The 108135-nt window shown below is 40.6% G+C and overlaps 7 protein-coding genes across 10 annotated transcripts; 2 read left to right on the top strand and 5 right to left on the bottom strand.

The window, feature by feature from the left end:
• The first annotated feature begins 10551 nt into the window (after window positions 1-10551).
• Window positions 10552-17767, top strand: oxtrb (oxytocin receptor b). Of its 2 annotated transcripts, none has more exons than XM_053411324.1 (3): window positions 10552-10681; window positions 10807-11918; window positions 16051-17767. In XM_053411324.1, the coding sequence occupies exons 2-3, from the start codon at window positions 10991-10993 to the stop codon at window positions 16311-16313; spliced, it is 1191 nt and encodes a 396-aa protein (XP_053267299.1). In that variant the 5' UTR covers window positions 10552-10681; window positions 10807-10990; the 3' UTR covers window positions 16314-17767. The 2 variants fall into 2 exon arrangements, with proteins under 2 accessions (XP_053267299.1, XP_053267306.1); XM_053411331.1 differs by having other exon boundaries at window positions 10568-10681; window positions 10880-11918.
• Window positions 17768-19357: 1590 nt separating this feature from the next.
• Window positions 19358-21634, bottom strand: cav4a (caveolin 4a). The gene is made up of 3 exons (XM_053411343.1): window positions 21331-21634; window positions 20965-21152; window positions 19358-19992 (listed from the first exon to the last, which is right to left on the bottom strand). Exons 1-3 carry the CDS (start codon window positions 21556-21558, stop codon window positions 19842-19844), a joined length of 567 nt encoding a protein of 188 aa, XP_053267318.1. The 5' UTR covers window positions 21559-21634; the 3' UTR covers window positions 19358-19841.
• Window positions 21635-27155: 5521 nt separating this feature from the next.
• si:ch211-213o11.11 (probable G-protein coupled receptor) lies at window positions 27156-28436 on the bottom strand. The gene has a single exon (XM_053437099.1). The coding sequence runs from the start codon at window positions 28434-28436 to the stop codon at window positions 27156-27158; it is 1281 nt and encodes a 426-aa protein (XP_053293074.1).
• Window positions 28437-32181: 3745 nt separating this feature from the next.
• LOC128453988 (uncharacterized) lies at window positions 32182-35628 on the bottom strand. 2 transcript variants are annotated; one of them, XM_053437123.1, is made up of 6 exons: window positions 35449-35628; window positions 34958-35127; window positions 34713-34869; window positions 33684-33853; window positions 33273-33501; window positions 32182-32962 (listed from the first exon to the last, which is right to left on the bottom strand). In XM_053437123.1, the coding sequence occupies exons 2-6, from the start codon at window positions 35111-35113 to the stop codon at window positions 32760-32762; spliced, it is 915 nt and encodes a 304-aa protein (XP_053293098.1). In that variant the 5' UTR covers window positions 35114-35127; window positions 35449-35628; the 3' UTR covers window positions 32182-32759. The 2 variants fall into 2 exon arrangements, with proteins under 2 accessions (XP_053293098.1, XP_053293088.1); XM_053437113.1 differs by lacking the exon at window positions 35449-35628 and adding an exon at window positions 35275-35442.
• Window positions 35629-35887: 259 nt separating this feature from the next.
• rrp9 (ribosomal RNA processing 9, U3 small nucleolar RNA binding protein) lies at window positions 35888-41772 on the top strand. 2 transcript variants are annotated; one of them, XM_053437753.1, is made up of 15 exons: window positions 35888-36066; window positions 36218-36312; window positions 36399-36511; window positions 36600-36667; window positions 36906-36947; window positions 37326-37452; window positions 37564-37688; window positions 37809-37901; window positions 38010-38110; window positions 38195-38329; window positions 39066-39128; window positions 39224-39381; window positions 39615-39694; window positions 39868-39941; window positions 41625-41772. In XM_053437753.1, exons 1-15 carry the CDS (start codon window positions 35986-35988, stop codon window positions 41725-41727), a joined length of 1458 nt encoding a protein of 485 aa, XP_053293728.1. In that variant the 5' UTR covers window positions 35888-35985; the 3' UTR covers window positions 41728-41772. The 2 variants fall into 2 exon arrangements, with proteins under 2 accessions (XP_053293728.1, XP_053293737.1); XM_053437762.1 differs by having other exon boundaries at window positions 39224-39369.
• Window positions 41773-42601: 829 nt separating this feature from the next.
• Window positions 42602-63745, bottom strand: grm2b (glutamate receptor, metabotropic 2b). The gene is made up of 5 exons (XM_053437706.1): window positions 63130-63745; window positions 49151-49988; window positions 47619-48682; window positions 44273-44465; window positions 42602-43045 (listed from the first exon to the last, which is right to left on the bottom strand). Exons 1-5 carry the CDS (start codon window positions 63631-63633, stop codon window positions 42972-42974), a joined length of 2673 nt encoding a protein of 890 aa, XP_053293681.1. The 5' UTR covers window positions 63634-63745; the 3' UTR covers window positions 42602-42971.
• A 10699-nt stretch (window positions 63746-74444) lies between these two features.
• Window positions 74445-107147, bottom strand: LOC128454420 (testis-expressed protein 264 homolog). The gene is made up of 4 exons (XM_053437835.1): window positions 106734-107147; window positions 100631-100852; window positions 81900-82065; window positions 74445-76258 (listed from the first exon to the last, which is right to left on the bottom strand). The coding sequence occupies exons 1-4, from the start codon at window positions 106986-106988 to the stop codon at window positions 75978-75980; spliced, it is 924 nt and encodes a 307-aa protein (XP_053293810.1). The 5' UTR covers window positions 106989-107147; the 3' UTR covers window positions 74445-75977.
• Between the last annotated feature and the right edge of the window lie 988 nt (window positions 107148-108135).

The following is a 108135-nucleotide window of genomic DNA, read 5'->3' on the forward strand; positions in this document are numbered from 1 at the left end:
AAGCTATCCCAGCTTTAGTGACGGAAAGGAAAAAATGAGGTTATCTTATTTTAAGCTAGCAGACAATACAAAAGCACACTACTGCTAATTTCTGATCCTGGCATCGTTATGTTTAATGTATCGTTATCAACTATGTAATGCTCTAGATAAGACAGTGAATTCAATGTGTTTGATTTCTGGTTAGATAAACTGGTCTATATATCAGAGGAAAGAGGTTGTCTGAGCCATAAAAGTGTGAGTTATCTTATATCTTATTTTATATAATAACTGAAGATGAGAAGATGGATATCACTCTCATGTCGCAAAGCTAAACATGAAGTTAGCCAGCAGATGATAGCTCAGCTTGGAGTAAAGACTGGAAACAGGGGAAATAACTAATGCTGAGCCGGCTCTGTCCACAGATAACATCATCCAACCACATCCCTATCACCATCATAACCAGTAGTATGTGTTTCCCTATATGTGTAATTTCATATCAAATAAAAAAATTCACAGAGAGACAGAGTTTCCTGAAACAGCCTCAGTGAAGTCCAGATTAGTTTTTCAGGGTAACACAGACCAAATGTAAGAGGCTTTGTGAGATTTCACCAAAGATTAACCACCAACACTGTAGATTCAATTTTCTTGTTAAAATGAAATCATTCCAAAACACTGAGGACGGTGCCAAACATCCCTCTGCAGTTTGTTTTAAGAGTCAGTTGAAATAAAAGTCTTGCTACGGATGAATTCACCGAAAGACAGATGGTGTTGATTTGAAATACGGATATATTTCTGTTAAAATGTTTCAGGAATTATTTTGAAATATGTTATGCTTTTAAAACAGTTGGTTATCAAGATCACACCGATCTATTTTTAAATGGAATCAAAAATATGTGCTTGTTTCAAACATCATTAGTGTCACAACTTCAGTCAGCTCTTAACATCTTCATTGGCTCATCTTATTTTTTGCATGTACTATTCTCATGTAATTTCAAAATCCAGCCACCCCCAGACTCACCTGCTTTCCCAGTATATATACCAGCTCATTTCCTCTTTTCTCTGCCAGATCGTCTAGTGTGTTTGTTTCTAGCATTCCAGCATTATCCTGTGATTCATTGTTCTGCCTGATCTCCGCTCTGACCTTCCTTCTGGACCCTGGATTACTGTTTGCCTGCCCCCTGTCGGATTTGTTTGCTACCTGACTGTCTGCCTGGCTTTTGACCCCCGGATCGTTCCAATAAAACCTCTTGTTATTCCCTGAACCGGCTCAAGTGTCATGCTTTCGGGTTCACGTCTGATGTTTTGCCCATCCTGACAATTAGAAACAATAAACACATGATTCGAAGAACTTTAAATATTCAATCTCAGGTTAAATGTCAATATCTTTCAAAGATAAATGTCGAGTATGCATTTGACATATAGAATGTAATGGAACAATCTGTAAATTGAATACGCTCAATGTCATACTAAAGTATGTCATATATTTCATAGTTTTCCAAGATACAAGTTACATACTGTATATGAGAACATTTAAGTAGAAACTCAGGATTAAAAAAGGTTAATATATCTTAAATGTTCTGATTACAGACATATCTAACCTGCCACATCATACATATACAGTTTGTTGTCATCACATTTTATGATAGATAACATTAATGTATTGTATAAACATTGTACATAGTTTCATGCACTCTTCTTCTTTGTCAATCCACACCTATTCTACTCATTTTGTTATTAGATTCTGAGGAGAGCTGAGCTCAGAATATCCCAGGATGTGTTTAAATTAGATTGGCCTCAGAATAACACTCATTAAATACGGATAAAAAGTAACAACAGATTTTAGTTTGGATTGGTGTGTAATATGAGGAAGCCACATTTGCACATTACCCACGTTAAAAGAGTTGAAACGTTTATTTAGTAAAAGATGCACCAAAAAAGACCAAATAGATTACACAATTTTTGTTTCTTTTCAAAATAAACTGTCTTTACACAGAAGCAATATTTCCAATTTACACAGTTATTTAAGAATAAACAAACAAACAAAACAGAAGCAGTATTTTAATGACTTCTTCCTCTAAAACCAAGTGGGAGCTCTTGTTTGTCGAATAAAATGTTATTTTAATTATGAGTCAGTCCGTTGATGACACTGCAGATATGATCTGTCCCATGTGCAATATCCCTTCTGTTTCCATCACTGACCTCCTCAATCTTTCCTTTATCTAGTCATGGGAAAAACCCAAATCTGAGTGGGATACCAGTCTCTCTTCATACAGGAAATATTCAAACCACAACCAAAAGTCTGTGGTTTTTCTTTGTTCTGTGCTTAGACAAAATACATTTGTCTGGATATGATATGATCGCCACCCAGTGAGAGATATACAATTTTGTATGAAACCTTTGATGAAAAATAGACTTTGCTATTCTAAGTCACTAATGCAACAAAGCATGATTAATTTATGGTCATATACTTTGAAAGACAGTTTTTAACTTTTTATAAGTCCATCTTTATTTTATACTCAAGGCTGAATGACAAAGAGCAACAATTTCATATGAACATTATCCATGCTCCGCTGACTCTTTAGTCCAAACTCCAGCCGCATTAAAGTCATGTGAGAAACAAAAAATTACCAACTACTTCTATCACTAATAAATCCAAAACATTTCTGGAGCTGGTGTCTTGTTCGACAAATCACTGATATTTTGGATATTAGCATTATCCCATAATCACGGCAACTGTGGCTCCTGCTCAACAACAACAGTTACATTCAGTGCATTATATTTCTACATTTGTCCTATTTCATACAATAGTGAGGCACGTATGTAGAAGAGGTTAAAGAGTTCACAAATACATTCACACCACCAGAGAATTCTCGGGTTATCTTGCTCAAGGGCACTTTGGAAGCAAGTGGAAAAGTAATAACACTTTCTCAAGTTCTCAGATTTCCCTTTAGATTAAAGTTCTCCAAGCCAAAGCCTCTTCTTTGGATAAATGGTGTTTTATAGACTGAGCTTCTTAACTGATGGCCTGGGATTACTGATCAGCTCAGCTGATAGCTCTCACACTGAGCTCCGGCACAAAAGGAAAATCCTCCTCCTCTTTAACGGTCAACGCCTGCAGAAACCTTTATGAAGGTAAATGTAGCCCCCATCTTGTTTCCATTTGACATGCTCCCAGTGTTATTGTAAACACGATATCTTCTTTCATTGGTAAAATAACAACTATGACTGAAATCAGCCAGGCCAAGAAACATCTCAGCGATAAACACTACTCAGTGTGACAAGTGTGACAAAGTTTGGTGCAACAGTTTTTAATTTGTCTTAGAATTGAATGTGCTCAGCATGAAGCCTGATGAGAGAGGTGCTGTGCTCCTGTACGATAAAATCAGATGGTCTTTTGATGAACAGAACAACTCTGCTTTGTTAGTTGAATGTTGATTTGGTTTATATAGTGACACAAACAACATTGACCACATCTATAACATAGTATTTACTACATTATTTATCCCCCAAAAACAAACAAGAAAAGTCCTGCATTTTATATAAATAGGGCCTATTTTTGCAGGCATGTGCCGGTTTAAAAAAACTAAACATTACTTTACAGTGTTTATGTAAAATGTAAAAAATATGTACATTTCTGTTTCTTCTCTTAATAAAATATTGTTTTAATAACAATATTCCAGGCCATTCTTATATATATTGACCAATATATCGTTATCTAAAATTTTTACGATATTGGCATCGTCCCCAAAAACATGGGTCATCTTTACAATGTACAGTACATAAAACAAGAGCTCTTGAAGTCGTACTTGTGAGCATTAGAATTTGTTTCTTAACAACCTCAGACAGTTTATTGTGAATCCAATCAATAACATTTATTCCAGTGCCTCACCGAGTTATTCTTTATTGTAAAACTGAAAGAATTTAGGTGACCAAATCTGATGAAGGGAACTGAAAGCCTTTTAACCGGTAACTGATTTTAATGTTGTAGCTGATTGGTGTATGAATTGATCTGCAACTATTAATCTTCATCTGCGTTAGAAATCACAGCCACATTCCCGTCATGTTCAACGCCTCACAACATGATGTTTCAGCATATGTTTCATGTTTTTTTACTCACACTGTTACTCTATTAGTAGCAACACAGATGAAATACATTAACACGCCAGTACAAATACTGCATGGGACAATATCTTCCAGTGTATTTCCCTGTTCTGTGTTTCACACACACTCCTTTACATGTAACAGATGAAGTCACGAGGAATGCTCTCCAGAGAAATCGGATCTAGTGCCAAACTTCCGACCACACATAAAGTTGTCATTTCAACATGCGTCATCAGTTTGTCAGTGTATTTCAAAATCACATCTGCGTGTTGTGACAGACGTTTGACTCGCTGATGTAATCCCGGGGGGTGCCCTGCTGCGGGAGCCTCCGAGCGCATGAGGGTCCCTGCAACCAGAAGGATAACAAACGGGTGTGTTTACAGCTGCCCTGTGGTGTCCGTGCACTCACACAGGTATAAACCAGCGGTCGTTCTCTCGCCCCTAACCTGAAGCATGTGTGGGGTGGTGGTGGGGGGGGGGGGTCAGAAATCCCATGCAAGGCTAAATCATGTTAGCGTGACTAACGCATTGGTTAGTGTGAACACTGCCAAGCAAAACAAGCGCTCCCTCTGCAACCCTTTGCACATAACAAGTTTCTTCCAGGTCAGTGTTTTTTAATAAAAACAAAACGTTTGCTCCGATTTAAGAAGTTTATGTGTGATTTCCACAAAACCTGCAATAAAAAAGTAGTAAATACAAAAATATGACAAAGATTAGCTTGGATGACATTTGGTTAGCGATGTTTTTTATATCATAGCTTCATGATCATTGACAGTAGATAAAGATAAACGACCCTAAAAGTGAAGCCACAGCCTCTCAATCGCCACCTGGTGGCTGGCAGCAGTATAGGTTCAAAATCCTCCATGTTAGTGGATGGGAAATCAACCCAACGAAGATACACAGATGGCAGCGGTCGTATCCGGGATATCCTTGCTTCCTTTCTGGATAGTGGGAGAGTGAAGATATGTGTTGTGCATCTTTATATACAATCAATGTTGCTGACTAACATATAAAATAAACCCACTATTTTCCACTAGAGGCAGCAAAGAGTCTGGAAAGACAACTGTCAAAAACACAATAGAAGAAGCGCAACAAATAGCCACTGATTTATGACAGCTATTGTTTGTATATGGTATTACACAATCTAGTACTCGATATCCTTGTTTAAATATGATAATGAAATACACACCATCTATCTAGGATTGTGTCTTAATATCTCCCATTAAAGTGTTTAACTGTAATGAATGTAAAATGATTAAATCTAATCCACAACAACTGGATCCTTCATCATCCTTCATATTTGAAATCATTGATAATAATTTCTGTTATTAATTACAAACATGTATTGTCTGGTATAATTACAGTAAAGATTTTAAAAACTTTTCATATTTTCAGCCTTAACCAAACCAAGTCCCCAGACACAGTCCGTGCCTTGTTCAGCATCTCTTTGAAGCTCAGTGGTTTTTAGGGGGGGGTTGTCTGGTTGTCAGTTAAGGAATGATTTTCCTTTGTAGTGTTTGTTTCAGATGGGATCGATGAAACCGTGACCGGTTGTGAGCCAAAGAAACGAGAGCTAATGCGACCCCAACAAAGAAGCTTGTTAAACTGAGCTACAAAAGTTTCACAAAATCTAACTGTCCTCACTTCTGTGACTTTAAAGCAACCAAAACAAAATTGACTTTTCTCATTTGATCCTTGAAGGTGTGCAGCTACATTTGGCTGAATTTAATAATAATCACTTAGTTTTTCAGCCAACAGTTTCAGCTACTCCCCCAGCATGTGGACACGGTTTAAAGACGCTCGATGGAAGCCAGCTCCACAGAGAATCCAAAGAGACAGCAGTGTATTTTATGCCACTGCAGCCTCGGGCTTTACTCCCGGAGGATGGCTTACAACTCATCTGTTACATCTGCAGCTCAGTTCATGGAAAATCAATGACTCGCATCTGAGTAGAGGGTTCCCATGCACGCTGCCACCTCTTAGCATGTGCCTCTGTAAAAGGGTGCGTTGTCTGTGCACTCACAATTCTGTGGTTTCCATAACAGGTACAACGATTCTTTCACCTGGAAACATTTAATAGAAAAAAGGGGCCGTGAGTTCCTGAAGGTTTTTCCCCTTTAAATGTTTGGAAAGTTTACAAAATACTGTAATGAGTTTCCTGTGCCGTCTACGCTCGACCACAAGTGCAGCTCCAAAATCCCTCTCTTTGTTTATTTCAGGTCAATTTGACTTGACGTAAAATTATACTTTGAGAAAATTCCTCCCAAGGTTGCGTCTTGTGAAAGTGAGATGGAATGAGATTAAATTGGGCACAATTTGTTAAACACTTCCACATACCTGCATGAGATTACTAAAAAAGGGAATTTCAGTTTAGATTTCTGACACACAATTTCTCCCGGTTATAAAAACACAATTTTTAAAAAAGTCCAGTTGCCGCAACTTTACATTCAGAAATTTGCACATCGCTGTTTGTTTCCCCCGCCAAGGTCCAGTATGTAAAAAGACTAAAATAATCTGGGTAATGAAATATTTATAATGTTTAATGAAAGCGTATAGGTCTTCTGGGAGCGCTGTTCAAGCAGAGAGTGTGTCAGGCTCAGAGTCTCAATAAACTGTAATCCATTTAGAGCCCTGCTGACATACTGTATGGCCACTGTAATCATTTAGATAGGATCACATCATCACACAGTAGTTAGAGAGGATAACAGACTGAGTGCAGGGAATCACAGAGAGAAACAGGAAATGTGAACTGAAATAGATTCATTTATAATTCTATAAAATGATGTTAAAACCATGATGGGACGTTCCATCTGCATGTGACACTATTTTGGGGCAGAAACGCTCATTTGGAACAATTTAATAATTATATGACAAGATAATATGAATTCAGCTAGACACTGAAACATGGTTACTTTTAATATAAAACACTGATATCCATACATAAAGGGGGGAATTATCCTGTATAAAGTCGAGCAGACTCTACCACACATCCATTAAATTATACCAGATGGGCTGAGCCATGCAGGATGCGTCGGAGGTGCAGCGAGGCACAGAGGGCTGTGAAATGTGGGAATTTTCTGTTACACAACCAATATGGAGAAGGCCATTACAACGCATGGAGCACGGCCTCAGGCAGCCAAAAGCAAAAAAGTGCAACTGAGCCTGAAATGTAATAAATCCCCAAATAAAACTGAATCAGATTGAACTGAAGATGTAACGTATTGTTTTCATTTTTGATTAGAACGCTAAACAAAGTTCTTTCAAAGATCAATTGCATTTATTAACTAAACTGATTGTTATGTTATGTTACAACATTTAAACTGTTTACTGGTTTGGATGTTCTGTCTGGTTGGTGTACAGCTCCGTTGTAAAACCCAATGATTTCAAAATTAATTTAAAAGACACATTTCGAGGTTAACTGGAAACATACTACAACCACCTCAAATCTACGGAGGGTTAGTATTATATAACTAGAAAGTATCGTCATTTTTTCACTACACTACACGCGCAGGGTGTGCATTCTCATACGTCCACTAGCATCACTACATTTGCTGGCATCTTTACTTTCGGTAGTGTACTTAAAGGTTTAGAACACGGTGTAAATCACCTTGTTTTCGGGTCAAATCTGAATGTCGGGGCTTGTGGACACTTGGATGACACCACACGACCAGTATGGAGACATGTTCTGTTTTTTCTGTTGTTTTATTAAGTCTGGACAAGAGTTCCCTTTGCCTGCAACGCTGTTTACCCCTGAAACTCCAGAGACAATTACTGAGCAGGTCATAACGTGAGATCTTTTTCGAAACAATATCTCTGCTGAACAGCAAACCTTAATGTGAAAGGAGCCAGGAGCCAAAACAAATAACATTGTCAAGATATTTTCTTTGTGTTTTGCGGTTTTCAGCTTCTCTCATTGAACTGCCTCATTTGATTTAATACTATGCGAGTCCTGATCATTGTTTCGTAAATATTATTTCAGATGCATATGTTGCGGTTTCATAAATAAAACAATCTTTGCAGTACGTTTACATAACATGCCACAACCTGTTATTGACAATAAAGCATCTTGCAGATTAAAGCTGTTGGATAAATTCTCCAGTGTCGGTCAAGCTGCTAATGTGAAGTATAACATGAGAGGGTTGTTCTGCATAGATTGTATTGTTTAGAAAATATTCATGAGGTTCACGGCATAATCTCTGACGTGCAATTAGCCATGATTTATGATTGATTACTTTAATTTGGCCGATAGACATAAACACAGTAAATGTTTTGAGGCTTTGAAGTCAAAATAGTTTAATATAACCAATCACATCTTTTCCTGGAGGACTCCTCTGCCTTCTCTGGTTTTCCATGCATGTCCCGGCTTCATGCATTATGGGAAGATGTTTACATATTGTCTTACTTAAGTTCAGGCCCTTTTGTACAGTTTTCTGTAGTTGTGTTCTCATCTGAACCCAATTAGGAAAGAAATAATATTACATATGAAAAACATTTTTTGCCAGTGTGGAGTTGCTAAGCCTATTTATTTATTTGATGAAACCACACACACACACACACACACACACACACACAGAGACATAGGTCTGCTAATGCAAATTAGCTATGGAATATACTGTAGATTTATACTGTCGTTTTGTTGTTGCCATTGTGTTTTAATAATAATATGTATGTTCAAGAATTGAAGTTGAAAGCTTGAACCCTTCTGTAATAATTTCTGAGAAATTATCAATAAACATATGTACATTTTTAGGGTGCCTTTGACAATGTTCTTGTATTTGGTTTCTTGTCAGAGAGAAAAATTTGGCAAAAAAATTAACAAAATGATCCTGGACTCTAAATAGTTCATTGACATATAGAAAAAATACTTGACTTGGAAAACAAAAGAGCAGCAACCTTCTTTGAAATCTTGCATATGAAACCTTTTCAATAAAATGTCACGATATGTCGAAGGGTATATTGACCACAGATGTCTGATTTCATCATGGAGAACTTCCATATGTCAGTTCTCAGTGCTAACCTTTCAATATTGATTCAGGAAAATAAGACATCACCCCACATGTCAGAGCAGAAGGTGTGTGTGTGTGTGTGTGTGTGTGTGTGTGTGTGTGTGTGTGTGTGTGTGTGTGTGTGTGTGTGTGTGTGTGTGTGTGTGTATGTGATCCTGCTTTGAGTGACTGAAAGGCCAAATGATGAAAGTAAATATTATTCACCTTTGGGATTGTTTTCAAAACAATTCCTGGATCAGTTACACTTCATCTGCAGCAGCTCTTTAGTTTGAGATGTGTTTGATTTGTTTTGGTCATTTTGCCTTACAAATCCTGGAATACTCACACTTCTCCTCTCATAAGAGTCTTCCGGCCTCCGGGAGCTTCTTCCTCCTGCAGCATCCCGACCAAGAGCCAGTAACCTTGGAAACAGCAGGTCCCATAAATTATAATTTTTCGAGAAAGGGGGGGAAATGGTGACCCGTTTATCTGCCAACATGTCTGGTCAGATTGTATCTCAACTCTCAGCTGAACAAATGACTGACAATACACCAGCTGCAGCTGCTCAACTCAATGTGTCAAACAAATCAAATGGACAAAGGGTTTCACACGGAACACGTGGAGTTCACATGTCCGTGTTATGGTTGAAGGCAGTAAATCATTCTGCTCGATATATAAAGCAAAACAGTCCATCCGGTTTGTGGCTGCAGAAAATGTGAATAATATCCAAGTGCACGAAAATAGGGTTGATCCTTGTTACACATGATCGACAGTTTTTTTATTAACTGATATTTATAAAGATTAATTCACATAACTTGTGTGTATTTGTGAAATGTCGTGGAAAGAAAAGGTTTGTTTTTCTGTTCTAGTTGTCAAATTATAGTGCAAAACAAGATACATAATAACACTGACAGCCTGAGGCTGGCATTAAAAACAAAATGATTAATTTAGATTATTGTTGGACTGAGATGAAAATGGAGATTATTTTTGTGTTTATATTTGAGTTAATTTGTGAGGAATCCTTCTCTTGTGACCTCTGGGAAACAACGTTGAGAATTGAAAATGGCCTGAGGGGTTCGTTATTTTGACAGATGTTTGATTTTGTTTGGACACAAATATTGCAGTCGCTCACGCAAGCCCACTTTTCTTTACCCGTTTGATCAGAAATTGTATCTCTCAAACTTTTTAATTATGATTTCTTTAATATCACCTGTAATTATATCTGAGCGAGGGTGAACATGAACATCATCAGTCTTCTTGGACATATTGTATTCAACCAATACTGACAGCTACAACATTTTCCATATATCTCGTTTGAAAATAAAAGTTCTAATGAACTAAATTCTGCTTGACTTAGAATGAAATAATATAATATGATATAGGTATAAGTCCAAACGTGAGAGGCATTTCAATGTGGAAGGACAAAGAGAGAGAGAGGGGGGGGGGGGGGGGGGGATATAAGGAGACACGCTCATCACAGACATTCACTCTGAGCAGATGAGGGGAGGAGGTTAGTGACAGAGCTTCAGCAAACCACACAACCCACACATCAGACAGGACGCGGCGATGAGCTGCCACGACACCCCAAACTAACAGGGCAGAGAGTTTCACTGAAGGTAAGCGTCTTTTGTACAGAATACCTTGATTTGATATTAAATTCCTTTGTGTTTAATAGTTTATAGGCTTCATATGTTTCAAATGAATTGAATGGATGTTCGTGACATTGTGTTTCTCTATACAGACGACAGCACCAACTTTTGGATTCTACTCTATAATTTCAAATAAAAGGCAGCTAACAAAACCAACTTTAACAGGTTGATTTGGCAGAAAACAGGACAGACCCGAGCTTATGCTCTGGAAAGCAACCCTGGACCTGGGTTTGTGATGTGACCGCTGTCTGCGCCGGAGTGGCGCGTTTACGCACGATGGAGGAGCTTTTACGCGAGCAGGAGAGTTGGGCGCATAATGTTTCGTGGATTATCTCGAGTCGTGGAAACGAAAGCCATGTGGGGAACAACACAGTGAATCCTTTGAAACGAAACGAAGAAGTGGCCAAAGTGGAGGTTACCGTCCTGGTGCTGGTGCTTGTGCTCGCTCTGACCGGGAACCTGTGCGTCCTGTGGGCGATCCACACCACCAAGCACAGCCAGTCTCGGATGTATTACTTCATGAAGCACCTGAGCATCGCTGACCTCGTCGTCGCGGTCTTTCAGGTCCTACCGCAGCTCATTTGGGACATCACGTTTCGTTTCTACGGGCCGGATCTGCTGTGCAGAGTGGTTAAATACCTCCAGGTCGTGGGTATGTTTGCGTCCACCTACATGTTGGTCCTGATGTCCGTCGACAGGTGCGTTGCCATCTGCCTGCCGCTGCGCTCCGTGCACAAGGGGAAGGATCGCTTCTGCGTGCTCGCCTCGTGGACCCTCAGCCTGGTGTTCAGCGCCCCGCAAGCTTACATCTTCTCTCTGCAGGAGGTCGGGGACGGTGTGTACGACTGCTGGGGGGACTTCGTGCAGCCGTGGGGGGCCAAAGCGTACATCACATGGATGAGTCTCAGCATTTACATCCTCCCAGTGGCTATTTTGAGCGTCTGCTACGGGTTGATATGTTTCAAAATATGGCAGAATTTCAATTTAAAAACCAGGAGGGATCACTTCCTGACCCTCACCTCAGCCAAGGCCTCCAGAAGCGCGCACCCGCTCTCTCGCGTGTCTAGCGTGAGGCTCATCTCGAAAGCAAAGATTCGCACCGTGAAAATGACGTTTGTCGTGGTGCTTGCCTACATCTTGTGCTGGACCCCCTTCTTCTTCGTCCAGATGTGGTCTGCCTGGGATCCAGCTGCACCCAGAGAAGGTAAAGGCACAAGCAGTTTTCCTTTACGCACAGCTGGTGGAGTTGGGTTTATAATCCTGATTCGCCAAAAGCAGCCTCTTTGCTGACGTATAACTTCAGTAACAATCACATTTATGGATCTTTGCAGATATGACTCCTCTTTTACAGCGTGCAAAACACTCAGGGTCACGGTCACTATAGATTGAGCATCATCTTTGTGCAAGATTTATATCGGTGAGTTTATTGTTTATGATGTTATGAAACACCGTTTTTTCCCCCAACAATACAACACAAATGTTATTCCTCCACTGTACAGTATGCCTGAGCTCGGCTCCATGAGAAAGTCCAGTTATCTTCCACGACAACTCAACAGTGTTTAACCGTTCGGCAGCTACAAAGTGAACACAGAATAATGGGAGTGTCCTTTCCAGTGGTTATCAGTAGACAGAAAGTCCCCAGAGCCACTGGGACAGTAAATGGACCACAGCATCAAAGAGTTTCTCTCTCTCTCTCTCTCTCTCTCTCTCTCTCTCTCTCTCTCTCTCTCTCTCTCTCTCTCTCTCTCTCTCTCTCTCTCTCTCTCTCTGTGTTCCCTGTGGTGGTTTGTATAATTTTCCTTTAACTGCAGAGTTTGCTCAGATGCACCGCTCTTATCATCTGAGTTTGCCATTTAAGGGAACAAGGGCAGCACAGCAGAGATGACCCATGCAGTGTAAGTGGCGCTTTCTAAGGGGAAATTGCATGAATGTTCATTCAGAGCATTCACAGAGTCAGATTGCCTCGGTCACATTATGCCTGTGCAATCATCCTCCTCTTTTAGTATTTTCTTTCAAATGGTTTTGCAGGAAATAAGGAAAACAAAGGGGGCCCCATATGATTTACCTGGATGGACTCAGTCACTGCGATATTACCATTTAGTAAACTATGAAATATTTAATTCTTTGAAAGCCACCTCCCAAAACTTTTCATAATTAACACACCAAAAAAATATTTTAAGTTTTCTGACAATACGTTTTTTTCCTGATATTCCACTGTGTTATTATTTGTCATTCAGCTTGAGAAGCAGGAGAATGTTCTCATCTGATAAGAGGTTTTATAATCATCCATCCATCCCTTAGCTTTAGGACGTCTCCTTTGAGGATTGTTGGAGGGCTGCAGCCGATCCCTGCTGTGGGTTAGAGGGGGGGGGCAGTCTCTCACAGTGCTGACATAAAGGGCTTGATGTTTAGGATGTAAGTGCATGGTTTCGAGTGCAAGTCGTAAGTGCATTAAGGCTGCGTTCAAATACACTAATGTAAGTAAATGGTGGAATATATAGCAGCGTCAGGTTCATGGTTCAAATGGGTTGCACTTAGTCTCTTAATTAATCATGGGTGAAGCACGCAATAAACCAATCAGAGGGTCATCTTCCATTCTCTTTAAAAGCAGGTGTGTTTGCTTAAAGGAAGCTGTAAGTGGCCTGCAGCGTGTCTGGGGCGCAGGAGATTTGCCAGATATAGTACTAGAAAACTCTTCTCTACAAAGTATGTTCCTGTGTGTGTGTGCGTGTGTGTGTGTGTGTGTTCACTTGTGCACACACTGAGGTGCATATGACTGATCTTGATAATATGCCTTCGTAAAAATAGTGAAATACTGCACCGTTGCGTTCGGATCCAGTTTTGGTTGGTCGAAATCGCAAATGACATCCAGTGATCATCCCCAATTTACTGAATCGAGTAAAGACGCTTGCACAGTCTATAGTTCAGGAGCCAACACAGACCCGGAGAGAACAATACAAACTCCATGACATGTGGTTTTCATTGGACAGTCATACTACACTCACAGATCATTGTTGAACTAATCCTTTATCACTGACAGTAATAACCGATTTACACAGTACATTAATCGCATAAAATGTAAAATAATTAAATTCTAAGAATAGATTGCTGTACTGATTATGGTATAAGTGTGGTTTAAACATGTGCATGGGAGAGAGAAACAGAGAGGGGAGGAGGACAGGTGCAATCAATTGGAAATATTTCAACATATTTTGTGGCAGATTCATGAACGGCGGAGTGGTAGATTAAATATAAATCATCTAGTGCACACAAGTCATTTCCCACTGACATGTTTACGGATTTATTGCACCCTCTCTGACGTAATGTGGCGTAATGATGAGTTTGCTGTCGCTCGTGTAAACACCTTGAGCACTTTCTCAGCCATGAACTTCCTGTCATATCTTTATTGCACCGAACCGCCTGCAGAGGATCCACACATAATGAAGCAGAACCTGACTTTGAGCACTTATGCAGTGTTTGATTAACTTTTCATTCTCCGAATAGTCTTGGATAGAGCCTGCACTCTCAATAAAATGTGTGACGGCAGTACAGTTAAAATCCATTATTGCCTCCTTTCTATTTTCAGCTTCAGTCTGAAGATAGTGGTTCTGTCCATCATGATATTGCAGACAAGGGGTCAACATTAGTGTTTTTCCTTTCATATCAAGCAGAGAGTGATGAATGTCCTCCAAGTGAAGAGCAGCAGGATTAAATAAGAAAATGCTCTTATGGTTTGGTAATTTGCCAGATGAGGACTGTATCCTCCATGACCCTGCACTTCCTGCACTGAATGATTTCTTGTGTTTAACTTATCTGTTGAACAGGTCTTGACAGGTCATTTAGTTGACACTGTACACACCACATCTCCCAAAATAAAGCTATAGCGAGTCAGAACGGCAGGAATAGAACAGGTCAGCATTTTGACCACAGAGGAGAAGAAGACAACGTGGACAAATCTCTCACCTCACATCAAAGATCGGAAAAAAAAGTTCTTCCACTTTCCACCATTCCTACATGTAGGGATTCTTCGTGACCCTAAGCTCCAACTATTGGTCATTTAATCAAATAGATTAATGAGATATAATAACGTATGTTTTTTCACTCAGTACAGCCCATTCTAATTGAAGCCAGTTTATCATGTGTGTCAAGCTACTATTCAAGTTACTTAAAATCCTATTTGTATGGCATCCATCAACTGTCGGTATTTTCCTAGAAAATAAATGTTTCTGGGCAGCTGCCCTGGAAAGAGACTGATTTATGAGATGAAATGGATTGTTTAAACTTTACACAATCTGTGTCATCTCATCTTGACTTCATCTTGAACAAATGCAGGTAAATTAACACAACAGAGCGTGTGGCTTCTATTCGCTTCTTAATTTCGCTTACACACTTCATCACAGTCACAATGAAGACCCAACAGTCATCCTGGTGGCTGAACTTTTTCATCATAAAAGTATTGTATATGTTGAAAGTTTGACCGGATGATGGATTTCATGAAAGGTTATTACATTTCAACCTCTGGAACTTTGGAAGTGTTTTTAATGCATTTTTGTATATAAAAAAACACAAATACCAATAAAACAAATATCTCCACAATGTCAGTGTCTCCTGCAATGACTCAGACACTTAAAATGGCAGTTTTATAGTTTGAACTTCAGCCCATCAGGTGATTACTTTCTTACTGCAATTGGGGAAAACATGCTTCTTTATCGTTGCTTGCAGATCCACCCATTAACTCCCTTTGTGAAATTATATTTTGTGTAGAAAGGGGTTGGAACCCATCCCAGCATTCATTGGGTGAAAGCCAGAGTGCACCCCTTGACAAATTGTAGGTCACTAGTGACTAAGAATATTACATAACGTTTTAATGAATAATCCAATGAAAACACCTAAACCGATAAAGCTCTTCAATTCCAAATGTCCTGTCTGCTCTAAGGCGGAAAAATTGGAAGTTATAATAGTGATAATAGTTTAAACAATTGTTACATAAACAGGAGAAAACTGTTTTTGCTTTGAGACATCTCCACTGAGGAGGGCATCAGTGCGACCTATACTGAAAATAAACATGATGATTCCATCATGATGAAGGAGGATGTCACCGAGCACAATGCTGTGGTTCACTGATTTGTTTAAATAGGTTTTGAAAGTAAGGAGATGATTGAGATATAATGTGTGAGGGTAACCTGCAGGCAAACTTCTGGGTTTGACAAGAAAATATATCTTCAGATGATTATCTAAACTCTCCCCATCCGACCCACTCAGATGCATTTATTTGCAATGTTAGAATGGACATGTATCATACCAGGTCTGTGTTTTCTCTCTGTCTCTTTCTCTAGACATGGCCTTTATCATCGCCATGTTGCTGGCCAGTCTCAACAGCTGCTGCAACCCCTGGATCTACATGTTCTTTGCCGGTCACCTGTTCCACGACCTGGTGCAGTGCTTCTCCTGCTGCTGTCGACGGCACCTGGCAGACTCCTCCTGTGGCTTCGATCAACCCGGCAGGCACAAGAGGAACGGCTCCACTTACGTCATCAAGAACGCCAGCAGCCAGCGGAGCCTCACGCACACGTCCAGCACAGGGGGGCCGGGACATTGAAAAGCCAGCTGAATGCCATCCAAGCATCCAAGCTGCTGTTGAGTAGTGTGGCAATCATGCCGTTCCCATATCCAATTATCTGCTGCGCTGCTGTGGTGATGGCCATTGCAGCGTGTTTGTTTTCCGATGCTTGAAACTGGGGTAAATAGGCAATGCAACCCTCGTCTCCAGAGACCATTCCCTGCACCCGGAGATAACAGAGAGCAGAACAACATCTCTGTCCAAACTGTGATGTGAAGTCAGGCTTCTACACACAGGCTACATCTGGCATCAGTTTAAATCTCCAAGGAATGATGCCCTCTGCTTTTGCAAAACACCGCTTTCCTTTTGAACTCCCTGTCCTGCATGTACAGTGTTTCTCTTACACATAAGAATTTTCTGTGTAAACATACACAAGTTGTTGTTCTTCAGTGTTTAAGCTTAAAGTCTTGATGTTGTCCAGACTTGACCTTGAAAGATAAGCGATGGTCACATATTGTACAAAGAGATTCTTTTACAAAGTGTTTAACTGCATTTTAATATCTTTTTCGCTCAGTGCAAATACTTAATTTCCAGTTGTGATCGTTTGAACTTTAATGTGACATCATTTTGTGTGCAAGTATTTTATACTCACGTTATTCTATCATGTGTGTGGTTAAATGAAAATGTTGCATGGATTAAGAAATCTGCAAGGAAAAAAATTCACTTTCAAAGTTTGGCTTCATGGAAAAATGTTCACTGCAACAACTCAAGAAAATAATAGACCAAGACAAATCAATAAGAATTGATTTTACATTAAGCAGCAGACTGCATGGTTTCAATATCATCGGCAGACTTTCTTGTGTCACAGATCAAACAGTATTTGTACCACGCAATTCCTTTTTTAAATAATTTTCAGTGCTTTTCATGTGTGTCTGCACGTCATTGTTTTGATCAACTCCATCTCTGATTTCTCAGTGTACATTAACCTAAGATTCATATTACACTGAACCCAGTTTGGGACCAAGCTGTGAATATGATTCCCTCTAGTGGCCACAACGATTACTCCAACCAACAGTCTTATCTTTCTGCTCAGTGTCTCCGGCTTCATGATTCCATATGATGTGCCAAACCGTTTTATACTCAACATATGGAGAGTTTCACTTTCATGATCATATAATGTGCAATCTTACCCCATTAGGAGTGTTTTAAAATATTCTTTAACTTTGTTTATCCTGGCAAAGGATTCAAATAAGACCTTATGTTGGAGTAGCATACGTGAAGTTTGAAGATGGAGGATGAGAATACAGTCATACATACAGTTTCAATCATAGCCACATAACGTGGGAGAGATTAGCATCATTATAATGGAGAAAGACTAATATGTCATATTTCTGAAAATAGTTTATGTATGTAAAGTTGATAAGGTGTAAATTGAAAAACATCCTGAAAACTATTTCAAAAGAATTTCAAGAAATAAAAATCTTCAGCTTCTATCTTTCTGTTCATGCCCCATTCCCTCACAGCGAGCCAATGAAGGTGTGTATGACCAGTGAGTGGATTCGACCCAGGCACTGGCACGCAATCAGTCGGCTCGTAACACCGGGCACGACTGCCCAGATGTGGCCGAATGACACACAAGCAAACCGGAGCGATAAAAGCAGTTAGGTGGTGTAGCTGGCTTTCCACACCACGTCCACACTGTGAGCGACAGCTGGCTCCTCAAAGTCGAATTGGAGCCCGTAGAGAGACTGTGTTTGGTTATGGAGTTTGAAAGAGTCAGGCCGGGCAGTAAAGTTTCAAAAAAACACAAAATACTAGACATTTGTTCAGGAGGTAAACATAAACACTGGGGTTAGTGAATGTGATTTTTTTGTGCTTTCAGTGTCATTTACAAAGTCCAGTTATGTCTGTTATATTAGGGTGGTGGCAGGAATCATCAGCAGCAGTGATCTCATACTTTCCTTTAGAAGAACAAACCTTTTAATGGTTGAATTATGGTGAAATGGCAAATGGTCTGGATTTATAAAAACAATTTCCCAGTAAAAGTCACATTAACCCACACAATCATTCAACACTTCTCTACACAGCACCCTTTCTATCACACCATTCACATGCTGGCACAGCCATCAAGGGCAATTTGAAACCACTAGCCTTCTGCTTGGTGGACCATCCTCTCTACCCCCTGAGTCACATAGCGAAGATTCTAACTTTAAAGCCCCCCAGAGAGTTTCGTTCACCGCCACGACTTGTCTATAAAGGTTAAATTCACCCATGAAATACTGCGTTGAACCAAAGCACCTGTTGACAATAAAAGAAAATAACTTTTATTGCATGGTCAGGAAGAGCTTTTAATGTTTAGAAATTTCGTTAAAAGCTTAATAGCTACACAACGTGTTGTGCTTGGCAGCTGTTGGGCCAGAATTATTTGAGACCGCTTCGGATCAAAACTTTTAAACATTTCATCATAAAAAATAAAAAAAGCCTCCAAAGTTGAGAATTTCTTCTCTACTATGTCCCTGCACAGAGAGTTGGGGGAATTTCATTAGACATACACACACGGTGAGGGTCTGGGGATGTGTTGGCTGCTCTCAGAGCCACATGTGGGCAGGGAGTGGCAGTGTGTGTGAACTGGAACGCCACTCAGTGTTATTCCAGTCCTGGGTCGCCGCCAGGACTTGAGCAGCTGACAGCTTCCTCAAATAGAGGGTACTTCGGACCTACCACATCAAGTACACACACACACACACACACACACACACACACACACACACACACACACACACACACACACACACGTGAAGTCCATTCCTTAAGGCAAATGTGACAACTCACACTGAGTCTGTGACAAAGCATTTCACACAGAGGGAAACAGGCTCATGCTGCATTCCACACTGCTCTATAAGAAGGAGCCATACTTTTCAGCCGGAGCCATATAAAACATAGGTAATCACACGTACTGTCCTGTAGGTCATCATCTTTCATATTATTCATACATTAGTACAAACTCGCTTTGAATATCTGCTTCATTCACGATAAGTGGGTTTATCATTTTATTAGCTTCATTCAATTTAATCCACGTTAATTATGTTAAGTGTTCAGAGCTCATATCATTTCAAACAGTAAAAAATGTCTCTTGTTGTCATTTCTTCCCAGAAAAACACATTTATTATAACTGGTTGTTCTTTTCTATTCTAGGTTTAAAATGAGTGACCAAAGTAATCAAAGCAATGTCCTGATAGTTGTTGCTTCTTGAGGTAAACTCAAAAAATGCAGGAAAATATAACACCAAACCAAAATGTTGTAACAAGTGAACGAAGTACAATCAATTAACATAACAAATTCTGCTGAAATGAGTTCAAACTCTAAGAAACATAGCCCCATTTTGAAATAAGTAAAAGTGCTGCATGCTTCACAAAAATCTCAGCCACTGTAACAGAAGTTATTGTGTAGCTCAGTTTGTATCATGGGATATTAACTCACATCCTCTTTAAAAATCACGCTCTGAGATTATATGTCCTTCATAAATCCTCATGTCCTGTATGAATAACGTAGTAAAGAATGTGCGTGTCATTCTTCGGCCAGGTGGATGCTGAAGCCTGCGCAGCATCTCCCAGCGCTCGTGAACAAGGGACGCACAATGATGCCCAGCACGATGCTCCATAGGCTCTGCAGCCAGCGGGTGCCCATACGAGTACACTGGACACAGGGACTCACCATCCTGTTACAGGAAGAAACACAATCATACAGAAAGTACTCAGAATCAAGTATTTTAGTTTTTTATCTCATCTAATTTTACCTCCAGCTGCTCTTGTTTTAGTTGATTCATTTGTTTCAATTGATGTGTTTGCTATTAATAACATTGAATTTGCTGTATATATTCCTATGGCTTTATATTTTGGCTATTTGGTAAATGGTGCTGTTGGTTATTTGTGTTTTCCTGTTGTCTTTTGTCTTACTAGGCTTTATTATGAATTAGGTCTCTGCCTCTATATATTCCTGCGGTAAAGTAAATGAATGAATACACAGTGTGTGTTATGTACCTCTGTCCTTGTTTCTTAACAGCCACAGTTTCTCTTTATACACAACAGAAAATATATATTTTCAACTTCTCACTTCTTTATATTTTAGCATCCGGATGTTCAAAGATTATTGTTTAACCATAGTTTCTTAAATATCTTTTGTTAAATCGAAAAGCACTTTTTTAACCCCTCTATCTTATTAAGGTGTCCCATTGTTAATATTGTGTTTTCTCCGATAGCCAGACAGTGAAAACCAGTGCAGTTAAAGTAGTTCTTCAGTGACTCATTATTGCACTTTCATAGGATGTGGTAGAAATATTCTGTTTTAAGTGCCCAGTGATTCAAAACACTTATGGATTATGGATATCTACATAACATCAATGGCTTTTGAAAAAGGACATTTTGAAGTTTAATTTTCATAATAAAAGATCTACTCAACTATTTTTTTTAATGTATCTCATGTGATTATTTATTTCAGATATTATTTCAAAATCTTTATCAAATGTTGAATATTTGGGAGTTGAGGCTGCATAGACCATAAATGTTTTGGTGGAGGTTCTTTGGCCAAATGAAAGTCAAACTATTGTTGTGGTTAGACACAACACAGAGTTTGTTGTCATGTTAATACTATATATAATATTAATCCGGAAGGCAGGTGGATCTGAACCTACCAGATGTGGAAACAGCTGAGGATGGCAAAGAGGAGGCCAGAGATCACCGACATGGGAATGGCCAGCAGCACAGTGACGACCCTGTAGATCCAAACCCTGCACACCTCAAACAGGGCGTGGCTCCAGATCCAAACTCTGTCGCCACTGCGCAATGACACTGGCTCAGCAATCACATCCTCAAACGTTACCTGGAGACACAGAGATAAAGTGATGCTGAAGCCGCGGAGGCGAAGAGGATGATTCACCTTCAACATAGAAGACGTATCCACTGGAGGGCAGTGTAATGAGAAAATCAGCTTCCTGCTTCTCAACATTTGGAATCAAGCGTCAACAGTGTTGATAAGTCTCTGCAGAGGAATGCATTACCTTGAGGCAGTCATTGATATCTCGGGGGTCCCTGACGTTAATCAGAGGCTTGGTGTCGCTGATTTCCACGAGCGTAGAAGTATGAATGCTGTCCTCTTCCTCATGAGCAGGATAGGCCCTCCACAGCATCTGAGGTTCCTCCCCATTATCAAAGTCTTCAGAGTCACTGGAGTCCTCCAAGTCAATCTCCACTTCCTCTGAGTCTTCCCCTTTCACCCTGGAATCCATCCGAACATGTGAAGCAGACAACTCTCCAAGAAAAGCACAGTGGATGTCCGTGTCTGCACCAACAAGCTCCCACTGAGGCCGCTGGTCGGACTCCACGGCTGGCTGCATGCACCAGGGTTATATTGGGAATGTTACGGTGCCCTGGATGGTATTTGCAGAGTGAGGATCATTTTCCTGTGCTGTGGGACGACACGAAGGAGGGGGGATATAAATACTGTGAGCATGGAGATGACCCAGTGTACACACTGATGCGAGCTACAGGGAATGTCATCACACAGACACATCCATGAGACAAATCTGCAAACATGAGACAAAGGAAATCAGTTCTATGTGGAATATTTAGTTATTGCCTTGTTGATTTCATTGTTTGGAATTTTATTTTTCATTCATTCCATTCATTGTCAAGTCTTTCTTGCAGTTAAATAGCTGCCTGTTGTCAGAGAAGGAGTCGGGATGCAAGACTCTCCTGCCCCCCTCTGGCCTATAATAGAAAAGAAATGTCCTCTTAAAACGAATCTCCTCAAAAATCTAGCCTGGCACTCAGCAGAGCCCAAATCAGCGAGGCTCATCAGTCTCCTTGCATTTCACAAACTCATAGATATGGGATATTGGAAATTTGCAGACCTAAATTAAATCATCCTTCCATTGAGTTTCGTTGAAAAAAAAAACAAGAAACAAACAAAAGGACAGAGGTGAAATCATCATCTCCTTGGTGGAGACAGTAATTCTACAGATGCAGCTTTATCACTTTAAAACACATCTTTATTACGATGTTTTCTTTATTTTGTGATCTTACGGAAAAATCTCAAAATAATAGGTCACTGCAATGCTCCGTAACTGAATTCAAGTCTACTCTGCGTCTCAGATGCCAGGAGAAATAAAGCCCCAAATGTCATAAAACCTTTTTACGTCGTATGGGACAGACACAATCTTTCTCTTTAACGTATATATGATTTGTTTTAAAGCTTTTGGGAGCAACAAATCGAATCTAAAACAGGGCTGAGATAATGGTTTACTGGAAAGCTGTTAATTGTGGGTGTAAGGATGCATCACTGCCTTGGTTTGCTCTGTCACCATCAATCCCAGTGCAACAGCAACAGGAAATTGACTGTATCATCCCAATACCCTCCTCTTTAGGTCCGGATACTGTGAGAAGTGTCGTCAGGACTTCGCACTCTGTTTGGTGTACAACACCTTTCGCAACAAGCTTTTAAGGGAAAAACACTTTCACCTCGTTCGACCTTCGGACCCATTAACCCGACACGCTCAGTGCTAATAATAGTCCAGGTTTGAATCCACAGAGTTAGACCTGATCACACTTTTCTCAGCTACTCACCTGACCTTCGCCACAGAAAGCCATCTCACACTCCTCATCATCGGCGTCGCCAAACAATGACCCGGTGCAGAAGCTGCTAATGTGATTATCTGATAAAAATTAGGTAAATAAAGAAGGTCATTTATTAAGATGCATCAATGCTGTATAAAAGCATGTGACCTTTGGCTTGAATACAGTCAAATTGGTTTTAAGAGCTGTTAATCCAAGAGTTTGACTCATGCACCAATAAAATGTATTCAATAATAATTGATATGAGTCAAAAGAAATGCATGATAACATGCAGTGAACACATTTCTACCAACAAGCGGTGCATCAGTTCAGAGTTTAGTCTAAAGCAACTTTACTCTACACGATGACCGAGGCACAGTCTCCATGGCAATGATCATCCCTGCCTGCTGGATGAAGACAGAGAAAGGACACGGTGCATCGATGAGAGTTTCCTGTGTTGGTGCAGGAGACGAGGGTATGCTAATGGACTGCACAGCCCGGCAGATGGGCTTTGTTTGAGTCCCTGTCTGCACAGGTGAGGTCAGCAGAGAGGGTGAGTGGAGAAGAGGAGGAGAAACACAAATGTTCCAGCGGATCATCACCTTCACGCTTATCACAAGACGTCACATGTCCAGGGTGTTATCAAACCCAGGGAATTTTCCCCCCAGAATTTTCCGATATTGTTTTGTGAAACAGTCAGCACAGTGTCTCCACACAGCCACGCTTTGGAAAATCTTTCTACTGCTACAGCCATTTGAAAACAAAGAAGAGTTAGGATAATATTTTACGATAGTAATACATTTAACATATTTTGTAGGTGATGTGTAATTCCCTGAAAACTAATCTCGGAAGGGTGGGGTGTGACCCGAGAAGGACCCATAACATTTTAGTGTGGCTGTGGATCAAGGGATGGGGCAGGTAATTTTGTTTCACCTTCTTTAACATTGTGAGATGTGATGTCTTTCCATATTCTTTTGTGGATTCCTCAAAGAGAGATTCATGGATGTTGATGGAAAAACAAACTGATATTTATGCGTGTGTGCAGATCCAAATGAAAATTCAGATCCAGCTAAATGACATGGACCTTCATAAAAAGACTGTTGGGCCTTGGCAGAGGTATGCACTCTACTCAGTGCCATTCCAGCCTGTGCATGTGACATGCATCAATTCAATTCATTTCACTTTTGCAGGCTGAAAGCGGTGAGAGCTGCTTCCTCAGACATCAGATATATAACAGTTAAATTCACATCAGACAGTGGAAATGTGTTTTTAACCAGTGTTGCCACCGCAGTCCATCCCCTCTGTTTCCACCAGCAGCAGCAGCAGCACCACCAGCAGCAGCAGCAGCTTATAAGCAGGATAAGGGATGTCAGACTGTCGGTCTGTCCAGCTGTTTTCAGTACAATAGGTCAGACTGATTATCTGTCGTGTCCAGTTAACAATGCGATCACTAATCTCTGCTGTCCCCATCTAAATCCACAGCAGAATAAAAGATACATTTACAGAATGAGTCTGACATGGTCGTGTGCTCGACCATTTCTCAGCTGGGAGCCTGTGACATGAACATCCCGGCTTCGGCTCCTTAATTAGCTTGCGGGAGCTGAGTGAACAGGATGTGAGGTTGTGCCGTGTGAACCCTGTGAGGTTCGGTTGTCATGTTAAATGTGTACGTGCAGGTCTGAGGACAGCTTCTCCCTTTGATTCCTGAGGAGAGCTCCTCTCATTATCGCTGCCTGTGCAGCAGCAGCAGCAGCAGCAGCAAACAGACAATGTACTCGCTTCAGCAGAGTTAGAACAAACCACCCTCGGCTCAGTTCAATGCCTGAATCCTCATTTTCTATAGAGAGCCGACGTGTGTTTGATCCACGGTGAATATGATTTGCAGAGGAGATGGACGCTCGATGTGATTGTCTTGATTTAATAGAAGTGGCCCCTGAGCTGGGGGGTCTTTCACTTTAATTAGCAGCTCAAGAAGACGGCTCAGACTCAAACATTCATTAAAGTGAGTCACACACTCTGGAGGCGGGCTGATGAAACGAGCAGTCAGCCTCTTTGAAGTGTATTTGCATCAACCGTATCGCCAATTTCTCACCGACTGATATATATCGAGTTTTGGGGGGTTTCTTTTTGAGCTGAGGTACAAAATGTGGATTTCAAATTTTGTGACACTTCCTTATAAACTCTTAATCTCACAACATATGATGCTGAGCAAAATATCAAAAGATGAATCTTGATTTAATCGGTATCTTTGCCAACTTTTGTATCTCATCAGGAGTTGAAATAAAAATGTGTCTATTTGAACAATTAGGAGCACATCATGAGTTTGACATTAATGTCCAATAAGTATAGAATAAAAATGACTCAAACTGTTTCTATCCATTTCCAAAATATAAAGAGGCCTGAATCAATGCCTTCCTCCTTTTCGCTCTCTCCCCTTTTCACACATGCACTGTCTTCTCATTAAAGGCAAAAATGCACAAAATAAATATATTAAAAGAACAATTAAATTATGCATAGTGGCCTTACATTTATTCAGAGACATGAAATCAGCCCTGAAAAATATCTCCTATATATGATCCCTAGTTTTCAAACTTCCTCTTATATGACTGTGGCGATGACGATGAACTGATGACATGTCTCCTGTGCACAACAAACCGTGATTGAAGTGTCATCATTCATTTGTGCTTGTTCCCAGATGTGTTTTATTATGTTGGCTTTGATATTAGCTGCACTGCTACTCTGCAGCACTTACACAACTGAGTCTATAGCCAGACTCCATAAAATGGCACAGTGTTATCTTGCTTTTAACATATCTGGACGTCAATAATTTACTGTGTGTGTGTGTGTGTGTGTGTGTGTCTTCTGTCCCCACTGGCTGTTACAAGCTGCATCAGAGCTACTTATCAGCAAGTCTTTTTTTTATTACACATTTCTAATCTGTTTATGTGTTGACTGATTTGTGTCTCTGGATGGCGTTCACAGGGTTTATGTAAATTTAGCTCGGCGTGCGCTTCTCATTTGTCCCCAGTTATCAGCGTGTCTATCCGATGTTATCCTTTAATCTGAGCTGCCTCTTCCTTCAAAACATCCAGCACGTAAACATTAAAAACATGCCATTAACCTGTCTCCAGTGATCTGCACAGAATAATAATGATTAACTCACTTCAACGAGAGCCTATATACAGTCCTGTATAGTCCTAACTATACAGGACTGTATCAGAATTTGACAAGTAAATCATATTTATAGATAGATGGATGGAAATGTGGTTAATCTGCCAGTGTTCATATGTTAAGAGGGTATTAAATACAAGCATTTGAGCTGTTATGAAATGGTATTTTCTCCTTATATATAATCCTGGGCTAAGCGGGCTCCGTCTTAGTCACAAATGGACATGGAGGTCAGGAACCAGAAATCCACAGCTCGTCTATGCAGAGACAGAATCAGGATGCACATGTAGATATGATGATACAGGTTTTCTTTAGTGTTCATACACTGAAGGGAAACAATTATTAGACTGGACATGTGACAGACTTTTGAATGGAAGGCGATTCTTCGTTTTTTTAGACTTCAGAGCTTTAAAATAGTAAATAATAACAATAATAATGAAAGTGAAAACATTTAAATGATTGACTGGGCAACACAGTATATTTTTGTCTTTGGTCACAGTGTATTACTTGCTGGTGATGTACATTCAGATTAAATTATTTAAATTGTTTATTTTCACATTTAAAGACAAATTCTTGAACAAATAGTGATGTGTCACTTCTTTGAGTAAAATAAATAAGGTTTACAGAAATCCTTGTCACATAAATACAACATGTCAGCATTGAATTACTATCTACTTGTGTAGGGAACATAGCTGGTTTATTTGTACTTCATATAAAAGTAAGAGGTCACCAGAATGTAAGAGAAAGTCACTGCTCATTTTTGACCAAATAGTCAGATGTGTCAATATTGTCATTATTCACTGTTCGAGTATAATGTGATGACTTTTATGGAAATAGATCTACTGATTGCAGATAAACAGCAACATTGCTTCAGTAGTGAAAATAAAGTGTCCCTTATTAGATCAGTAAATATATAACTTCTTATTTTACCACATAAACTGTAACAATAACTAATCTGCCCATTATTTCACTGGGAGCCATCTTTAGATAAAAATATGAAAGTATCAAGTATAAAAGAAAAAAAAACTGTGATTTTTTCTCTGTGCTGTGTCTGAGCTTATCGTTTCTATTAACCCTGTGGCACAACAGTGAAGTAGATATATATCTAACCAAACTCTTCTGGGATCTGTCCGGGTATCCTGAATCCAGTCTGCCCAGTTTGATCCAGAGTGTTCCTGGGACTGGGTGTGGCAAAGCTTGCTCGTGTCTCTAACGTGCAGCTGGTCCTGTGGAGGAACTGAAGGAAGTTCTCGGGGCCTGAGCCCTCGTGGCTGGACAAAGCCAGATCAACGGGCCGGGCCGCGTAGCAGCGCCGCAGCTTACAAAGCTCCTCCCTGATCTGACGATTAAGAAGCCCATAAAAAAATGGATTAATAGCAAAGGAGGAATAGGCCAGCCAGATAACTGTCTCCTCCAGGTCCTCTGGGATGATGGGGGTTGCATGTAGCGTCAGGTGGAGGTGGAAGGCAAAGTAAGGCAGCCAGCAGATCAGAAACTGACCAACGATTAGCACCAGAGTGAGAGCAGCTTTACCACCGCCAAAGGGACGGTCACGCATCATCCTGCGTGGGGCGTTGCGGGTTGTGATGATGGTGGTCTGGCTGTTTATTGAGTCAGAGCGAAGCTTGAGTTGATTGGCTGTCCAGGAGGGCAGAGGTCCATGCTGGCGGGCGGCCACACGTGCAACCTTGTACACATTACAGTAAACAGCAAAGATCACAACAGCTGGCAGACAGAAACATGTGACACTGAAGAGCACAGAGAAGATCCGTCGGTGATCACTGTGGCTCCAGTGCAGCGAGCAGTGTGCAGCACTGATGGTGCTCAGGCTGCCGTTGGACGGCCACCCAAACACAGTGGACAGGCCCAGCACGGCAGAGGTCACCCACACCATCACCATGACAGCCGCTGTCAGCTTCAGCGTCATCTTCACCTCGTAGCGCATAGGGTGCACGATGTAGTAGTAACGCTCAACGCTGATGGCCGTGATGGTCAAGATAGAGGCAGCTATGAGGATCACATTGAGGAACACGTACACCTGACACTCCAGCACAGTGAACTCCACGCCAGCAAAGTACGGAGAGCTCGACACAATCCCAAGAGGCATGAGCAAGATGGCACAGAGCAGGTCCACCGCACACAGGTGACAAACAAAGGCGAATTTCCTGAGATGAGGGGCTTTGATGACAACAACCAGAACAGCAGTGTTGGCCAGAAGTGCCAGAACATTCATGGTCACCATGAAAAATATCCCTGTCAGGTCCTTGAAGCGCGTATGGGGGTTGGGAAGGGTGCCCAGGTGTCTGCTGGGTGCTGAGGGCACTGGTGCCCATGCGGAGGTGCTGTCATTGTAGGCAGGGTTCAGGAAGGAACTGTTTTCCTCCATGATTCATAATAAAGCTTTCAAAGTGCACATCTGTTCTGCAGACTCCCCCATTGTTCAGTGATGAGGCCACAGAATCCTTTAGACATTGAATGAAACCAACTTCGCTCCTGTGAAGAGAAAATAAAAATCCATTAACACAGGGTATTCAACATTTGTGGAAACTCATGTTCAACTGGGTTAATTGCATTGGCAGATTTTTAGTGTCTCTTTAGGGAAAGAAGCTGTGAACAAAGCACTGAGGTATTGTAGCGATCGGTGAGCCGGTCACTGTGATTTGACAGCAAACATGCAAAGGCTCATGGGATTGTTTAGTGTCCTGGATAGAGAGCGACATTATATTTAATTTAGAGCAGAGACAGGGGACTGAAAAAAAGTTAAGAGCCACAATTACCACCTGGTGGTCGGCTGCAGTAAAGGTAAGAAATCCTGACTCCTCCATGTTAGTGGATGGGGCGTGGCCAAAACTAAAAAGTCAAAGTACAATCTCCAATATTATTTTATCGAAGAAATAAATGTATTCCTTGTCATCCCCTGATCGCTACTGCAGACTCTGGCTCCAAATATGTGAGACGGAAAAGTTCGTAACTGGGATATTTTGGCTTCATTTCCGGATCGTGGGAGGAAGAGGAGATGTCATCCATCTTCATATAGAGCCCACGGTTTGGAGTCGATATATGACCAATAGACAATCTCCATTCACTCTCATTTGGTTGCTAAATGCTCGTCTATGTTCACCAGCGAGTCGCAAGCTGTGGCCATCTGAGGCAGAATAAAACAACGCATGCCAAAGTTGACATAACAATGACATCATCAGGACAGACAAAGCTCCTCCAGACCAGACTTCACTGTTGGTTTATTGCAGTAAACATGACACACCAGATTTATCTTAACTAATTACACGCAGAAATTAATTTTATTAATAATCTTTCCTCCTACCAGACATCCACAGATCCTCACTGCATTATCATAACCGTCAAGTGAACACACTCAGTACACGCATATACCTTGAAGGTGTTGGGAGGTTAATCAATAACTGTTCTCAGTATTTGAGGGGATATTTTAGAGGGAATTCTCTCTCTCTCTCTCTCTCTCTCTCTCTCTCTCTCTCTCTCTCTCGGGAGCGAGAGACTTGATCAATAGGAATAATTCATGGAGGACACGCCGTCTCTCCTCCGTCCGTCCCTGTCCTTTTGAAATGAAAGATAATGAGTGTGCTTGTTTTAGCCCAGCTGCAGGGAGCCGGCCACATTGATTAGTATGTGTTCAGAGTCACCCTGCATCGCACCATCAAAGAGGAAACCTCCCACCCGCCCAGGTCTGACCCCGAGTCATTGTGCGCTTTCTCATGACAAACAGCACTGACTGAATACATGTGTTTACTGTATGTTAAACACTGTGCAGAATATATAACAGCCTCATTTGTACACTTTCTCTCCTGTCTACACATAATCAGGTTTCACATGAAAGACTGTGGAAGATGCTGTGTCCTCAATACATGGGACAGTGATCCACTGATGCTCCCTGTCCCCTGCTGTAATCTTCTCTGGTGGACAGCTATTGGCATGCCACACATTTGCTCTCAGATTTATCCCCCACAACAACATGTACAATTCCATGCACGTTATGTAAGGGTGTCCTCGTTTTCACAGTTTTCCAGCCTCAGCCTCAGCATATGCTCCGTCCACGTTTTGCTTCTGAGGGGATGATCATTCTCAGCCAGTCTATTTATTTATTTAATCTCCTCTTATTATTAATTCATGAGAAAAACATGCAGTGCATTGAACCTTTGTCGTTGTTCCTTACATTTTAGAAAGTTGTAAAGAGTTATAGACTTTGTGATGTTTTTTTCAAGTTATGCTAACAACCAGTTTTATTGCTTCTATGTATTACAATTGATTACCAGTATTGTTTTAATATCAAAGACAAACAAATATATCATTTTATAAATATGTATATAGAACATAAATAGGTGTAATCTAATATAAGAAACTGAAAATAACAATGCAAATTGTATTAATCCAATATATATATAAACAGTGTCTTATAGAAAAAAAACATATTGCATGTGTTCCAGTACATTTCTATAACAGGTATATAGGCCCTGTTCTGTCCACTAACAGAATGAGTAACTGTTAGAGGTCTGGCCTTGTTATTCCTGATGCTGAAAAGGTTAACAGCTGTTAATCATGATCATTGTTTTCAGATACGACTGGTTATTAATATCATTAGCTCCTTCTGACTGTTTCTAAATATTGTTGTGTCTGTGTTAACTACACGGACTAAACGACTGCAAGTTCATTAGAGGTCAAAATCTCACCCCATCGTAATATTCCAGGACTTTGCAGAGGTTTGCAATGCACAGTGGTCCGTTGATACACTCAGAAGAATATTGATGTACTCTCATTACAGTATCACAAACCAATCTATCTTCATGTCAATGTTTCTTCTTCAAGGTAAGTTTGATATAGCTGTAAAAATAAATCACTTTTTCTCTCCACGACCACCGACTCAACTCTGTCTTAGCAAGAATTTAAAAACTTACCAAGTACCTCTTACATTTTGGCTGCAGCTCCACCTAAACAAAGTTTTCCTCTGAGTCCTTTCGAAGCTTTGCGGTGACTCGTTGTGAATCCTCAGAGGTCAGTCCTCGGGCTTTGCCTCCAGCTCTGGAGAAAGTGCTGATCCACTTGAAAGAGCTCTCTCAGGAACTGAGTCGTCCTGCTGCAACTTCTGATGAAAACTGCTATTTCCCCCCCAAAGAATCAGACAAATGAAGCTTGAAAAGAGACCCCAGGGAGAGCTGGGACTGACAGAGAGAGAGAGAGGGAGGGAGAGAGAGAGGTGATGTGCTGCGGGTTCACTGAGACAGAACAGCTGGTTTGCAAGAAGGGAGGGGGAGGAGCCAGTGGTTGATGATTGTTCACATTGCATCTTTCAAGCGAAGATGACTGTCAATCTGACATCCCCCCCCCCCCCCCCCCCCCCACTCACACACAAACACAGATACAAACAAATCCACTCGCAATCATATTCATTATGAATCTTTAGCATATGGGTTTAAATAAATAATAATAAATCGAGCTTTGGTCCCCATGAGCTCTACTGGCCCTGATAAGGTCAGTGCTTATGCTGGAAAAGGGCCTTAAATTCAGTGTGTAGAATGTAGTGACATCTAGTGGCGAAATTGCATGTTGCAGCTGAACGCCCCTCACCTCATCCTCCTCTTCCGAACTTGACAGAGAACCTGTGGAAGCCTTCAGTTCTCATAAAAACTCAAAAGGTGTTCAGTTTGTTAAGTCTGATGTACGGTAAAAAACATGTCGGCCTCCGTAGAGAGAACCCGCTCCTGATGTTAATATAGAGTATTTATATATAAAGGGCCCATTCTAGGGTAAAGAAAACAACACTAGTGAAAACTAATGGATCCCTTTCACCTAAATCTTACAATCTTATGACCTTTAAGACATAACAAGAATTACTATGAACACACTTGCTCTCACTCTATCTTACATCATTCAGTGTGTGGCTGTGACTGTCAGATGGTGTTGATCCCATTCCATAAAAAGTTTCACTTCACATCAATTACACCCTTTAGGAAGTGGGAGAAATCCTTTGGTGAGTCCTTGCAGGGCGTCTAAACCTTTATATACAGTTTCTGGTGTAAACAGAGTGTAGCAGTGACATCTGCTGGTCGCGGTAAAAGTAAAAGTATATTCCTGATGGAACACATGCACCTACGGACGGATTCAAGTGTTCCAAAGGTTTATTGGCCCTTACATGGTGAAGCACAACAAACAGAGAAGTAGAGTAGTAGACGTTGTGGAAGCAAGAAGATCACTTCTGGCTTATTCTAAAACTACAAAAGTTATTCTTCAAAAACCGGATCACTTGATGCATTGCACAATCTGTAAAGAACAAGGTACAAACGAGATCTCTATCATTTCAAACAGTTCCTACGTTAACACACAACGGCTGAATAAATGTGGTCGACTTATCTAGACACAGCCACGTACTACCGCAACTGAAATAACGTTTTATTGTCGATTCCACATTATATTTTATAGTGCCGTCCAATGACTTAATTTGGTCACCGCACTAACCTTCACACTTTTTGGACATACAGTACAACCAACAAGAACAACTGTCAAAGTAAAAAAAAATGAAGAATTCTGAACAAAAAAAAACTAATAGTTAAAAACCAATTGACAACAAAGACTAGATTCCATTATTGAAAAAACTAGTGGATTAACAAAGATAACCCGTCACTTGTTTCTACCAGACACGGAAACCAGCAAACCAACAAATAAAGACGTACTTGAAATGCTATAACTGAGAGTCACTTCTCATTGGTTCATTTTCAGGCAGGAGTGACGCATCTTGGCAAAAGCTTTGATCGATCATCACTTTGTTTTCAGCTTTACTCAAACCCATCCTCTTCTTTAACAGTTTGTCCTCGTTATTCAACTTTGTGCGTATCGCAGTCTTTATTTGGCTGCCGTCAACACCGAACTTGACGGCCACATGCTCTGGAAAAAAGAATCATTATTTTGTTTTAATCTCAATTTTGTTGAATCAACAGTAAATATAACGAGCAGCACTGTGCGCTTACTATTTAATGACCCTGTTCAGACCGGGTATTAACATCCGTCCTGAGAGATGCAATCACAGGCCTTCCGCTTTAAGTTCCTCTTTTTCACGCTTTGCTTACACAGCAAAAAAAGGATATGGCCTCATAAATCCCAGACCACCTCTGAATGTGGTTTGAGTGATCGGATCGCAGGATGTTAAAATCAGATCTGAACTGAGCCAGTGATGACCAAATGTTCTGTAACTTACCAATTATATTCCTCAGGATCTCCGGTGGTAGCTGAGCCTTGTGACAGTCATCTCCAGTGAAGGTGTTCCTCCGGCCCTGCAGAGAGTGCGTGGCCAACGTTTCTCTGTCGAAAAGTATCATCAGCAGCGCTGACGTGTATTTTTTGTAGTCCGCGATCTCTGCGATGCGCTCATAAAGGTTTTTTGGTACTCGGAGATTCTCAGCGAGAAATAGAAAGCTGTTGTCATCCTGAGGGAAAAACAAAAAAAATTTGTTCCACAAATAACAAAACAGCTGTCTGGACTCCATCCCATTTATCATGTGGTCTGCTGTTGGTGAATCTGATCATAAAAACACCTGAAGCACAGACAGTGAACAAGTTGAATCCTCTCAAAATTGTATTAGAGCATGAGGAATATATGACCTCTGACCTCTGGGATGTTATGAACTGCTCTCATCTCAGGCTCAGCCAGGAAAGAGATGGATTCATCTTGAGAGTTCTGAGGTTCAACTCCTGCTTCGCCTCCTTGAAGAACATGATCCAGGGTGACTCGCAGTTCATGTGCCGTGTGCCTCATCTGCATCATGAGAGTGTTCATTTCTGCAAAGTGTTGAGTCAGATTAGAAATGTTGATGCTGATTATTCTTCTTTAAATCATTACATTGTATGTTTACAGTCTAAGCTCTGAGCTGCTTTAGGAATGCTGAGATCATAAATCCAAGCTCTGCAGAACGACCACGAGTCTGTCAAAACATCTTGTGTCAGACAGTCCAGATATTCATTTGAAAACCGTCTCTACATCTCGTTACTTTGTAGGAGAAAAGCAAAATTGATTTGATTGGGCCACATATTTAGATATTCATATTTTAGGCTCAAACTATGTGAGATGGAAATTTTAGGAGAATTCGAAGAATATAAATGGAAATCAATAGTCTGTGGAAGAAAAAATCCATTTAAATCCATCTTAATATCCATTCATTGATTATTGGATGATTGATTTAATAATTATGTTAATTAATGCACTATAAATACATTATTTTATTCATTATTTATTTAATTGCAAGTTAATTAACTAGCATAAAACTACACTGTACTTTCCGAATCAAAGTTATAACTTAAATTTCTACAAAGTTTTTTTCAATTCAAAAGGATTCCACCTTGACAATGCAACATGTGTACTATGTGTTTATTGATGGAATACAACCTTGTCTTTGTGTTATTATATCTCTCACATTTACAAAAGTATGACAGAGATGACACCATGTTCCATCTACTTGTGTACTACGTGTGTATCACAGAGAAACGACCATCTATGTCCTGTACACAGACAATAAAGTTGAATTTGATGGTGGAAGAAAGCTGTGATCAAAATGAGTCACCAAATGTGTGGCTTCAACAGACATATATATATATATATTGAACACATTAATTGATAAATGAATAAACCATCCGATCCCACCTTTCATTTCCCTCAGCTCCCTCTCGGCCAGGATTCTACATCTGCGTTCATATTTGAGTTGAGCCTGCAGCTGCTCGATCTTCATGAGGAGACTGATGGTGTCAGTTCTGATGCCCGGACTTGAGATGTGTTCCTCGTCAAACTCAATGTTCTCGGTCTGCAACACGGGAACAACAGTTCAGATCAACACTTGAAATGAAGATGGCGATGCTGATGTGCTCACTGACACACTAACAGACCCTCACCTCGTTGCTGTGGAAGGGGGAGTAGCTGGACTCCTCGGGCAGCCCATACTTCTCCACCTCTGGACCACAGCCAAACTCCGCAACATCTGGACAGACCTTTATCATCTTCATGGGCAGCTGTGCTGGGCTCGTGCCTGCGCCTCGCTTGGGTGGCATGAGGATGGAAAAGTCTAAAAGAAGAAAAGTGAAAAGTGAAAAGCAATGAGAAGAGAGGAGATGGGTGGTCAGCTGACTCCTCAGACATCTTTTTTTTTTCCTGCACAGGTTGAAATCAAACTTTTGGGCTCAACTTTTTTCTACTTCTCTCTTTTACTCACGATTTATCTTAAACTCATCCGTGAGAGACAAGGATGAAAAGTTAGTTCCTATCGCATCCAAACCCCCCAAGCCCCCGGACTCCCGAGCCTCCAGCTGCGGACAACGAGGGACACAACCTGTCCTCCAACACATTACCGACACACTATCAATACGTGGGTCGAGGGGAGGCTCACCTGGCAGCTCGGCTCCACCTCAGCGAGAAACGGTGAAGACACTCACTGAGGACAAAGCCAGCGCAGTAAACGAAAAAATACTGCGTAGTAGAGGAAGTAGTAGTACTACTGCAGTAGTACACTACATGGATCCTCCTCCAATTACGGCTCAATTAAAACATCCACGCAAATCATTTGCGGTGAAATGCTGAATGTTGAGATTATCTCTCACCACGGAGGATGCACATGTTTGGATTATGACCCTGTTTAGATTTTTTACAATTGTGTGCGGAACTAATTTTCGGTAACTTATTCCCCGGGGGAAGAATTTTACCAAGTACAGTTTCCTGCACAGGGAAAATTATAACTTAAACCAATGAAAACGCACAGTTTGACCAAAAGGCGGGACAATGGGGAGATACTGTTTCCAGCAGCCAATCAGCGCCTGAGTTGAAGCAGGGTTGCTCTTCCTAGTTTGGTTGGCGTGTACCCATGTGGGTTCAGAGCTGTGTTGACTTGTGGAGGAAAGTGGTCTAGTTTGAGACGCCTCGTTTTAATATGTCGTCTTTTTTTATAAAGTCGAAAGACAAACCCAAATCAACAAGAAAGGGGAAACTTATAGCCGCGCCGAAACGAAAAGTAAGTTAGCACAACTGTTAGCAAGGGAGCTAGCTTGCAGTTTGACTCGCCGGATGTACCCTGTCCCTCAAACACGTTTTACACCTTTTTTTTTTAGAGCTAACGTTTTGTTCGTATAAAACTGTAACACCTGTGTGTTCTGCTGCTGCAGGCTGATGGAGATCCCGGGGCTAAGAACAAACTGCGAGAGAAGAAAACCAACGCCAGATACAACGAGGAGATTTCCAGCGACTCTGAAAATGAAGGGTGAATTTTCCTCATGTGTTTTATTATAGACACGAATTCATTATTGCTACCTAGCTGTTGTGAACTTGTTGTGTCCCTGTGCTCAGCCCCATCGGGTCCAGGAAGAGACCCGTCGTCGAGGAGAACGACTATGGGGAGACTCCACAGGAGAAGAAGCTGAGGTTAGCCAAACTGTACCTGGAACAGCTGAAGGAAGCAGGTAAACTCGTGTCTTCCATGTGGCAGTCAGGTCTGACGGTGTGGTCAGTGCAGGCGTTGGTTTATTGTGTGATGTCTGTCGTTATCAGATGAGAATAAAGCAGAAGCAGAAGACTTTGAGACGGATCTGGTCGCAGGAAGACTCGAAGAAGAAGTGGTAAGTGGGACAAACCAGTATATTTGATTAAAGGATTGGTCAATATGTCCAAATGATTACACATCCGTCAACAACACTCTAAATGTCAGATTGTTTCTTTAAAGTGTATAGCATGATTTATGTTCCCGAGAGAAGGTTGTGGTTTTAAACTCCTCTTCGTCATTGATCTTGGATTTAATGTTTAAGACGATTCACAGGTTTATGTTATTTATCTTTGTGTGCATGTCTTTCTCCTCAGCTTGAACAGAAAGGGAAACTTCAGCGATTTATTGCCAAAGATGTAAGTACATGATTTTCAATGTCTGCGTCAGGGAGGTCCCATTAACTTCAACACACACTCCTTTATTAACAATATTGGAACATACAAAACACAAAAGTGGCTATTTAGCCTTCAGGTGATTAATAAAAAGTGAAGACTATTAACATTGTAAAAGAGAATAGTGTCGTGGGGAAATTGTGAGATTTGAGTTATCATGTATAATTCACTGGCTGCACACGCAATGTACACACACACACACACACACACACACACCTATATGCTTTGGTACCGAAGTATCGGTTCTCGTGACATTCCTAGTCTCGGTAATGTTACCTGGGTTTAAAACTGTTATATGATGAATGGCCTTTTATATATGATTTTTCCCTCTTTCTGTTTTAGCTCGTACAACCAGATGCTTCAGAGATCCGTTTGTTAAGAGGACACAAACTTCCAGTTACTTGTCTGGTCATCTCCCCCGATGACAAGTGCATCTTCTCTGCGGCCAAAGACTGCTCCATCATTAAATGTTAGTATACGATGAAATCCTATGAAGCCATTTTTATGAAACGCATAGTTTCCAAAGCTTATAGTTTGTTTAAGAGTGCAAGTTTCAGTTTCCTTTTTCATACATCTAAAGGGGATGTGGAGAGCGGGAAGAAACTGCACACGATACCCGGTGGAAGGAAGGGTACAGAGGATAGGCATGTTGGACACACAGCCCACATCCTCTGCATGTCCATATCATCAGATGGAAAATACTTGGTGAGTTGTGCTCAGACAATATATTCTGCTTTTGTCGGTTTTGGAAAACCTCCATATTTAACCACTGTAGCCAAGACCTTCCTCATATTGTATTAATACCAACTATCTACAAATTTACAGGCGACTGGAGACATGAACAAACTGATCATGATTTGGGAGGCAGAGACCTGTAAACATCTTTATAAATTCACAGGACACAAAGGCCCTGTGTCGGTAAGCTCTCCCTCCCCCTCTCTCCCGTTTAACAATATTTACAATGTTTTTTTTATATCTTCTATCTGGGGTTTACCTGTGAATCATAAACTGCCTCTTTCTTCTCAGGGTCTGTCTTTCAGGAAGGGATCTCATGATCTGTACAGCGCATCTCATGATCGCTCAGTCAAGGTCTGGAACGTGGATGAGAATGCATATGTGGAGACTCTGTGAGTAACTAATAATTAATCTCTGCTAAAACTCGCATTTCCTCTTGATTGTGTGAAAGTAACTGTAATTGTGGTTCTCTGCAGCTTTGGGCATCAGGATACTATCACAGGACTGGACTGTTTGAGCCGTGAGCGCTGTGTGACCACAGGAGGACGGGACCGCACCGTGAGGGTGTGGAAGATAGCTGAGGAGTCCCAGCTTGTTTTCCATGGCCACGAGTAAGTCTCTCTCTTTGTCTGGTGCTTGTGCTTCTGAGTCAAGCTTGTTTAAACCAGTGAGGAACCAGTTTACATTTGTTTAGTGTACTGGTAGGTTTGTAAATGCTAAAAAAAAGATCTTAAATCAGTGAAGGTTCACAACAGACATGATCACTCCTTCAGGAAGTTTTTTTTTAAATGAAGATCTCCGCCTCGTCTGGAGAAGTTCACAAAAACACCCTTTGGTAATGCAGATTTTTAGGCCCCTAGTCCTATTCTGTTCGTGGTTCCATCACAGAGACAACCTGTAATTAGAATTGCAGTTAGTAGAGCACAAGCCTCCGCCAAGACCCAACAGTCCCCTTACGAAACCACAATTACAATCAATAGATCTATCTGCATCAAATTGCAGACGCACGTAAACATCAGTCCCCTAAATATGCCAGATCTTTTCAAACTTTATGCTCCATGAATTATTCTCTTAGAAATCAACAAAACATTTTAAAAACACCCAATCTCGCAACGTCAAAGAAGGTGGAAAACAAACTCTGTATCCGGCTCCTGATACGAATAAACTCAGATTAAAACAGAACCTCCTTGGTGGTAAAAGTCATGAGGTGTCTTCAGTGTTTATTAAATATCTTGTACCATATCAATAATTCTCTCTGCATTGGTCCTTTGTGACTAACTTATAGTTCTGACACTCGTACGATACATACAGAAAGACTGACATCTTTATTACTCTGTCCGCCTACAGGGGTTCAATCGACTGCATCCAGCTGATAAATGAAGAGCACATGATCACAGGAGCTGATGATGGGTAAGACGCGAGCTGCAGTTTAATTGTCTGGGACCTCACCATGCTTACAGATACACTCATGTTGCCCTCTCTCAATTTTCTATGCACGACCTCAGCTCTGTGTCTCTTTGGAGTGTCAACAAGAAGAAGCCTCTCAGCACCGTGAAGAAGGCGCACGGTTGCCATGGTGACGCGGGGCTGCAGCAGCCTCATTGGGTCTCTTCAGTGGCGGCGCTTCACAACTCGGACACCGCCGCCTCAGGTGCCTGTGGCTGTGAGAGTCCTCTTCACAAGCTTTTTAATAACACATCAAAATGTCCAGGACGCTTTCAATTAACATCTCATTATTTCTTGAATAAAACTGAATCAACATAAATAATATATTTACTTATTTTAGTGTCATACTAGTACATACTTGTAAATGTGACAGTTGTTTCACTTATATGTAGCTAGGCTGGACTTGCAGTGTCCTGCTGTCTTTTAGTAACAATGTTTTTTTCTCTACAGGTTCACACAACTCACATGTGCAGCTCTGGAAGTGTGGCCAGAATTACCGTGGGCTGGAGCGTCTCTTCACTGTACCAGTGGTAAGCTCCCACCTCCTCCTCCCCTCCTTTGTTAAAATGCTCATGTTTACGTAAGATGTGTTTTCAACTAAGTTCACGTTATTTATAAATATTCATATACGCTTTCCTGGTAGCCACATCAGCTGCATTTTCAAAATGTCTAATTTTGTTTCTCTGTCTGCTCTTGTTCCCAGTCTGGTTTTGTCAACAGTCTGAAGTTTTCGAGCTCTGGTCAGTTCTTGGTGGCAGGAGTTGGACAGGAGCACAGGTAACTGAATTTAATGGTCATGTTTCCATAGTAACTGTCTTTAAAGTTGCTGTCAGCTTATCAACGTTATCACAGGCTCACTGTCAGTGACGGAATTGGCCACTGGATGGCAGTGTTGATCAGTTGGAGAGACTCATACTCTGTAGTTATTTACACTGGGTAAAAGTTAGTGAGCTTCTTTTGGATTGTAATATATTTTCATCTTTAATATAGAGTTCCAATAGGTGTGGATTTGAGAGTTAATGGTTGTGCTGCGATGGGCAAGCGACCTCATTGTGAGCTGGGATTGGCTCCACCCCCCCTGTGACCCTTAGGAGGACAAGTGGTATAGATGATGGATGGATGAAAGAATTGAAAATAATCTTCTTCTCTCAATTCTGCCAAACAAACATCATTCAAGAAAGAGTCAGCACAGAACCGACTGGCTTCAGACTAAATAAATGTATATGCCAGAGCAGTGTGGTCATGTTGCTGAACTCACCAGAAAAGTACTCATTCTATATGTCAGTATATTTCATGCTACACATCAAGCCAGCTCACTTACCCTGAGTGTGACATCAGTCACCTTTAAGGAAAGTTTAGCCTCTAATTTGATGAATAAATTCAAACACGTCTCCATGAATCTGACCTTAATTTGAACGACTCATAAATGTTGCTGTAATTAGATTTGCAGATTTTGTTCGTTATGAGGGGTTTTCTTCTTCCTAAAGTTATTAAAGCACTGTAATTGATATCAGAGTGAAAGTTCTAGACGTATCCTGAAGGATAAAGTTAGTAATTTCCCTCTGTAATAGGAATTCATACCGCCAGTCTCCTCGGGCCTACCTCCAAACCTGACAGTCAAATATTAAATTGGCTTCAGTAGAGCACATATGCCCGCCAAGGCCCAACAGTCCCCCTGAAATCCAAATCTGCCATGTTTGACATAGTTCTAAAACTATTAGATAATATAAACTGTTGAACTGTTACAGGGTTTTAGCCCTATTTGTTACCATACAGCACCCTATGAAACCAATTTTTAAGTCCACAACATATAGACTTTTATTTGGATCTGCACCACATTTGCAGATTTTGCACACACTCATATATATCAGTCCTCTAAATATAATTTTGAAATCAAGACACATGCAGTATTTCCTCAGAAACTGGTGAAAATGGCAATAAATGCCTTATCTGAAAATGGTAATTACAGTGATTAGATTCGGTCCCAGGTCTGCGGCCAAATGTAATGTGTTCGTTCTTGGTCCTTGTCCCATCCTTCCTCCAAGTTTCCTAGAAATCCAAATTGGGTTATCCTGCTGATCAAACTAAACGAACAGACATGGGTAAAAACATCACCTCCTTGGTGACACAGATCATTTCTGTGAGAGTTTCTATTTGTGATCTTGCACAGTCTTTTGAGCATTAGGTTGTATTTCCTCTGATGTCTGATTTACATTGATTCTTTTCTTGTCGCACAACTGATCTGTGTAAAGGTTCGAGACTCTGCAAGGATGAGGGTTAAACACAAGTGTTTATTTTTGGACATCGTCTGATGTTTATGTCACAGTTCGAAACATCAGTCTGTAAAAGAGAGTGGGGTCATGAAACAAACTTTGATCCCGTTTAGGGTCTGTTTCAAATCTTCACATGTAGTCAGTTTGGTGTGAATACCTCTGATTCTCAGTTTCTGTCTCTGTTCAGGTTGGGCCGATGGTGGAGACTAAAAGATGCCAAGAATGGGATCTATGTTATTCCTCTGAAAAGAAAGCCTCCAAATCCAGAGGAAGCCAAAACAGCTGAATAGTCCAATAGTTATGTGCCTTTTTGTAAATTAAAAGTTTAAAAACGACTCATGTTTCAAGTCTTTGTTCATCCAACCGATATTAAAGCCTGTTCAATTTTGCGTTTGCACTTTCTTAGTTTCCCTGCAGGTGTCTTCTGGGGCCTTGTTAGAAGCTTCACTCTCCGTTTCACTGATACAAATGATGGGTTTTTGAACACATTTTCATTCATTTAATAATATGTACATTACAGAATTGTTAGGAGGGAAAATCCATATTTTCCACTTTGACAGTCAAACATATTGAAGGCTTTGCAGGCTTCAGATTCAGTTAATGTATATTTAACAGACCAGGCCGTGGGTGGTGTCTGTACAGATAGTTATTGCGATTTAATGTCAGGAAACTTCCATCAGTATCGATGAAGTCCAGGTATTTGGATACTTTTCATAAGCACTGTACATTTATAATTTCATACTAATGAGTTGAGAACTGGGCACCAACATTAAGCACCTAGAGCAAAATGAATAATCATGCACCTGCAAAAAAACATTTTAGCTCCCCCCCCCCATTTTAAAGTAAGTTATTTTGGTTTTAAAGAGGAAAAAATAAATCCCTTAGTACAAAAAAATAATTATCTAATTAGCAGCATTACATTTAAGTATGTGTGAACCCAGACACTGCGATGTTTAATCCTTTAATATTAAAAAAAAACATTTTATTTACATAAATTACAAGAAAGCACACACTGTCACACAAGTCTACATTAACACCTGTCCTTTATATTGTGTAGTTGCCTAGTTTTTCAACACGTTCACTAAGGTTAGTCACATATTTTGTTTAACAGAAATGTATTTCATAGCTTATTCTTTTTTTTTGTCAATGTCTAAAAACATGGATTCACAGCACTCTAAGGACAAGATAAGAACAGCCTCATGTTTTGTGTATCACTATTGCTTCACAACCACCCATTTGACAACAAGACTCTGTAGGACAAGGCACAGTGCATTTCATCACATCTACCTGTAAACCAAAGATATCACAGCATATTCAATCTATACAAAAAAGGCTTTTACATTTCATACATACTGCTCGCTGATGGAACATCATTTAGCTTTCACAGTTAGGAGTTGCCCCTGGCCAGTCAGTCAGCCCGACCCCCTTACAGAGTTATCTCTCCGCAGCTTGTTGGATGCTCGGTCACGGCCCTGTTTGATGAAGGGATGACTGATGGCGGGATGCTCTCTCGTGTTTAGAGAGGAAACCTTTCTCACAAAGAGGACGTCGTCGAGTCCACCACCTCGCGCCCGTTACAAACGGCTGGCACGTAGTTAGAGGCTGATCCTGGGGGAATGGAAATAGCAGTGTCAGCCTGGAGAGAGTTCTTCCACTTGGGTTTGGAAACAGAACTGTAAACCAGAGATAAGGGCTACGAGCAAAATCAATGGTCACTCATTGGCTTTGAAGGTCTATGCTGAGTAAGGTGTTTGTCTTACATGGAGATTAACTAAGTTCATCTTCTCAAATACTATAATCTAGTTAATTGTTTGGAATAAGACATTTTTAATTTACTCTACACAACTGCAAAACATTGAAAGGGAAATATTTTCAGTCAACGATATTAATTTGGAAGCTGAGTTACAAGTTACTTTGCTGATTAAACCACAGAATCTAGTTTTATACAAAATGACATTGTTGAAGATTAAAATACGCAGTAATGAATGTGCCAATAACAATGATCCAGTATAATATATAACAATACAACAACCACAGGAACATATTTTCACACAGCAAATATAATGATAAAGAATATTTTGCTGAAAAGATTTTGGACATTCGTTCAAGTATCATTTTGAGTGCAGAACTGTAACTGCAGTATTTATATAATGAGCTCATCTAGCTCTGATATAAAGAATTGCCACACTGAGTACACTGTGTCAACCTATGTGTGTTTATTCAAACAGATCATGAATTATTTGTCAGTTTCTTAATGAGCTATAGATAAAACTTGCTCTCCTCTCGCATGAAAAGAAGCATAATGACTGGATTTTAATTGCTTGGCCAGGGTGATGCAAAACCAGAGAAACAAGCAGAAACAAAAACTTTCAATATTGTCAAGTTTCCTTTTTCACGTTTCATTGCCTGTATTTATGTTCAATTATTTGAAAAACAAAAAAACTCAGACATCTGCAGCATGTGGCAATACTGTTCAGCTCCAACTTTTGGTTGTGTTTTTTTACAGAGTTCATCATATTTCAAGTGGTTGCAATTCTCCTGTTGATTGCACGGATATGACATATTTCATATTGGTTTTTGAAACCTAAACTGCTGCTGGGTATCAGTTTGCAGCTGAATTTTTGAGAAAAATAACTTTTGACACATCACGAAGATTCCTATGGTCCAGGTCCCTTTTGCCCTCTTGCACCTATATCAAAGCAAACCCAACCGCACCGAACTGAAACCATAATCAACCGTTCTCGGGGGGGGCCGGCTCTCATCTGGGGGGCCCCAGGCCATTACCTTCGGCCTACCCTGTTGCACTACAACTGCAAAGCTGGGGCTTGTGGCTACCTTTAGAGTAGCTGGAGCTGGGGGCCGAGGCAGAGGCGGACACTGTGGCGCTGAAGCGGTTGGCTGTGGCTCTCAGTGTGGTCACATTTTTCTGCGGCTGGAACAGGATGATGTGGATCTTGGGGGTGAAGAGGCAGCCGAGAACCACGGACCCACTCAGACTGACGGAGATGCACATGGTGGTGGTCTGCACCTGGGAGGGGAGACGAGTGGGTGAGGATAAATGTGTCAGTCTGAACTCGGACTGTTGTCTTATCTCTTCAAAGGAGTTAATAAAGTTTCTTCAAAGGCCTCGTTCGCCCCGCTCCACCCACACAAACACACCTGTTGCTCGGCTGGAGCCTTGTTTTTATCAAACCAGTTCACACACAGCTCTCTGCTGCTCTGGTGACTCCCACATCTGGAGAGGTTTAGGATTTTGTACATAAATCTACAGCAACTATTTTGTGAGAGATAAATCATTGAAATAATTCTCTTCCTAGAAGTTTTCACAAACTGCAGCTTCTCATTAGTGAAACAATGTCTTTGAGTTTTGCATCGTTAGTTGAACAATATGAAAAAGACAGTTTGAGCTTAAGGAAAATGCAAAAGACATTTTTCAAACCCAGAAGAATACTCCTACTCCTCCTTCCTTCTTTCCCGACTACGTTTGGGAGTCACGAACTTCAAGTTCACCCACAATGCATGAACGAAAAATCAACAGTATTTTGTTGGTACATTTTTTAACTTCAACTTTGTTTTGGTTTCTTCATTCTGGTCAAATGTCATTGCAGATATTGTTTTTGTTCTAGTTCAGTTTTGTAATCATGAATGTGAATAATTCTGATGTGACTTTGGTTGAAGAGCAGCAGAAACTCACTGTGAAACAACATAGACCTATTCATTTAACTTTTAGAGTTTATTTATGGAGTCTATTTAATAACAAACAATGGATTATTTATAAATGCATAAGTGACCAACTTGCATTTGCATTTTTTTGAAAAGCAAGTCCCAAATGCAACTGCTCCTGTTCTGCCTGCTATTTGTTGCTATGCAGATAATGTCACAATGAGTTTTCTCACTGCCGGCTGCAGCTGAATGAGCGTGAACCAAATCAACCAAAACAATGAGCTGAAAGATGCAACAACATCAGAGTTGCATGAAGATTATCTTTCAGTTCATCATTAATAGACACAACTTCCCTTTAGTCTTTAGTTCTATTTATACAAACATAGATTTTTCCACGTGAATAATGCAGTCGCACCACAGAACATCGTCATTATTATAACATTATCGACCGCATTTCCTTTTTCAATTATGTGTGTTAGCTATTCTAATTGTGTATTGTGAGCATGAATATGAGAATGTGAAGAAGAAGAAGAATGTGGGGGTAAGCACAGCTGGTAGTCCTGGATAGTCCGGGTCTTGTTAGTCACATTTCAGCTGCTAATGTGAGCTGACTGCTGGGGTCATCTTCCTCCTCCCACCCCACTGGTTACCCCTGCAGTCCAGCAACTTCTATTTGCAGAACCACAGCATGAAGTGTAATCCCTCCTAAACATACATCACTACGGCAGCAGTGCAGAAATATGAGAAGAGCTCACACATTTTAACTTCAAACAGAAGTAATGAAAACACCAGCAGGACTGCGGCTAATATGACTTCAATTGTCTTCTGTCTGCAGCTCCTTATCTCTTTCCGCTGCAAAATGTCTTTCTAGCAGCCATTTCCATTTAACAGCTTGTTACACAAATAATTATTAAGCACTAATCGGACATGCTGTGGCACTGGAGCCTACTGTGTTCTTGCTCTAACACTGACGGCAAAGAGAATGAGGATACACTTTCAAACTTATTTAATGCCTTAGTTAGTGCCTTTTTCCATTACATTTCTATGATTTGTTTTATTATTAATTTGATATCACTTAAGCCTTTAAACAGATATTTGCCTTCTGACTTGAACAAATGGCATTTTAGCATTCACGTCACACACTATTTTAATTTACCGCAGCTACTCTTTGAGATTATATTTAACAGTAAAAGTAGGAGTGAGTTATTAAACAGTGTATAGTGTGATATCAGAGGAATTTACTCGATAATATTTACTTTATAGTAATAAAAAGAATTAGGATGTAACGTCATTAACCCTTTTTCTTTCTGAACACGTCTGTGTCCATGAATTCACTCGGCCACAAAGCTGGTCCCTCATTAGAGTAAGTCTGTGCTATCTAGCACTAATTTGAAACATGGCAACTGAGCCCACTCCCATTATAACTGGTGTCCAACAGAACCAAACTATCAAGGTGTCTGTTGCGCTGCCAAACCTCTCGTTCTCTCCTGCATCAGGATCGATATCCAGAAATCTTCAGCCGCATTCATCCTTTTCTGAGCTCTCATATAATTCGGACTCAGAAAAGGTAGGGGCATTTTTTGGTTCGTGGTCTGGGTCCCAGGAAGGCTATTCGCAGCAGACGTGAAAAAGCCTGAGGTACCCCATGATGATATGAAGCTCGTATGAACCTAGACCACAAACCCCCCCATCTGTTCCCACAACAAAGGCCTCGTTGCACACCCTGGTCGAATGCTGTGGCAGTAGCCCTGAGTTTGCCCAAGGCACCGGCACTCATAACTTACATGGTCTGTCAGCTCCATGCCGGATGTTTAGTCTTATTTTCTCATACTTTGCGCTGCACGGACAAACAAATTCATTCATCCTTGCAGCTATACATATATTAAATTTGTTTTTCCTGCTGCAGCTTCACAAACGAGTCTGGTAACAGTTCTGTATATTCATCCCATTAATTCGTTGTCATTAGTGTGAAACAGGTTACATTTCGCCTTTACCCATTCGTGTAACGACCACAAGCTGTAAGACTTTATCCCCTTGTGGCGGCAGTGATGTCATATTTCATCTGACTTTTAGAGGAGCAGAGCCAACTAACAAGCCGGCGCTCAGCCTCCTTGCTCACAGTTATTTTTTACTACAGGTCCTGATATTGTATGGTTTGAATGGTTAAGGTTTTTAAAAATTTGATTTTCTAAAACATTTAGTAATGCAGTAATTCAGTGAATCAGCTTGACACTCATTATTTTCATCTGTATTTTGAGTCCTTGTCCGTCCCCGAATCTTTGTTCTCGTCTTGAAAGATCCTTCATGCCACATGAAAGGAAAGCTCCTTCTTTCATGAGTCTGGGTGACAGTGATCAAATGGAATGTGAAAGTGACACCTTTTTCTTTTACACGCAAGGGAAAGTAATTTATAAACCTTGTTTACATTATGCCACAGCACTGGGCTTGTGCAGTTTCTAGAAATATTAATTATAAATACTCGACTGACTTCAGAAGAAACAATTTCAGACATAGTTACCCTGTAGTCGCTGGCAGTGACATAGAAGATGGGCTGAAACGCCAGCCAGATGATGCAGGTGGTGTACATGGTGAACCCTATGAACTTGGCCTCATTGAAGTTTTCCGGGCATTTCCGTGTCTTGAAGGCGTAGACGGTGCAGAGGATGATGAGGATGCAGTTGTAGGTGAGGGACATGAGCATGCTGGAGTCCCTGCTGTTGCACTTGAGGGTGACCACGTCTCTCCTCTCAGGGCCCACCTCTTTCCGAACCCCTGGCACCTCCACCAGCAACCAGATGACGGCTACGAGCAGCTGGCAGGAGATAAGAACGCCGCAGATTGCTACCTGGGAGCCCGGGCTGATCAAGCGCGGACGCTGGGCTCCGTCCTTCACCCCACTGAAGATGCGAGCAATGCGGTTGGTTTTGGTTAGCAGGGCGGAGTAACACACTGCGAACGAGGTGCCCAGGCCGAGTCGACGTAAAGTGCAAACCGCAGTAGAAGGTTTGGCGATATAGATGAAGGTCATGCTGTAGCACATCAACACTCCCAGCAGCAGGATATAGGAGAGTTCACGTCCGCTTGCCTTAACCACGGGTGTGTCATTGTGCTTGAAGAACAGGACGACTACTGACAGAGTGCACAGTATACCAAGGCAGGAGATGGAAACAGGCCCAATGGCCCAGGCATCCTCCCAGCGGATGTACTCCTCGGGCAGATAGTAGCAGCCAGTCAAGTTACCCAGAGGCCACTGGCCGGAGCTGCAGTCAGCACAGGTGAACTCATCCTGCAGGTACTGGTAGGGCTGACAGGAGATGCAGATCCAGCAGCACACATCTCCGGGCTGCATGCTCTTTATTTCATTCTTCTTGCAGGGGTCGCTGCACTGGGAGGTGGGCGGTACGAGACCACGCCAGGGCACCATGGTGGTGTTCAGGGTCAGGTTATGGTCCCAGTAGCCAACCTTCCGGTAGGTGAACTTACCCTCCTCCTTGTGGTAATGAAAGATGTTGTAGCGGCTGATGCTGTCACCGACCAGGTTGAAGCGCACCATGTTCTCTGTGTCTACAGGTCTGAACGGAGCTGACAGGAGGCAAAAACACAGCAACATTAACATTCTCAAGTATTACAGCTATAACCTCTACAAGGAAATCAATATATACAATATATACCGTATAAAAGGCATATAATAATCTAAATGAGTTATGTGAGTTAGTGTAAATCAGTAAAATCTCTCAGGTTCTTACTATTTCAGATCAACTAAATGTGGATATTCATTTATCAACATATTATGGATATAGTTCTGACCAATCCCCCTGGATCCTCATTGAATATATTTTCCTAATTGAATAATTACAAACTCCTTTTTCAATGTACGAGGCATTTGAAGTCTTAATCCAGTTTCATGCTCATTTGTAACCTACATTTGCTCTGCATTTAATCTACTTAATTTAATTGAATCCCATTTAGCTATTTAAAGATCATTTAACATGACAAATGGCAGAGAGAGAACAGGCATGTACTTCTGTTTCCTTTAGTTCTTGTTCCTACCTTCAAACTTGGTCTTCAGGATGAATTCCTTGTAGAACCTTTTGCCGTTACCTGGTTTCATGGCGTCACAGACCTTGGATGTGTTGGAGCATACAGCTTGCCTCATGTTGTGCAGAGCATAGGCCATGGCATAGACCGCGTTTACCACAAACATGATCTTGGACTCCTGCTCAAAATTTCCGTCTCGCAGGCTGCGTTCACTGCAGCCGTGCTCCTTGAGGCTGCAGCCAAAGTGGTGCTCCCAGAACTCTTTAAACCACGGGTTCCTTGTGTTGGTGTACGGGTTCAGCTTGGTGAAGTAGTCCTCAAACTCCCTGATTGTGTAGGAGGCCAGTTCAATGGTGAAAGCACCATCTGCTGCGCTCTCGCTGCCCCTCACCACACTCTCCTGTGCCCCCCATCCATCACTGGCCACCCAGGTGAAGGTGACATTCATGCGAGTGGCAGCCACCAGCAGCTCACGAGCGTCTTCACTGCGGGTGAACAGGATGACTACTTTGGCGTTGGACTTTTGCTGCAGGGAGCGGATCACATTGTCATAGCCCTGGCGGTTCATGGAGCGACTCACCTTGGCCGAAGTGGCGATGCAGATCTGCCGAGTGCGGGCCTCCTGCTGGAAGGCATCAATGCCAGTCTCACCGTAGTCACCCTCTGAGGCTACGGTTGAGACGTAGGTCCAGTTGAAGTAACGCAGGATCTCAACCATGGCTTTGGCCTGGTAAAAATCAGGGGGGACGGTGCGGGCGAAGTAGTCGTAACGGGATTTGTCACTGAGCTTTGCGCTGGTGGAAGCATAGCTGATCTGTGGGATCTGGAACAGCCGCAGAAGGTTCGCGACCTGGGGAACAAGAGGGAGACGTAGGTTTAATCTCATACTTCGAAAGATTTAGTAAATACTTTAAAATATCTCTGAAGACATGGTTTGACATCTGTTCTGTTTACATGAATGACCTGAGAATTATTTAAATAATTGTGTTTGTGAAGATTCTTGCACTTTCAAAATAAGTTAAATTAGGACAATATACAGTATCTGTGTAAGGTGTTGTTCCATGAATAGTTTCAGAGCCTCTTCTACTGAAGGGATGAAACATCAATCCTGTGAAACCTTTTTGCTTATTTGGTGTTCTGACGATGGCCCAGGAGCGTGCTGTCAAATGCCTTGGTCCAAAAGGTTAGAACAAATGATTCACATGCTATTGATGCTCATCAAACCAGCTAGCGACCCCTCGTGCCCTCTGGATTGGGGGCAAACTCATCCCAGAAAAGACCGCTTCCGTCAAGATAGAAATGTTCCACCTCAGGAAAGAGGGGATCACTCAGATCAACCTTATTGATTTACAGTGACCCAAACCATGATAGCAAAAAGCCCCCCACAGATCCCCTCATTGTAGGGGGGGGGGGTCAGGCAATGTGGTCGTATCATTCTCTAAGTGTATGCAACTCTTGTCCAGAAGGGACAGCCTGCACACTGCAAGACAGGGGCGGACTGTGTGAGGGTGTAACACGTAGCCAAACCTTAACTCTGGATGTTGTACATAGTTTAACACTTATCTTAAATATATGCAGTTTATATTATCATTTACTATCCCTGTATGCTGTTTCCCCTAATGAGTGCTATGTTTTAACCCCAACATAAGTCCCAACCCTGTTTCCTACCTCTAACCAGATAGCACATACAAACTATTGGGTAAAATGTTTGTAATTGGCATTCAAACAGGCCAAAGGTATACATCAGGTGTCAGTGCTTTGTGGAAGGCGATACTTGTAGTATTTGAGTTTTTATGAATTTCAATCTGTAATGTCCTAAAACCGTGATAAAAGTTTGTCAGTTTACTTTTTCAACAAAATACTGCATCTTTGAGTCGTTCCGCTTTTTTTTAACTTGTAGATATCCAGTTGAAGTGGAGCTATTCAGGCGCACAGCTCCTGTCAGACGGGCTTCAGCTCTGTGACAGAGCCTGGCAGCGGAAACAGCAACAAATTCAATGTTCCTCTATCGCAACCTGTTTACTTTGTCAGGGATCCACATCAGCAGCAGCAGCCGCAGCAGCAGAAGCCAGAGCTGCAATCCCCCTCACAGATAATGTCAGATAACAACAGCAACAATGGCACAGAGAGTGAGAATTTTATCAGGGCATTTTGCTGTTTTCTCACGTTAAGGCCATTCAGTCAAGTCGCTGGAGTCTCAAGGCGGATTCTTCCACAAGTTACGACGCCCACATATGCAGACAAATATATCGATTGGCTTGCAGGGCTGATGGTTCGGGCCGAGTTCAACCTGGGGTGATCATTTCTGACTGAAAACTGTCCATGTTGGACGCATCATGAAATCACAGTGGCTATTCTCCCCACACAGTGAACTAAGACAGAGAGCTGGTGAAAAGTTGTCAGTTTGCAGGATTCCTCGTGAGATGCAGTGGTAATTATTGAATACCCATGAGCTTCAGTATGACTCCCTCCTTCCTCAGGCATCACTGTATGCCTGGAGGCTTTTCCAAACACTGGCATCCCAACGGATATAATTGGAACATTCCACTTTCACACTAAGCCTAAATTACAGTACAATTCTCCCTTATTACTCACTCATTACAACCCATTAGAACTTTTACAGAGAAAACGATCCTTCATGTCACATCACAAATTAGAGTTTCACATATTCCGTGTTTGTACTATACATTTCCTCAGCGGTGCCCGTCATGTAACTCAGCAGTCTTTTTTTAGCCTCACTAGCAGCGAGGCTGGAGGGATGGAAATGCTGGACAGCTGGATGGTTCACCACCATCAGCCTATTGGATGGACTGACATGATTTTTCTTTCTACAGACATTTACACAAATGATGGTGATTCCCCTCAGCCAGCACCAAAAACCAGTCAGAGTCATAAATAATATCAAAAATTACATCATCCATAGGATGTATCATGAGCAGATAGAGTAAATTACTACAGGGATTTTCTCCAAGTGGATAGAAAAGGCTCATGAGAATAATGTCATGATTCTACGTGGGGTAACGTCAGAAGATCGGCCTGTTCCTCATTAGGTTAACTTTAGTATACCACAAATCTTTTGCCACATTAACACAACATATCAGGAATTTGAAAAGCTTGTGCAAGAAAGAATCACACAGACTTGTAGGGAAATTGTTACTTTGCAGAAGAGCAAATATTTGGTCTTGTTCGACTGTAAGATGATCCTTAGGTATGTCTGCTTGTTATTCGAAGGGGTTTCCCAGTTTCTCAAGATCCAATCAGACACAGCTCAACATGATTCTAATACTCTTAACATGAAAGACAGCACAGCCGCTCTGATCATGGGAGTACAAACACATATTTTCATCGCTATGGGCAGTCCTCATATAAGTAAAAAATATCTAAACATATACACTACTATACCATTAGACGGATGGGGATGGAAATTAATGACATTAACCCTGAACTGCCAGTGGCCATGTGCTTAACCTCCGTTAGTTAAAACACCCCTAGGACAGGAGCACGCAGGCACACTACAAGCTCTTGAGGGGATGAATACAGTAAATATGATGTATTTAGACAAGCGCACTGCGGCCAACATTAGTCCTCTCCAGTGTTTCTCATGATATATATAGGGCAGAGGTCTCATCAAATTAATCACAGAGAGATGTGATGTCTGTTATTAATGCACAGGGAAGCCTGATTAGAGCCTCTGATTCATTCATGTTGCCCAGGATATATGTAGTTTTTGTATTCAGCAAGGTTAACCTGCCTGACTGACACTGAGTCAGCCGCTAACACTGGCATGTTAATAAGGTGGTTTCCTCTTGCAGGGTTTTCAGACAGCCGCTTGGTCTTCATCAATAGATTTGTGGAGCTGCCTGTCAGCGCAGCGTTCAGGACAGCACTGGAGTGTGTGACAGTAACCGTCTGTTCATCCTCATGTGGTGTTCCCCTCGCACTCTCTCCACCGACGAGTCAGTCGAGACAACACCCACAGCGCCGGCTCAGGAGAACCAGGCTGGAAATTTGATCTCAATGCATGAGGCTCGCATGAAACCTGCATTTTCATTTCTTCATTAAGTCCCGTCTCTGCACAGGTGCTTCGCTGATACTACTTTACTCGAGACTGACATTAAGTTTAATCTTAACCAGTACATACCTATAACTTTAGTCTCTACCCTCACCTGTCTCTTGTGAAAAAACATACTATTCTTTAGCTTGTGTCGACTACAGCAAAATAATGGAATTTAAAAACGAGATTCATTTCATAGTTAAAATCCAGGAGTCCCCAAATGTCACATAAAATAATACATCATAGAGGAATAGGTACCCCACAGCCTCGCTGTATGACGTGATCTGATTGGAGTAGGTTTTCATGCTGAAACTGAATGAGCCTATTTTTGGTGTGGCGACAAGTTAAAGAGACTTTAATATGCAAAGAATTGCCATAATTAGACGAATGACCTCATAAACATCACACTCTGCAGGTTAAATCTAATATATTATGGTGAATACATTAGCACATTGTATATTTTGTTGTTTTAGAAAATACATTTCAAAGCTACTTAAACCTAATCCAGTCACAGTATTTTGCTGTATTACAGGCTGTAATAATGCTGTACAATGGAGTCAGTGCATTCATATGTTAGACAGAGACTAATAACGTACGTCATATTATGTCAAGACAAAGAGTCATAGAGGACTAGGCAAGAAGTATTTTTCTGGGAATACTGTCAAGTTTTTTGTGTCTCAACTATTCTGACAAATGGGTATCTACAAAGTGAATATAAAAATATTTTTTAATTTGTATTACTATTATATATTGTAATACATATATTTGAAACATTAAATCAATGTGTTTTAACAATTGGTTTGTAGAATAATAAATACACAACAAGGTTTGCGGGCAGATTCAACTTTAAAGATCATTAGATCATCACCTTAATGCTCATGAATCAAATTCTACTGTAGCCTATAGTTTGTGGTAGAGGTTTGATAAGATGTGTATAAGATGCATCCTGTGCATAGGCATTATGGGATTTCTAGCCAGTGTCCTTTACCAGAACAGATGCATGGATGAAAGACAGGAGACAGCTGGAACGTGGGCATGGTCTCTTACTCATGTGTCTGTCATGATTTTTCTTTACATGGAAAGTCCATTTGTATTTCCCCAGGGTCCCTGTGAAGCTGAGGCCTATAGCAGATAGAGTAGATGACACGAAGAATGAACCTCAGTGCAGCGGTTTAGCCGTTCACCAGTGAAGCACCAGAAACACAATGGGGAATATATACAGTGCAGATGGCTGCTGGGTTTAATATAATGTATTCAAATGACAAAAATAAGACAAATAAACAGTAAAATCTACACTAAACTTACTATGGTGTGAACAGTTTTTTTTTTAGTACATCCAATATTGCACACATGTAATAATATGCAAGTAGGTTTGTGTTTATTGATCATATTCTTATTCTGGATGTTCTTTAAACAAACACACCAGTGGTTAAATTCTAAACAAAGCATTGTGTGTCAGAAATAACCCGATCTCTCACAGGCACAGATGTTGTCCAAACAGAAGCCAAACTGATCCGTGCCAAGCTTGGGTTCGGTCCAATTTTGGGAATAAGCTTGTTCCATTTGTGCAGATAAGAAATAACTTACATAAAAAGAAAATCACACAATAATGCAGCGAGGAGGGAAATAATAAACATCCTGATAAAGGGCGACCCAGGGTATTAAAAAATAATTCCAAATCAAAAAAAGTTTCTATCTTTCTACGTAAAGTGGCATCAGTTCAAATTAAGATCTCAGAATCATTTTGTTATGATTACATCATAGTAAAAATAATCCGATCATTTCAATGTAATTATTGTGATATAAGGCAGGAATGGAAGGCATTTCATATTTTCCGTTATTATCTCAGCCGAGGAGGTTATATTTGTGTTTGTCATATTGTAAATTAGCAGGATTATTTATAAACTACTGATGAACCATGAAACTTGGTGGAAGGATGTGGAATGGGTCTGGGAGGAGGGGGCGGATAGATTTATTTTCTCACTTTCTTTAACATTGTGCCATAGGGAGTTTTTCAACATAAGGATATCTCACAGAATTATTCATGGTTCTCGGTGAAAAAAACAAGACAGGTTTAAGGGACTGTTATTTATGTGTATGTTTGCAATTGGTGCACATCCAAATCGAAATCACGATCTAATTAATTTAAATGGGATTTCATAAGGAATGCACTTCTCTAGTCTTAACGTATGCAGCCATCTGAAGTTTGATGCAAACAAACATGTGAGGGGGAAACAGCATCAAGGATAAATGTGTCCCTATAGTGGATTGTGGAGAAATGGCTGAAACAGCACAGGAGCGGTGTGGTTTTCTATCAAACAAACACTATATTCTCTATGCATATCCACACTATCTCCCAGATAATTTAAGATAAACCCAAGAATATGAGCCCTGTGTTCTTTTCTCTCTCCAAATTGGAAACTGGCACAACTTTGCAGAGTTCTGCATCTCTGACACATTTGCTCTTTTGCATTTGTTATCTTTTTTCCACCTGATCTCTCGGCTCCAAGTTATTCTTGATATTTTCTTGTTTATATCCTCAGCCAGAGAAGAAAAAAAAATCATTGCAATAGTGGAGCAGCGCTTCTGATAGCCTGTGTCATTTTATTATACTACTTGATCAGCTACCCATCGGTTCCACAGATGTGTTTTTTTTTATTTATTAGAAGCAGCTTTGATTCTACAGAGGCTGAATTTCATATGTTAAAGCTATTCATTTTATATACAGCGTGTGATTGTTTCCTCAAATCATTTCCCAGTAATTGCACTGCTCACAGAACATGTGACTTCTGCTTGAATCTTTATCACGTTCAACATGTTTAAAATATTTAGCATGTATATAATACTTTGAACATTTGCATAGAAAAAGCTGTACGGTTCCAGCCTGATACATTAATTTCTCACTATGGTTCATCACCTCTATACTCTAGGATTATACAAAAACCACACAACCAGTTCCCATGAAATTTGGTGGAGGTGTGAGACATGACCAAGGGCAGAAGCCATGATGTGGATCCTGATCAGGGGGCAGATCCAGGATTTTTATTTCTCCTTTTTTAACATATAAAGATTTCTCAGAGAAGAATTTATGGATCTTGGGGGAAAGGATATTTATCTGTCTGTGCAATTTGGTGCAGATACAAATAAAACTCAGAAGCAAGTGAATAGAAATGTGGGGACTGTGACTGTGCCTTTTGAGGAGTGTTCTCTCCACTGAGTATCATAGAGTTTTATATTGGTCAACTAATTTACGACAACAAAAATAATTTGAAGGAAAGATAATGCAGAATAGATTACTTTGTCTAAGAATGAGGAAAATAATTTCAATGCTGAATAAAATGTTCGCTAACAATTGTCTCTGTTCTCTCAGTATTAAGTTTATATTATGGTCTTGTTTTTTAACAGGAAACATCCACTGTGACATGAAACACAATCTTTCCCTAACCTTATCCAAAATGATTTTGTTACACAGACCTGAGAACAGATGGGATTTAGGATGTCAACCCACACCAACCACCTCCTCGTTGCTTTGATGCAGTACACAGATCATGTAGAGCTTCGTTCATTCATTTAAAAAGATTTTATTCTAAACATAATCCGGGTTTTAAAATCTTGTTCTTATTATGACAAGATATTGGTAAAAACTGTTTTGTAAGGTTTAAGTATAACTTCTGGGACAAAGGTTGATACAGATACAGAAGATACTGGTACAGGGTGTTTTTCCTGTATTTTGGTCTGGTTTCAGTCTTTTGATTTGATCTCATGTGAAGTATTGTTTTGCGGAGGCATGGAGATTTATTTATATATTCTTTTTCTTTACAAGCAAACTCAGTGTGCCTCATGACTTCTGCATGTGCAGACTCCCACCCACCTAAGGAACACACATCCACACCTCAGACATAAAACACTCACACAAACACAAACACACAAACAAACAAACACGGATACTGAGAGAGAACAAAGGCCTACACAAATGATGAGTTGCTGAAAGCAGCAGATGATAACAGTTATGCTTAATGTAAGAACCTATACTGCATGCATACATGTCAGAGGGGGCATCAAGGCTAGAAAAGCACTATAAAAATACAAACCATTTTATGAATGATCCACACTTACTATTAGTGTTTGCATAGCAGATAATGCAATGACATAAAGAAACCTGTGTTGATCCACTTACATGCATTATTAGGAGCCATTCAAGGTACCCAGGGGCCCCAGGCTCAATGGACCTAGGAGGCCCCTGCATCGAACCGAAACAAACCCCTGGCAGAAAGTTGTGACTGTTGGTTGTCTTAGTTGTTGCAGTTTCCTGCACATAGGCGATGACAACATTTAAGTGGCTCTTACAAAATAGTTGTTGCTGTAGACATAGGAAATCAGATGTTCTCAGGGGCCCCTTCATAGCTCTGGGGCCACAAGCGATAACCTGCTAGGACTAATCTGACAAAAAGCCCCTGTGCAAAGATGCAGCTCTTCAAAATTAAACTGGAACCTTTTCCACCAGAAAAACCACACTCACCAGAACATAAACGTTTGGAGATACTTTTAAGTACAGAGACACATTAGAGAAAAATTGTACTCTTTATTATCGGCTTTGAACTTAACCTCTAGCCTGTAGTGCTCTTGAAATAAACTCAATCAGTCCAGTAAGTTTAACTGTTGTTGAGTCTAGAGAGCAGCGTTTCTGTTGCACAATTTTGAGCAGCATCCTAAAAAACAGCCAGAGATTTCTGAGCAAAGACTGATCATATATTCCTGTCATAGCGTGTGAAAAAACACAACAGCTCTCAGACAGACGAGCGGAGGAGAAGTGCGTCTGGAAATCAATATCAACGCAATACTGACCGTGTGGGTCCTGACGTTACCCAGCCTTCTAGTCGGTACAGCGTTTCCCTCACTGTGAATGACATTCCGCTGTGCTAATTAGGGAGCCAAGCTATGTTCTGCGAATGTGCTAAAATTTACAGTTCAGAAATAACAGTTTCACAGCGAGGAGGAGGAAGAGGAGGAGGAGGAGGAGGAGGAGGAGGAGGAGGAGGAGGAGGGGAGAGTTGAGGGGAGTTCAGCTTTATTATCACATGATAAGCAGGAACCTTGTGAAGTTAACACCAAAGCAGGTTTTTCCTCTTCTTTCACCCATTGCACTCCGCGAAGACGGAAACACAATAAAGACGGAGCCCTCCTCACTTCCTCTGCAGACTTCACAAACCAGCGCAAACCCAAAATATTAAAGATCAATATACAATATTGCAGAAGAACAGATATAACCTCTCACGACCTCAAATTTATGAGGACCTTCCCAGCTGAGCGGTGGAGGCAGGACCGAGTTTGTCTAATGGTCTTGAAGGATTCAGTGGGATTTTATTTTTGAAGTACAAGTTTGAGTATATGAACCTTTTAGGAGACTTCTCAGTAGCCGTCATTTGAAATGAAAAACAGTGAATGACATTCGGCTGTTCTAATTAGGGAGCCAGGCTATGTTCTGTGAATGTGCTAAAATTTACAGTTCAGAAATAACAGTTACACAGCGAGGAGGAGGAGGAGGAAGAGGAGGAGGAGGAGGAGGAGGAGGAGGAGGAGGAGGAGGAGGAGGGGAGAGTTGAGGGGAGTTCAGCTTTATTATCACATGATAAACGGGAACCTTTTGAAGTAAACCACCAAAGCAGGTTTTTTCTCTTCTTTCACCCGATGCACTCCATGAAGACGGAAACACAATAAAGACAGAGACCTCCTCACTTCCTCTGCAGACTTCACAAACCAGCGCAAACCCCAAATATTAAAGATCAATATATAATATGGCAGAAGAACATATATAACCTCTCACGACCTCAAATTTATGAGGACCTTCCCAGCTGAGCGGTGGAGGCAGGACCGAGTTTGTCTAATGGTCTTGAAGGATTCAGTGGGATTTTATTTTTGAAGTACAAGTTGAGTATATGAACCTTTTAGGAGACTTCTCAGCAGCCGTTATTTGAAATGAAAAACTGTTAGAGTATCTCATATTATATGTTTCATTTACAGAAGGTAGTTTCCTGAACAAGAATCTCAGTTTTGTATTGCTGCAATAATACTTTTTTTCTTTTTCTGTGTGTATGTGTGTGTTCAATTATTCAATTTTAGGATGCACAGTACGAATGTGTATTTGTGCTGGAAAAGTTGTGATTATGCCTCGGAGTACCTATCATGATGTGTGGCTGTGGCAGTGTAGAGACTTGTACATTTGAAAATACAGGAAAACACAGATTGTCTTTAAATGTTACTTGTGCTGACAGTGTGGGCCTATCTGAGAGTTGTTTCTCTACAATGCCCATTTAAATTCGTAGCTGTGAAATGCGTGGGCTGTTAGGAATGAGTCATGACTCTTAGTTTGCTCTAGGTTCTGTACAGGTAACTTCCGAGAAGGCATTTAAGACTATTTTCCAACAATTAAACTGTGAGAAGACAGAACAAGGACGAAAAACATGTACAAGGATGAGTAAGATAGTGATGAAAAGCCTCATGAACACTGCTCGGCTAATTATGAGAGAATCCTTTTTAGGGCTGAGAAGCAACTGGCTTGTCTCCAGTTATCTTTCCCACATCTTGTCCTTGGACCCAGTCACACGCAGCGTCAGCCTCCACACGCAGGTGGACACATCGTCGCCAGCCAACAGAGATGCACCCCAGAGATGGGAAAAGCAGCTCCTCTCAAACTGCCCTGGGACCAACGCTGACACAGTTTTATAACACTGAGTGTTTCTCTGGGATTGAAAAGGGCTGTTTAAACCAATGACCTCTCAAAGACAAAAAATAAAGAATCCCACCATGGGCTGCTCACCGCTCTCACAGCTCCATTCACTAACGTGCCCAGTAACTGGACGTGCCTACAATGAGACGCTTGAGGATAATGACAGTAGAGGTATGTATTTAAATTCATGCAAAAACTCTCAAAAGACTTTCCTTTTGAATCGCTGTGACTGTGTGGTCGCTGTAGACTCTTTCACACAGACAGCCCTTTTCATGCATCTTGAAAAAAACATGCTGTTCTTTTGTCAAAGCATCCTCAACATTACAGGAGAGGACCCTCGATATTCTCCACCTCTTTCCGAGAGAGGGAGGCCTGCGTTTAATGAGGGCTTTTAATGATTCCAGCATGGAGAGGTGGTTGTGCTCTGTGCAGTGCCACTCACCATTCAGCTTCAACCAGCTGACATGGAGCATTCACCACTGCAGACTCCTTGCAAGAATTTATCTAAGGTTGGATTGTATCCTGGTGTTTCCGCACAAACTAACAAAGGTATCCCAGAGTGCACCAGCACTCAACCTATTCAAAGAATAAGTGGTTCCCATATATTACTTTAAGTGTCTAGAAATTTGAGCACAAATGAAATACCAATTCATTTTATATTCTCCCAAAGGGAACGCTTTGAGAATTACTAATGCATTTGGTTAGCAGGAGCCACCTTTGTCAATCTTTGTCAAATGTGAGATGTCGGTGGAGGTTATAAAACTGTAAGAAGAATTTGTAGATTCAAAAACACTGTGATGGAAGAGGAAGATTGTTTTATAAAGGTCAGAATCCCTCCTTACATGCATGAGAAGTTTTATAGTGTAATGGGCCTAATAGGCTTTGGCTTCAGCCAATATGCATCTGTTGTGTTTTTAACTTTTGTCTTGTGTTGTTTTCTATTTGGTCCTGTTGCAACTTTTTCAATCATATACCAGGATGGGGTTTATAATGTTTTATGTATGGACTAAAATACATAGTTTATCTTACACTGTTTTATATATAGAGACTAAAAAACATAGTTTATCTTATATTGTGTAATATATATATGGACTAAAATGCACAATTCATCTTATATTGCATTATACATGGGGTCAAATAAATTTTTTCTATTATTATTTTATTATTTGAACAATCCAAGTTTATCAACCCCTCAGCGTGATGTTACAATTGGGGGAAATAAGTTAGAGGGCAGGGTGAGCGACCTTATCAGCCAATCACAACAATAGTTTTATTAGAGGTGTGTGTCAGGTTTTTGAAACAAAACACATTGAAAAATAAAACAACTTGGGGAAAGAAATGCCACCATTGTTATATATATATAACATATATTCTGTCAAGTATATATATTTGACAGAACATCAGCTCCTATTTCGGCATAATCCAACATTTTATTTGATAATATGTTTAGTATGGAAAACGATATCATTAGACTGTTCTGAAAGTACGTTTAGTCTCTGACTAAACCAAGCATAAGGTACAGTTACTCACTTCATGACTAATAATGAATTTATTTGATAAATAAAATCAATTAATCCAAGTTAACTCTGTGTGTGTGTGTGTGTGTGTGTAGTTTATAGAAAGTGTAGCCAAATTATGCCCACACACTTTCTCTGACTAACACCCAGTGCATTATGGTAAGTATGGTGTGTGAAGGCAATCAGAATTAATTATGCTCATCGCCTGTGGGAACATTTCATATGTGTGTGAAAGGTCAGTTTTCTCTGCAAGGTGGAAATGAAGTAGCTCATTGACGTCTCTGTGAATGTTGATGTTTCAAATGGTTTGTTCCTTCTCCGGCTCAGTAAAAGTGGAGTCAAGGCATTTTTGGTTGTCATCTGGAGTTGTAAATGTGTGTGTGTGTGTGTGTGTGTGTGTGTGTGTGTGTGTGTGTGTGTGTGTGTGTGTGTGTGTGTGTGTGTGTGTGTGTGTGTGTGTTTGTGTGCGTGTGCGTGTGTGTGTGTATGTGTGTATGTGTGTATGTGTGTGCGTGTTTGTGAGTCTGAGTGCTGATTAGTAAAGTTTATCCATCTCTAAGCATATGAATGCATGAATGAATAATGATTGATTTAGTAAATTAGTTATATTTAGTTCTTAAATAAATAAGTTCTTCAAGTTGCTAAAAAGTAGCAAAATCCTTGAAATATGCGTGAAAATACTGCTTTGAGGGAATAAATACACAATTAAAACATAATGAATTTGGTTTTGCAGAGGGTGGGAGAGTATAGAGTTAAAACATTACTAAAACCAAGAGATCCCAACTACAGTATATTACTAGACAAAAGTGTGTTTTCAGTCTTGGTCAGTTTATCAAAATTTGATTTTTGTCTTTGCCAATAGTGTTTACATCCATTGTTAACAATAATACTTATGTTAGACACATGCGGATTAGGTTATGGTGTGGTTAAGGTTGTGGTTATGGGTAAGGTATGGTTGGGGTAAGCAGCTTAAAGACTGCTAATGTTAGAGTATGATAGTAGACAATAGATCCACTCTTTGAGAGAAGTTATAATGTTCAGTTTTGGTTTAAATAGCTTTGAAGACACCATTTTCGGTTGTGAGGCTGTTGAAGTGTATCTTGTACGGAGGAGTTTTATTTTTTTGTCATTGATATGAATGTGGTTGACATAATAATAGAAGCAACTGTGAAGTGCAGTAATGTGCTAGAACAGCTCCACAGACTACAACCTCCCGAATTATCTGTTGAATCCACACTTCTGAAAATCAGTTTGGACAAAAACCAGAACAGAACCATTGAGGATTTGTTTTTGCAGCACTGCTACAGAGTAATATTAATGAACTCTGGGCTCCAGTATGAGAGTCAGATGCTCATCCACCACCCCAACTGCTACTTGCCTTTGCTTTCAACCTTGATTTGTAGAGAACATACGCATAAGAAAATATTCAGCAGTTATTATCCACTGAAAATGGGATTCTTAGATACACTGGACTGAAATATCTGTAAATCAATGGCAAAAATTGAATTCTGATGAGTATTTTGTCTTCATTATAAACTTCCAGTAAATGTAGATTATAATTTGGTAAATTTGCATTTTACAACACTTAATTGGAAAAATGCTGCATTGATTGCTGCATGTGTAGCTATTTAGTGTACATGCTCACAAATGCAACTACACACAAAACATGTGAGTTCAAATTAATTTAATCTACCTGAATGGAGACATCGCTGTAAGATCCTCCGATGACCCCGGAGATGGCGAGAGGAACCTCGTTCTGGATGGGCCTGGAGCCGTCTGGGCAGATGAAGCCTGGATCTTGCGCCTTGGTTAAGGAGGCCCTGACAAAATCTAGGGACTGCTCCAGAGCGTAAGTGTCCTTCGAGCAGGTGTCGAGAATGTGGGCCCCCAGCCGGAGTCCGGGAAGGATGTCATCACTGGAGTTAATCTCATCGAGTGCCAGCAGCATGGCCTCCAGTCTCTGGATTCCCCTCTCCTTGTTGATCTTACCGCAGTCCTCCATCCCATCACCTTTTTCGTGCACGGGGAACAAGCCTCCAATCACCAAGTCCCCGTCCATGATGATCTCGCGTTTGGCTGCGGGAGGTAATCTGGAGATGTTGGGCAGGACTCCTCGTATCAGCAGCTCCAGCAGGAGCATGTGGAGAGGCCAATAATTGGCAGAGTTGGCCAACGACCTGCGGCAGAGGACAAGCATGGCAGGTGCAGGTAGTGGGGTTCAGCTGGTTGAAGTGGCGAGGAGCAGAGGCTTACAGAGTCTGGAGGGAGATCACTTTCAAGTCGCCTCTCAGCGGATGAGGCATGTTTGATATTTCCTGGATGAATGAAAGGAGAAAAACGATTTTACCCGATTAATGAGACCTATCATTGTGAACTATCTACCTGCTGATGTTGAACAGCATCTTTGAGGCGATCCAGACTCAGCAGGGAAATAACACGATCATATTATTGACGACCGCTAAAATTGGTTTCATTGGTGCCATTATTCTGTCAGGTTTTTACCCACTGAGTTAATCAAAGGTATGAAACAGTCACATCAAGGTGAAGGTGACGGGCAGTTTTAATAAGTTCTCCTTAGTTTCATCATCAATTTTTTTATCATCTTACAAAGATGTTACGCATAAGTATCATCAAGGCTCTTTAAATCTGAGATACTATATTAGTCAGGAGGGTGAGTTATGCTTTAAAACAGATGTAGATATTATTTCCAGCGCACTCTGCTCTGAAAGATAAACACAGAGTTATCGCCAAAGAGTGACCACATCAAACATTCATGGATATTTAAGGCACCTCTCGAGTGAAACGTAATTTCCAAGCTTACAACCGGGATATCACCTAGATGGATTCATCAACAGCCTGATGTAGTATTTTAGATCAGCCTTCATAGGACCTTTCCCCTCGTTTCATCCGTGTTGCCCTTTTGATGCTTTGACTGCTCCTTGAACATCTCAGGCTATTCTTCAAATGTCCCTTCCAAAACATGCTTTTCTCCTTAGTTTCATCATCAATTTTTTTATCATCTTACAAAGATGTTACGCATAAGTATCATCAGGCTCTTTAAATCTGAGATACTATATTAGTCAGGAGGGTGAGTTATGCTTTAAAACTGATGTAGATATTATTTCCAGCGCACTCTGCTCTGAAAGATAAACACAGAGTTATCGCCAAAGAGTGACCACATGAAACATTCATGGATATTTAAGGCACCTCTCGAGTGAAACGTAATTTCCAAGCTTACAACCGGGATATCACCTAGATGGTGGATCTCCTCAATGGCTGGGGTTGCCATGGAAACATGGTGGGTAAAAAAAAAGGGTTGGACTGCAGGGAAGTGGGCAGACATGTATGCTAATAAATATTCCTATCGTGGCAAGGTTACAGATTTAGATCTCACCGGGAGTCGTCTGATCAGGGTGGTGGGTCGGTTCAGTCTCACAGAGAGGGAACCAATCCTGTCTCCGTCCAACACAAAGTCATTCATCACATTCATCACACATACAAACCAGTTCAGCAAACATGTTTATTTATCAGAGGCGATGGATCTTCCCAGGGTTATTATCGATGTACCGCAACCAACAGCAGCAGCGTGTTGCAACAGAAATTCCCCATGAATCTGTTTTAGTTGATTCTGCAAATCCCCTCCATCAACAAGCACTGGGAAGTTTGTTGCTGACTTTTCCTATTATGTCACACAGTTTTGTCACTGATTGCAAAACTTGTAGTCACTTCTAGACCCAAATATAAATTTAAGACATTTCATCCAACCTGGGTGTTTCCTGTTTTCGAAACTCAAAGAGTCAGAAGCCCCCCCCAACAGAGGGGTGCATAGGTGCAGGGTTAAAAAAAAAAAATAACACCAGCTTCTGCAGCTGCACCCAGACATGTTCATTTGCTGTGTTGTGTGGGTGTGAAAGCATGTTTTGGAAGGGACATTTGAAGAATAGCCTGAGATGTTCAAGGAGCAGTCAAAGCATCAAAAGGCCAACATGGAGGAAACGAGGGGACAGGTCCGATGAAGGCTGATCTAAAATACTACATCAGGCTGTTGATGAATCCATCAGCGGCAAAGAGGATTACACACGTTTTAAACGTGTGAAGTCACGATGTAAAATCCATCTGCTCTCTAAAGTATAGGTGCAGATGTTCACTCCTGAATCACATTTATCCTATCAATAGAGCCAAGGTGAGAAAGTAACTTGGAGAGTTCAACATGAAGTGTCTAATTGCTCCTCTGTGCTGTCTGTTAGAGCAGATGGGGGCTTTCCTAGGTGCTATGACTGGGTCACAGTGTGAATTAATGGGGAAATAAGGAACAGCCAATTAGGCGGGACTATGCAAAAGTTGGCCAAAGGGAGATTGGAGGTCCAGCAGAGACCCTCCAAACCCCCTTTAAGATGTGCAAATAAACGTGGACATGAAATACAGCCATCAAATACCACGTTACCCACCAATTATTGGAAACGCTGATTTATAGGCGGCGGCGGTCTAATCAGCGTGCAAGAGCGTTAAATCTCAGCTCTCTGCTCAGTTGTGAAGTGGCTTCTATCGGGCCCGGATCATATCATTAAAACTATCTTGATGTGGAAACGGCTGTCACACTCGCACACAGCAGCCAGGCGAATCGCACTCGCTCCCCAGCTGTCTTCGCACAATATTCCCTCTGAAAGGCGAGTTCAAAAAGAAACGGCAGTGTGCTTTACTCAGCTTTGAACCAGCAGCTAATGCATTACTACTCCCGCCCAGGCGCAAGAAAGGATTTCTCCATCATTAGCATAAAGATGCTTTGAGAGAACATTCCTTATTGTCCATATACAGCATATAGCTCGTGTGTATTGTATGACTCACAGCAGAGTAAGCAGTGACTGGCACATACGGTCTTATAACAAACAGCACATGTCTTGATGGAGAAATACAAAGATACACATGAGTGGAGAATGAGCTGAAGAGATGGTTTCTGAGTTCAATTAAGATCTGATGTGCTATTTAACACCATGATGATGGTCACATATCATTTCAATACCTGAAGCGTTTAGACTTTGCCATCACCTCTGATCGGCACATTTGCACTTGTGCTGGACACTCGAACGTACATGACATGACATCAAATTGGTATAATCCACAACACGTAAAGCATTATGCCCGATGAGTGATAAGAGCCTATAAACATAGCACTTGTCCCACAGGATTTACAGAAACTGTGACTAACACAGATGGGACAATCATTTACACCAGAGTGTTTTGTCATTATTCACTCGGCACATCAACAGATTCTCCCATGAAGCTGAAGAACTGAGCCATTCGGCCAGAAGACACACGCCAAATCAAAGTCTGGGGGCATATACATGATGACCTTTGGTTATCGTCACTCTAAAGTTAACCTAGCTGTTTAAAGCACGAGACCTTTCATTTCCTCTAATGACAAACAGGCGAAGAAGTAGCTGCAGCTGCCATAACGGCACTAATGATTCCCATCACTGCATCATCTCCAGCAGGGACACAGTTGATCCCTCCACCTGGACTTGTCAGCTGAAGGAATTAAGACGCCTCTGAGGTGGCGAGCAGCCCGCTGATTGTTTGACCGTACATCGAGTGCAGCATTTTATTAAAATAGCACAGACAGATCTCGTTGTCAGCCTGTTTGACTCCCCCAAAAACTTTAATCTGTGAATTTGACTGCGCTGATATTCCGCCTGGATCTGTATTCATCACAAGTCGAGACTGAGTGACAAAGTACGGCTATATGAGAATCAGAGAACCGATTGTCTCTTGGGCACCGTGGGTTGCACCATCCAATAATAACCTGATAATTACATTCATCACAGTCATGGATGTGTGACTCCTTTAACTTACACCTTTTACAGCTAATAGAAATCCCCCTGCTACATCACATCCTGTCTGATTCAGTGACAACCATGTGATGAGTGATAAGGGTGAGGTTGATTCAGTTTTGTGTTTTATATTATTTTGCACACTCAAAACAAAAACCCTTTCATGAACCTTACAAACTGAAATCAGCCCCATTACTTCCCAGAGCAGGGCACGTTGGATTATTTAGGGTACTCGCTGAAAACTAACGCTCTGATTGGTTTGAAAGGAGCCAGTAATAGGCTATGTTCGATTATGCAATGCTTTTTAATTGAGACTGGAGGAATCCAGAAGGACACAAGTTTGCTATATTCCTCCTGTATTTGTGCAAGTAGACAGTCACACTCAGGTGTTAGATCTTCCAATAAGAAAGTAGACCATTAGAAGTTCAGTTCAATTTTACTGGCGGTTATTGAAATGAGATGCCAGGTGATATCGTGAATAAACCGACATGTGGCTCTTATACGTGACCGTAATAACACATGTATTGTCAGTTAAGTTGAGGTTATGGGATGCACGATCAAATGAGGAGGATTTTGCTACAAATATTTTAAAACTGCAAACATCAGAAACATGCAGAGACAAAGTAATTTCAGAGTGGAGAGAAAAAGCACATTTTTAAAAATTTTACTAATAAATAGATGATCTCTCACCTGGTTGTAGCACTGGGTGTCTCTCGCCGGATATGACTGCAGGTCTCTTTTCCCAACGTGGAGAGCCTCATGTGACGAGCACGGTCCAGATGTTGTTCACTTTGAGCATGTTTGCCAGGATCTGTCCTTGGTTCTGAAGTGTTGCTCGCACTGGCACCGGACTGACAAACTCCTCCGCGTGTGCGCGCTCTCCAACTTGTGCCCGCAGCCGCCCTGATGTGCACAATACGACGGACACAGCCTGAACCGCCCGGGTGCTCATATGTGTCCAAAAGCATCGGCGGGAATGACGGTCCACGGATCCTCTGTTACTGTCAGCAGCGGCAGGAGGAGAGTGAAATCTAATATGAAATTATATCGGAAGATGTATTTGTTTATTTTTTTTGCATTGCATTCGTTGGCGCGTTTCGTCAGAAAGTTAATCGCCTTCAAAATAAGAGCTGAGGAGGAGACCTGATGTAGCGCATGGGGATCGGTGCGCACATGCGGCCGATCTGTGCCGCTCCGCAGCTAGGAGTGGGGCGCGTCGACGGCGTGCGCTGTGCTCTGCTCCCACCAACCTGACCGTGCTTCATGAGGTTTGCAACTTCCAGCTCCGAAATGGAAACTCAAGCAACAATGAGTCCTAATTTAACCAATGCAACGTCTCATCTCATTTTCGTCCGCTTATCCGGGGTCGGGTCGCGGGGGGAGCAGCTCAAGCAGGGGGCCCCAGACTTCCCCAATGCAACGTGTTTAGGAATAAAGAATGAAGAAGGTGCATAAATAAAATAATCCCCAAACCCCTATCGCCAACTTCTGGGTCTGTCTGCATTACGCATCCCCCGTGGAGCTGCTGCTGTGGGTCTAACTTGTAATGATAAACCAAAAACAGTGAGAGGAAATCATTAGCCTACAAATAGACTTTCAAGCAGCTGCCTCTCTCCAGCTAAAATTAGAAAAAAAAAAATGATAAAAGAGAAATGCATCAGTTGTTTTTTTGTTTCTCTCTATGAAGGCTGGCCAACTCCTCATTCACCTCCATCTCATTAAAACTGAATCACACTCCAGTTGAGTGGCACAGCTCTTCACAAGCTGGAGAGGTACTGCACACTTTGCTTTTCACTGAAAAGGACACACACACACACACACACACACACACAGCATTGTTTCTATCTAAGTGAGACAGTCATTGGATTATCCCTTAGCCCCTTATCATAACCTAACCATTTCTATACCTTAATCCCAACCTGCAGCTGATTCTCTATCCCCCAAAGCAAAGTTTTTACCTTTAAATAAACATTTGAATAAGTCAGGGTCAGGAAGACAAGTCCTTATAACGTGTAAAACAGATGTAGGTCCTCATAACATACGTAAGACCTGGACCACACACATAGGGCACAAACACACACACACACACACACACACACACACACACACACACACACACACACACACACACACACACACACACACACTATTGTCATATTTAGAGGTACAATGGGGGCCTACTTGAGCTTAGGTTTGAATAAAATGCAGAAATATGTCTTGCTATGTTGCATTTGTACATCTTAGTGTTTGCTTAATTTTAATACATTATCATAATCATAACCATTAAACGATTGTTTATTTGTGCTTTCAGCAGCTATATAAAGGTGTTAGCATGTGGTTAAACCGTGTCCTCTGCCATTTTGACCGAGGCCAAATAGGACTTTAGACATAAAAATGGAGAATTCTCTTAACCACAAGCCTCTCCATATCACATCATGTGTATCAGCGCAACCTATAAATCTTGTTTTTGACACAAAAGAAATGGACCTTACTGTATTGATTCAGCCTATTAAGTATTTAACAGTGGTGTAGTCAGCAGTGGGAACCTTCAATGGTCTCACTGGTAATTTAGGTTAACTACTCAACACCTTGTTTCGGTGGCAGAGCATTTAGCAGAGACAGCATTTTATGATGCTCCAAACTGTGCTCTTTTTCTTCGGTCGCCCTCATAAACAATATTACATCAGCCACATTCCTGTTGCATCATTAGCGAGAGGAGTTCAGGAAAGGTCTTCTGCACCAGTTCGGTTTTGTGTTCCTGAAGCAACAAACAAGTTCATTCTGGATGAATTGAGCTTCACTGTTCACCCATTTCTCTCCCCTTCACCTACTAAAGCACCGTCACCAGAGCCACCACCCTTCCTCTCGACCCCACACATACAAAACAAACCATCTCAACATTCTCAAATGTTTCATTTCTAGACAAACAATAGCTACTTTGCAGTCAGGGATTGGGATAAGAGGAACCTCGCCTGTGTACAGTGGCAATTAAAATGACGTGTGGGTCCTGCCTGTTGCATAATTCCCTCAGCTAACACAAAGGGACCAATTTTCTCCTGAGACCGAAATGGTAGTTTACACCACAATAGTAGAGGGCATGTGGGTGGAATGGAAAGCTTGGATAGGAGCGTGCCGCTTAATGACGAGTGAGAAGAAAGGGGTTAAAAAGTGGTGTGTTGGAAGCCAGTGGTCACTGTTCACAGTTTTCTGATCATTTGGCATTAATGAATGATGATGAAACAATCAGAGCAAGATCAGAAGATTATCAGGGTCAGATGCACTCAGAGCAACTGGAAAATGTCTGGAGCTTTGAGGCAAGAGGTGGCGTCTGGATAGAGCCGGCAGGCAGGAAGCAGAACATGAAGTGTAAATGAAGCTGTGAAAATCACATTTTGTTTACTGCGCAAATCTCTCTTTGGTTTCTCTATTTTTGTTGATATTTAAATATTCTTATAAATATGAAAACGCTTCACGTACAGGGAAGAAGAGGATGAACCTTCAGGCCCTGTCGGCCTCAGCTGATCCCTTTAATTCATCCCTTTCTCCACAACATCTGCTGTGTATCATTAGGGGAATTCAGGTTAAGTGTGAGGGTCAATTCATCACAAAAAATAAATGTTCTCTCTTACTACTCATGCACGGTATCCAAGCATGCAAATAGTTACTGTTAAATATGAGTTTTGAGATAACTTATATATTTCTGCTGCCACATAAATGAACGGTGTTGAATATAATTTGGTGTACGAGTTCAAAGTACAAAAAAATGTATATGAAAAGATTTGATGGCTATCGGGACGTGAACAGGATTTCAATGAATAAGATAAACAGTGTCAGAAATACCATAACAATCCACTCTTTATGTTTGGTGAACTGTCACTTTAAACAGCATGTCTGTTAAATACCCAGGGACCGTCCTGTAATTAGAAGGTCGTTGCTTCAACTTCCCAATCAAAGACTTCATCCTTGCTTGAACGATAATTCTCTTTTATGACCCTGCGTGCTAATGTAGCCGGAAGCAGGGTATTGTTTTCACCCCTGTGTGTCCGTGGGTGATTGTGTGCACACAAAATGACTCAACAATGCAAGGATGGATTTTCAGAAAACTTGCCTCCACACACGCCTGAAGACTGAATCCTTCTGCAAGACCACGCTGTCCTCATGGAGAAAATCAGTCCACATGATGAAATACAATATATCTGAAGACATTAAATCTCCTCAGAAACAAGTGGCAGTCAAAGAGTTTAGTGGGACGTATGCACAGGGTTGTACCGGCAGCTCCGGCAGGAAAGGGAGACCTTGTGGCAGGAAAGGGACGTTGGAAAAGAATGAAAAGTCGAGGCTCCATAACATAGAGGAAAAGGAAGCCCAGACCATGAGAACTTTGTAAGACATGGAGAATGTCAACTATCAGGCCTGGGAAGCATGAGGAACAACTAAGGGAGGAGATAACCATCATCGCATTGCAGAACACTGAGAGTGAGGACTGGGAGGACAGGTCCTGTGAGGAAGCTCTGCAGGAGCATCTGGACATTGCCCCCAAGGCTAATATTAACCTTACAGCAGGGACCAGGAGAGAGAACCTGCAGCAGCAGAAGTCTGCAGCTAAAGAGAAAGCAGTAGAGGCCGAGCAAGTCAATGAAGTTCTTCAGAATAAAGGCCTGGATCTTCATACATTTCTCGAAAAGGAAAAACAGCTGATTGACATTAAGGAGGTGGGAGTCAGAGCTCACACATGTGAGAAAACGGTAAATGGTCTGTACTTATAAAGCGTTTGTCTAGTCTTGATGACCACTCAAAGCACTTTACAGTACAGTTTCACATTCATCCACTCACACCCACATTCATACAGTGCCTCTACATGCAGCACTTTCTCTATGAGAAGGGGCAATCGATCGGCCGACCTTCTGGTTAGAGGACTACCGCTCTAACCCCTGAGCCACAGCTGAAAAGGCTAGGAAGGAACTAAAGGAGGCAGGAGAGGAGCTCATAGTTTTGATGAGCTGCTTAACACTGACCTTCGAGAGGAGGTGCAGAGTGAAAAAGTACGTGCACATGAGGAGCTGCAGAAACAGGAAGACAACAACAGGCTTTTGTTGTGGTAAATGTTTTTGGGGGCGGGGACTGGGCTGCTTTCAGATAGGCACTGACGTCCTGACATTTTCCTGAAACATTCTGAAGGGGCTTTCACAGGTTCTGCCTTATCTACAGGTGACAATAATGTACTCAATAAAACAATCGCACACAGCTAAGAAGCAAAGGTCAGATGATCAAACAGGTTGAAAACAAACCACATCAAACCAGATCATCAAAACCTCTACTTTAGGGCAAAGTAAGTTGGAAAGTGAAGGCAAGTGAAATGTTGAAATGTACGGCAGAAAAAAAACCAATGTAGCCTAAAAATAATAGTTCACAGATGTGCATGATTTCAGCGAGCTACTACCACGCGTGTGTATAGAAGAGAAACCAGAGTACGCCCACAGCTCGCCTTTAGAATCATACACACAGAGAGCATCTCATCAATTCCCTCTTACTCTCAAAGCCCATCCATCTTGTTTAACTTTATCCTCTGGGAACTTAGGCCCGTCTTTAGAGTAATCAGCATTTAGATTAAAAATGCAAACACCCGCTATAGATCATCTTATTTGTAGAGCATCTGTCAGGTCAAAGCTCAGCATTCTTCCAATTAGGTCGGAGGCAACTCCAATCTGAGGTAAACTAATGATTAAGTGACTGTGTGCGATTCCTGGTTAGCTTGTTTTCTAACAAGTGCTTGTTCTCAGAGAGTAAGAACTTACAGGAGTTCACCAAGTAAAAGTCAGCTAGATCATTTAAATCTATAGATCTCCATTAATTTATGGTCCTAAATAATGTCCCCAAATCCTGTAGAATACATGTAGAAATAGAACTACTGCACTGTGGTTGTACGCCTACACAAACCAGTGTTGTGACCTTTAATTTGACCAGAGAAACTAATCAATTAATTTAAAGAAAGAAATTGCCTAAAGGCAAAGTCGACACATTATGTTCAGGAGGTAAATAACATGATTTGTGAGGCCATAGTGACCTTTGACCACCCAAATCTAATAATTCCATCCGTGAATGTAAGTTAACGCTTGAGCCAAATTTGAAAGGACTCTCTCAAAGCGCTCTTAAAATAATGTGTTTACGAGGTAGAAAACAAGAAGATGTGACAGTGACCTTTATTTTTGACCTCAACATTCTAACCAGGTCATCCTTGACTGTTTCCTTGACCCAAGTGAATGTTTGTGCCTTTGTTTATGAGGATAGAGCCACTTGTTTTCTATCTGAGCTTTGTCAAAAGGCTTCCATTATTTTGTAAACTTCACAAGAGCTTTAGTCTGTATCCAATACGTTCTTTTCTGCAGGTCTGAATGTACAGTCTCCACAAGATGACCCACACTCAAAGCCAGCAATGGAAAAGTACAAATGTCCAATTGCAAATAATACAAAGGTGTACTTTGAATAAATAAATATAACACATTGACTTTTCTACTTGAGTATAAGTAAGTGTTTTCTTTGGAATATACTTCAATTATTTCAAGTAAGAGTACTTGAGGATGTATGGATTGATGGATAAATACTTTACATACTATATAATAATACTTTACAGAGGGAAATGTATCCTTTTCTATTCCCTGATGCAACAGTCAACTACATCAACATTGCTGGTGGTCTCTTCTGACTCCAGTTCAGGTGTTACTTCACCATGATGCTGCTGAGCCAGAAGATCATGGCTCGGACATATTTATTAATATATGCAGGAGACTAAATCTAATTAAGTAAAGAACAGACATGTACTTCAATACTGTTCTTAAGAAATGTACTTAAGTACAGTATTGAAGTAAATTATTTTGTAACATTCAACCCCAATTAAAAGTAAAATGTATCCGACAATTGAATATGGCTACAGTCACATCAAGTCAACCAGAGTAAAGTGATAGGCAGTATCCTTCATATTGGTCAAAAGTAAAAATACTAATCTGACAAATCATAAATGCATGAGGTCAGCACGGGCTGTGAACTCACTTCATTTTACAGATACACATCCTGTTCTGCTGCCTGCATCCTTCACGAGAGCGTGGCTCAACGTGAGCAGCTTGGTGTGATCTCTTGTGTGTTGGAAGTTAAAGGACATGGGTCAATGAGTCATCAGGTGGTCTTTGAGGTGGAAGCTGCCATATTTATTTCAAACAGGAACGAGAGATGGAGGCAGAACAGGCAAACAGAAATTAGCCTGTGCAAAGAAACAGCTAAATCAAGTATTCTAAACAGAAAACGAAAAAGCTGGGGATCAATGTGGGGGCATAATTCAAAGATACCACAGGCTAGACTCTAGGTCAAGTTCTAAAGGTAGAGTCAGAGCTTTGCTTTCAGTCATAGTGGAATGAATATTAATGATCAGCCCACTAGTCTTGGCTGCACAATTAAAATAATAATAATGTCCTAAATCTTAGAGGTGGCCAAGAAGAAGGTAATTATGAATTCATTCACATTGTGCCACAAACAGTCATTTAAAATGCACATTATAATATTCATAACAAAGTGCAAGAATATAAAAAACACATGAAATCAGCGAAGAACACTTTGTGAGGTCTGTGTGCTTTAAACACATCTCTGTTTTAAAAAACATCCTTTGTAAAAAAGTCAAAAATTTCCCTTGAAATGAACTTAACTCTACATGTTTAAATCTACGTAACAATCCTCTAAAAAATAAAACAAACATCAAGTTTTCCAGCAAAATAAAGACATGCTTCAAACAAATGGATATCATCATTTCAGATAAATATATTGTGACATTCAAGTAAAAGGATTTGGGTAAGAAATACTCAGTTCAGTGGTCTATGATTCTGACAAACAGCCACACTTCTGTAAAAAAGGTTTGTAGAAACTCTGAGGACCTGAATAATGTTTGGTTTTCTGTCAACACCTTCACATTGAAGCTATTGCATTCAAAGATTTAAGGTTAAGTCTGGTGATTACTCCATATTTTTTGTTACTGTCAACAAATCCTATGAAAAGACAATAAGTAACAACAGATGTATAGACTTGTCAGTGTAGCCAAAGCCTGTAAAGATTATTCCTCGAACATTGATCTCCATTGTGGGAGAATGTAGTCGCTGTAGTTTATTACCTCTGCCAAGAAGTTTATGTTTTGTCCTTTTGTTTGTTTCCTGGTTAGTTAGTGAGATAGGGTGTATTTCAACATTTCCCTCATTCTCTCAGAGAATAATTCATGGATTGTGATGAAAAAAGTCAGGCACTAATATTTATGAGTGTGTGCAATTTGGTGGAAATCCAAATATAAATCCAGGTCTTGTGAATTTAAATGTGAGATATTTGCTCTCTAATTGCCATTCTAGTTTTGAATGGATGCGATGCTGTTACTTAACTAGTCGACATCATTGCAAATGTGGATTAAATATTTCCCAACAAGAACTTGTTTTACTATAATTTGCTAAAAAATTGAATCTTTCAGCAACGTGAGGAAAGATAATTTACTTATTTAAAATCCGAATTACATATTCATGAACGGATTTACATCTAAGACAGACAGGTCTTTCAAGGCAAGAAACTAACCGACATTTAACTGGTTTAAGTCTTTTCATGTGATTTCCATACAATAAGAAAAATAAAGAATAGCTTCCCCCAATCCCTTTATTCTCTGATCCCTAACAAATATGTCTCTGAACTTTCACTCCTCCCCTCCAACGACACCCAACCACTGCTGAGTGGGAACCTCCGGGCTCTTCTGGACAGAGTCTTCACGAAGCCCCGCCTCTCTTTCTTCTGACTCGCGTCTCCTGGCCAGCTCCGCGTCCAGCTCTTTAAGCGAGTTTCCCCTTGAGCTTCTCCCTCTGTACTCTCTATCGCCGTCTTCCACAGAGTGGACCAAGGAGCCCGCTGGGGACGTCTCTCTGCTGTCTGACAGGAGAACCCCGCTCCCTGAGCTGTATTCACTGTTCGAGTCTGCACCTAGAGCAGTGATAAAACAAAAGGGAGGGGAAGGACAGATGGTGAGAGGGCTTATATAAACAAACACCACATGAGGAAAGACTCGCTGCCCAAATAATACAGGGCAGGGATTCAACCAAAATCTGCATGGTGGTGGTATTTGAGCTGCACAGAGTCTTATTCATTTTTTATCACACATGGAGGAAAATATCAGAGTATTCATCCTGAAAAAAGTTTTTTGAAATGAAATGCTGTCAGTGTTTCATATGGGACCACATGTGAAAGATTACTAAAATACTTTAGGGCCATAAAAACACACCATCAGTTAAAGAGACAAGATAACCAACGGCCTACAATGATATCAAAATAAAGCTGTCTCTTATACTAAATAGGTAACTTGTGCTTTTAGTGGACTGATTTTAACAAAACAATTATTGGACTAATACTTGCTTACAATGCCCCCTTTATTCATGATTGTTATACTGTTTTCTTGGCATTTTGCACATTCCAGTCCGACATGGTCTGATTAATGATTAAGACAGAGCAGACGTAGTGTAACTCGCTTGTCAGTGTCACATATTTTCCTGGTCGATAATGAACTATGAGATGAGCGGTAGCACCTTGTGCACTGAAATGCTGTTAATTAGAAACTTCTAAAGGCTACCTGTCTTCTGCTCTTTAATTGGATGGGATTATATAGGGAGCCCAATCACTTGTCTCTTTTGTGTTTCTGAGTGTGTGCTTTGCAGGTAAAGAGAATCAATATCATACTGTGTGTGTGTGTGTGTGTGTGTGTGTGTGTGTGTGTGTGTGTGTGTGTGTGTGTGTGTACTTGTACTAATATCTTTGTGAGGACCATACAACCTACAGTGAATGAGGACATTTTGAGAAAGTGAGGACATTTGGCTGGTCCTCACTTTCTGACCCACTTTTAATGGGCTACTTCAGGTTTAAGGGTTAGGGTTAGAATTAGGTTTAGGTTAGGGGCTCGGGAATATATAATGCCTGAGTATCCTCAAGATAGATGTACAAACGTGTGCGTTTGTGCGCCAGTCTCTTGACAATTTTGTCAGTGTTTGCACATAGCTCTCCTCAAATCAATACGTACATATTGCACATATCCAGCCTGTCCTTAGGTGCAGAACTGATGATGATACACAGATGGTGAGAGAACTGACGTTTCAAATGAAACAGTTGACGCAGAGCCAGCAAGAGGCAAATCAATCATGTTGCAGGTGATAAGATACAATGGCTGAATTTGTGCTGGTGACAGAATGGCTGAACGGGCTGAAAACTTGTTTTTTAGATGTCACATGTTAGAGGCGAGCACTGGCTATAATCATTGAATGTATATAAAGATGGATGATGCATCTCCACTATGCTACATCGTCAAAAGATTAAGCCAAAACATCCCAGATACTTGTCTGCAGTATTGATCTAGGTCACGTCGATACACAGGCTCCACCAATCACAAGCCAGTCTCAGCTGTCAATCATGCTGTGTTAATCTGTTTTAAAAACATTATTAAACTTCAACAAGTAGGAAACTGTAAGATAAAACTCCAGATATGAACATGGTTTCTGAGCTCCAACAAGCTTAAAGCAAAAAGAGGGAACGTTGTTGCTTTGCGATTTACGAATAATACAGAACATTAATTACATTGAAAATATACACGAGTAAAACAAATTGTATCAAGACCAAATGTGTACTTTAACGTGGAGTTTGAACCATGTGCTGTGTTTCACTAAAAGCTCATGTTACGTCACACGTCACACAAAATATGATATTAGAAAAGACGGGCAGTGAGAGATATCGCAGTAGCAATAACTTCATGTTGACAGAGAATATGAGACTGGGACGACCGAGCTCGAACAACAGGTGGACAACAAGAATTTAAACCAAACTATAACATGACATGAAGTGAACTATGATGATTGTCATGGATTGGTAGAGAATATGTGTACAACTATGTGCTGAGCACAATGTACTGCACAGAACACGTTTCTGGTTATCTTAATGAAAATGTAGTAGAAATTCAAATAAAAAAACTAATTAAATGTAGCCACAAGCTGTTCCTGATTAATTTAAAACCACCGTTTGTGCATGTGATTGATGGAGGAAAGAGAAAAATGAAATAAAACATTAAAAATATGCTCACTGAGCTGTGAAAGAGCAACGAGTTTGGTCTCATGTTGGCTTTTCCTGCGCTGGTTGAACGCCTGAGGCAAGTGAAAAAATCAAATCAGACATTAGGGAGGAAAAATCCTTTACATTAGACTTGAAATCTTCACTTTTTAAGCAGGAATTGTATCTGCATTTGATTGAGCAGTTGCGTTTTGCCTTCTGGCATCAGGTCTGTAGTCAAATCAGCCCGACAGTTGATCCATTGATGGAATGTAAGAGTGTCAAAAATGAATGTGCTTACTCTTTACACATGATTACTATTATCAGGCTGAAATCCTGCAGGTCAAAATCAGAGCGGACCAAGATATTATTTAAAAAGTGAAAGAGACTCAATTAAGATTTTGCTGAGACATTAACCATAAGATTTGATGGACACAATAAAATTGGTAAATATTGGTATATTTAAAGATTTATTAAGATCCTTTAGCTAAAGTCCCACTTTTTTGTGTCACTTTTTCTATATAGTTTGAGTACATCTTATAATTGTGTCATCTCCATTTTAAGGATTTTGCCTAATTTCATCTGATAAAATCCTTCTAGTGGTGTTGGGTGAAATATGACGCTCAGCTGAACATGAAAACTTGTGTCATAGGTATCCATGATGGAAATCCTCTAACCTCCTTGTACCATGTACAAACCCAACAACATAAACTAACTCCATTCAAGCATATCCCTGAATTTATGAAGACTTGTAGCAAAACTAGGAATTTCTCTGATGGACTCTAGATTTGGCCTGAACCTGCCCCAAAAGACATAAAACCAGCTTTGGAAACAGCGAAGCCACTTGAACTACTGTATGTGAAAACGACAGGGCGAGGGGCTGTTTGACAGATTGAGGAGGCTGAGGGGCGTTATTCCACTCACTGAGACAGGTTCAGTATGGAGGGCAAAGGAGCAGCAGTGGTGGGTTTGGGGGTCAGAGTAACAAAGAAGCCTCTAGTTTCCTGAATGCTCTACTGACCTGGCAGAGTTCACCCCAGTGTGACAGGAGCACGGCTACCTGTCACATTATCATAAACCGTCACGCACCCAAACGCACTGCGCTCGTGACACATGACGAGCTCTGGATTTGTCAGCGTCACTCTCAGTTTCTCTCGGCTTTGTAGCAGAGCGTGGGGATCCAGAGGGGATCTTCTGAGGTCTGTGAAGTTTTCAGCTTGTGGATGGGAGCCGAAGAAAGATGGGACACTGGATGCGAGAGGGTGGACACAATTGTCGAAGTTGACCAGGTGGCACAAACAGAATACAAATTCAACAATTACAATAAATCACAAGGTAGACTTTTCAAAATCATCATTTAAAAAAATCTGACCAAGACACAAATGCCAGTGAAACAAATCAATCATTGTAGAATGTGCTCCTCAGTGCCTCCACCACTGCACCAAACAGTGGAAACTCAGTTGCTTTTGACTGGCATCTTAGACAGTTTTTATACTATCTGTCAACATAGCACACATTATATATTAATCATAAATACTGTGGCTCACAAAATGTCAGGAAATAAAGAAAAAAAGCCCATCACAGGTTCCCCGGAGCTCAAAATTATGTTTTCATATCACTTGTTCTAGCTGAACTAAAGCCCAACAACCAAAGATATTTAATATGCATGTTTCATATATTTAAAACAGACAGAAGTAGCTAATTCTCCCTTTTGAGAAGCCGGGATTAACAAATATTTAGCATTTTTGCTTGATGAATAAACAAAAACAGGTTGTTAAAGATGTTGCTGATTAATTTTGTTGTCAGCTAACATGTCTCTATCGAAGCCATAACCAAAGGCATAATAAGCTATATTTATGAATATAAAATAACAAAATACATGTGGAGCCTGTTCCATACATTCAGACACCTTTTTTATAAGTTTAGGCAGAACCCAACTTAAATGGTTATGGCCAGTATGGCAATATCAATATTAGGGAAGATTCCTTTCACCCGTATATATAAATAAATAAATGCGAAATTTAATTAAGAAAATATATTTTTAAAGTAAAATGAGAACATAGATGCAGATCTTTTGTACATTGTTTATTGTGTAATTCATGTCGGTAAAAGTAAGTATGATGTCTGTAAAATGCTCAAATTGGCCAATGGTTTGGAGCCAACTGAATAAAAAGGTTGGGCTCTAATTTGAAGTCCTCTTAATAGTTAATATATACATTACTTAGTCCCCTACATGTTTACAATTTTATTTAAACTGTTAATGATGTCCCATGTCTAATCTGTCTCGTTTTTTGAATTGTTTTGAGTCTTTATGTTTCCACTGGGTTATATTTGGATTCATTTTAAGGTCTAGCTCTGTTAAATGAATTTAATTACACCACATGGCCCCAGTCACAAAGCTGTAGCAATTAGGTTCTATGAGGCTGTTATCATCAGACAGGCTTATTTTCACACTTCATGTGAACTCATGATCAGACTCGCTCCATCTCGCTTCATCCAATATTTAATGCTGCAAACACTGCTCCACAAGATGTTATGTCTCGTGAGTATAAATTAGTGTCAAGTGGAATTGTATAGAGGTGCTTGTGCATTGATTACAGTCAAAATGAGAGTTCCATAAGGATTCCATATTGCTGTGAACAACCCCTTGGTGGGTGTCACCACACTTCCACCAGAGGCCGTTGTGTCTGGGCTTTTCATTAACACCTAAGAAGGTGTCAGTCACAGTTTTCCTCTGCTGGGCTGCTCATAAACAAAACAGCAGTAGGAACAAGGTCCAAACCCCCTGGGTCCAACCCAAGCGGCAACAACCAAATCTGAAAGCTGAGGCCAAAGCAGAGGTGTCTTTAACATGCAGCCATCAGAAAGTAGCTGATTGTATTGAACTAACTGTGAAAAGTTCAAACTTTTTCCCAACTTTAAAAGCTAGTTAACATAGTGAAACGTTTGGCAGCTGGAGAACCAGATATTTCCCGGAGGACTTGGTGGAGACCAAAAGCAGAGTGAGAGTAAACACTGAAATGAAAGACATTTGGTTGCCAGAAACCAAAATGAATGTTAATGCGGCTCCATATCTGCTGGATTGTTTTCATGTCAACTTTCTAAAGGTGATATTTCTGTAAGTCAGTTTGTATTAAATTGTCTGGTCTGTGGAAACAAGAATCCCCAAAAAATTTGAAACCAGTAAATGACCCAGATTAGGACAACATTCATGTTTTCTATAGTCCCATACTAATTAGGAAAGGTTTTATTTTATGATTCAGATTCGTGATACAAACGGTTTGTGCAAGATCTACTTTACATGGAAAAGGTAATCACTACATAATGACTGGTTCTGGATCAGAAAAGGGACTGAAAAACCTTCTTAAATTAAGTGTAATTTTAAAGTAGTCATTAGTTAAGGATGGTGATGAATATGAGACATTACATCACATAGATATTTCAGGAGTAACACAAGCTATTCCTGTGGTCGTGAGCAGCTTAACAGGGTTTTGATTTGCAACAAACATGTATGTGCTTAGGCAGTGCAGTCATTTACCTGAGACATCTGTATCACTGTGGGATTCCTCTTGTTCTGAGAGCCTCCTTTCTACCTGGCGGGCTTCAGGGACGTAGAAATCTCCCTGCCGGGCCAAGGGGGCCATGAACTGGATCTGATCCCCCCTGTAGATCTCAAGGAACGGATGTGCACATAGCCTCCTCTCCTGTAAGAGCAAGTAGGTGACAGTGAAAAGTATGTTCACATACAACAAACATAACTTGATTGTACAGATTTTCTTTAAAGCAATTCAACTGTACAATTCAGTCATATTAAGAGATACAAAAAAAACAGAGCGGTTCATAGACTAACCAGAAGGTCAGTGGTTTGATCCCAGTCTCACTTCTGCATGCATAAGTGACTTAGAGCAATATACTGAATCCCAATGAGGAAGATGTCCTGGCAATGTATGAGTGATGTATGATAGAGAAAATGCTTCACACAGAGGCACTGTACAATGTGAGTGTGAATAGCAAAACTGTAGAGTTCATCAAGACCATATACCATATAAATACAGACCATTTTCCGTTTTAACTCTAAACTGCTCTGGACATTTTACCGAAATTTTCCCTCAAGCCCCTTATTGAAATGTCAGTGTCTGAAAGAGTACAGAGAGCATGCGGGCCTAGTGATGACTTCTTTTTTTTTTTTTACATATGAGGGATGCAAAGTGGAGGAATACAAATATCTCAGGATGACAAAGTGGTGCGGCTAATGTAGAATGTGAAGATTTTAACTTGGAAAGACACAGATTCAAGAGCTTCTGGTGATGGGGCTGATGCAGAAGTTGAAATGTTGAAATGCTAATGTGATTTCTGCAGCAGAATGAATGCGGCATGTTCTGCCTCCTGCATGCTCCTCTCAGGCACCAGCCCTCGGCTGAATGTTTCAGACAATCTCCTGCTGTGTTCTTCGTATGTGAAAGGAAAACTTTCTGAAGTGAAAATGGCTTGACTCACATCTCTACCAAAGATAAAACAAGTCCCTTCAACACTTATTAAAACACACAAGTTAACATACATGTACAACATGTAATGGACAGAGGAAGCTCCATAACAGGATACAAGTTCAGACTCGCTGCCAATACAACACATGATCCTGAGTGAGAATGATACAACTCCACGTTGGAACCTGACTGCTCCACGCCTGAACTCGAATGAATAATTTCCCCCTCTCTTCACACCTCCATGCTCAGCTCATTTCAGATCTCTGTGATCTGTCTTTATGAATGCGCAGCCTCCACACTTCACACTGCTCCAACTGCTGCTCCCCCGCTCCTCTAGAGAAAGCTTGAAGTCTCACGTGACAGAGACCACTTCACTTCTCCGGGCTAATTAACCTTTCATACACCGCGCTTTGTTATTCCACTCATGCAATGCCACTGTCTTTTACATACCCCCTTTTGGCATATTCTAAATGTCGTGCAACAATAGAAACACATTGCAGCTGCAGTGCACTGTAATGGATTCAATTATGCATAATAAATTTGTTTTAATTTGCTCAGTTTGATGCCCGCTGATGTCCATTTTGCTGCTGCCAAAGTGCAACAGTTTTGCTGCTGCTTGATGCAATATTACTAAATAAAGAAGATACTGATTATTATCTGTTGTGATATTATGCAGGCTACAGATCAGAGCAAAGACTGAGGAATTTAGTGTTGTGTGATAAGAGGATAGTTTCCTAATAACTCCAGAAATGAGGCTCACATATCCCGAGAACAGTTTGGTACGATTTGAACAAACAATACATTTAACATTTCGTTTTTGTTCACGTCAACGGTCACGTTATCACAAGTGATTCTCATGTTTGGGCTTCCGTTTGCCGAGTCGAGCTTTGAATGAACAGGTGAACAGCTCATTGTGCACTGGTGCAGACAGTCTTTACTTTTTCACAGATAAATTACTGCAGGTCACTTTAATAGTTTCAGAAAGAAAGCTGCAACCAGTGTACCTACAGATCAAGCAACCAGCTCACTCCAAACGGGCAGGTTTAGAACAGGAAATGCACTAGTTGCTTTAATCAGAAATGTTTTTGGCATAGGCATAATACATTAAAAAGAGGATAAAATCGTGTTATTATGAAGATTGCTGCATTCTCACCTCGCACTTTTTCTTCTAACTCCGCACCCTTGAACGACAATAGACTTTATTTAATTCATGACATCTCTCAACGAGTTTAAACTGTTCGGATTATTCGAGTTTCTTGACAGATCCTGGGAGAGTGGAGTCCCCGTGGTCCTTGCTGACAATTCAGTTTCAAACTAGGTGGAAACTGGAAGTTTCTATTTAGTGGAACAACAGCTATGCCGAACATGAAGAATATGATTATCAGGCAGTCTGAACACATACACACAGACACACATATGCTAGACTCTTTTTAGGAGACAGCGGACTTCTTATAAAAAATGTCCTATCATCTCACTCACCGTCTGTCTCTCAACGCTCGTCTAGCTGCTGTCTGCAGGAAAGTTTCAGTGATTTTGGCAACATCAATTATCAGAGAATTTCCTCCTCCAGAAACATCTGCGTATCATCTTCGCTTTGGCTCATCAGCCGAAGCCAGACTCGGACTACATGTTGCATATTGATGTGCACACATTCGTGCACCCACTCGTGTAACTTGGCATTTCAGCCCCCATCAATAAATGATCAAAATGCAAAGATGATGTTTAGCAGAGTCGTGCTGCCAGTACAATAGCTACACAGAGGCGTTCAGCGTTAATATTCCACTGATGGATTCTGATTTGTCGGAGCTATATTTGCTATAATTTACAGAGGGCCGTGGAAGGGGAAGACAATTTATTGGGCTACTTGGTGTTGTAAGTTGCACAAGAAAGTGTTGGAGAGGGACTCACGAATACAGCACTGGAGAAGATTCACTAAATAGAAGCAGGCTCAACAGACTAATGGCATACTTAAAAGATCCAAGCATAAAAGCCTTATTTGCCAAGGGAGCACAGTAATATGGGTTTTAAGAGCACTACATTTACCCTTAGAAGAAAATAATAGGAACACCAAACTAAAAAATTATAATAAAGGACCTGACAGAGAGAACAGCTTCTTTCCTGGTTACACAACTATCATACGAATTCTAAACTGCAGAGGGATAGCGTATAGTTCAGTGGGAGATGAAGAAAGTGCACATCTGTCTGCTTCAAAACATCCTATAAATGATTAAGTCATGTTGAGGAGTGATGATTCAGACAGCTGCAGAAGAATCAGTTGTTGAATGTAAATATTTTTTTTAAAAATGTTTTCAGAAAAGACGGGGTCCTGTTTCGGGTCTTGTGTCATCGAGACATTGTTATTGCGGGAAATGGAGACATCATGAGAAAACACAGTTTTCCCTCGAAAGTAGGGAAAACGGGGCCCCTGCAGTATGGCCCTACAGACCACAGCTATTATGAAGGTGCAGAGCAAAAGAGTCAGGACCTCGAAGATTCTACAAGACGACAGAAGACACTTTAGGTTGAAAACATATTTGGGCTTTCTCTAAATGTAAATAAAACTGGGTGTAGGACAGAACAACTAATCAGGGTGATCTGACAAAAATAAAGATGGAAATAAAATTCTTACTTTCCTTACCATACTTTTTTGGAACACTTATAAATCGGGCTTCATTGACAATCTTTTACCTTAAAGTTACTTTAAAATACAAAATAAAACTTAATTACAAAAGTTTTTCATCTGCGCATCTGCTTTAATAACTATGTGATATTTCATGTCTTCTTCTTCTCCATTGTTTTCGTTTTCGCCTACACACTGAACATATACTGAAAATGGATCCTGACATTAATTCCTCGCAAGGAAAAAGAAGGCATGAGCTCCATAAGCACTTCAAGGTTTTAGAATGATGAATGAAAATCATTAATGAAAGGCGGAGGGGTGAGAGGTACTTTTCAGACCATGGACAGACAAGTGGGTGAAAGTAGAAACAAATGATATATAAAAAGCTTATTCATTCTTGATGGATAAATATTCAAGAAAAGGATCCTCTCTCACTGTTGTGTCAAGAGCTGGAAGATTTCCAACATGTGAATAAGAAGGGCACATCGATAATAAGAGACTTTCATTAAGCTTCATGAATTAAGACATAACCAAGAAAACTGCCGTAGCTGTTGAATACATCAACTATTACCAGATGATGACCCCAATATCTTACTTAAGCTGACAGGCAGATGAAATAATGTGTACACAAAAACTACAGAAAACATAATAGAGGAGAAATTGGAATGTTTCATTGTCTTCAATGAAGCGACTAAATGATCCAGAAGCGTCACAATAAATTGCCTTACCAACCAAGTGATGTGCACTTGTGCATAATGTGTATTTTTGTGTAAGATGAGCAGTGTCCTAGAGGTTAAACTATTACTTTACTAGCAGGGCACCAAGAGATCACATACCTCCACCAAAGCCCAACAGCCCCCTAAATACAATCAAGCTGCACCAAATTCTGCAGATTAATAAATATGAGTTCCCTTATCATGAATGAATTATTCCCTTGGAAATCAGTGAAATGTAAAAAAATTAATTCAATAAAAACATCTCACAATGTTGAAGAAAGTGATCAAAAAAATTCCTAGATGTGCCCCATAATCCAGAGTCATACTGCATCATTCCACCAAGTTTCTACAGACAAACAAACAGACTGGGATGAAAACATAACCTCTTTAGCAGAGATGAAAGGTAAATGGACAGACACATTTTATCAGAATGATTAACAATCGATCATTAAATGGTTTTCCAAGCAGGAAAATAAAACTAACCAACAAATGTAGTGCCAGCTCCTCAATCACAAAGACTTGTTGCTTTTGGACATCTGAGAATAACAAACAATCTGGAGAGGTAAGGTTAGACTTCAGGAAAATGTGATTTGGTTACCTGTGCTAAATATGTTGTTCAGGCTATAAACTGTACCAAATTATAAATGATAACGCAAGAAAATTTGCTGCATAAAAACAATCACTGGCTTAAGTCCTTTTGTGCATTATCTGGTTATAAGTGATAATAGTCAGTTCACATTGTTAATCATTAGTGTCTTGACATTACACCATTGCTCACAAGCTGAAAAACACCAGACCTGCTGCAGAGAATAACGATTTGCCAACTTAATAGGTTCTTAACTGTAAAGACCTTGATTTTAATGATTTTGTCAACATTTATTGTGAGACTTGAGGACATCATTAGTATCTCAACACCCACACAAGGAGCCTATAATTACTACTGACTCCATCCACTGGTCAGTAAGCTACAACCTATAACAAGCCTCAAGCCAAGATATACAGTGCGGTCAGTATCGCTGTGTGCTATAAACAGAAGTCGCGGGACAGAGGGCAGGCCAATAATTAGACCAGCAGTGGAATCGCTGAGACAAATTGTGCTCAGTGGGCTTTTGTAATAGGGCAGGGAATTGCGGATAGTGTACTTATTGATTTTTCTTTGATTTTCTCCATAGTCTTCCCCCATGGTTTCAGAGCCTCAGGGGCCCGGGAGAGCACTTAAAGCAGTCCAGAGTTACAGGGTCAGAGCAAGGTTGTTTTTTTTTCCTCATTCTCCCCGGCACAGACATGACAATATTTTTAGGGCAGAAGGATGTGTGTTATTGTGCTCCTCTAGCATGAAAACCTTATAACATTTAATGAACAGACATTAAAAAAGGCCACCAGCTCATGACCTCACCTTCCTTTGGTTCAATTGTTTGAAAATGCAAGAAAAACAATAGGCATCAGGGGCAGAGCTGGAGGTGTCCATCTTTGCTTAATAATGCTTTGTTTTAAGCCGAGCCAATCGTGACTTGAAAGGAAGAGTGAAGTCGTGAATCACAAAAGAAGGCTACTAAACCATCATCATCCTCGCCTGGACCATCATCTGCTTCACTTGGGGGGGGGGGGGGGGGGGGGGGGGGGGCGTTCAAAAGGTGCCGCAGGAGCTACCTTAATCGCTATTGTGAGTTTAATTATTGAGCTAATTCACATGTCACAGTTAAAACGTGTAATTGCGGTGCTTTGTTCTAGTGAAAGATTGTGAAAGGCAATCTGCATCAACAAAAATGAGTGGAATTAGTTTTAGTTGAAGGGGACTGCCACAAGCACAAATACACACAGGTGTGTACACATGGCCCTTTAATCACCTCACACACACTCGCTCACGCTGGCTGTGTGTTTGCAGCCGCTCTGCGTAAGGGAACGGGTGAAGAAGAGATAAAGAACCAGGAGGTACTAGTGTCCACTCTGTCTTCGTTCCTAGTCTGGAGAACATCTGCACTGGTTTCTTCTAAAAAAATATATCACAGGTGTCCTTGAGTGTTTGAGGTATTTTTGAGAGCTATGTTTTTTTTTAATTCTTATCGAGTTAATCAAGTTAAATAATAAAAAGAACATCTGACTAAATTGTGCAAAGGCCAAAGTAATTTAAGAGATTGACGACTAATCTCAGCCTGTTAATTGGGGTTTTGATTGAGTGGACTTGAGCTAAAGGGTGTGTGCAATAATTAAACTATTAGAGTGAATGTCAACATCTGAAGGAGAAATACGGGAATGATGAAGAATAACTCATTTAGCATCACCACATATAAGACTGCGTAATATGCTTAACACATTGGAGTGCAAGGTCAGTAAATGCCCTGTTGGTATGATCATTATAAACTAAAAGCCACATGATCGTGTAATAACTAAATATCTGGAAACAAATTAAGATCCCACATACACATTTCCACATGAAACGAGGCGGCTTTGGGGAATAAGACAATGGTTAGTTTATAGTTTTCCTGCAGCAACGGAAGGAAATTAAGCCTTGAAAGTTGATGCAGACAATTCCCAGGTGTCCCAACAGTAGTTTATTACTTACAACGTGTATTCAGTACAAAGCTTGTGTTGGATCAAACTACGGTACCGAACAAACCGGAACGATGTCCTAAGTAAGAAAAAGAAGACAGTGGCTTAAAATGATGGAACGTACAGCACAGGACCTGAGGAGCTGGTTTAAGAGGAACTGGAGAGAAGGGTGACAAGCAACTAATTGCGACACATTTGTGGGAACTTCTGTAATAGTGCTCATGAAGATACACTGAGTGGACTGAGGTAAATGATATGTAAAGATGCAATATGTTAATTAGAAAAACAATATTAAAAAGGTATGAAGAATTTGTCGGTTGTATTAAGTGAAATGACGTAAATAAAACCCCACACATCCTGGGTGGAGAACATGCAAACTCCACACAGAAAAACCCAGACAGATTCAAACCTAACTTGTGAGGCGACGGTGCTAACCACTGCATCACTGTGCCACCAATTGGTGTTCACCATATTTGCCAAAAAACATTTCACTACATTCACCCCTGCCCACATGCTAGCTATGACCTTATAGTAGGAGATATATCAGTTCACTCATAAAGATCATAATTGCGTGTTGACATGAATTGAAGATTAAATATTTGGTATAATGGAACAGAAAATGTCTCCAGAACAATGCTGCAAGTTAGTATTTTTTTACCAGCGTTGGGTCGATTTAAATTGTGATAGATTTCAGCTTTTTTACTCACAGTAATTTCATATGTCAGTTACAAATTGCGAGAAGTGTTACAAAGTGCACACTTTCCTGTTATCAGATTTAGACGAGAGATAATTAGGATTAAAAAAAATGGGCTGCAATTTCCCTCTCGAGCTAAAATTCAATGAAATGAATAGTACATTTTTCTCCAGTGTGGAGCTGGAAGCGTTGGTGGAAGGAAGGTCTAGAGGCACTCTGGGACAGCATAACAAATAAAATGAATACATTTTGACACGAGAGGAGTGGAGAAAAACATGCTGCGGTACTGTAGAGGGAGAATAATCTCAGTCAAGCCTGACATGAATAAAACCTGTGAACAAGGATCCGGAGGAACCAATTGAATTTTCATGAATCTCCCCTTGATCTGGAGGTTCAGTCTTATATTGCCGTTATTATATTGCTGCTTTTTCAATTAGCGCTGCAAACAACAGTTATCTTCATTATCAATTCATGATGTTTATGAATAACTGAATCACACACATACATAAGACAAAGCCATGCTAGCGTTTGTGAACTTTATTATATATTTCTCATGTGCACCAGCTTAGTTTTGCACGTAGAGTTTGATTGGTGCATGTATTTGCTCATTAAAGCAAAAATAATAGTGATGAATAAGTGTCCTTGAGCAAGACTCTGAAGCCCAAATAGAGCCCGACTGCTGTGCGATTGACACATTGGTTCACTGATGCACTGTGCTAATGATTGGATAAATATAAAACTGTACTGTAAAGCCCTTCAAGTGGTCATCATGACTAGAAAGTCGTTCTATAAATACCATTTAAAGTGGCCAATTTCGCCGATGGTGGTGGCAACACCTCAGCTGTCACACTAACCAGGCTGGATGTACAGCACAGTAGCAACACAAGGAGAAATGAAGAGCTGACTATCAGAGGAAATGCTGCTGAAGCTGAACCCCTTACTAATATAAATGTGACAATGATAGTGAAAGTTACCTCACTAGAACTTAAGTTGGAGAAAATAATAAATAAATAAATTACTCCTGGTTTGGTCTCAGGTGATTTGGCTCTATATCTACTGAGTTTGAGGTAAATTTACATGTAACGTGAGTAAGTTAAGCCTGTGGGAATAAATTAAAACTATTGACCTTCTGCAGCATTTGACTGTGTCTAAAAAAGTAAAGTTCACGGTGCCTCCAGATCCGATTGGATATTGTACCGACTGCAAAGAAAAGGAGAAATTATACAAAAATATTATCTTGATAATTAGATTAGAACTAGATATTATTACTTATTAACTGTGGAATTAATGCATTCTGCAGCATTGGATCGCAGGATTTTATTTAGAGTAAATTGTTGTTCTCAAAAGTGTCTATTTGGCCACAATAATCTTGTCAGAGACACATTGTTCGAAGGAAAACCTTTTTTTAACTATTGTTCTGTGTCTACTGTTCTTCCTCTAAACATTACAATAAAGATTGCCCTATGACATTAAGATTTATATTATATTTTTAAGTTTTCTTAAAAAAAGTCACCTCTATTGCTGCTGGATGTGAAGAAACATTGTTTTCTAAAATGCAGAAAGAACTTGGTCTCTGAGGACCTTTACTAGATGAGCAAAAGTAGCTGAAGACAAGTAGACAGTAAGTAAGATGACGATTAAATGCATAATCATTACTCCTCTATGGACACACTCTTAGAACTAAATTCAAGGCATGTTTTATTTCAGTCAGGCCTCTAAGGGTGTGTGATTTCATAAATGAATGATAGATTAGAAATATACGTTTACTAAATAATACTATAAAAATTAAATGGATTGATGTTTTACGGACTGCACTCAAAAGAAGAATAAAAAGGTTTTACCGTCGGTACACCTGCATAGTTACACATTTTCATATACCTATGGAAGGACAGACTGAAATTACTTTTCAGTCTTGTTGTCATTTCAGGGTCATTTTAACTGAAACGCTCCGGTTTATATGGTTCAGAGAATATAAAGCAGTTATATAATCTATCTTGGATAACCTTGACCACCCTCTCCACCACAGACTGGACAGACAGAGGAGCACCTTCTCCAAAAGGGCTCAAACAACTTTTCTATCACAAGGACAGTTACAGGTTATCTGTCCTACTACAAGCTATGAGAACACTTCACCTCTGCCTGATGGGAACACCGAGGACCCTCTGATGAGGAACTTTTTTAACAAAACACCTGAACCTCCACACCTTCCTGTTACTGTATTTCTAATTGCACACTGTCACTCTCTGTAGATACATTCATTTTGAAGAGTTGATTATATGATGCATATTCTTATATTTTGCATAGTTTGAGATCAATACAATACTATCAGTTATCAATATGCAGCAGTATTCTTTTACATAGTATTTGCACCAGAGGAACTTGAAACATGTTGCAAGATAAATACTATGTTGTTGTAATGATAAAAGTTGTTATACCCTGAGAAAACTTCTTCTATAACAATAAAACTGACCTTTTTGTCTTTTTCTGACGTGGCAGCAATTCTCTACCGCAGCGAAACTTTGCAACAGTGAAACTGGTATTCACAGAACGTGTGGTTGAGGCGGCAGTGACATTTGACTGTTTCCTGCGGCGAGTGGGTTAATTACAGTAATCTGTAAGATTATGGAGGATAACACTCCCTCACTTCTCCACCATTGCCCTTTGCCCTCACTCCTCCTACTTCCCTTGACTAATCGTAACTGATGAACACCTCATATTAATGCTGCATTTCTTCTCCATTTTCTGTTTAGCTTCGTCAAATGCTATCAAGAATGACAAAACATCTGTAACAATATGTGTTTCCTCAACAGAACAGTCTTTTTTGGCCATTTCTCAGAATCCTCTTCCTTCACACAGAGGAGGGGGATGATGGAACATGGTATCTTCACAGCCTTTTCATGGTCTACATTTCATTTGAAAGCCCGGAGGAGGAAAAGTGCTTTAAAGTGGCCAAAGGCATAATTAGTGACAGCAGTTGCTGCCAGTGCGAACAATTCAGGTGTCACTCAAGCAACAACAGTCTTTACACGGACTTATTCAACCCTGACAAATGAACAAGGACTGTTGGAAAGTCACTCAGCTGAATAAAAGCAGTTAAGTCCTAAGCCGCTCCTTTATCTTTCTCATTTTCTTAAGTTGGCTTGCTGAAGTCTCAAACCTCTGCACCTTGGTTTGGTGCCCCCGGCCTGTCGTCGGACTCATACTTGACTGGTTCACAATTGCCTCTGGGATTGCTTTTCAGAAAATCCCTCAATAGGACGTGGCAACAAATTCTTTTAATTTGTACGTCTATCTCGGCAAAAGAGACAACCACATTGTTGGAACGCTTTAGCCGACACAAGAGAACGAGTGTGTTTTCTTTTTCTATTATACTGCAGAACATCGGAGCTGTACGACCAGAGCAAGAGCTCAAAAGTAGTTGTATAAATGCAATATGTACAACTAATAGAGGAACAATTTAGCACAGACTGTTGGTCTTTGCTTGGTAAATCAGCCAATCACAAATGTGTCAGCGGCAAGTTCCACAATCCAGATTGAGATCCTTTTTGTTTTGCTGATTGCAACAGGGTTTTCTATATATTTGTAAAAAAAATCTGAAAAATGTAATTTGTTCCTTTTCCTGAGGGCTCCAGCTCAACTGCAGCCAGCAGCTAATAAGACAGCACGATATTTGCTGCCAGTGTTTCATTTTGAAGGAGTTTAGTTAAGTATCTGTAGCTCCACAACATATTGTTATTTATACGTTTTCTTCTGTTGTTTTCCCTGGCATATTTTCTCTTTATATAAACACTGCAATGAAGGACAAAGCATGAAACTCGACAATATACAATGACAGTGTAATAATATTCAAAGCAGGCACGACAGCACACATATTTTAAGCGTTGGCTCGATCTTTACACCTGGAGTGATTGATAGGATCGCCACTGGCACCAAACAATTTGTACCATATCTAAAAATATCTACCTTTGCTCAAATTGCAATCACACCCCACTGCCTGATATTGATTCAGAGCGACAGTGCAACCGAGAGTAAAGTTTAAATCAGATCAATCATATGTAGATGTGACATTAACAGTAGATTCCCGCCAGCTGCCGGATGAAAGTCATGTTTGAACGTTTGACTCCGCAGAGCTTCCCGAGGGGTGAAATCGCTCGCAGGGTTGTGATGCAACATTAGTGGTAAAAGAGATCCAATGGTTTTGGGCATTAATATGATTAAAAGGTTAAGATTAAAAACACAGAAGACAATGGTTTGACTACAATGGGAAGAAATAAAACCTGTTAATAAGGTCTTAAGCTGAGCAGCACTTTATAAAGTCCAAGCTTATTCTTATTGTTGCATAAAGAGTAATAATTAATTTTCAACTTTCTTTAAACTAAATTTCTCATTCTGGTCACATCGTTTTACTTCACACAGTTTCTGTGTTGCAAGACACCAGGAAAGATTGGAAATGATAAAGGAGGAAAACAGATGTGATGCTGTGAATGTAAATAGTTCCCACAACATTGAAAGATAGACTGAGGGGATAAAGAGGGAAATGTGTTTCATGTTGTTGGAGAATAAACCTTGAGCAATAATTCAGAACCAGGCAAGTTAACCAGCTAGTTTGTACCTTACTAGTAACTATAGCTCAAATGAGTGAGATGAATCACACTCATTTGTAAGAAACTGATGATAACTTCCTTCTGACTCACAACAAAGCAATGTATAAAATGGGTAGATTTTACTTCTAAGTGTGGTGTCTTTAAAACGTATTGGAAATATCCTTAAATATGGGTATGAAGGCTCGCATTATAAATTTGTACTTGCAGTCTATTGGAGAGTTTGGGCTTTTGTGGGCTCAAATAAAAAACAATGTGGTCAGTGAAACAACTAAATGTTAGTAACAGACATGGCTTTGTTTTAAGTCAATAAAGAAAACATAAACCATATATACTTTGAGAAGTCCTGTCAGACAGAAGCTCAGAAATCCAAAACATATTTAAATCTGACAGTTGGAAAATAAATCCTCCCAACCACATGGTCTGACCCGTGTACCTAGTTAGTGTCATTGGTTGCAACTGAAACAGAAAAAGTTTGGATGTTTGACTGCAACTAAAAGTTCTGTACGAGAAGTAACTTAACGGGTTTGCATTTAGTGCCAATGGCAACATGAATGAATGCAATCATAAAAATATTATTTCATAGAATTACAATTGGGCTTCCCTTCTAAATCTTCCATCATCCATCAAAAGGGATGGTCATTGGAAGATCTATATTTACAAAACAATCATTGGGCTACTGCCATTATATCTCTCCTCTCTCATCAGCTGGAATTGTAATAACCTCAATACCGCTCCCAGAGCTGGCTTTCATTATATCTGCCTCGTGTTAACACTAACTTGGGGAAGACAGCAAAGTTCATTTATTTATTTCATTAAGGGAATTCTCGAGTCCTGTTTCATGTACGGCTGGCTTCTCCTGCAGTGATTGTAACTGTTAGTTGGGTTAGGCCTAACCATAGTATTTTATAGTATTTTATTGAATCGTCAGGGTTGATTGTTTGTGATCTTTTCCCTTGTGTTGCTGTATGTACAGTGCCTTGCATAAGTATTCACCCCCTTTGGACTTTTCTACATTTTGTCATGGTATAACCACAGATTAAAATTTATTTCATCGTGAGTTTATGTAATGGACCAACACAAAATAGTGCATCATTTGGAAGTGAGGGGAAATATTACATGGATTTCACAATTATTTACAAATAAAAATCTGAAAAGTGTTGAGTGCATATGTATTCACCCCCTTTACTGTGAAACCCCTAACAAAGATCTGGTGCGACCAATTGCATTCACAAGTCACATTTGCAAGTCACATAATTAGTAAATAGGGTCCACCTGTCTGCAATTTAATCTCAGTATAAATACACCTGTTCTGTGACGGACTCAGAGTTTGTTGGAGATCATTACTGAACAAACAGTATCATGAAGACCAAGGAGCTCACCAAACAGGTCAGGGATAAAGTTGTGGAGAAATATGAAGCAGGGTTAGGTTATAAAAAAATATCCAGAGCTTTGAACATCTCTCTGAGCACCATAAAATCCATCATAAGAAAATGGAAAGAATATGGCACAACCGCAAACCTACCAAGAGGAGGCCGTCCACCCAAACTGAAGAGTCGGACAAGGAGAAAATTAATCAGAGAAGCAACCAGGAGGCCCATGGTTACTCTGGAGGAGTTGCAGAGATCCACAGCTGAGGTGGGAGAATCTGTCCACAGGACAACTATTAGTCGTCTACTCCACAAATCTGGCCTTTATGGAAGAGTGGCAAGAAGAAAGCCATTGTTGAAAGGGATCCATAAAAAATCCCGTTTGGAGTTTGCCAGAAGCCATGTGGGAGACACAGCAAACATGTGGAAGAAGGTGCTCTGGTCAGATGAGACCAAAATTGAACTTTTTGGCCTCAATGCAAAACGCTATGTGTGGCGAAAACCCAACACTGCCCATCACCCTGAGCACACCATCCCAACAGTGAAACATGGTGGTGGTAGCATCATGCTGTGGGGATGCTTCTCTTCAGCAGGTACAGGGAAACGGGTCAGAATAGAGGGAAAGATGGATGGAGCCAAATACAGGGAAATCCTTGAAGAAAATCTGATGCAGTCTGCAAAAGACTTGAGACTGGGGCGGAGGTTCATCTTCCAGCAGGACAATGACCCTAAACATACAGCCAGAGCTACAAAGGAATGGTTTGGATTAAAGAATGTTAATGTCTTAAAATGGCCCAGTCAAAGCCCAGACCTCAATCCAATAGAGAATCTATGGCAAGACTTGAAGATTGCGGTTCACAGACAGTCTCCATCCAATCTGACTGAGCTTCATCTTTTTTGCCAAGAAGAATGGACAAACCTTTCCATCTCTAGATGTGCAAAGCTGGTAGAGACATACCCCAAAAGACTTGCAGCTGTAATTGCAGCGAAAGGGGGTTCTACCAAGTATTGACACAGGGGGGTGAATACTTATGCACCCAACAGATGTCAACTTTTTTGTTCTCATTATTGTTTGTGTCACAATAAAATTTATTTTGCACCTCCAAAGTACTATGCATGTTTTGTTGATCAAACGGGAAAAAGTTTATTTAAGTCTATTTGAATTCCAGTTAGTAACAGTACATAATGGGAAAAAGTCCAAGGGGGGTGAATACTTATGCAAGGCACTGTATATATGCATATTTATTTCATTCTTATTTATTTTCTCAATGTATTAACTGTTCATTGTACCCTCGGCACCATTGTAAATGAAGGTCTTATTCCTCAATGTGTTTTCCGAGGCTTAAATAAATAATCAATCAATCAATCAATCAATCAATCCTCCTCCATGACTCTGTCCAGATTATGAACCCCACAACCTTTTCTGACCTTTCTGATTGTACATCACAGTTTTGCATGTGTTCAACAGGCCCTGTGGACTAACATCTGTGCACTGGGCTGCATCACTCCCGCCCTCTGCAGATGGTTCTAATAAGAATTTGCAAGAGGCTGCACCTTTTCTTCCAAAAAATGAGGCTTGAGTTTTGTGCTGAGGACAAATTCATGATCTCTTTACCATGAGAAATAAAGAGAAAATGCCATTTCTAATGAACAAGGGAAAATTAGCTTTATATTCAGCCCAGAAGCTCTGCGCTGCAAAGAAATCTGTGTGCCCTCCAGCAAACAAATGTTCCTCGTCTGCCCTTCACAAACCTTTAGATCTCGGTGAATGTCAGCAATATTATCCTCCCGATGCAGTCTGAAGGCCTGGCCCCCTTGCTTGAATCAAGTCTCAAGACACCAGGGTATCCGTGATGCAGCCCACCAGTAAAAAGCCGAGGCACAGAAGAAAAAACACCGGGACCGATCAATGGTCTGAGTAGGCAAATATCAGGCCTAGCCATGGGGCAGAGCCTCAAAGTGTGTGACAGACAGAAATCATTGTGCCATGACAAGCCAGGCATGCTAAATGCTGATGAGCTTGTTTGAAAAGGTCTCACCACTTGGGATATTTGAAGTGCCATCAACAGCATGCATTATTCACAAAAAGAAAGCCATTTGGAGCGGGCTGTTCGGTTAGGCTGCTTCTGTAAAATGTGAACTATATTAAGATTAAATATTGTTGTTGAACTATATACAGTACACTAATGAAGTATTCACGATAAAATCAAAAGCTGTAGGGTTTCATAATTTGTTAATAGAGTTTTCAGAGCATTTGCCTTTTCACACAGATCTCAAATGCGATTTAAACTCTTACCAGTCCTCTAGTATGGTTCAGCCTCTTTAAGCTCTTCATTTAAACTGGCAATTGATCTACTTCGATCTCAAACCCTTCAGGTCACTTCAGCGATACCAGAAACACTTACACACACTTTAGGTACTGCAAACACACCGTTTCCTACTTACATTTCAATTTCACTGATAATTGACCTGCTAAGCTCACATTTCAAGTCATTTAACAAACACATCAACAACTTTACTGACACCTCAACTTTAACTGACGCCTTAATCTGAGACTTCAACTCCTTTAACTGTGACTTCAAATCCTTTCACTAGCACTTGAACTACTTTAACTTGAACCAACTCCTTAAACTGACACCTCAACTTCTTTAACTAACACCTCAACTTCTTTCACTGACACTTTAATTCCTATAATTTGAATACAAATGTATAAGGCAGCATGACATGTCTATTTTTAAATGCTGTAAAAATTGAAAAAAAAAATACATTTTAAATCATTAAAATGTTATTCATTTGGTCGACATTGAAAATATATTTTTTGTCATCAGCAATATTTTTAGGATTCCGTTTTCTGCCATCACAGGTACCTTTTCAGAGAACACCAGATACAGGTGCATTTTAGGTGAATACTGTGAAGCAGCAGAATCAATCTACATGCGATAACAAGGTACAGGATATTACAAAAAGAAAAAACTGAATGACTTGACTTGGTAGTTGTACATTGTGGTTTAAGACCACAGTGGGACACCAAAATCCCCATTAAACAGATATTGGAGAACGCAGCTGTATATTTTAATATCTAATGCAATACCACTGGGCCTTTCTCTCTTTTCTCTTTTGTGAGTCAGAGGAGAAACAGCTGCAAACCGCACATGCACTGTGAAACTGTCCAACCTGTGCGTGATGTTATTTGACCTCTAAACACGTCGCTTATGGATTTCATGACTGGGGCTGGATCGTGTTGTCTAGGGGCAGAAACCACAGATCACAACTCCCAAATTATTTTTCACCAAGGTCAATCTTGTTTTAATGGAAACCAGGTTTTGAGACACACAGAGAGCAGATAGACAATTTGTATTATTCATATTCTGCCTTCTTACGTCAGCCTTGCTACAGGATGTGAACATAAGCGGTTCTTCTCAGTATCAATACAGTTGGGAGTAAATAACGGACGAGGAAATAAAATCCACCCACATGAGACCCGCCAGGTTGCTGAATAGTATCACACTGCATTGAGAGGTGCTTCAAATATGTTGTCCACCAAACTAGGAGGGTGTATCTGTAAGCACTAGAGATTTTAAAAAAAAAGTTGTATTTTCAAAAGCCTTTATTTATGGGCTAATAGACCATGTACCTGGGTAGCAATGTAAACCTACTAAAGCTACTAGCTACGACCTCATCTACGACAACTAACTATAACCAGACAATCCAGTAAATCATATGTAGCAGGTGCACACACAAAGATCACGGTAAGATTTCATATTGTGGTGGAAGGAGACTGATGGCCGGTTTTTGTGTGCTGACCTTTCAGACAGGGTAAGTGCCTCTGGAGCGCAGCCACGTTTAAACAGCATCCAAGCAGATGGTGCAGGCAGCCAGACAGGACACACAAACACATTCCTCCGGCAGAGGCAGATTGATTTGAGATAACCTGTGGTGTTGCCACCTGTTTTAGCACACTGCATAATTAAACCATATCTGCCCAAACTCTCTGCTCATCACAATGACTCACTTTCCCAGCATCCCTCAGGCAGCGCTCAGTGAGATTGTTCATCATAAAGTGCTAAAAGAAGCTCAAGATGTTTTCCTTGTCAGTTCTCTACTTTATCTTCAACTTCACTGCACGTCTCCATCTCCTCCCAAGCCGAGAATCTTCTCCTGCTGCAACGTACCTCACACAAACACACACACACCTACTAAACCCTCCAGGGGGCGCCTCCAAGAAGGCGTGAAGAAAAGATTTGACGCGCTCAGCTTTTCACAAATTACATTTTCACTTTGCGAAGCCTGAAAATGCACAGTATGACTCAGGCGTGCATTTGATGATCATGAGGTTAGATATTGATCATATACCTCGGACTCAGCGGTGATTCCTTCCATCACAAACACACGTTCGCACATTGCCTTAGCCGTTTTCCTATCGCTAGAATAAGCACACTGGCAGGCGGTGACTCATTATAATCCCACCTTTTCCCATTCCCAAAAAGAAATATCATTACTGTTTGAAAATCTGACAATTCTGTAAATGGCCTGCACCTGAGTCAATACAGAAACACTGAGAGTCTCTGATTGTGTGCTGCCATAGCGTAAAGCTTTGTGGGAACACTGGGACCCATGGGATGTTTACCGAATGTGATGATCGAAATATTCTGGCTGTGTGAAGGTAATGCATGTTTTAATATGATGAAGAGAAGTTTATACAGGTTTTCCTTCCCCTTTACACAGGGATTTAGTAACTTTTCACATACACATCTATAGAAAAATCTGTTCAGGCATGGTTCTGTGTAGAGTGTATTACTAAACCATGGGCTATTGAGTTAGTGTATGTTTTCTATAAAAGTATATGTCATATGAACCCAACTGCTTAAAATATAATTTACTTTATTTTAGAACTACTAGGTTATTAGTCTTTTTGTGTCAGACTTTCCCGATGCAATATTGGCCCTTTTAACAGGTTGAATCAATAACTATGTCATAAATAATTACTTTCGCAAAGCCCTATCTCACAATATTGAAGAAATAAAAAAAGAATTCCTGGATCTAAAACAAAACTTCTTTCTTGGGTCATGCCCCACACTCCTCCACAAAATGTCATGGAAATCTTCTGAGTAATTTTTAGGCGTAATCCTACTAACAAACAAACAAATGCAGACGAAAACGTAGACTCCTTTGGGGGAGGTATCGTCAAATTATTGATAGAGTTGCTGCAGCAAAGAGTCCAAAAAGCAAAATACCTTGATGTAGAGCCCGAGCCGTGGGTAGACTCTCCACACTCTCAGGAGAATAGAGAAAAACGTCCTGTGGGGTAACGAGGTAGTGACCACGTGTGTGACTTCAGGAAAAGAATAAACATTAAAGCCAGACGTCTCATAGCGCTTCAGAAGCTCCTCGTCGGCCTTGTTTTCTCCTTCACTCAGAATACTGCCGATAGCACAGCGGCACTGTGGTCCAGGCACCTGCAGGAACAAGACAAGGGATCAAATGAAGAAATAAATATAGATACAAAAATAAATAATTCATAAAGATGGATAGGTCATATAAAGATGACACATATAAACAAGACGGACTGATAGATATGTCAGATAAAAGAGATGCACAGTAGTAGCAGTAGTCTTCATCATTTTACTTTTCAAATGCCATATCTATACAGATTCTGTGATATAGCACCAACAACAACACCAAACACCCTTAATACTATCAAGGAATAAAAATGATATCTGGAAATCTATAAACACTCTTTCATGTTTGCTTATGTTCAATGTTGGACCTGGTTGTACGAAACCCCCACATTGTGCATCATCATCATAAATATAAGGGTGACTAATATAAGGTGATTTTATGGGAGTGCATAGCACACGTTAAAAAAACTGATATCCTCTGTGATGTCGACCAAGTGTCACAGTTAAAGAGAAAATATGGTCATTAATAGAAGCTCTAATTGGAGCATTTGGCTGTGCAGCAATTATTGCTCCTTCTTCCACACTGAGCACCGTGGTGCCCATTAAAAATAAGAAGAGAGAGATACTTTTTACCAATAAATACTCCTGGGACTTCCAAGAGTTTCTCCCCACTGTGCTGAGCTAAGCACCGCTGAAGGTTCATGTGATAAATAAGCTGGAACAAGCCAATTTGTTCATAAATCTATCAATGCTTTGCTTCAAGCATAGCTGGTGTGTCTGTGAGTGCTTGTTTCCTCTTCTGTTCGTCATCACACAAGGTTAGTGTGGAAATCACTGAGCACTGCAAACCGCCTCACAAAGTTAGATTCTGCTTTGTTTGGCAGATTGAGTATCATTATGAATAGAGTGTCCTCTTATATCTCTGATTATTTTGTAATCTGATCAGAATCATTGTTTTAATCTCTGATTCTATGGAAACATTTTCAAGGTCAACCCTGTGACTGTTTTATAGATTCAGCTACAATTAATTTTTGAAATGTTTTATTGACAGAAGGTTAATCAGACACTGATTTGACAATTGATTAATTGTTTAAGTCATGTAAGTAACAATCACAGATTAGAGTGGTGCTCAATAGAGCAAAAACTCATACAAGGCAACAGTCCCTTAAATTCAATCAAGCTGCACCAAATTGATATTAGTTCCCTGAATATTAATTACCTTTTCATCAAGATCCATGAATGATTCCCTGGGAAATCTATGAGAATGTCAAAAACACTCCGTCTCGTGATAAGCAAATGATAAAAAATTCCTGGATCCGCACCAAAAGTCTCATGGTACTCCGTCCAGTAGTTGTTATGCAATGCTGCTTATTATTAGACAGACAAACAAACACAAAAGAAAAATGAACCTCCTTGGCAAAGATAAAAATGAGTTGGCCATCTTTTCTCTGTTTCAAGTCAATATCTTTGGATAGTGACTTGATGAAACAAGAATACAACAGAGTGAAATCTTCTTCAATTGTCTCATAAAGATTTAACTATAAGGATTCGATTGCTTGGTGAAGGTAATGATGGACGGATTCAATAGGTTCTCACATACACATGATCTCCAATTATAAAAGTACACTATGTCACTCTGCAGTCACAAAAAGAGGTTTTCGGTGAAGCCAGGCCAAACAAAAAAGATAACGCATCAAACCCTTTGTTCATTAAAAGATAGGGATGGGCTTTAAATATCTAGATAATGGCCTGACCTTATCTTCTGTACATCTGGGAAACTTTACACATGAAGGTATTTTTTACACTGTGGAAACTCACAGCGCAGAGTCTGAGCCAAGTGGATTTATTAATCATCACAAGGCTCCAAGTGTCTAAGGGAGTCCAGAACAAAGGAGCACCGACAGCAGAACAAACCTCTGCACGGTTTTTGGTTTGTCTCTCTGGACTCATCAAGACACAAGAATACTGTCGTTTGATGTTTCTACACATCCCCAACAGCTCATCTGAAGCAACTTCAACTCAAGGAGTCGTTTTATTTGAGTCGCTGTAGCAGATCGACTGAACTGGGCTCAGCAAACTATCTTCACCAGCACGCACTTAATTACCTATCTGCCTGCAGGTACAGTAAAGCTCACCCTTTAGATGTTTTACTGTGCCTTTGTGAAAGAGAGAGTGAGATTTTCTACTATTTCATCATCCACCAAAAAGACTAACACTCCGACTGATAGATGCATTTTCTGACTGGTCCCTCCCCGAGCCGCCGTGCCCTCTGCTGTTATCACGCTGTGACCCATACATGGGTCCCCGAAGACAACAGGATGCTAGTCACACTTCCACTTGTCATCCAGGTTTTTATTCAGGCAATCCTTGTCTCAGGGACCACATACCCTGACCCTGAACGCTTACTTGGAATATAAAGTTTGTCGAAAATCCACATGATCCACCCACGTTTCCTCCCTCCGCTGTTTGCTGGATGTGGAGGGGGAGCGAAGAAGAAAAAAGCTGCAGGGGTTGAGGTGAAGTGGGCGCACTGGGTCTGGAGAAAAATAAATGAAAAAAGATCCTGCTTGGCTTTGAAACTGTGAAGCGACTAGGGGAGGTTTAGTGAGTGGGGCTCAGAGATTTGTGAACAGACAGAGCTGCTCCAGCCGTGTATCCATGGCAACCACCTCAGGACCAACTCAAGTCCTGGTTGAGGTCTTTTGTTTCTCCAGAGGAAGTGATTAAAGGAGGTAAAAGTGAGAAACCCGAGAACAGAGGATGTGGCCATTCTGACACTTCTCCTCTTTCAGCTGAACTTGTGAAAAATCTTTCCCATTGCGAACATCAATGGACAGTGTCTCACTATTTGGCCAGAAAATACCAGCCCTGCTATCGGAGAGCACTCTGGGGCTCCTGACGCCGGGACTGAGCGGCATCTCGAGGCATCCAGCGCTAATGAGCTGAGATCATTACGCCAATTATTTTAACTTAGATCAGGACTTGGCTGTGACTGCGCAGGGGAACTAGAACCCTCTCCCAGTCTAATTGCTAGCTTGGGAAAAAGAGGATGAGCACAACAAAGGGGTTTTGAAGCGGAGCTGGGAAGATACCACTGCTGATCTCTGGTTACATTCCATCAAGTTGTTGTGCATGAGGCTACGGCAGGAGAAAGCTGCGCCACTTAAGTCAATACTGTTGAATGCCACTTCCGCAATTACACTGCACATTTCAGAGAATTACAGCAGTGGAGTCATGGTGACAAAAGGTAAAGTCACAGTATAGTTGACTCAATACTAAACTAAGCCTGGTTCTGATTCTTGTCAATTCCCAATATTTTTTTTTGCTAAAATAAAAAGATATGACAAGGGAAGAAATAATTATTAATAATGGCGAGGAAAGAAATGGATTATTATGCTGGTAAAATGGCAATGCAATTTTTAACTGATACTTTTTGTTGTGAATTAGCTTTTTCTCTCCAAATAATCAGAAACATAAAGATATTCAGTCTACAATGAAATAAAGAGAAAATATACAAATCTTCATATTTAGATTTAATAATATTTTCAGATAATGTTTTAGCCATTTAAGCTTAATTATGGACCTATCCTTATCCCGCAAACTAGTTTCCTTTTACTTAATTAACTTAATCAACCTGGAAAGCGCCCCCCAAAAAAGTTCCGACTTTGTACAATCTCTCAATTGCCACATGAAGTTTCAGTGCCATGGGTTTTCTTATATGACCAAAGCATATTCGGTGCAAAAGTCCCTTTTAGACTGAGTACAGTTCTGTCTTGAATGAAATGTCATGATAATAACATCATTAAAATTCCAGAGGAAGTTTTGAACCCCAACTCTATGCTGCATTTGTTCTTAGTGCATCAAAGAGTTTCCATTCCATGTGGCTTCAGGTCATCAGCTTGTTGTGACAGACATGTAGTGTTCAACATTCACTATTAACTTGCAATGTAACAGACGCATGTTTCTTATGACCACATCTGCCCCCGTTTTCCCCCGAACCTCCAAACTGCTTAATGGCTTCAAGATGCTACTGTACTGGTTCCATCCCGTCGGTTTGGTATTGGGAAGAAAACACTTATAAAAGACTCGGGTTAAAATGTAAGAACTAGCACCACGTGAGTTTGGAGACCCCTGTAAAGAGAGCAGGGTTTGGTATCAGGAAAACAGATCCAGCAGATATTGTTTCCTGCTGCTTAAAGACACTGCAGAGGTTTGGGAATGGATGAGTTCTCACAGGCAACAGATGGAGTGTGGGAAAACATCTCATGAAGACATCCAGCTTAGTTAGCAGCACTGGAGTGACAGTAGAGGAGACCTCAACAACTATCAAACTCGAGGAAAGGCTCAAAGCTTGCCTGTACCACTGATCTTTAAGACATTTCTGATGTGCATATCTGGAAGCTGCTGTGGAAACCCTTGATATAAAGTCAAGGCAGTCAACTTACGGTCAGAGGGTGAATCCCACATGGGGGAAATTGATTATTGATGATTTAAAAAATGCACTACAACTCAACACACAGGCAAATTACAATAAGCAGTTGATGGATCTGGCTGGGATTGTAGATATCGATTAGCTTGCAAGGATGTTATTGCAAAACATTGTTGAATACATTCTCATCAAGCTGTAAAATAAACTAGATCAGACTAAATCTGTGTCATTATTGGTTAACCATGGTTTATTCCTATGATTAAAATATTTAAATTTTTTGACATTTGATTCTTTACTGATAACATATAGAAAGGGATGAAAAGTCTGCAGTCCCATAGACTAAAAAATCATGCTCTGGTGTAGGACTACATGTCAGGACATTAAATAAATAACCCCAACACGAACTTGGATAATATAGGGTGACATCTGAATCCAAAAAACACACCACACCCTGTCCAGATGTGCTGTGATAACATTCAGGGGAAAACCCAAGCATCTGTCAGAGCCACAGTGCTCTGAAACATGCTGAGGACAACCAGCAAAAAGACTGAATGTCAATAACACATATCGAAACGCTAAAACTACTATGAATGGGAGAAACAACCTTTTGTAAGGGGATGAATGAAAATATTTAAACCATCATGGACAGGCCCGGAACTAGACTGCTCAGATACGGTGCCCCCTAATAAATGAGCATTAGATATTTGAGGTGGCCCTTTCTTCACACAGTGGACTAAGTGATGAGTGTTTCCGAGTTTTAAGGGATGGGTCACAATGGGAAATTCAACCAAGCCATGGGGGGAGGAGGAGGAGGAGGAGGAGGAGGAGGAGGAGGAGAGAAGAAGAAGAAGAAGAAGAAGAAGAATTGTAACAATTATTATTGTTTAATTGTTATTTTTTAACACGTGCCACAAAGACTAGGGAATATGTTAAGTTCAACAGCCCAGTTGGCTTTTGTAAATGGACAAACTGGGAAAACTGGGAGACTCTGGCTTGGTTGTTCTCATGGAAGTGTTTTTTTGACAGCACCTGAAGGCAACACCAAAAACGCATTATTTCCCCCGGGAACCTGGGTTTGATCGATTGGTCCTTTTTATGATTCAATACCGGATCATTCAAATGAAGATCAATTTAAATCAGATAGTAGTTTTTAGAAACTCAGCCAGATGACCAACCAATCAGGAAATCAGGGAATTCTTATGAGGCCACTGAAACAAACGTGGTTGGCAGATTGAATAGAATAAAGTTGACCATTTGGTACGGGTGCCCACCCCTGCCCACTGAAATGGTTTGACCTGCTGAGAGGCGAGGAGTTCGTCTAAACTCGTTTTAAAAGAATGCCATCCGCGCCATCTAGCGGCCAAATACTTTAAATGAAATCTGATTTTTTTTTAATTATTATTTATTTAATTATTATATTAAGTTAAACAATTGGGTAAAGTTCCGATGTTAGATAAAATGCCACCTACAATAAGCTACCAATTAAAGCTGTGTGTACTGGGTATTTACCGTTTTAGGGTCATCATAAAAAACTCCAATGGATGAGAGCTTTGGTCCGATCCTGTGGGACTCGTTTAAAAGTGGTCCACACGCTCTGTACGATCCCTGCGTGAACTTGTACGCGAACGTGATCTTCTTAATGGGCGCGGAGCCGGTGAGCACCGTGATGTCGGACAGGAGGCCGGAGTACAGCACACATGCAGCCGCCGTGAGGACACTGAGCAACAAGCTGAGCAGCACACACACACCGAGCCAGTCCGGCATGATGGCAGCAGCTCGCTCACCGCAGCTCGTACCCTCATTCAACACCGTCCGACATGTTTACCACACGACGGTCTGTTGTTATCACAGGGCACTTGTTGTGAATGTTTTGTTTGTTTCACCAAACGATGAAGCGCCAAAGATCGCACATTGCAAACGAGACTTCCTGGAATGTACCATGTAGGCAGACCTGAGGGGGGGTTCTTTTTTCTTCTTTTTTAAAAATACAATTCAGTCATACAATTAAAAAGTCACGTTTATTTATGTAGCAGACTCAACTCAATGGGCTGGAAATAAAAGCAATAAATAGCTAATATCATACATGGCAAGATACATAAAAAAAACTAGATAATGATGAATAAAATAGTTAAGTGAAATACAATAAGAAGGCAATATAATATAAATTATTAGAAATGATTTTAAATAATAGTGAAAAGAGTTGCATAAAAGACATAAGTTAAGACATACTGTGCAAGAGGCCCTTTATCGGATCTTCCAATATCAGGAAGAAGCTAGTGATTTGAAGGAGGATGTGTCAGAGCAGGAAGACAACATGGAGGAAAACACTTATGTCGGAAAACAATGCTATCTGTTGGTCCTCACTTCCACTTCAAGTTGCAGACAGGATGGCAGCGGGGAAATGTCATTTGAGTGACTTGGTTTTAATGTTTATACTTGGTTAAACATGGTTATACCTGGTTATACATGGTTATTTAATAAATCCCTGCAGTTCCAAAGTGTTGCCATTCTCACTCTCAATCAAATGAATTTAAATCATTACGGCTGTACGTTTTTATTAATGTCAGATAGGCTATTTATACATTCTAAATAGAGCTGTATCTCAATATTTGGTATAGGGACATATTGTGAGGGAACGTTTGGCCCTGGCCAAATGTGAAGGCAGGAAAGATGAACAGTATGTAAGGGTTAGGCAGTTACTTTACTAGATGCATTCTAGTTGTTCAGCCAATGATATTGTGTCCTGCTCTGCACTGATTCCGTCTTTTTAACTTTGAATCAAACTCATGATGGCGCCTCCCTCTGGAGAGGAGTCTGTATCACAGGGCATCTGGTCCAGCAGCAGTTTCACCTGCATGTCTGTCTCCAAACACACTGGATGTCAGCTTCTTATCCCCTGTGAGCATGAAGA

The sequence above is a fragment of the Pleuronectes platessa genome, chromosome 2 (assembly GCF_947347685.1).
Source record: "Pleuronectes platessa chromosome 2, fPlePla1.1, whole genome shotgun sequence".
NCBI lineage: Eukaryota > Metazoa > Chordata > Actinopteri > Pleuronectiformes > Pleuronectidae > Pleuronectes > Pleuronectes platessa.

Bases quoted from the DNA above. Each gene is read 5' to 3' on its own strand.
- oxtrb (XM_053411324.1), top strand. From the start codon at position 10,991: ATGGAGGAGCTTTTACGCGAGCAGGAGAGTTGGGCGCATAATGTTTCG. The intron at 11,919-16,050 runs GTAAAGGCACAA...CTCTTTCTCTAG, and splicing joins TCCAGCTGCACCCAGAGAAG to ACATGGCCTTTATCATCGCC.
- rrp9 (XM_053437753.1), top strand. From the start codon at position 35,986: ATGTCGTCTTTTTTTATAAAGTCGAAAGACAAACCCAAATCAACAAGA. The intron at 37,453-37,563 runs GTTAGTATACGA...ATACATCTAAAG, and splicing joins AGACTGCTCCATCATTAAAT to GGGATGTGGAGAGCGGGAAG. The intron at 39,129-39,223 runs GTAAGACGCGAG...GCACGACCTCAG, and splicing joins ATCACAGGAGCTGATGATGG to CTCTGTGTCTCTTTGGAGTG.
- si:ch211-213o11.11 (XM_053437099.1), bottom strand. From the start codon at position 28,436: ATGGAGGAAAACAGTTCCTTCCTGAACCCTGCCTACAATGACAGCACC.
- grm2b (XM_053437706.1), bottom strand. From the start codon at position 63,633: ATGCTTGTCCTCTGCCGCAGGTCGTTGGCCAACTCTGCCAATTATTGG. The intron at 48,683-49,150 runs GTAGGAACAAGA...GCCTCCTGTCAG, and splicing joins CCTGAAGACCAAGTTTGAAG to CTCCGTTCAGACCTGTAGAC. The intron at 44,466-47,618 runs GTAACTATGTCT...CTCCCCTCCCAG, and splicing joins TCACTGCCAGCGACTACAGG to GTGCAGACCACCACCATGTG.
- LOC128454420 (XM_053437835.1), bottom strand. From the start codon at position 106,988: ATGCCGGACTGGCTCGGTGTGTGTGTGCTGCTCAGCTTGTTGCTCAGT. The intron at 82,066-100,630 runs GTATTTTGCTTT...TTGCTCTTACAG, and splicing joins GGCTCGGGCTCTACATCAAG to GAGAGGAGGCTATGTGCACA. The intron at 76,259-81,899 runs GTAAATGACTGC...TCACTGCTCTAG, and splicing joins CAGTGATACAGATGTCTCAG to GTGCAGACTCGAACAGTGAA.
- LOC128453988 (XM_053437113.1), bottom strand. From the start codon at position 35,407: ATGTGTTGGAGGACAGGTTGTGTCCCTCGTTGTCCGCAGCTGGAGGCT. The intron at 35,128-35,274 runs GTGAGTAAAAGA...TTCTTCTTTTAG, and splicing joins GGATGAGTTTAAGATAAATC to ACTTTTCCATCCTCATGCCA. The intron at 33,854-34,712 runs GTGGGATCGGAT...AACACTTTGCAG, and splicing joins GGAGCTGAGGGAAATGAAAG to AAATGAACACTCTCATGATG.
- cav4a (XM_053411343.1), bottom strand. From the start codon at position 21,558: ATGGATTCCAGGGTGAAAGGGGAAGACTCAGAGGAAGTGGAGATTGAC. The intron at 21,153-21,330 runs GTAATGCATTCC...CTGTGTCTCCAG, and splicing joins ATATCAATGACTGCCTCAAG to GTAACGTTTGAGGATGTGAT. The intron at 19,993-20,964 runs GTAGGTTCAGAT...TTCCTGTAACAG, and splicing joins CTCAGCTGTTTCCACATCTG to GATGGTGAGTCCCTGTGTCC.